Consider the following 144,179-nt stretch of genomic DNA (forward strand, 5'->3'; position numbering starts at 1 on the left):
TGAAACTGGAGATAAAGAAGAAATGAGTTGGGTGTAGAGAATGATGGTTATCAACTTGACATGCAGAACTTGAATTGCTCCTACAAGATTTAAGTTGAAATTTCTGTTAAATAACAGCTAGATGGATGTATGGTTCTATTGCTTAGAAAAGGAGTCTGAGATAATACATTTATAGCCCTCAGCTGGCTGATAGGCAATCACTGCTAAGGTATTAGCTGTTGAGTTTTCCAAACCATTAGTTATTTTTAAGGTAGAGCAGTGCCCATACAAAGAAATGAATAAAGGAAAACTTCAAGATCAAGGGTACTGATCTCCTTTAATTCATTCAACTATGACGGTTTTTCTAGGTTAATATATCTAGTCTCCTTTGAAATATATAAAATTTACATGTACAACACATCACTGCACTCCTCCCCAACTTGTTTATACTTTTTACTCCAACTTTTACTTTGAAATTTCTTAAACCTACAAAAAAAGTTGAAAGAATAGTACAGCGAATACCTGTGTAACCTCATCTGGATTCATCAGTTAAGTTTTTGCCACATTTATTTAGCGGTCTCTGTATACACATACATGCTTGCACGCGCTTTTTCATATGATCTATATGAAAAAGTAATTTGCAGACATCATGACATATCACTTCAGATACTTCATCCTGCATCTTAAGAATAAGGTTATTCTCCTACATACCTGTAATACAATTTACCATATCTAGGAAATATGAAATTCCATAGTATGAGTTAATACACAGTCCACATTTAGATTTCCCCAACTATCCAAAAATGTCTTTTTTTTTTTTAAGCGCTTGCCTCTCCATATTGAATTAAGGTTCACATTTAATTGAATATGTAGTCATTGTGTCTTCTTTAGTCTCCTAAACCTATGAAAGTCTTTTTTTAATGACATTTTCTTCTTGAAGACAGCAGACCTTTGTGTTGTGCAGAGTTCTACATTCTGGATTTGTTTTCTCATAATTGTATTTAGGGTAAATTTTTGACAAAAACTACTAATGATGTTTACTTTTGTCAAACTCCTGCCTCACTCCAGTATAAACTATGTCAGAGATATTTTCCTTAGTGGGTCCTGAGTAAGTTAAGTTTTACTTTAAAAAGGCAATTTTAAAACTTAAAATTAGGGGTGAGGAGATTATTGTTACTTTTTAGTCCATCTTTTTCATAGTATATGGTTTTTATCCTGTGGTTTTAATTTTACGACTGGTAGATTAAGATGTAAAAGAAACCCTTGCCGGGCACAGTGGCTCATGCCTATAATCCCAACACTTTGAGAGGCCAAGTCGGACAGATCACAAGGTCAGGAGATCAAGACCATCCTGGCTAACATGGTGAAACCCCCCTGTCTCTACTAAAACTACAAAAAATTAGCTTGGTGTGGTGGCACACGCCTGTAGTCCCAGCTACTTGGGAGGCTGAGGTAGGAGAATCACTTGAACTCGGGAAGTGGAGGTTGCAGTGAGCTGAGATTGCGCCACTGCACTCTAGTCTGGGTGACGGAGCAAGACTCTGTCTCGAAAAAAAAAAAAAAAAAAAAAAAAAAACTGCAAATTCATGATTCCCATTTTAAGATATTTGAGATACAGTACTTTGGCCTATATTTTATTTTTCTCTTTGTACAATACTAAGACGCTTTACGTCATTTTCATAAGACTCATAAATTCCTTGTTTTGCCTCCGAAGTATTTTTTTTAACAGGACATTTGAAAGGAATCAAGTGTTAGTGCAGGAGATGAGCTCTACAGACTGTTGGTACTGATGAGAGTTCCCTGTAGATAACAGGCTTTCAGAATAAATAGACTTATAGGTGCAGTTGATAAAGCCGACCCCCAACAAATATGCTATAAGTTGTTACAGTCACGTTGGACTGTTGTCAAGTTAGTGCAATGGTATTATGTTTTCAGTACATTGGAAACTTTGGTTTATTCACCAGCAACTTTGTGAGTTCACTTAAATCACCACGATAAGTAATTTAGTAAATTTTAAAATATGTCAAAAACAGAATGCCAAGGAGTGCATTTTCCTCTGAAAAGTTTAATGTTAGGAAGTCTTACATTTAATGGAGGAGCATATCAAATAGTATGCTGAGGAGTAGAAAGTTAATTTTGAGGATACACATTCATTTGTCTTACCCCCCTGTAATCTGCCAGACAATAACACATTCTAAAAATACTAATAACATATAAGCCAATGGTTGAAAATAAATTCTCTTAAATTTCAACAGTGCCAAGCTCATTGAAAACCACTCTCCACAAACTTAATTTCTTATCATATTGTCATTCTTTTGACCATCTTATAAAGCACTGTTCTATATTTTTTCTTTTTCTTTCTTTTTTTTTTTTTTTTTAATTAAAAAAATAAAGACAGGGTCTCCCTATGTTGCCCAGGCTGGTCTCCTGGGCTCAAGGGATCCTCCTGCCTCGGCCTCCCAAAGTGCTAGGATTAACAGTCATGAGCCACCAGGCCTGGCCAATATTTCAGTTTTTAAATGTGCTATCTTATATGCACAATGTTAATATTCTATGTGCTTTCTCTGTGCCTTTTGTGTATATGTGATCACTATGTGTTCAATATTTGCCCATCTGTATTTATTTTCCTAAGTCTTAGAGTCTACACTATTTAATATCCCAGTAAAATATTACAGGAAGGGCAGCATTATGTAGTTTCTGGAATCCAATCTGCCTTCATATCTTAGCTTCTTCATTTACTGGCTGGGGGACTGCGGACAAATTACTAAACCTATTAGTCTTTATTTCCTCTTCTGAAAAATGGGGATAATACTGTCTTTCTAAAATAACTTTTATGACTGTTATGTGAGTCTTAGCATAGGGTAAGCATTCAGTAAATTGTAGTTGTTGTAATTATTATTTTATAGAAACCTCAATTACCTTCTATGTTTTTAATTAATATTCTTGGACCTAGTGTAGTGCTTCTCAAATGTGGACAATCCCGCCCCCGCCCCCCCCCCCCCCCCCCCCCCGGGCTTTCCTTTCCCAGGGGATATATGCCAATATCATGACTTGAGTGGGAGAGATGCTACTAGCTTTTTTGAGTAGAGATTAGGAATGCTGCTATTAAATATCCTGCAGGGCACAGGACAGCTCCCCACAACAAAGAATTACCCAGCTATAAATACCAATAGTGCTGAGATTGAAAAACCCTTATCTAATGGAATCCAGACTAAACACCTTTTGAATAACCTTATTTCATTTTCTTTTTGGTGTGTTAACTATTATACTTTGAGTTGGCATTCATCATACAATTTTTTCAAATTAAATAACTTTAATTTAGTAATTATATGATTATTTTAATACAGTTTAGGAATTTGACATGTCAAGTTCAGATAATTAATATTTATTGAGCATGAACTGCCAGGCACAAGTCTAAGCATTTTATATAACATATGTAATCCTCACAGCAGCACTGTAAGTTAAATATCCCCTTTTTTCAGCTGAGGAAACTGAGGCACAGAAAGAGGTGTGCAGCTGGAATTTGAACCCAGACAGTCTAGGTATAGAATCTGCTCTTGCCCACTCTACAGCTCTTTCTATGGTCTCTTAAAGGCTCTAATCCTAAAAACGCAGTGATTTGTGAAGTTGATATTTTACCAGTCTATTGAAAAATATTACCTTCTATTTTTTTAATTAACTACAAATCTGAGACATTGGTTTTAATTTTGACACTTATGAAGTAAGAGGTTTGTGCTGGTTCTCTTACTTGCTGATCACAAGAATCACCTGGAACTCTTATTAAACTAGGTTTTCAGAGCTCTATGCAAAGAACTCTGGGAACCTTTTTCATGGTGGCCTAGTGAATCTTATCAGACAAATTAGGTCTTTTTTAGAACTAAGAATTTTTTTTGCTCCCTTTTCTTTCACATACATTATAGGTTATTACCTTACCTACCTACATAAAATATACTTTATCACAAACACAGAATTTCAAAATGTAAATTAAAGCAAAGTCATAAGTATTAAGTCCCTTTTCTCTTTGATTCCCTTATTTAAATGGATAAATACGGTGTTATACAACTCTTTAGTCCACACCCATTTGACCTAATAATGGACCAAGATTTTTCCAATACTACGTGTAGATAATGGTATAGCCATAAAGACCAGTCCATAGTTAGCATTGATCCTAGTGCTGTAGTCCTGGTGGTCTTCTAATACTCTGTTGGGTTTGATATATAATGCGTTTTGATAACACTGACCAAACAAAATCTAAACATTCTAAAACTGCATTCTCATGGTTAATATATATTTGCTTTCATGCTTTTTTTTTCCCCCCATCTAGGAGCTTAAAGTTCTTAAGATATGCATTTTTTCATTGACTGAGACCTTGATTTTCAGCCATGTGGTTGGTGTAAATAAAACTGTTAGATGCCTTATTGACATTCATATACCCACTGTTGTCCTAGGAGAACACAACCCTGGAGTGACAGGTGGCAAGAGAGTTTTCAGAGCTCATATGTTAGCTTACTTTTCCTGCATGGCTCTTTCAGTAGGGGAGACTAGGCAGAGCAAGGCACCTCTTGGTGTTCGTTAATTTGTTATCTACTTCTCAGTGGCTGAGACTGTTATCATAAAGAATTTAAAAGTGCAGTACCAAGTTAACCCATATTTCATCTATCTCCACATTGATATTTGGTAACTTACTTTGGAAACTGAGTCACATTGCCATTAGAATGTCAGAGTAACCCCCAGTGTTATCTTAACTTTGATGTAATATAATATTATTATGACTTCATTCTTGTTACTTCCTGCCCCAGAAACCTCATGCGAAGATTAAAACCTTGTAAGAACAGTTGTTTGTTCCCCAAAGAAGCCCCCATACTACCTTCTTGTGGCATTCTTTCTGTACAGAGTGTGCCTTCCCCCACCTCTTTTTCCTGTTCATAATCAATCAAGTAAATTGATTCAGAAATTTCAACTTCTGTTTGAAAACTTATGATTCTCTACCTCCCCTCACCTGAAGATGATCTCTCTCTCTCTCCTTTTAGTATCCATAGCATACTATGTTTATTTTTTGCCTAATGTCCTCATGTATTGATTTTTGAATATATTGTGCATTAATTGCCCATAAATAAGGCTTTTGATAATTTGTCTATTTTATTCAGTTCTCTTGTTCTAATATTGGAAGTGTATTTTCATTCTATTCCCTGTGTGAAGTTGTTCTCTAAAATTCTATCGCTCTTTAAGCTTCATCTTTGCAGATCACTTTTTGGTTGGATTAGATTCTAGTATATAACCTCAAATATGCCAAGTTCTCAATCAGCCTCTTCCTCATGGTTTTCTTCCATTCTGGAACTTCCTTTGCCTCCTGCCTTTTTGTGTAGTCTTTCATCCAAACAGCTAAAAACAGGGATTGGGTCCTGAAACCAATACTGATCCTTAAATGTCAAAGAATTTCCTGCTTTTCTGGCTACTGAAATCATTTTTGACCTTGTTTCTAAAGTACACATATGCAAAATAGAATTTTCCGTCTTCTATGTGTTTACACCTTTTGCAAATGATTTATTCTTTTTTTTTTTTTTTTTTTTTTTTTTGAGACGGAGTCTCGCTCTGTCGCCCAGGCTGGAGTGCAGTGGCGCGATCTCGGCTCACTGCAAGCTCTGCCTCCCGGGTTCACACCATTCTCCTGCCTCAGCCTCTCCGAGTAGCTGGGACTACAGGCGTCTGCCACCATGCCCGGCTAATTTTTTTGTATTTTTTAGTAGAGACAGGGTTTCACCGTGGTCTCGATCTCCTGACCTTGTGATCCGCCCGCCTCGGCCTCCCAAAGTGCTGGGATTACAAGCGTGAGCCACCGTGCCCGGCCATGATTTATTCTTTTGTTTTTAGCAAATCGAATTCTCTTTTTTTTGAGATGGAGTTTCGCTCTTGTTGCCCAGGCTGGAGTGCAATGGTGCGATCTCGTCTCACCACAACCTCCACCTCCCGGGTTCAAGCAATTCTCCTGCCTCAGCCTCCCCAGTAGCTGGGATTACAGGCATATGCCACCACACCCGGCTAATTTTGTATGTTTAGTAGAGACGGGGTTTCTCCATGTTGGTCAGGCTGGTCTCAAACTCCCAACCTCAGGTGATCCACCTGCCTCGGCCTGCCAAAGTGCTGGGATTACAGGCGGGAGCCACCGCGCCCAGCCTGCAAATTGAATTCTTAATTACCATAAGGTAAACTTACAGAAATTCAGCAAAACTAAAATTAAGAGGAAATGAGAATCCTGATTTTGTTTAGCTTTTATTTTTTAGCTCTTTAATGTACTTAAATGTTGTCTTTGTATAAAATCAGTCTGGGGCTAATCAAAGCAGAACAGGTTATCGTTTAGTCTTAAATATTATATCTGTTTCTTTACTACGACCCTTTCCCTAAATCACTTTACTTTCTATTTTTCCCTATCCTTCAATTGAATCACATTCTTTCTTTTTTAGGCCTTGCTCATTACTATGGACTCCATAAGAGCCTCTCTCTCTCTAAATTCTTCTGTTCCAAGTGCTGCCTTTTGAAAAGGGGAAGGAACAAAAATTTTCAATATTAAAAAAGTAAAGGCAAGGAGAAATCACAGTTTTGTTATTCATCATCAGATAAGATTAATAGAACTGTCAGTTTTCTAAGATTTTGGTATCACACAAAATATAAAATATAAATTCTGGAGCAGAATTTATTCCAGAAGCAGACTGACTACTTATGGCTTAGTATTTACTCTTAGCAACCTTATCTCAGACCCCTTGTTATTTGCAGAAAATCAGTATACTGCCTTTTTTAAGATGAAACTACCAAACTAACAATACATTGTAAATTTACAGTCTAAGTGCCAGTGTAGTCAGTGGCATTGAAGATGAAAATTTATCTGTGGAGTAACAAGTAGCCTGATACTCCATAGAACCAAGGCTCTGTGTTTGGAAAAACTGTGCTTCCTGAGCCCAAGAATCTCATCTTTGACGGGGAGTGGGTGATAATAAGATGTGAAAAGAGACCAAAAAGAAGGGTACAGTGTGAGATAGTAAGGGGGAAGCTTGAGATTTTCTTTTAAAAACTCGTAGCTCAACCACTTAAATAGCTTTATGACATTAGACAAACTTAACTTCTCTGCACTCCTTTTTCTCCATTTGCAAGATAGAGATAACCTTTCTCCCAGGGTTGTTAGGAGGCTTACTTGGCATAATGTATATGAAATAGCAAATACATGGCTCCTGTCTGGTTCTTATTTTTTATTTGCTTTTATTATATTATTTTTGTTTGGCCATGTGGAAGGACAGTTGAGTTTGAAGTCTTCCAATGGTATCTACAGAGTTTTAGGCATTATTTTCCTGTAAGAGACCTTATTTTGAAGCCCTACTTGGAAAACTTGTTCAGTAAGATCTGTACCTTTAGAAGTGAATTGTATGGGACATGGGGAGGGAAAAAGAGAGGAGCAGGTGCTGTTCAAGAGCTAGAGACAGAGTCTGAATTATATTCTCTCTTTGCTATGATCTAATTTTTTACTTGCTACCTTCCCTGGCGCCCTATACAGGCACGCATGCACACATCGATAGCTGTCCTAACCTTGACACACAACCACAGGCTAAAGCAGGGGTCCCCAACCCCTGGGCTGCAGACCAGTATCAGTCCTTTGCCTGTTAGGAACCGAGCTGCACAGCAGGAGGTGAGCAGCAGGCAAGCTGGCATTACTGCTTGAGCTCCACCTCCTTTCAGATCAGTAGTGTTATTAGATTCTCATAGGAGCAGGGACGCTATTGTGAACTGCACGTGCAAGGGATCTGGGTTCCTTGCTCCTTATGAGAAGCTAATGCTGATGATCTGAGGTGGAACAGTTTCATCCCAAAACCATTCCCCCTGCCCCTCCCCCTAGGTCTGTGGAAAAACCCGTCTTCCACGAAACTGATCTCTGGTGCCAAAAAGGTTGGGGACCGCTGGTCTAAAGCAATGTTTTTGTTTCTAAATAAGTTAAATATGCAAGAATTGTTGAAGCCAAGCTGAGAGTGCAATCTTTGAATATGATACTTAAGGAATTGGCCTACAACTATAAAATTGATATTGTTTTATATTTGTTAAATAAGCTAACAGGTTTTACAAATGTTTTTAGTCATTCCCCACCTCCCCACCCACCGCCAGGTTAATATACATGGGTTCTGATACATAACAATACTTTAACGTAGTAACGTATAAAATAGCAAAGAAATATAAGATAAATTAAATATTTTAGTACTTACAATTTGAATTTTAGTTGTCTATTGCTTAAGCTACTATATGCTAGGCAGTGCCCTAGGTGGTGAGCAGATAAATAGATAGCAGGAATAAAATAGATAAGACCTTTGCTTTCAAGACAACATGCAGTTGCTAAACCCATTTCCTTTTCTTTAGGATATTTTCATTGTCTCCGAATTTTAGAGCTGAAAAGTGCCTTAGAGATCATCTAGTTCAACCTCTCCGTTCAAATGGAGAACCTGAGCCACTAAGATTCACAGGAGAGTAAGATAATTGAGCAAACAACTCCAAGTAATGACAGAAAATTATAGGAGAATCAGTACAAATTGTGAGAATTTACTATGTTGTTAGCATCCTAAGTATGAGTTTAGAAAAGGTATAAGTTATAAGAAAAGTTAAGTTGTTTTAATTTGAATGGATTCCACTGTTACCTTCAAGATAAAATGAAGACATACTTTTTTCTTTAGTATTATAGTTAAACAAATATCCTGTAGTGACTAAATTCATAAATATTTTTTCTGCTTATAGACTTGAGTTTCTAAAGCAGCTGTACAGATGATGCTGTTAATGAGTGTTTAGGTAGTATTGATTAAAAAAAAAATATGCCTTCCTGCCTTATTAGAATCATAGAAGTTCATATCTGGAATTCATACCCCTTATTTCAAGGTTGAGGAAATTGACTCCCAGAGAGGTTAACTGACTTGCCCAAATAAGAGCCAAAATTAGCAACTCACATTTAAGCAGGGAGTCAGTTTTTATGTACTAAGACCATTATATTTTGATATCCAGATATTAATTTTCTCAACTTTAAATGTTTTAATATTTTCATCAGGCCTGCTGAGCATTGTCATTTTAAAATCAGAATATTTGATAAATTGATGAAAGAAAAATTATGAAGTCATAGACATTAGAATCAAGTCTCTTGGCATTATTTCTAGTTGGTATATCTTTTATGCTAAAAATATTCAATATTCAGTTGCTGGTCACAAATAATTTCTCCCCCACAATAGGTATTGTCTTCTAAGAACTCTGAAGCAATGTCAGACATTGAGGGAAGCTCTCATTGCTGCAGGAAAAGAGATTATATGGCATGGGCGGACAAAAGAAGAACCAGCTCATTACTGTAGCATTTGTGAAGTAAGTAATTGTTCTTATCCACAGTTGTTTTATAAAGCCTCTTCCCTCTCCATTTTTGGTTTCTCTTTATTTTTAAAAAACTTTTTTATACTTTTATGTAATCCAGTTTATAGTAATTAACATTGGATTCGATTTTGTTACTTAGCCATTATATTAAAATTCAGTGTGATAATAACGATATTTCACTGTGAATTAACCTTAAAAGTATCTACTGCAGAGTCATTTTTGTGATAGATCTTCAACAGATGATAATCAGCAAATTTAGTCTGAGATTTTAAACTGAGAACAATCTAGATGTACACAGATGCCAATAAACTGGATGTTTCGTATAACTCTAGGCAGATCGATTATCAGTCCTCTCTGGTGCAATTCACAATACATTTGTCAATCTTGTGTGGCCAAGGCTTGCAAGAGGTGCAGGAACAAAGATGTGGTGCCTCCTATGAAGGAGTTTAAGTTCTACTTGGAGCAGACAGATTATAAACAACTAATTGTAATGTGCATGAGACTATGATGAATGTGAAGTTGGACTTCCTGTTAATGATAACACTGAGGGGGAAAATGACCTAATTTTTTCTTCTAGTATTGGCATAAGAATTCACAAAGGTATTAGCATTTGAGTCCATCCTTGAAAAAAGAGTATGATATCAGTAGGCTTAAAAAAGTGATGAGAATCGGAGGTAGACTGTCATGGGCTATAGGCACAAGAAGAGAACAAGGAAATGAAATGGCTATAGAAAAGGTTGAATGTGTTCCATTTCGGCTGGAACACAGACTGCAAATTCCGCTCATAAGTATAGGTGGCATGTAATTTGTAGCACATCTTGAATGGTTTTAAGGAATTTGATATTCCAAGGTTATTGAAGCCATTAAAAGGTTTTGAGCAGGCAACTAAGGGTAAGATATGTGTTTCAGGGAGAAAAGTGGTTGGAAAGGACAGCAATATATAAGCTGTTGCAGTGGTCTTAAGAGTTGTTATTTTAAGGCCTAGACTAGAACCTGGCAATGGGAATATTAAAGAAGGGAAAGAATTCAAAAATATTTAGAGGGTAAAATCAGCGAGACACCTCATTAAATGGCAGAAGTAGAAGGACAAGTTGAAGAATGCTCACCAATTTTCTAGCTCAGGTCACTAGGTTTGTATTGCTGCCTATTGACAGTAATGGATAACATGTTGAACTCTAGGATTGTAGTTAACTGTTAAAAGAAGACATGGGATCATAAGAGTTTTCTGTCATTGAAGAAATTTAAGGATAAGCCAAAGACAGGATGTTGATGGTCCATTTCAAACCTTGAAATTCTGTAATTCTAACATCAACCTTTATTTGAAATGATTGAATCCATTGATTTTTTTTTTTTTTTTTTTTAAATGTTGTATGGCCTGACCAAAGTGAGTCATTAGGAGATCAGATAGATTCCAGTTAGGTGTGTTGTTCCTTATCCTACCTGAACCCTAGCAACTCATTAATCTTTCTGTATAAGATAGAGGTATTATTTCTAAAATAATGCTGTACTCATGAATACATAAAATGATCACTTATATCTGATTGTATACTAATGTTTTGGATTTAAAAATAGGTTGACCTTTATCAAACTTTTGAACTGGGCCTTGCCAGTGGTTGTCATGAGTATGTCATTCCCTTTGATTATTCCCCTAAATATGCATTACTACCCATGTCTTTGGATTTGGTGCAAAATAAACCTGGTCTATTAAAGATTCTCAAACACAGCCATGTTTTTCTTACCACCTACTCTTAACCAGAGATCACTGTCCACAATTTCATTCAAGTAGAATTCCATGATTATACTAAAGCAGTACAGTAAATACCACCATCTCTATTGAATACGTTTTTCTCTTGTATAAAACAGGTGGAGGTTTTTGATCTGCTTTTTGTCACTAATGAGAGTAATTCACGAAAGACCTACGTAGTACATTGCCAAGATTGTGCACGAAAAACAAGCGGAAACCTGGAAAACTTTGTGGTGCTAGAACAGTACAAAATGGAGGACCTGATGCAAGTCTATGACCAATTTACATTAGTAAGTCAAATCAACATGTGAGTACATAGTTAGCTGGGTTATGAAGCAGCAGTGTTTGCTCTCCCACCTGATAAGTAGGAGGTAATGAAATATTTTAAATTTTCCTTTGGCTCATTAGATATTGCATGAGGGTATATTCGTATCATTCCCCCCTCCATTTCCAGGTATTTATTCCTATAAAATTGGCATATATCATTTTCAGTTTTCTTCCTGGGTGAGACCAGCCTAAATAATTTTACAACAATTACATTTAAAAGTCTTTGCATGCTTTAGATAGAACACTATCATATCTTTTATGTCATTTTATCTCAGTTGATAAAATGTTTGTGTATGTAGGTTATTAGAGCCCACAAAATGAATCAGTAAGTGTGCTTTTAAATATACTTCTGCTTTTAGAGCTAATTGTATTTGTTTAAAATTTTGTCCTTGCCAGAAGTATTAACCTCATGGGAGTATTTAATGGAGCTTAACTTCCTGGTATGTTATGTAACCTTATGAAATTCAAGTATACTTATAAATTGCACACAGTTTTTAATTTCAGACAGCAGATGCTTGGGGGAAGCATTTTACTTTAGCAGATCAATAGCTTTATGAATAGAAACACAGAGATAATTTATGAATTGTTGATTTTCTCCAGTACTTGTCTCCCACACATATGTGATCAGAAACTAACTTTTTGAAATTTAGTTTCTGATATTTTCACTTGAATGGTCTTCAAGATTGCTTGAAGAAGAAAATTATCTGGAATAAGTTGAAGAAAATATGTTACCTAGCTGAGATAGATTCTGAAGGCAGTCACTAGTGAAATTATAATTTGTTAAATTATTTTTCAAGAAGCCCCCTTTTTTTAAGCAATCTTAAAAAATGGTAAACTTAATAACATTCCAAGAGTTTTTGACTAATTGGTGAAGAAGTATAGAAAATTGCAAGTACACTGAGTGGGATCATGGTCTTAGATTCTTAGGAAAATTGGCTGAATGGGAGATAGTAAGGTAGGTTGTACTTTTATGTTGCATAGCAGGCTGTTGAACTTTTTGAGTTATTTCCCCTAACTTCACAAGCAGACTATATGTTTGTAGCCATGAGCTATTAACAATTTGCATATCAGAATAACCTACCTTACTTTTATTTTCAGGCTCCTCCATTACCATCCGCCTCATCTTGATATTGTTCCATGGACATTAAATGAGACCTTTTCTGCTATTCAGGAAATAACCCAGTTCTGCACCACTGGTTTTTGTAGCTATCTCGTAAGGCTGCTGGCTGAAAACTGTGTCTATGCAACCTTCCAAGTGCGGAGTGTCAACCAACTGGACGGGAGAGAGTACTGCTCCTACTCCAGGACTCTAACAAAGCTGATCAGCTGTACTTCAAAAAAAAATAATAATTTCCATGTTTTGTATATATCTGACAAAACTGGCAACATCTTACAGACTACTGACTTGAAGACAACCTCTTTTATATTTCTCTATTTCTGGGCTGATGAATTTGTTTTCATCTGTCTTTTCCCCCTTCAGAATTTTCCTTGGAAAAAAAATACTAGCCTAGCTGGTCATTTCTTTGTAAGGTAGTTAGCAATTTTAAGTCTTTCTTTGGTCAACTTTTTTTTAATGTGAAAAGTTAGGTAAGACACTTTTTTACTGCTTTTATGTTTTTCTGTCTTGTTTTGAGACCATGATGGTTACACTTTTGGTTCCTAAATAAAATTAAAAAATTAACAGCCAAGTCACAAAGGTAATGGATTGCACATAGACTAAGGAATAAACTTCAGATTTGTGATTTTTGTTTCTAATCTTGATGTAAATTTACACTATTTATAAATACATATTTATTGCTTGAAAATATTTGTGAATGGAATGCTGTTATTTTTTCCAGATTTACCTGCCATTGAAATTTTAAGGAGTTCTGTAATTTCAAACACTACTCCTATTACATTTTCTATGTGTAAATAAAACTGCTTAGCATTGTACAGAAACTTTTATTAAAATTGTTTAATGTTTAAAGAGTTTTCTATTGTTTGAGTTTTAAAAAGACTTTATGTACAGTGCCCAGTTTTTGTTCATTTTTGAAATCTGATTATATATATTTTATATATACTTATGTATGTATATATAATATATATAGAAATCTGGATATATATGTATAAATATTTAGAACTTAAATTTTTCTCGTTTTAAGTTTCACATCTATGGTAGATTTTTGAGGTGTCTACTGTAAAGTATTGCTTACAAAAAGTATGATTATTTTTAAAGAAATATATATGGTATGTATCCTCAAGACCTAAAATGTCAGACTGGTTTATTGTTAAGTTGCAATTACTGCAATGACAGACCAATAAACAATTGCTGCCAAAATGTAGTATAATAGTAGAAAACAAATAGTGATTGAACTTAAGATTTTAAAGGGAATGTTATATGGGCTTGACAAATCCTGTACATGACTTAGTACCATTTTATATGGAAAGGGGGATTCAGGATGAAGGGCTCTATTTTAGAATGCAAATAAATTAAGAGACTTATTTTTTAATGTTAGGCAATTTTGAAATCTCATGCTTTTTTGCTTGCATGACATGATTTGGGGGAGGAGTGCTGCAAATTCCCTATCACTAGTAAAATATAGCAATCTATATTAGCATTCACAAGTCACTGCTAATTAATGATAGTATTTCATTTTGTAATAACAGCACCTTGCATTTATACCTCCATTTTCTGAAGCATTTGACACATACTCTCATTTAATCATATTGTTCTTTGTATGAATTTTCCAGGAAGCATTAGTGAAGAAGCATAGAGAATGCTGTAAATCAAGATTATAGATATATGGCTAAAGAGAGCTTATTCTATCTAGTGAAATGCCATGCTGATTGCATTAATCACATACTCTTTCAGATTTAGAGTATGTTATCCTCTTAGACAGTTTGAAGGTTGAAAGCATGGAGATACTTTTTTCGATTAGTTAATAATTTGGTAAATATTGGCTATCTACTAGAAGTAATCATCTCTTATTTAAAATTTCAGAAGGAAAAAATGCCAAATCTATTTTAATTATGGAGCAAGAATGCTTGTCTAAATGCTATTCAGGACATTTAATCACTAATATTTTTAAGTGGTTTTCTTATAAAATCTCCTATCCAAAGGTTATTGAGAATAACTCAAGACAAACATTTTTGCAAACAAAAATTGCAAGCCAACCATCAAGAAGCAAAGATTATAAGAATGCTGAAGCACTACCTAAATGTTTCTTAACCTGTTCTAGTTTATCTTACTGACACAATGTCTTATTTTCTATGATTTTAAGATAGTTTATTGCCAAGATTAATTTATCTGACATTTAAGAGAATAAGTTATCTGGCATTTAGATAAATTATCTGACATTTAAGAGAAATTTAGTATAATTCATATTTGGATTCTATGTCAAGAATAATCAAGAATCAGTCTTTGGGTAGAGGATAGGGAGTAAAAATCAAACACATCAACATTACTCTGAAATATAATTGGATAATTGAAATCTTATGTAAACTTTTTTTATCTTCAATTGAACATCCTTTATAATTGCATTTTTAAGGTTTTAGAAGACAGAATAATTTTTTTTCTTTTTACTATTTGTATAGGCAAGTCCCATTAAGGCACACTCTATCTAGGTGCCTTAATAATGAAACAAGTTTACATCCTAACACACATTTTTAGAGAAAAAAGCTAATCACACAGTGCATAGAAAAACTAGATGTGATCCAGAAAGTGGGAGCTAAATCATACTCTTTTCCCATTGCCCCCAGTTAAATAGGAACCCAAGAACTTACCATCAGTATAGCAATTGAACTTAATAATCAGTATAGCAATTGAACTTAATATGTTAAACCAGTTTAAAACATTTGGCTTTTGTATTTTGTCTTTTTTTGTGGGGAGAGGGGAGAGGGGGGAGGGTTGGGCAGGGTCTCCCCCAGGCTGGAGTGCACTGGCACAAACACAACTGTCTGCAGCCTCGACCTCCTTGGCCCAAGCCATTCTCCTACCTCAGCCTCCCGAGTAACTGGGACCACAGATACACGCCGCCACACCTGGCTAATTTTTGTGTTTTTTGTAGTGATGGGGTTTCGTTATGTTGCCCAATCTGGTCTTGAACTCCTGAGCTCAAGTGTTCCTCTTGGCCTCCCAAAATGCTGGGATTACAGAGGCTTTTGTATTTTGAAATAAGGTCTAAGTAACTTTCCCAAAGTAGTAAATTGACAGGTTCTTCAAAATACTAGTAATTGGTCAAGTGAAATTTAAGGTCACATAATATTACGAGTTTAGCTCAAATGAGGTGTCTGCTTCTCAAAGAGAACATGGTTATGAATTTTAAGTTGTATGGATTTATGTATAGAGAGAGTCTCACTCTGTCACCAGGCTGGAGTGCAGTGGCACAATCTCGGCTCACTGCAACCTCCGCCTCCTAGGTTTAAGTAATTATCCTGCCCCAGCCTCCTGAGTAGCTGGGGCTACAGGCACATGCCACCATGCCCAGCTAATTTTTGTATTTTTAGTAGAGATGGGGTTTCACCATGTTGTCCAGGATGGTCTCGATCTCTTGACCTCCTGATACGCCCGCCTCGGCCTCCCAAAGTTCTAAGATTACAGGCATGAACCACTGTGCCTGGCTGTATGGATTTTTATTTAGCCAATATTCATTTAGCATCCCCTGGAAACCAAATATGAATAAGATATTATCCCTGCCTTCTCTCCGCACACACGTCTTAAGATGGAAGATTTATGTAAGTATGTTATGCAGAACCTGGAAGAGGTAAAAGATGGGTATTATTGGGGTTTGCATTGCAGCAGGGGTTACATCATCACACCTTACAGAGCAAGGTCTGGGAACTTCTAGTAGTTTGGCCTAAAGGGTGGTGTGTTAAAAGACAACTGGAAAGGTAGGAAGGACCCAAAGTTGGAAAGTTTCCTTGGCTGAGAGATGTTTAGACTTTACCCTGTAGTTAATATGGAACCAGCCACTGGGTTTAAGCAAAAGAAGACCATTGAATTTGCAGTAGTCTTCCTATCTGTTTTAACAGATTCCATCTATCCTCTACATTGCTGCCAGGATAGTTCTAAAGCATAGAAATTCAAGGGAACAGATGATTTCGGCTTCAACTTCGGATATGGTGAAGATTAAGGGCACAAATTTGAAAGAAGTAAAGTCCACAAACTCATTAGATGTCTTCCACATGTGTGAGGGTGCTTCTAACTGGAATAGGAAATAGAGAAATGGAGTTCTGGAGGCAGAAGATAATGAACTGCCTGTAGGACATCTAATTTGCTTAGAGATTAGCAGTTGGATATGCTAGTCTGGAACTGGGATTGGCCTAGACCAGAAGTACGTATCTGGCTGTTCGTTGAGGTAGTGCTTAAAGCCAGTAAGATCATACAGGATCAAGTGAGGAGAAAAGTGAACCAAATACCTGCTAAGAAACAGCACATAGAGGGCAGACAGACTGCAAAGAAGGAAGCTTAAACGAGCCATGGTGGTGGTAGACAAGCTAGATCTTTTGCAAAATGACCACAGCATGCTGCAATGAGGATTAAAGGGATTCCATTGAGTTTCCAACAGTTGGTGATATTTGCCAGAGTTCCTTCAGTGGAGCGACAACCTGATTGTCATGGATGGGAAAAGGTATTGAATTTGAGAGTGATGGGTCAATTTGGTCTTCCCAGGAGCCCCAGATATGAAATTATGTTGGTCTTTGGTGATCTCACCCATTTTAAACATTGTGTAGCATTATCCTAAAATGCTTTACAGAGTAATAGCTTTGTAAATATACCTTGAAGCAACCCATGTGATGTTTTACTTACAGTTGAACAGGAAAATGAAAATGAGAATGGCATTTTTTAGTGTGGCCTAAAGATACCTACCATTTACTGAGAATTTGTGCAAAGCACAGTGCTAAGTATTTTATTACATTCTATTTAATCCTTACAATGTCTTAAGTACTGTTTTATTCCCATCATTACAGATTAAGTAAATTGAGGCAAAGAGAGGTTGTGTAAATTGCTCAAGGTTTCATGGTTATTAAGTGGTGAAGCCAGGATTCTAACTCCAGCAATCCAACTCCAGAGCAAGTACTATTCTACCTCTGTAGAGAAATAGGAATTTCTGAGTGCTTACTCCACAGTCATGTTTGGAAGAATCTTTTCATTTTGAGTCTTACTTTAGCAAAATTAAGATAATCTTTAAACTTGTATAATTAAGCTGACCATATCTTTTAGAGTCCAAACCAGGACCCCTTTGAGATTGAAAGGAGGCATTAATAATTGGCCTGGGTGACAGCTGTAAAATGGGGCTGTCCTGGGCACATCATATGTGTAGCATAGTGTTTAAGTTATCTTCAGAAGCAGTATTTTGGGAGTCACATTTACCTCCCGACATCATTATCCTAGACTTTTGCACTCTTTGAATGGAAAGGACACATGAGTTGACGTGCATTAGGACCCACAATAGTGGTTGAAACAGGTGGTGAATTATCAAGGTAAAGCTGTATACAATGAATTAGAAAATGGAAATGATAGAGAAGGGGAAATTTCTGTTTTTAAATCTTAGTGATGTTTGTTGAGTTTTTCTCATCCTAAAATAAGTAATGGCAGGTGAAAAAAAAGTAACAAAAAAGTGAGCAAGAATAGGATATTCTCAGTGTAAAGATTTTATTAATATGCATTTTTCTAAACTCTTGGTCCAAAGGCAATTTACCAATCTAAGATGGGAATCTGATTTAACATATGCAAAATAAGATTTTTAAATGTGTCAATTTGAAAAAAATGTAGTCACTGTTTTCTCAGGATTTTAAAAACTTTCAGTGCCATGTAGTTTACTTCCAAGTGATTAAACATGTTTTAATATGAACCAACAAAGATTTCTAATGAACATAAGGACTATGCTAATGGATTTAAGTTATAACTGTGTGTGAGAGAAAGATGACTTCAAATAGATTCAAGGTATGATTAACACAAAGCAATACTCTGAACCACACCCTCTTTCAAAAATGCACAGATACAACATCAAGAGAATGGAGAAAAAAGGAATAAGTGAGTACACTGATTTTTGGAGGCTTATATAGTTTATTGTAGTTAAGCATTAACTTCAGCTCACTACTTTGTGGTAGAATAATACATTTGGCAGAGTGAAACTAGATAAGAATGTTATCTTTAGAAAACGATACAAGTGATTTAAATGCCATTATCCTATGAAATGTGGTCGTTGGATGCAACTGTTGAGGTGACTGCACGTAGAGAGGAATCTGTTTAATAAATGGGAATCAGTACCCAGATCTATGATCAGCAAGATTTTCTAGGCTAAGGTACTTAAAACCTTTGGGTGGGGGAAGGCAAGTTCAAAACTACATGAGATACTGATGCATCAAATGTTTCAGGAAAAAGAAAAACTACCAAAGATTTGAAAATACAACTGCTGTGTACAAAACCTGTATAGTTTAAAAATATTGGTCAACCTGCAAGTTATATAGCATTCTAGATCAGATGGAGTTTGTAGTCCATGCATTAGAATTTCTCTAAAACTGTCTCCATCTCCTTCAGAAAAGATCAGTCTGCTGAAAGTCTCATGAATAAGAGTCCATCGAAGAGCTGTGTAATCTAGCTAACCTGGAAAGGCCACAAGATGCTAGCATTCTGAAACTTGCCTTTTAGGCTTGCTTCCACTTCTGTCTGGCTCCCTTCTTCTCACTACTTTCACCTTTTTATCCCCTCTTCCCTCCCAATTCAACTCTCCAGTTATTCCTATTAAATAATCATGACAATATTTAAATTATTTGAGCTTTTTATCTTGATTTTTATAAACTATTGAAATATGACATGCATAAAGTGCACAAATCATAAGAGTACAGTTTGAGTTATTGCAAAGCCAACACCCGTGTAACTAGCCATATAAAGAAATAGAACATTACCAGTGCCTCACGGGCCCCCTTATTCATCCTTCCTATTACTATGCCTTCTACAAAGGTAATGCCAGACTGGCTTCTAACACCATAAATTATTTTCACTGTTTTTGAACTTTACATATGATACATATTCATTTGTTCCTGGCTTCTTTTATATTTGCTTTCTCTTCACATTTTACAGATAAACACATTATTATTATTATTATTATTATTATTGCTTAACAATTTAAAAATTGGTTGCAGACTTCATGTTGCTTGCCCCTAAATATTCAACATGCATTTTGTAAAAACGCAGAAGCTAAAAATGTAATTACATATATAAGAGTAATTCCAATGTCAAATACTCAGTTCAAATGAAAAAAATCTCAATTGTCCCCAAAAATGTCTTTCTGTTTGGCTTTTTTTATTTAGAGCTAAGATCCAATCAAGTTAGATGCATTGTATTTTGTTTTTATTTCTGTTTAGTCTCTTTTAATCCACTGACCCTTTTTTTTTTTTTTTTAAGACATTGACTTTAAAGTCCAGGACGTTGTCTTTTAGAGACTGTCCTGCATTCTGTATTTGTCTTGTTGTTTCCTCATGGTATCATTTAACTTAGGTGAGGTTTCATATAGATGATGTTGTATACCTGATATTTGTGTCCCATCAGGAGGCACATTATGTCAGATTGTCTTACTCTTTGTGATGCTGTTTGATCATTTGGTTAAGGTACTGACTGCCAGATATTTCCACTATACAGGTACATTTTTCATCTTCTGAATAGGTAATTATGAGGGTGATACTTTGGCACCATGCAAATATCCTGTCCTCAACAAGATTTTACTTAGTGTTTTAACCCATTGATCATTTTTGGCTGAATTGGGGGTTGAAAATGCTTATTTTCTAATTACATTGTTCTAGCTATGTTAGCTAGTACTCTTCTCTAAAGAAGAGTATTATTTTTCTTCTCTGACTTATTCTCTATTACCATAAACTCATGGATTTTTCAAAGTTTTACCATCAATTACAGTCATTACACTTTTTTTGATGCTCAAATTTTCTCAAGCTGGTTTCTGTGTCAACAATTCTGACATACCCCTCATAAGTCTATCAGCTAGTTTTGCTGGAAAGCAAAACAAGGTGTCCCAGGCTTTCTCACCTTTTATTTTCCCTGCCTCAGCCCTGGGATCATTTTTCAAAGAATCTTGATTTGGTTTCTTTTTTCTTTCTTTTTTTTTTCTTTTTTTTCCAGTGTAAAAAGGTATTTAGAAACCAAGATCTGGGTGCATCATTGTTTCTAATCCCTTTTTTTTTTTTTTTTTCTAGACAGCTTTTATTTTTAAAAATTGAGGCTGGACACAGTGGCTCACGCCTGTAATCCCAGCACTTTGGGAAGCCTAGGCAGACGGATCGCTTGAGCCCAGGAGTTCAAGACCAGCCTGAGAAACATGGTGAAACCTCATCTTTACAAAAAATTTAAAAAATAGAAAATTAGCTGGGCGTGGTGGTATGTGCCTGTAGTCCCAGCTACTCAGGAGGCTGAGGCAGGGGGATTGCTTGAGCCCAGGAGGCAGAGGTTGCAGTGAGCCGAGATGGTGTCACTGCACTCCAGCCTGGGTGACAGAGTGAGACCCTATCTCAAAAAAATAAAAACTAAAATTAATCGAGTTTATATTGGTATTTTAAATTCACATTTAATATTACAGGATTTTTCTTTTGTATTTTTCCCTCTTATGTGCAAACTTATTCTATAATAAATATAAATTTTGAAATTACAATGCCTAATATTATTAGTAACCATAAACCTACTGATATTTGAGATTTCTCTGCAATTGTTTGGTTGTTATATATATACCACTAAGGATGAAACACTGTGTTCAAAAGTTACTTATAATTTTCTTTTGTCTATGTGGTTATGTTACCAATTTGATATACAATTAGGTTTTAAATTTTTTTCTACCTTATGTTTTGCTTTTTTCTTTTAACTTCATTTTCAGAATATATAACATTTGCATGGTTCAAAATGCAAAACTATATTTAAAAGTACTTTTAGAGAAGACTTGCCCTTTCACCTTCAAATTGCCTCCACCTCCCATCTATAGGTAACCATTTCCAACTCATTAGGAAAATTCCTTTCCATTTTATTTTCCAAAAGTGAATTTGTACATATAATCTTATTTCTCCTTTTCTTACATAAGACATAGCATGCTATATATGTTGACACCTTGATTTTTTTCATTGACTGTATCCTAAAAAGCCACATGATGATTCATTGGTGCTTCTTTGTTGTGTGCATGTACCATTTCCTAATGATGGACATTTGAGGTGTTTGCAATCTTTTGCTATTTCAAATAATGTTGCAGTGACTGTATACCTACATTGTTTTGTATTTGTGGAGCTATATCTTCCAGGTAGAGTCCTAGAAATTTGACTGGTAGGCCAAAAGGTAAGTGCAGATACAGTTTAGCTCAATATTGCCCTTCGTAGATGTATGATGTTGCACTCACTCCAGCAATGTGTGAACATGACTATTTTTCCCACAGCCTTGACAACAGACTGTATTATGAAACATTTGGATTTTTGCAAATGTGATAGGTGAAAATGGAATCTTAGGATAGTTTTAATTTGCATTTCTCTTATTACTAAGGTTGAACATCTTTCCATATATTTAAAGATCTGTTTTTTAAACTTCATCTTTTTTTAATGAGGTGTGGTTACATACAGTAAACTGAACAGATATTTTTTCTTTTTTTTTTTTTTTTGAGACGGAGTCTTGCTCTGTCGCCCTGGCTGGAGTGCAGTGGCACGATCTTGGCTCATTGCAAGCTCCGCCTCCTGGGTTCGTGCCATTCTCCTGCCTCAGCTTCCCGAGTAGCTGTGACTACAGGCGCCCGTCACCACGCCTGGCTAATTTTTGTGGTATTTTTTAGTAGAGACGGGGTTTCACCATGTTGGTCTGGCTGGTCTCAATCTCCTGACCTCGTGATCTGCCCACCTCGGCCTCCCAAAGTTCTGGGATTACAGGCGTGACCCACTGTGCCTGGCAACTGAACAGATCTTAAGTGTACAGTTTGATGAGTTTTGACAAATGAATACATTTGTGTAATCTATATCCCAATCAAAAACAATGCATTGCCATCCCCCTAGAAAGTTCCCTTGTGTCTTTTTTATTCCATCTCCTTCCTCCCCTGCTCATGGAGGAAATCGCTTTTTGATTTCTATACCTATGGATTAATTTTGCTATTCTTAAAGCATTAAAATGGCAGCATGGAAAATATACTTTTTTGTGTTTGACTTCTTTCACCAAGCATAACGTTTTTGAAATTCATCATCTATGATGATGTGTGCCTATTGAGTTAACCTTTTCTTGCACACGCCGCCTGCCACAAATTTGGATATGATATCTTTTCATCTTCATTTATTTCATAATACTTTGTAATTTCTTCTTTGATTTCTTTTTTTACACATAAATCATTTAAAAGTGTGTTTTTTAGCTTACAAATGTTTAAGGACTTTCAAGATATTTTTCTTACTGGTTTCTAATTTAATTCTATTGTAGTCAGAGAATATATTTTGTGTCTTGAATCCTGCCTTTGATTTCACTAAACTCTGCTTCTACAGTGTCTAATTTGCTCTTAATCCTATTTTTTATATCTCAAGTGCCATAATTTTTATCTCTGTATGTTTGATTTGAATCATTTTAATACCTTCCATGTCTCCTCCTTTCCTCTCCTTTCTTGAATATATACAATATAAGTTAATAACGCTTTCAAAGTCCTTGTATACTCATTCTATCATCAGAATCATTTCTAGGCTTTTTTGAATGATTTTTCGTCTCATTATAGGTTGGATTTTCCTGTTTCTTTACATGCCTGATAACTTAATGACAAACAGTGCAAATTTTATCTTGTTGGGTTCTGGAAATTGTTTTATTTCCATAAATATCCTTGGGCTTTTTTGTAGGATGCAGTTAAGTTTCTTGGAAACAGTTTGAACCTTTCAGGTCTTGCTTTCAAGCTTTGTGAGGTGAGACCAGAGCAGTATTTAATCAAGTTCTAATTTTGTCCCACTGCTGGAGTAGAATCATTCAGAGTACTCCACCAGATACCATGTGATTTATGAGGTTTTGCCAATTCAGTTGGGGGGAAGAGCAAATATTATTGGCTAAGTTAGCTCCAGGTATTCATCCTTCTAATTTTGTTGAGTGGCTCCCCTCTCCCTTACCCATCCTGGCCCCAAGTAGTTTCTTCAAACCCATACTAATCCTTTTAGTTGAAGACTTGAAAGGAATCCTAGGCAAATCTCAAGAGCTACTGTTCTGTGTACCTCTATTTAGTACCCTGCCCTGTGAATTTGTAGCTGTCTTGTCCCCCTTGAGTTCTCAGCTCTGTCTCTTAAACTCAAGGGAACCACAGGGCTCTATTTAGCTTCTCTCTCCCTGGCTGCAGCCTAGAAACTCTATACGAACAATAACCTGGGGCTTACTTCATTCTTTTCCCATTTCTCAGTGATCACGGTCTTGTGATACCTGATTTCCAATGTCTGAAAACCATTGCTTTATATATTTTGTCCAGTTTTTTACTTGTTTAAGGCAAGAAAGTAAGTCCTGCTACTCTATGTTTGCTGGAAGCAGAAGTCTGTTTTTAAATATAGAACTATCTGCCTCGATCTTTTTAAGTTTGTTGGATATTATTTTGTTTGTATTATTTAGTACCTCCATACAATGCTAAATATTCACACTCTTGTATTTCAAACATACTGTTAACAACTAACCTGAACTTGCATCAGCCAGGCTTATTTTTAAGACTTCAGACTGATGTTTCTTTAGAGGACAGTCATGGGGAGATGTTGCACAAAGGGTACAAAGTTTCAGTTAGGTAGGATGAATACGTTCTGCAGGTCTAGTGTACAGCATGGTAACTATATTGTATATTTGAAATTTGCTAATAGTAGATCTTAAATGTTCTCATCTCCCTTTCACTCACACACACACAATGTGAGGTTATAGATATGTTAATTAGCTTGATAGTGATAATCATTTCACGATGTACACATATATCAAAACATCTTCACAATAGCCAAGATTTGGAATCAGCCTTCTATTCTCTATCTCCAAGAGTTCAATTGTTTTGATTTTTAGATCCCACAAATGAGTGAGAACATGTAATGTTTGTCTTTCTGTGCCTGGCTTATTTCACTTAACATAATAACCTCCAGTTCCATCCATGTTGTTGCAAATGACAGGATCTGATTCTTTTTGTGGCCGAATAGTACTTCAGGGTGTATATGTTCCAAATTTTCTTTATCCATTCATCTGTTGACAGGTACTTAGGTTGCTTCCAAATCTTAGCTATTGTAAACAATGCTGCCATAAACATGGGAATGCAGATATCTCTTCGATATACTGATTTCCTTTCTTTTGAGTATATACCAAGCAGTGGAATTGCTGGATCGTGTGGTAGCTCTATTTTTAGCTTTTTGAGGAAACTCCAAACTGTTCTCCATAGTGGTTGTACAAGTTTACATTCCCACCTACAGTGTACAAGGGTTCATCTTTCTCCACATCCTCACCAGCATTTGTTATTGCTTGTCTTTTGGATATAAGCCATTTTAACTGAGGTGAGATGATACCTCCTTCTAGTTTTGATTTGCTTTTCTCTGATGATCAATGATGTTGAGCACCTTTTTACATACCTGTTTTCCATTCGTATGTCTTCTTTTGAGAAATGTCTGTTCAGATCTTTTGCCCGCTTTTTAATCTGATTATTATACTTTTTTGTATAGAGTTGTTTGAGCTCCTTATGTATTCTGGTTATTAATCCCTTGTCAGATGGATAGTTTGCAAGCATTTTCTCCCATTCTGTGGGTTGTCTCTTCACCTCGTTGATTATATCCTTTGCTATGCAGAAGCTTTTTTTATACAGATAGGGTCTTGCTATGTTGCCCAGGCTTGTCTTGAAATCCTGGCCTCGAGCAATCCTTCCATCTCAGCCTCCCAAAATGCTGGAATTACAGGCGTGAGCCACCACGCCTAGCCCCAGTATGCAGAAGCTTTTTAATTTCATGTGATCCCGTTTGTCCATTTTTGCTTTGATTGTCTGTGCTTGTGGGGTATTATGCAAGAAATCTTTGCTCAGTCTAATGTCCTGGAGAGTTTCTCCAATGTTTTCTTGTAATAGTTCCAGAGTTTGAGGTCTTAGATTTCAGACTTTAATCCATTTTGATTTGATTTTTGCATATAGCAAGAGGCAGGGGTCTAGTTTCATTCTTCTGTGTATAGATATCCTGTTTTCCCACCACCATTTATTAAATCCTTTTCCCAATATATGTTCTTGGAACCTTTGTCAAAAAATGAGTTCACTGTAGATGTATGATTGATTTCTGCGTTCTCTATTCTGTTTCATTAGTCTGTGTGACTGTTTTTATGCCAATATCATGCTCTTTTGGTTGCTATAGCTCTGTAGTATAATTTGAAGTCAGATAATGTGATTCCTTCAGTTTTGTTCTTTTTCCTTAGAATAGCTTTGGTTATTCTGGGTCTTTTGTGGTTCCATATAAATTTAAGGATTGTTTTTTTCTACTTCTGTGAAGAATATTACTGGTATTTTCAAAGGGATTACACTGAATCTGTAGATTGCTTTAGGTAGTATGAACATTTTAACGATATTGATTCTTCTAATCCATGAATATGGAATATCTTTTCATTTTTTGGTGTCCTCTTCAATTTCTTTCATCAGTGTTTTATAGTTTTCATTTTAGAGATCTTTTACTTCTTTGATTAATTTCTGGGTATTTTGTTTTATTTGTAGCTACTGTAAATCAGGTTACTTTTTCAGATTGTCCACTGTTAGCATATAAAAATGCTACAGATTTTTCATTCTACCATAAAGACACGTGCACATGTAGGTTTATTGCAGCACTGCTCACAATAGCGAAGTCTTGGAACCAACCCAAATGTCCATTAATGATAGACTGGATAAAGAAAATGTGGCACATATACACCATGGAATACTATGCAGCCATAAAACAGGATGAGTTCATGTCCTTTGCAGAGACATGGATGAAACTGGAAACCATCATTCTCAGCAAAGTAACACAAGAAGAGAAAACCAAACACCACATGTTCTCACTCAAAAGTGGGAGTTGAACAATGAGAACACATGGACACAAGGAGGGGAACATCACACACTGGGGCCTGTCAGGGGTGGGGGGCTGGGGGAGGGATAGCATTAGGAGAAATACCTAATGCAAATGATGAGTTGATGGATGCAGTAAACCAACATGGCACATGTATACCTATGTAACAAACCTGTATGTTGTGCACATGTACCCCAGAACTTAAAGTGTAATAAAAAAATGCTACTGATTTTTGTATGTTGATTTTTGTATTCTGCAACTTTACTGAATTTATCAGTTCTAATAGTGTTTTGGTGGAGTCTTTAGATTTTCATAAATATAATATCATATCATCTGTAAACAAGGATAATTCAACTGTTTCCTTTCCAATTTGGATGCCCTTTACTTCTTTTTCTTGTCTGATTGTTCTAGTCAGGACTTCCAGTAATGTGTTGAATTACAGTGGTGAAAGTGGGCAACCTTGTTGTGTTTCAGATCTTAGAGGAAAAGCTTTCAGTTTTTCTCCATTCAATATGATACTGGCTGTGGGTCTGTCATATGTGGCTTTTATTATGTTGAGGTATGTTCTTTCTATACCCAGTTTTTGAGAGGTTTTCTCATGAACAGATGTTGAATTTTATCAAATGCTTTTTCAGCCTCAATTGAAATGATCATGTGGTTTTTGACTTTCATTCTGTTGATATGATGTATCACATTGACGGATTTGCTTATCTTGAACCATCTTTGCATCACTGGGCTAAATCCCACTTGGCCATGATGAATGATCTTTCTAATGTGTTGTTGAATTTGGTTTGCTAGTATTTTCTTGAGGATTTTTGTATCAATATTCATCAGTGATATTGGCCTATAGTTTTCTTTTGTTTGATGTGTCTTTGTCTGGTTTTGGTATCAGGGTGACACTGGCCTTGTACAATGAATTTGGAAGTATTCCCTCCTCCTCTATTTGTCAGAACAGTTTGAGTAGGATTGGTATTAGTTCTTTTTTAGATACTTGGTAGAATTCAGCAGTTAGGCCATTGGGTCCGAGCTTTTCCTTGCTGGAAGGCTTTTTATTATGGCTTCAATCATATTACTTGCTATTGGTCTCTTCAAGTTTTGGATTTCTTCATGGTTCAATTTTGGTAGGTTGTATGGTCTATGAAATTTATCCAATTATTCTAGATTTTTCAATTTGTTGTCATATAGTTGCTCATAGTATCCACTAATGATCCTTTAAATCTCTATGGTATCAGTTGTAATGTCTCCTTTCCCATCTTTAATTTTATTTATTTGGGTCTTCTCTTTTTGTTGTCTTAGTTAGCCTGGCTAAATTTTGTCACTTTTATTTTTTCAAAAAAACAACTTTTTGTTTCATTGATCTTTTGTATTGTCTTCTTCATTTTAATTTATTTCTGCTCTGATCTTTATTATTTCTTACCTTCTACTCATTTTGGGTTTGCTTTGCTCTTGCCTTTCTAGTTTTTTAAGATTCATTATTACATTGCTTATTTGAAGTTTTTTTTCTTTTTGATGTAGGCACTTATAGCTCTACATAGTATTGCTTTTGCTGTATCTCTTAGGCTTTAGTATGTTGTGTTTGTATTATCATTTGTCTCAAAAAATTTTGCAATTTTCTTTTTAATTTCTTCATTGACTCACTGGTCATTCAGTAGCATATTGTTTAATTTCTATGTGTTTGTATAATTTCCAAATTTCTACTCATGATTGTTTTCTAGTTTTACTTCATTGTGATCAGAGAAGATGCTTGATATTACTTCAAGTTTTTTGAAAGAACACCTGGGAAATTCATCGCAAAAAGATCATCACCTAGGCACATTGTCATCAGGTTATCCAAAGTTAAGATGAAGGAAAGAATCTTCAGAGCTGTGTGACAGAAGCACCAGGTAACCGATAAAGGAAAACCTATCATATTAACAGCAGATTTCTCAGCAGAAACCCTACAAGCCAGAAGGGATTGGGATTGGAGCCCTATCTTCAGCCTCCATAAACAAAACAATTATCAGCCAAGAATTTTGTATCCAGCAAAACTAAACATCATATATGGTGCTTAGCTATTTATTTTGTTATCTATTGTTGTTGCTCAAACTGGTCAAGCTTTGGCCATTGGGAACTCTTTCACATTGGCTCTTGTGTACTTTTGGCATGCCCTCATCCACTATGTTTGGAGCACTTCCTCTTTCTGGCACCACAGGGTGCTCCAGGCTTATCTTGTGTTTTCTTCTCTGCATTGGCCCTAGACTTAGTTATTTCTCCTAGGAGCCCTGTTTCTTTTTTATTTTTATTTTATTTTGTTTTTTTTTGATGAATAGCCTTAGAAACCAAGATCTTGGTGATGGGTGTGCTCATTGCTACTGTGATGACACTGCTTCTACACATTCTAAATGAACAGAACTAGGAAATATATGTATGTGTACTATCACATGTATATACATAACCATAATTATGTTCCTAAATGCATATATATTAAACTACACATCAGTTCACTGACATTAAAAATGTATGAGGATATTGATGTAAAAAATTAAAATCATGCCTTATCTTCCCAATCTTCCATAATTGTTTTATTTATAACAAAAACAAATGTAATGTCATTATTAAAAAACGAATAAAATAAATATAAGTTCATACTAACATTTCTAACTTGAATCCAGAACTGTAGAATGTAGAATTTATTCTAGCCTTCTGCCTCACCACTTTGTTTATTTGTAACTACTTACTCTGGTACCATGACTCTTATTATCTACAATTTATTTACTTATTTGTTCAATCCTAGAATACATGTAAAATAATTTCAGAATTGCTATCCTGTAGCTCCATGAGAAAGAAAAACTTTACAAATTATAGTATTAATTCATTATTCTTTTTGTCTTTCATCTTGGAATAGCTAATTAAAGCACTGTTTTTCCAAATTACTTTGGTCAGCTCCTTTTCTCCTCACCCTCTTGAATGAAGTTATGTCATACATTTGTAATACAGTTAGATTCATTTGTCATAGTCTGCATTTCATTCTGGGATCTCCTGACACCTTTATTGATTTTTAAAAATGTACACAAAGTGTACTCTGTATGGGCAGAGTCATGTATCCACCATCTTAGTACCATATAGGACAGTTCAATCACCCTAAAAATTTCCCTTTGTCCCACCCCAAGGGCCATTTTTTTTTTTTCAAGATGGAGTTTCACTCTTGTCACCAGGCTGGAGTGCAGTGGTGCGACCTTGGCTCACTGCAACCTCTGCCTCCCGGGTTCAAGCGATTCTGCTGCCTCAGCCTCCTGAGTAGCTGGGATTACAAGCATGTGCCACAACGCCTGGCTGATTTTTTTTGTATTTTTAATTGAGATAGGGTTTCACCACATTGACCAGGCTGAACTTGAACTCCTGACTCAGCTGATCTGCCTGCCTTGGCCTCCCAAAGTACTGGGATTACAGGCATGAGCCACCATGCTTGGCCCCAAGGGCCATTTTGGAAGACTGGTTTACAAGTATGTAGAAACCATAACCCTGACCTACTGAAACTGCTGAGATCAGAGACAGCTGGGAAACAACACAATAGAAGAATGTAATTTATTTCTGGCTGCTTTCTAGAGGCTGAATGAGAAATGTGCAATGATTCCCTGAAGAAGCAGAAGAGACAGTGAATCTAGGAGACCTGGGTAGTCTCTCAAATCTTCAGCTGGACGCTTATCTTTGTCATATACTGTATTTCACTTGTTTAAGTGGCAAATGGTTGGGATTGTACGTCTTCCTTCTGGGAAACCATAAAGATGAAAAGGCTATTCATATAGTCTGGTGGGGAAGAAATCTCTCAATATTAAGAACATGACCTCATGACGTAATCTTGAAGCAGCCCTGCAGGAGACCAGTGAGGAGACCTATGCCTATGAATAGAGACCTTGCAATTGGCAATTAATGAAGTAGGTGAAGCATTTTTTCTTATATGACACTAAATTCAACTGAAAATATTTCATTTGGTATTTTTGCATCTCTAAGCTATCAGTGAGATTGGTTTATAGGTTTCTTTCTTTTTTTGCTATTATTGGCAGCCTTTGGTATAAGGATGTTGCTCCTTTTGAAAAATGCATTAACCAGGCATGGTGGCTCACATCTGAAATTTCAGCACTTTGGGAGGCCGAGGCTGGTGGATCACCCGAGGTCAGGAGTTTGAGACCTGCCTGGCCAACATGGCAAAGCCCCATCTCTACTAAAAATACAAAAATTAGCTGGGCGTGGTGGCATGTGCCTGAAATCCCAGCTATTCGGGAGGCTGAGGTAGGAGAATTGCTTGAACCTGGGAGGCAGAGGTTGCAGTGAGCCGAGATTGTGCCATTGCACTCCAGCCTGGGCAACAAGAATGAAACTCCATATCAGAAGAACAAGAAGAAAAAAAATGCATTAGTTAGAATTCTGTAAAGATGACAAACTGGATATGAGTAGCAATTAAAATCTGATCCACTTCTGGGACTGATAGTTGGGGGCAAATGAGGCTTTGACTTTCATGGGAATCCTAGCAGGGAGAACTTGGGTGGAGCTTTCTCATAGATAGACTGGACAAACCTTGGAAACCGGAGTTAGAGAACCCCAGGGAGAGAATTAGAATGAGATACATACTGAAAAAAGCTCAGGCTACCAAGACACGAATCTTAAGTGAGAGAGAAGTGAATGACATTAGATCCCTTCAGGTGGGTTTGATTGTCTGGGCTTCCAAGAGGCAAAAGGGAGCTGAAAGGGTGGACTGTGTCCTCTCTGTATATACCTTATACCTCTGGGTATAAGGAAGTGTGAGGAGAGCTGGTGGCAGGACATTTTCTCCTGAGGCCTTAGTGGGGTACTGGTATCCTGCCTGCTGCTATGGGGAGCTCATGATGAATGAGGCCACCATGTCTTCCACCACTTTGGGGCCCACTTCCCCCATTTTTAATAACTAGACCTCAGTAGTCCCAAGTAGAACTGACTTATCTAATGGGTCCCAGAAGCTACAGAAAGAAGGTCAATCAAAACAAGTATAACACATGTCCAATAAAGCTTGTTCAAGATAAGCACTTGAGTAAAAAGATATGAACACTTAGAAATATGTACTAGGGTACAAAATATTTTCTGAGTCAGCATAACCTTCCAACTATCCAATGCAGTAGCTGGTTAGAAGAAAAATGTGGTCATTACTAGGACACAACTTGGTGGCCTGCAAACTCATATGAAAGAAATACTTTAAAGCATAAGCTTTAAAGTATTTAAAAGAGCAAAAAGACAAAGATGAAAACCATGAGGAGCATGTACACAGTATTGGGGTAAATGTATGTATGAGTTTCTGTAGTGTATACCCAAGAGTAGAACTACTGGGTCTTAGGGTGTGTGTGTTTTCAACTTTGCCTAATATCCTAAACCATTCTCCAGAAAGATGGTGCCAGTTTGCACACCCATCAGCAGTGTGCAAGAGTCACCTTTGCTACACAACATCTCCAACATTGGGCATTATCAGTCTTTTAAGTATTTGCCAATATGATACGTGTCTAGTGGTATACCATGGTATTAATTTGTATTCCTTCTTTAACAATGAGGTTGAACAGTTTTTCATATGTTTATCATCTACTTAGATTTCCTTGTTTTTTGAAATGCATATTTTAGTGTTTTGCCTGTTTTTCTATTGAGTTATCTTTACCTACATATCAGTGTGAGGGTAATTCTTTATATATTCTGGATATGAGTACTTGGTCAATAAGTGTGTGGCAAATATATTCTCTCTGTGACATGTCTCTCTTTTTCTTAATTTTTATTTTATTTTTAAATTTTTAAATTAAAAAATTTTTTTGAGATGGGGTCTCACTCTGCTACTCAGGCTGGAGTGCAGTAGTGTGACCATGGCTCACTACAGTGTGGTGTGTCGCTTGATGAATGAGTCTTTTGATGAATAAAATTTCTTAATTTTAATGTAGTCAAATGTATCAATCTTTTGCTTTATAGTTACTCCTTTTTGTGTCATAAGAAAACTCTTCCTGGTCCCACATCATGAAGATACTTTTCTCTATTGTATTCTAAAAAGCTTTAAAGTGTTGCCCACATTTAATTTTATAACCCACCAGAGTGTTTATGTAAGTTGTGAGGTAGGGATCAGGTTGTTAGCCTCTTTCAAGCAGACAAATCTCACATAAGCAGTGATCTTTTATTATTCCCCTTACATCTAATCAAGGACCTCAACTGAGCACTCTCTTGCACTTCTCCCCACTTCTATATTCTCATTAAATCAACATAGTTCAGATCTTATCTTTTTCTCACTTGGGATGGAGATTTCTCTGCCTCATTCAAACACCCATCATACATAATACCTACACATAATATAATATTCATCACTTTCTAAAATTCAGAATTCATTGTATTATCCCTCTTGCCAACCTTACCTATGTTTCCCATGGCCTTAAGGATAGAATTTTAGGATACTAGTTTGTCATCAAGTTCTAGGAAGGCTGTGGTCTTTCCACATTTCTTGCCTTATATTCTCCTCTGTCCCTTTATAAACACAGTGCTCTGGCCTTTCTATTTTATCCAATGGCTTTGATCTTTCTTCTCTCATATTTATTTTTGAATTATTGGTGCTTAGCATTAAGTAGGCATTCAATATATTTCTGTTAAAATAACAATTGAGTCCAACCTACACAAAGCATATGTTCTGGTTAGTGGCACATCATAAATGCTTAATAAATGTTTGCTTCTTGAATGAATGAATGACCATCTCTGCACTTAGTATCTATATCAGTTATTTTGCTTACTAACATACCAAAATAAAGTGTCCTTTACTATAATTTACATATGTATTTGTGAGATCAAGTCCTTGGGGCAATGAAACAATAAGTTACCGACAGTCATAGATACCACAGCAAAATGTTTTGTAGAGACAGCAAGCAAGATAGCAAACATGGGGCTGATTGTATAATATGAATAGTAAATATAAGAAGTGCTTAAAAAGAGAGAGTGCTGCGAGGCAGTGTCTATTGAAAAGGCCTCCAAAAGGAGGTAGGTTTCAGCTGAATTTTGAAGGATGATGAAGCCTAAGGAATCCTGAACAGGGAAAAGAGCAAATGTAGGAGTGGGCTTTGGCATGGGATCTGGTGGGACATTCAGGTTAGTGGCCATGGCCCCTGCAATCTGATCTTGTGGCTTGGCACGTGAAGATTTTCTGGGCTGTTCTGGGATGGAGCCCATCCTGGGAGTTGATGGTGTGACATGAGCATGAACAAAGGTCCTGATATCATTAAAGCAGTATAGCATGGTGGTTAGGCACATGGACTCTAGAGTCAGACAGACCTAGGCTCAAATTCCAGGTCTACTGCTGCCTAGCTATGTGTCCACAGGCAAGTTACTGCTGTGGACTAAATTGTGTCACCCCAAAATTCATATGTTGAGGCCCTATCCCCTAATGTGATGATATTTGGAGATGGGGCCTTTGGGAGGCAATTAAGTTTGGATGAAGTCACAAGTGTGGGGCCCTCATAATTGAGATTAGTGCCCATATATGAAGAGACACGAGAGATCTTGCTTCCTTTCTCTCTGTCTTTTCCATGTAAGGACACAGTGAGAAGGCAGCCCTCTGCAACCTAGGGAGATGGCCCTCACCAGAACCCAACCATGTTGGTATCCTGATCTTGGACTTCCAGCCTCCAGGTCAATGAGAAAATAAATTTCTGTTGTGTAAGTCAGCCAGTCTATGATATTTGGTTATGGCAGCCTGAGCAGACTAAGATATATACCTTCTCTAAGCCTCAGTTTCCTCACCCATGAAAAGAATATAATATTTACCTTCAAGGGCTTATGTGAGGAGTAAATACAGGGAAAAAACAAACAAGCAAATAAACAGAAGTCAGAATGGTTCCTGGCACACAGTAAACACTCAACAAATCTGCTATGAGAGGTGAGGTGGAATTACTGTTAGGGACTAGAAATAGGGGGCAGGGTGAATATCCAGGAATTATAGTGAATGCAGGGTACCCTCTTTAGCATCATAAATTCTGCAAAGGAGACTAAATCAGTCTTCTTGGTATCCATGGCATGGGGAGTAATTGGTAGTTTTTATTCCATACTCATCATTAATGATCCCTTTTTGAGTGCCATAGGACAGCTAAGAGACAAATGGATAAGACAGGGTCATCCATGAAGACGTTCTGTCTTAGTCCCTTTGTGTTGTTATAAAGGAATGCCTGAGGCTGGGTAATTTATAAAGGAAAGGAAACTATTTGGCTCACAGTTCCGTAGGCTGTACAAGAAGCATGGCACCAGCATCTGTATCTGGTGAGGGCCTCAGGAAGCTTCCACTCATGGTGGAAGGTGAAAGGGAATGAGACTCACATGGCAAAAGAGAGGGAGGAAGAAGCGAGAGAAGAAGGGAGGAGGTGCCAGGCTCTTTTTAACAACCAGCTCTTGTGAGAACTAATAGAGCGAGAATTCATTCATTACCACAAAGATGGTACCAAGGCTTTCCTGAGGGATCCACCCCTGTGACCCAAACACCTCCCACCAGGCCCCACCCCTAACACTAGCCATCAAATTTTGAGATTTGGAGGGGACAAATATCCAAACTATATTAGGTTGTTTGAAACTCCACCCATGGTGTCCAAGTCATTGACGCTAGACTTGTCAGGCTACAGGCTGAAGAAACTCAGCCAAGCACAAAATTGTAATTAAAAATAAAAAATTTGAGCCCAATCACAGCTCCCATTGCCATCGCATTTTACTGCCACCAGACCCAGATGCCTTTCGACTGTTAGAAGAACTGGACAGCTTACTTGATTGGGACAAATCAGGACAGCTTCTTTGACACTCTAAATTTATCTATGAGCTGGACCTCTGGACATGAGGCCATGCCCCCAGTGTCCTGTTGCTCTTGATGTAGACCTTGGACTCAGACCTAACTGCCATGGTTTTTCCCCTGGAGAAATGGATTCTTCAGTAAAACAGCAGTGTGCATAAGTCACACAAAGACCTTTGCAAGAACATTTGTAACAGCTTATTTTTTAAATTCTTTAAACAATTTTTTATTTTTAGTTTTCGTGGGTAGATGTGTATATTTATGGAGTTCATGAGACATTTTGATACAGGCATACAATGCATAATAATCACATCAGGGTAAATGGGGTACCAATCACCTCAAGCATTTATCCTTTCTTTGTGTTACAAACAATCCAATTATACCCTTTTAGTTATTTTAAAATGTACAATAAATTATCGTAGACTATAGCTACCCTGTTGTGTTATCAAATAGTAGGTCTCAGTCATTCTAACCATATTTTGTACCCATTAAACATCCTCACTTCCCCTCCCCAAACCACTACCCTTCTCCACCTCTGGTAACCATCCTTCTACTCTCTGTCTCCACGAGTTCAATTGTTTTAATTTTTAGATCCCACAACTAAGTGAGAACATGCGATGTTTGTCTTTCTGTGCCTGGCTTATTTGACCTAGCATAATGACCTCCAGTTCCACCCATGTTGTTGCAGATGACAGGATCTCATTCTTTTTGATGGCTGAAGAGTACTCTGTTGTGTATATATGTACCACATTTTCTTTATCCATTTGTCTGTTGATTTATCAATAATAGGTCTAAACTGGGAACAACCCAAATGTTCTGGAATGGCTGAATAGATAAGCAATATCTGATATCTCTATACGACAGAATTCTACTCAGCAAGAAAAAGGAACAAAGTACAGATACTTTGTTTTGAGGATAAACCTCAAAAACATGCTAAGTGAAAGAAGCTAGATCCAAACGAGTACATACTGTATGATTCCATTTATGTGAAGTTCAAGAACAGGCAAAACTAATCTATAGCACGAGAATCCAGAATTACTGTTACCTTTGTTGGAGATGGGAGGGGACACAGTATTGATTGGGAAGTTGCATGGAAGACATTTCTTGAGGAATGGAAATGTTCTATATCTTAATTATGTGTGTGTGCATGTGTGTATATATATGTGTGTGTGTGTATATATATGTATATGTATGTGTGTGTGTATGAAAAATTCATCAGACTATATACTGAAGAAGTACACCTGTTATGGTGTCTAATTTATACCTCAATTAAAAGAAGGAGAAGAAAAGAAAGAACAGGAGTAGGAAGTGGGAAATTAAGCCATCAATAAACCCAACAAAGCACAAAACAAGGCTAGCAGGATCTGCCATGCAGGCTTATCCTCTGCAGTGGGGAGACACGCAGCTGTAGCGTGGCGCTCCTGTGAATGGAGCCAGTGTTCTGGGCTCAGAGGCCTTGCTTGGCCGCTTCCTGCTGGGGCCTGTTGCAGAGTTCGCCCAAGGTTGGTGGGAGGTCGGCTTGACTTGATCTTGTGGCAGGATTGGCTCTAACAGGCCACAGGCTCCTCAGCCACCAGAAACGGTTATCAGACAGTCTTTCTGGGAAGACAGATAATTTTGTAAAAATTACAGGAGCTTTTGCCAACCGCATTTCGGCCTCTTAACTTTCTGGCAGCTGCTTCAGGAGCATCACAGAGCTGGCTGAAACAGTTTCCAGAGCACAACAGAGTGGGCATTAATCCCACAGATTTGCTGCCAAACAGGGAGGAAAAATGGCAACTTAAAAAAAGACAAAGAAATAGTAGTTGGAGGCTGAGATTGCTTTAATGAAGGGCCAGAATATCTCCCAAAACCACAGCTGAGTTCTGTATTGGGTGCAGTGTCCTATTCTCAGAGGACTTGGTTCTTCTGATTTTCTAAACCATAGATGAGGAAGAAATTATTGTGAACACAGCTCTCGATTTTTCTCCCCTCCCCTTTCCTCTATCCTGCCACATTCCTAGCTCCCACTAACACTGTTGTGTTGCTTGGTTGCTCCGTCTACGGTGAGCTACATGTTCAATGAGCAGACATCATGTGTTCCCTTTCATTCAGCCTAGAGTTGTCCCTGCTTCTGTTTGATTCCTCCTGTTGGTCCTGATGGTGTGATGGCAAGTCGGATTTCTCTCTCCCTCTGTTTTTTCCTCCTTCTCTCCCATTTCATGCATTCAACATGTATTTTTCATGCATCTATCCATGAAAAGCTCTATTGTGGACATCTGTGTGGACAATTACTCTTAACAGAACAGTAAGCAAAAATTGTCCATATGCAACCTAAACAAAAATTACTTATATATATCAGTCTTGCCCCCTCCTCCTTTTCTATGAATATGCACAGGTGATATAAACTCTAGTTCCCCATACAAGTTGATATGGTTAGGCTGTGTCTCCACTCAAATTTCATCTTGAATTGTAGCTCCCATAATTCCCACATGTTGTGGGAGGGACCTGGTGGGAGATAACTGAATCATGGGGGCGGTTCCCCCATACTGTTCTCGTGGTAGTGAATAAATCTCATGAGATCTGATGATTTTATAAGGGGTTTCCCCTTTCATTTGGCTCTCATTCTCTTGTCTGCCACCATGTAAGACATGCCTTTTGCCTTCAGCCATGATTGTGAGGCCTCTCCAGCCACGTGGAACTGTGAGTCTATTAAACCTCTTTTTCTTTATAAATTACCCAGTCTCAGGTATGTCTTTATCAGCAGAGTGAAAATGGACTAATAATATGTAAGCCATGACTCTAAGAAGCAGCACACTGTCAAATGGAAATCCAGGAAAAGCAAGCTGCAGATTTAAGACTGAAGCAAGTAAAACAAAACGAATGAACAATGTGAAAATCATTTTTTCCAGCTTTCATTGTTAGTTACCCAGTTTCTGAAATTTTTCTGAAACTTTGTGTTGTTGGGTTTTTTTTTTTTAGTTCCTGGGACTTGAAAATGAATGTCAAAACTGGTTCAGATTTTTTTTTTCATATTTAGCCATTATGAAGGCATGCACAACAATTCTATCAGGTTTTATCTCAGTTTGACAAAATAGTAATATTGCTGCCTTAGATGAAGTCTGTCTCAACGTCAAGGCTAAGGCCTTGGTCAAGTCTTCATTGGCCAAACTGTCACGGGTATGGCTGCTTTTTTCTCACAATGGAGAAATTCCCACGCTTCAAAAACGTCTTTATTTTTTTTCATAATAAAAGCAATACACCTGGATGATTTTCATTGTTTTCTTAGACCATGTTGATATTTTTATATAATGAAAACATTAATATTATTAATATATAATAAACAAAAAATATTTTTTGGCTGGGTGCAGTGGCTCATGTCTGTAATCCCAGAACTTTGGGAGGTTGAGGCGGGAGGATCATGTGAGTCCAGAAGTACGAGACCAGCCCAGTCAACAAAGCAATACCTTGTCTCTTCTCTCTCTCTCTCTGTCTCTCTCTCTCTATATATATATATAAATATACTTATATATATATATATATACATGCACACACACACACACACACACACATATAATATGCTCCAAAAGAATACTTGTTAAAGACAGAAGAGTAAAAATAATTTTTAAAGAATCAAAAGCCACATGATCTAAATCCAACCACTGTTAATATTTTGGTGTCTTTACTTCCAGTCTTATTTCTGTGCAAAACTATTTATTGAAAAAAAAGAAGCCAAACACAAGAAACAAAAACAAAAAGAGCGTGACATCTGTAGAACATTTTGTGACCTGTTGGTTTCATTTAGCATTTGGTCATAAGCATTTTCTTATTGCATTATAACTTCTCTATAAGAAGTATTTTAATTTAGTTGTATATATAATTGTGAGGATACCACTATAATTAGTTAGCCATTTCTCCACTCTTGGGTATGTAAATTATATACAACTCTTTGTTATCTAAAATAATGATGTAATTATAATTTCAATGCATAAATCTCCTGTTTATTTTATTTGAAAAATTTTTAGTGTTGCATTTACAAATGTTTTTTAGCAAAGTTATAGATAATATATAGTCTGGAGAGACATACGGATCTGCAGTGTTTGTTACAAAACCCAGCAATCTCTCAACTCTCCTTCACCATTTGCCTTGCCACACTGCATCTTTTAGCTAATTACGTTGCATACTTACTGCCACTTTTCTAAATAACGGGTTTGAATGGAAACTTCTCAATTTTTTTCCATTGTAGGCATTGTCTATTGAATCTCCCCACGGAAGATGATTTGCTTTGCTTTATTTTTCTTCTTCCGGGCCCCCTCTTCCCATGCACATCCTTCCCATACTCCCAATATCAATATATCATTATTTGGTTAAATCAGTATTTTATGTTTAAATAACTATGGTTATGTCAACACCATTCAAAGCTGGGCCATGAGGTCTACAAGGCCCACTTTTTCTTTCCTGCATATATTTTTGTTTCTCAGAAGTTCTTTATTGGGTTGTTAGTGCCTTACTTGGTTTTCTATGTATTTATCATGAGTTCAAATCCAAATTCTTCACTAGTTGTCTAAATCTTCTCTCAAAAAAGTCAGACATAGGTCAGGCATAGTTCACGCCTATAATCACAGCACTTTGGAAGGCTGATGCGGGAGGATTGCTTGAGGCCAGCCTGGGCAACACAGCAAGACTGCGTCTCTACGAAAAATAAAAAAATTAGTTGGGCCTGATGGTGTGCGCCTGTGGTCCCAGCTACTCAGGAGGCTGAGGCGGGAGGATCCTTTGAGCCTAAGAGTTTGAGGTTATAGTGAGCTATGATCACACCACTGTACTCTAGCATGGGAGATAGAGCTAGACTAGACCCTGTCTCTATAACAAACAAACAAACAAATAAACAAACATTCAGATATATTGGGTTTTTAACGGTTTCATCTTTCTGAAGGAATGGCTCTTGAAGCCTTCTGACCTGCTCCCTTGTGGACGGGGTGGGCCCATGCCTGGTACACAGCTGTCTCCTAGGATCCCATTCCCCTCTCTCCCGTGTTGGAGCCCTTGTTTCCTACAACTCAGGTCTCCTTTATCTTGGTCTACTGCACACTTTTTTTTTAAATTTTTTTTCTTTTGAGACAGAGTTTCACTCTTGTTGCCTATGCTGGAGTGTAATGGTGTGATCTCGGCTCACTGCAACCTCCCCCTCCCGAGTTCAAGTGATTGCCTTGCCTCAGCCTCCTGAGTAGGTGGGATTATAGGCATGCACCACCACGCCCACCCAGCTAATTTTGTATTTTTCGTAGAGATGGGGTTTCTCCATGTTGGTCAGGTTGGTCTCGAACTCCCGACCTCAGGTGATCCGCCTGCCTTGGCCTCCCAAAGTGCTGGGATTACAGGCATGAGCCACCGCACCTGGCCTACTGCACTCTTTTGATAGAGCATATCTTCCCATATCCTTAGCAATCCTTAGCAATCCTTCCTAAGACAGGATGCTTGAAAACAAAAATATTTGAGAACTTAGATGCCTGAAATTGATAGTTAGCATAGATATAAAATTGATTGATAGTTTGCTTGGAAAAGTAAATTCAAGGTTGAAAATAATTTTCCTTCAGAATTTTGAAGTCATTGTCTTCTGGCTTCTAGTGTTTTTGACACCCCTTCAGTCCCTGCCATATCTATTGTGATGGGCATTCCAAAAGTCCTTCCAATGGAAACACTAATGGCCTTTAATTATGGGAAATCAGATTTTCTTGTTTATTTCCTTCTGTGTGTGTGTCTGTATGTTTGTATCTCTGTGTCTGTGTGTCTGTGTGTGTCTTTGATGTTTACGTGTCTTTGTGTGTGTGCCTCTGTCACTTTATGATGTCTGTGTTCATGTACACGTCTGTGTCTGTGTGTGTTTGTCACTGTGTGTGTGTGTTTGGAGCTCCTGTTATTTGGACTAATTCTGTAATTTTTTTTTTCCTCTTGCTTTTAGACTGACTTTTTGCTCTACTTTCTGGGAGTTTTCCCACCGGTCAAACATGGGAAAATTTGGAGCATCGAAATAAATGGTAAGAATATATTATAATCCATCAAGTAAAATAAGAATCCGCTACTCCATGCTTACATAAATGTATTAATAAATAACTAAGTAGGGGAAAGGAAAAGTTCCTTTTTTTAACCAAAGAATGTCGACTAATAAATGTAGAAGGAGTAATAGAATTAGAAAAGCAGCATTGTGCAACATCATAGTAATAATTGATTCAGGCAAGAATCATCAATGATGTTAAAATGAATGGGTGGAAGTTTGATGAATACAGGATATTTACAGAGTCTCAAAGTATTTTCTCTTCAGTTATGTAGTAACTTTAAGTGGAGAAACCTAGCAGACCTCAGCTTAACCGAGTGAACATCACCAAAAATGGGACAGACTGACCTCAAATATCTTCTGTTAGGACTGAGAAACTATTGCAGATTAAAGAGAGAGAGAGACTAGAGAGACACAAGAATTAAATGCAATATGTGATCCTGGATTGGATCCTGGGCCAGGAAAAAGGAATCTCTATGAAGGACATTATTTGTGAAATTGCCAAAATTTAAATAAGGGCTTGTTAAATTAAGTTTAGTCTAAAGCTGCCTCCTTACATAGTTTATGTTCGCTCTGTCGCCCAGGCTGGAGTGCAGTGGCGCAATCTCGGCTCACTGCAACTTCAACCTCCAGGGATGAAGCCACCCTCCTGCCTCAGCCCTCCAAGTAGCTGGGACTACAAGCATGTGCCACCACACCCGGCTAATTTTTGTATTTTTAGTAGAGATGGGGTTTTGCCCTGCTGGCCAAGCTGGTCTCGAACTCCTGGCCTCAAGTGATCTGCCTGCCTCAGCCTCCAAAACTACTGGGATTACAGGCATGAGCCACCACACCCAGCAATTTAGGTTTTGCTGTACACAGTGAACTGTAACCTAACTGGATGTGTAAACAGACTGTAAAGTACTCTTGTAACAAGTAGCCCGAGTCTCAACCAATCACAGGTGGCCAACTGTTTAAGCCTATGCAAATAAGGCAAACAGTGAGCTGTAACCAATCCAGTTGTTTCTGTATCTCGCTTCCGTTTTCTCTACCACACTTTCCTTTTTCTGTCCATAAATGTTATCCAACCATATGGCAACCTTGGAGTTGCTCTGAGAACCTATTCTGGTTCTGGTGCTGCCTGATTCTCAAATTGTTGTTTGCTCAGTTAACTCTATGAAATTTAATTTGTCTAAAATTTTTCTTTCAACAGGCTGTAGTTAGATAATAGCATTGTATCAATATTCATCTCCTGATTCTGATAATCATACTGGTTAGGTAAGACTATATTTGGTTTTTAGGATATATACTCTGAAGTATTTAGGCGCACGTCTGTCACTTCTCTAAAATGGCTCAGAAAAAAATGGGTGGGAGTTGGGCAGGGTGGTCGGGGGAGAGCATGAGGAGGAACATACACGGAGGGAGAGAGAGATGGAGGAGGGGAGGGAATGATAAAGCAAACACAAGAAAGAAGCAAACAATTGGGAATATGGATTTGTATTTTTCCTTCAACTTTTCTAAAGGCCTGAAATTATTTCGAAATAATGTTAGAGGTGGGAAAAAAACCCAGAAAATAAAAGGAGTGGGAAATTAAAAAGATGACTGGGTGCTCTGGACAGCCAGTGGGGTTTGCTAGCTGTGACCTTCCCCGTGAAGACCTGGCTGGGTAGGAGGGGTGGTTGAGGGGCTTCTGATGACAGGTCTTTTGCTCTTTACCCTGGGGGCTCTCTCTTCCATTCTCCTGCCTGGAGGTGAAGGCCCGACTGCCAGTGCAGGTGAAGATGGGGAGCCCACAGCCAATGTGCACACAAGTCCTTGATCCCCTAGTTTTCAGTGTGACTTGCTGCCCCGATATCTCCTTATTATACCTGAAGACCTTTGATTGACTCTGTCTAGGAAAGGAGCCTCCAATCTTTTGTTGGTCTTGGAGGACCATTACCTGGCTAGGAGGAGTAGGGAGATCGAACCGGATCCAACTGCTTAAAACAGCCTTTTAAACTTCATCCATATTTCAGCTACCTCTTCCCCCTCATTTCCTGAGGGATCTAGTGCCATTAATTCCTTAACCTTTTGAGGGATTCTGTGGTATAAATCAGGTTGGTTCTCAGCATCCTTTGCTGCCAGTTTAGGATTTAGTTTTTTTGGTCCTGCTAAGTTATTTGCTTTCCAGCTTTCAAAATTGTGTTTCTATTTTTCTCCTCTCTCATTTTCTCCTGTCTTGTAGTTTATGCCTATTAAAAATTCCACTTACTTTCATTTTAGTAGGGGTTACAAGTGTTCAATCCATGATTTTTAACAGCCAGTCTGTGCATAAATCTCTCTGCATTCTTGATGACTTCCTTTGGATGGCATCCCAGAAGTGGAATTACTGGGTAGAGTGTGCCATCCTTTTTGAGGCTCTTGATGAACTTTGCCAAATTGCTTTTCAATAGGATTATATTCTCACCAAGTTTCCATGCCTGCCTTGCATAGGATCCCTTACACAAACGAAATATTAAAATATTTGTTATTTTGACAAGAGGAATATGAACTCAGCTTGGCACAAGTCTCTTTAAAGGATGATTTTTTTAGAGAGAAGCTCCAGGTATGGGCAGGAGGCAGAAAGTCGGATTCAGCTAAATGGGCCGAGGTGGGGTGTGGGGTGAGTTTCAACTCATTTTTGGTGTCCTCTCTACAAGAGGCACTGTGGTCTGTGTGTAGAAGGGAAGGAACTGGAAGTGAGCGTGCGGAAGGCCCAGGTCTCTGTTGCTTTCCAGGGTGGTAGGGGCAGTCCTGGTTCTAGCATGGGCATATTCACTTGGGCAAATTAAATAAAAGAAAGGGAGAGAAAGAGCAATAACAGTGAAAACGAGGCAGTGATGAATCTACTCAAGGAATATTACCCTAGAATAAGACCTAAATGGGAGCCCGGAATCTTCCTTTTAATCCTACTCAATTTCTGTGTGTTGTCGGGACCATCTTGTCACACAGGTAATGCTTTAGTGTTTTGAGATATACGTATTTGGTTTTATACAGCATGGCCCGGATATGCAAGTCAACCCCTTCCACTTCATACACTGAGTTTTTTTTTTAATTTTTATTTTGGAATAATTTTAGACTTACAAAAAAGTTCCAGAATAGTATACAGAGTTCCTTCATACCCTTCACCCAACTTCTCCTCTTTTTTTTTTTTTTTTATACAAGTAGAGATGGGGTTTTGTTATGCTGTCCAGGCTGGTCTTGAATTTCTGGGCTCAAAGGATCCTCCTGCCTCGGCCTCTCAAAATGTTGGGATTACAGGCATGAGCCACTGCTCCCGGCCAACTTCCCTTCATCTTAACACCTTACATAATCATAGTGCAATGATTGAAACTAACAAATTAACACTGATAAAATGCTATTTACTAATCTATAGACTTTATTCAAATTTCACCGGTTGTCCCACTGAGAAAGAGAAAAGCAGCTCATGCCAGCTGGGAACTGGCTTGGCATTATCAGTTATGCCTTACCCTCGGTGTCACTCAGAGCTGGCTTGGCCCTTGTAGCTTGGCCTTTGTGGTCTCTTTGAACATAAACAGTTTCTCAGAACGCCATCAAACAAAGCTGCTCTGTGACCAAGATAGATCAAGACAGAACAAGGCCGCTCTGTACTCGTGCCTGAACACAAACAACAATGTGAACATTGTTCAGACAGAAATGACCGAAACATCCCCTTATCCTGGTTAGTATGAGAATAGGAGTGACTGCTGTGACTTTACTAATTAGAGCTTTAGCCATGCTTCATTTCTCCTCTCCTATAGATAAGATTTATTGATACATTCAAGCATAGAATTACCCCCACTCCCTGACAGCATCCAATCCAGAGCTTTACAAATGAGCAGATATATAAATGATTTATTTATTTATTTTTTTGAGACAGGGTCTCACTCTCACCCAGGCTGGAGTGCAGTGGCACGACCTTGGCCCACTGCAACCTCTGCCTCCCGGGTTCAAGCGATTCCCCCGCCTCAGCCTCCCGAGTAGCTGGGATTACAGGCTTGCACCACCATGCCCGGGTACTTTTTGTATTTTTAGTAGAGATGGGGTTTCATCTTATTGGGCAGCCTGGTCTCGAACTCCTGACCTCAAGTGATCCACCTGCCTCGGCCTCCCAAAGTGCTGGGATTACAGGTGTGAGACACTGTGCCTGGCCTAAATGATTTCTTATATCCCCTTCTTTTTTATATGAAAGGTAACATCCTGTAAATATGCTTTCGTGTTTTGCTTTTCTCCCCCTCACTTAGCACTGTATCCTGCAATTCATTCCCTATCAGGTCATAGAGCTTTTCCTCATTCATTTGTACAGCTGCACAGCCCTCCACTGTGTAGATGAACTGTAGTTTTTTCAACCACTCTCCTATGTACAGGCATATAGGTTGGTCCCAATATTTTGCAGTTACAATGAATAACTTTGCTTATTCATTGCAAATATTTGCTTATTCATTACTCAATTGCAATGAACACCATGGCAATAAACAACTTTGAAGCACTGACTTTTGAAGAGGGACTGGTGCAGGATCTGAAGGCACACGTGTCTGCTTCCAGAGCCAATGCTCCCCCTGCAATGGCACACTCCCTCTAGAGTCATTGTACAGGACTGACACTATTCCCTGATCACTTGACTGGGACAGGAGTGTTCCTGTCTCCTTATTTGATTCTAAAAGAGCTGTAATGGATGGGCCACTTGCACAGGCTGCCTAGCCTACCTTTGCTGGTCGATTACTTTGTTACCTTTTTTTCATTTGTTATTTTTAGAGACAAGGTCTTGTTCTGTCACCCAGGCTCCAGGCTGGAGTGCAGTGGTGCAATCACAGCTCATCACAGCGTCAACCTCCCAGGCTCAAGGGATCCTCCAGCTTCAGCCTCCCGAGGAGCTGGGATTTCAGGCACATGCACCACCGGGCCTTGCTAATTTTTTTTTTTTTTTTTGGTAGAGCTAGGGTCTCACTATAGTACCCAGGCTGGTCTCGAACTCTGGGCTCAAGTGATTCTCCCGCCGTGGCCTCCCAAAGTGCTAGGATTATGGGTGTGAGCCACCATGCCTGGCCTAAGTTGCCTTTTTTTTTTTTTTTTTTTTTCAAATTATACTTTAAGTTCTGGGATACATGTGCAGAATGTGCAGGTTTGTTACATAGGTATACATGTGCCATGGTGGTTTGCTGCACCTAAGTTGCCTTTTTGAAGGGTCATTATATCTGCAAATGCCATGGCCCCTTCCTGTGTGTTGACCCTCCCACACAGCCCACGACCATCTTTCAACAATGTCATAAAGAGAGGCAGACATGGCCGGGTGCTATGGCTCACGTCTGTAATTCCAATACTTAGGGAGGCCAAGGCAAGAAGATTGCTTCAGCCAAAGAATTTGAGACCAGCCTGGGCAATAGAGTGAGACCCTGTTGCCTCTACAAAAAAATTTTTTTTTTTTTTTTTTTTTTTGAGACGGAGTCTCGCTCTGTTGCCCAGGCTGGAGTGCAGTGGTGCAATCTCGGCTCACTGCAAGCTCCGCCTCCCGGGTTCTCGCCATTCTCCTGCCTCAGCCTCTCCAAGTAGCTGAGACTACAGGTGCCCGCCACCACGCCCGGCTAATTTTTTGTATTTTTAGTAGAGACGGGGTTTCACCGTGGTCTCGATCTCCTGACCTCGTGATCCGCCTGCCTCGGCCTCCCAAAGTGCTGGGATTACAAGCGTGAGCCACCGCACCCGGCCCAAAAAATTTTTTAAAAATTAGCCAGGCATGGTGTCACCACTGCACTCCAGCCTGGACAAAGCTCTGTCTCAAAAAAAAAAAAAAAAAAAAGGGAAAAAAAAAAAGAGTGTGGACAGAGCAGAGAGTATACTTGTGTGCATGTGAGCACGTGAGCTCATCTGTGCCAATATATGTGAGCAACAGGCCCCAAGGTGGGCAGAAAAGTCACATCATCATGAACTGGCAGTGAGGCTGTGGTTTTCAACGGGCCAAACTGCATTCCTCGTTTCTCTTCACGTACTGAGCATGGATGGACTTCTTCAGGCCCCCAACATTACCTGCTTCTCAGCCTGGCTGAGGGCTGGGCTGGGGAGCCAAGGTTAGTGGCTGCTCTGCTGCCGTTTATGATCCACCCAGAATTTGGCTGAGGGAGGGAAGAAAAATGGCCCCAGTCAGACTGTCTAGCAGCCTGAGGCTTCCTGGTGGCTCCTCTGAGCGGAAGTAGAGGCTTGGGGTGGGGACCAGAGTCCCTCCCAAGATGCTGCTGCGCTTGCCTTGGCTGTGCCAGGGACCGTTTCTGCCCGGGCAGACCCTCTGCTCTTTCCCTACATTTGCCTTCAAATATCGACCTCCCGTGTGTGCCGGGCTCTTGAGGGACGTTATGTTATTTACACAGGATAATGACTCAGAAAGGATAAATCTTTTTCTCCACGTTTTATGGATGGGTAAAGGGAGGCTCAGAAAGACTAAGTAACCTGCCCAAAATTACACAGTAACCAGCAAAGTCATGATTTGATACTAGGTCTGTCTGATTCCAGAGCTCTAGATCTTTCCAAAAAAGAACACACATCCAACAAAGTATTTATTTTAACTCCAGAAGAAATGTTCAGGCTCATGGAATCACTTATAGGCAGAAGTCAGATGCTACAGGGGAGGACTGGGAAAGCAGGAGACCTAAAAATTGTCATTTCGTGCAAATCACTGAAATCACTTTCCTTGTTTGAAAAGGAGATCTTGCCTGCAGGGCTGTGGTTTGGCTCTCCTGATGGCTGCAGCTGGTGGAGTCTGTTTTCATAGGTCATTTCCTTTGCCCCATGGTGGTTGTTATTTTTATTTTATTTTAATTTTTTTTTTTTTTTGAGATGAAGTCTCACTCTGTCGCCCAGGCTGGAGTGCAGTGGCGCGATCTCACTGTAGACTCTGCCTCCCGGGTTCAAGCAATTCTCATGTCTCAGCCTCCTGAGTAGCTGGGATTACAGGCAGGTGCCACCACGCCTGGCTAATTTTTATATTTTTAGTAGAGACAGGGCTTCACCATGTTGGCCAGGCTGGTCATGAGCTCCGGACCTCGGGTGATCCTCCTGCCTCAGCCTCCCAAAACGCTGGGATTACAGGCGTGAGCCACCGTGCCCTGCCTAAATATTTTATATATTGCTGCTAGTCCCACACCTATTCCCCTGGGATGTGGAGGTCAAATGAGACCCCAGCAAATGCTGAGAACACTCTATGTCAAGAGTAGGGAAAATTAGTATTTACAGGCACCCGGGGTCAGCTTTGTGGACCTGCAACCAATGCAATCACAGGCGGCTTGAGCTTGGTTTAATGTTCTGCTGTCTTGTCTTGCGATTCTTAATAATTGTTGGACAAGGGACCTCACGCTTTCATTTTGCACCAGGTGCCACAAATTACGTAGCCTGTCCTGCAGGCTTAAAGACAATGGCTGACATAATTCAGAAAAATACCCTAACGCCTCGAATCAAATTCCAGGGGACTGAGAATACACAACACATAATTTCTTTCTGCCTGAAGTCACTGGAGTGTTGATTCTCCTGTCTCCTGGCTATTGAGGGGAAGGCACAGTTCCTGAGGAAGTGGCTCTATCCCATGTAAGGCCAGTATGGTGTATGAAGTACTCCAAGTGAAAAGGGCTAAAGAACGCAGTCATTACCCTCAGCAAGAAATTTCCCAGCATCTGCTCTGGTTGCTATGGGGAACACTTGAGGCCAGGAGTTTGAGACCAGCCTGGCCAACATGTTGAAACCCCATCTCTACTTAAAAAAACACACACACACACACACACACACACACACACACAAAACTTAGCCGGGAGTGGTGGCACATACCTGTAACCCCAGCTACTCAGGAGGCTGAGGCATGAGAATCGCTTGAACCCAGGAGGCAGAGGCTACTGTGAGCCGAGATCGTGCCACTGCACTCCAGCCTTAGCAACAGAGTGAGACCCTGTCTCACAAAAAAAAAAAAAAAAGAAAAAAAGAAAAAGAAAAAAAGAAAGAAAGGAAAAAAGAATGCAGAGGAAGCAGGATGGGCAGAGGGATGTTAAACTTATGAGGCAGGCTCATGAGTCTTGATCAGCTTGGTGGGGAGTTCTGGAAGGAGAATTGCGTGTTAGAGTTGTCGCTCAATGGGCCAAAATTGCTGGGCCTTCACACCTCTCCATGCCTAGTCACTGGGTCTAGATATGCCCTAGGAAGGGTGTGACCTTGAGTGAAGCCACTCTGTGTGGCTGAGGCAGAGCCAGAAGGGCCTGATGGCTTAATGCTGCGTGCCAACCACGCTGCCACGCTGGGAAGAGCGTTGTTTCTTGAAGGGAGAGCTGGGTGGCTCAGCTCTGTGTCCACCACAGGGTGAGTGGGGGTTAGCAGGTGGCTGGGGGGAGGGGGGAAATGTTCCCTGAAGGCAGCTGAGTGGGGCCTGTGGTCTTCAGGCATGTTGACGAGAACATCTGCTCTGTGGTGAAGGTGTATGAGAAAAGGACTCTGTGATCTCCTGAACCTAGGAAAAGCCACTAGCTGGGGAACTATTTCTAGGCCACTCCTAAGCACACGCAGGGCCTGACTGACATCTGCCCTGCTCTCCTTAGCACTCAGCTTGTATTAGGCCATTTTGTATTATTATAAAGGAATACTTGAGGCTGGGTAATTGATAAAGAAAAGAGCTTTATTTTGGCTTATGATTCTGCAGGCGGTACAGGAAGTGTGGGGCTGGCATCTGCTCTGGTAAGGGCCTCAGGAAGCTTCCAATCACGGTGGAAGGTGAAGGGGGAGCAGGTGTGTCACAAGGTGAGAGCGGGAGTGAGAGGGAGAGTTGGGGGAGGGAGGTGCCACACTCTTTTAAACAACCAGATCTTGAGTGAGCTCAGCGAGAACTCATCACTTCTGGGAGGGCACCAAGTCATTCATGAGGCAACTTCCCCCATCACCCAATCACCGCCCACCAGGCCCCACCTCCAATGCTGGGGATCACATTTCAACATGAGATTTGGAGGGGACAAACATCCAAACCATATCACAGCTTACACTGTGGATGTGAACACAGCTGTACACATACACAAAATTTTATTGTAATTTATACTAAAAACCAATCTCCCTACAGCTCCTCGGGGGACAGCTCACCGGTTTTCTCATTGGCTCTGTCCTGGGACTCGGACAAATGGGGCACAAGGTCTCTTTCTGCTGATACAGGTGGGTCCCAAGTCTGCATTTCCTGTCTGGACTCAGCATCACCAAGGGTTACATGATGGTTTTGAAGGAATGTTGCTCAGAGCTTCAGGCGACTGGTCTGGAGGAGAGAAGGGGGCAAGTGCTCACTTTGAACCCGTGCAGGTGGACAGATGTGTGGTGGAGGGATTGGAGGGTTACCTCAGACCACATGCTGGCCCACGCAGGGCCAAAGTCACTCATTGTGTGGAGGCATTTTGCGGTGGAAACACACCTGGACGCAGGGAGAAGGGCTGGGGCCTGGCTCAAGCATCAGAGGGTCTCTCTGGTAAGCCTTCTTCCTCCGTGGGACTCTGGAGGGTCTGGAGGCTGTGGCCTCTCTCCTGGTCTCTGGTCAGGTGGCCAGCTGGGAGGACAGCTGCAGTCAGGCCAGCAGGAGAGGGACTGTGACTGTGCATGTGGGAAGGGTGGTCAGTCTTCACCCTCCAGACCAAGCCAGAAGGCAGCCATTTCGAAGTGTCTCAGGCAGCCCAAGCTTGCTGGCCAGTCCACAAGCTTGGCCAGTCATCTTCACTGTCATGGTTGCCCTGCGGCAGTGCCTGTAGCAGTCAAGAGACAAACCCAAAAGGGAACCAGGTACTCCACAAAATAGGGCTTTTCTGGGGTCCATTTTTGAATGGGACTGAAGGTACCAAAATTGGGTAGCACAGGTGAAAGTCAGAGGCTGAAGGGGAAGGCAATAGGAGCCTCCTATTAGCAACAGGCTCCTCTGATGGCTGCCTTTGCTTTGAGGACACCCTGACAGCCTTGCTGAACTTTTCTTCAATTTTGAGCTTAGCAAGCTCCTGCCGGACCTTCTCTCCTTCACTGGGGCTCAGCTTGCAGGGGTTCTGGAAATATCTCCGCAGATCACTCTTCCTCCCTGGACCTCAGTTTCCTCATCTGCACAGTGAAGCCTGTTAAGCCAGGTGTTCTGACTTTATTTTTATTTATTTATTTAGAGACGGAGTCTCGCTCTGTCATCCAGGCTGGGGTACAGTGGCATGATCTTGGCTGACTGCAACCTCTGCCTCCTGGGTTCAAGCAATTCTCCTGCCTCAGCCTCTCGAGTAGCTGGGACTACAGGCGCCCGCCACCACACCTGGCTAATTTTTGTATTTTTAGTAGAGATGCGTTTTCACCATGTTGGCCAGGCTGGTCTTGAACTATTGATGTCAAGTGATCCACCCACTTCAGCCTCCCAAAGTGCTGGGATTACAGGTGCGAGCCACTGTGCCTGGCCTGTTCTGACTTTAAAGGTGGGGATTCAGAGGTAGAAAAGAGGAGGTAGACTGAGAGGTTCCTGGGCTTACAGGCTGGCAGGCAAGCTGGGCAAATGAACAGAAGACCCCCTGCTTATGTTTCAGGCGCCAGGGCAAGAGTGTACATGGAAGCCTACATACCATGTGGCTAAATATTTAAAAAGCAAACTAACAAACTGTTGAATAAAGTATGTTCTATTGGTTGACCTTGAAAAAAATATTTTTCTGATGAGTGACCTGTAAGGCCAAGTTTGAATGAAAATTCCTAGACTCCTTAGAGTCCCAACTCGGAGCACGTGCTGTGGAGAGAGCTGGTCCAGGGCCTCAGCTGTGGCTACAACAAAATGTTCTCCCACTCAAGATCTCCTGCTCTGGGGAGCGGGGCTGACCGGGGACCCCTGCTGCTGTGCTCTGAAATCTATCTTTGCTGTTTCCGCCAACCACTGAGTGCAGCAGGGATGCTAACGGGGTCTATTTGTGGGAGACACGGGGCTCTTCTGATGGCTGCCTTTGCCTTGAGGACACCCTGACAGCCTTGCTGAACTTTTCTTTGATTTTGAGCTTAGCAAGCTCCCGCCGGACATTCTCTGCTTCACCGGGGCTCAGCTTGCAGCTCCACTTACTGGTCCTCCCAATCTTTTCCGGTCCCTCCTTCTTTCCTCACACACAAGCATTTCCCCTAACAAATCTTTGTTCCGTTCACTCTATCTTGACACATATTCTTGGAGGACTTGGGCTAACACATGGGTCCCCCGCTAGCCCCCCTTTTCTTCTTACCCCTGGCTTCTTCCCACACCACGAGAAGCCCCATGCGCAGGTGTATGGAGCCTCAGGTACCAGGCTCTAGGTGGTGGCAGGCATGTCCCCTTGGCCTGCAGTCTCCTCATCCCGCGATGGTGTGGGGAGTGACACAGGACCATAGGGAGCAGGAAGAGGGCCCCTCTTGTCCGAGTCTAAAGTGGTAGTGGCAGGGAGCCTGTCCTTCCCCTGCCTTCCCTCCACTCCAGCCTCCTGGTCTGAGCGGCTCTTTCTCATGCTGCCCGCCTCTGTGCTTTTCCAGAACACACTTTGTCACCACCTGGGATGGAGATGGTGAGCATGTGTCCCAAGACCCATGCTCGGGATATACGCTCAATGGTGGCTCCATCTCTGTCTTCTTTCACCCTCAGGAGAGTCTGGTGGAGAATAGAGGAATCTGAGGCTCACAGACATTGAGTGAGCGTCCATACCCAGGTCTTCTGATGCCCACCCCGGGCTTTGCCAGGACGTCCCAGCCAGCAGAGACAGCCACATGGTATCTCACAACTCCCCTCTCAGTCCCTAAGAAATGAATGTGCCTTTCTTCTCATCTTTAAAAAAGTGCTGCTTCTTTTAACCTTGCAGCAACCCGACTGGGAGAATGGAGAGCCAAGCACATTGTCCCCAAGGCCAGCTAGACACCAGCCCTTCAGAACTTATCGTTATATTTGCAATCTGGGTAACGATAGGCAAATCTGGAGTCACACGTTCTCAGGGGCCTCAAGATGTCTTTCAGCCGGCTGGCGGCCCCAAGGACTTCCGGGTCTGGGCGGGTGCTGTCCCCACACTGAGCAAGAACGGAGTCTATGTCGTCTTGCACCGGGGAGGGGAACCTCCCCTGGAGAAGTCGAGGCAGCAACTTCTGACACACCAGCACCAGGCTCTGCTTCTCAGAGATGCTTTCGCAGGAGGGCAGCTGGGCCTGGCAGCCGGAAACCAGGCAGCTAAAAATGTCTTTATTCTCTCCTGCCCTGGTGGCTTCTTGGCTGCCTAGAAAAGAAATGGGAAATATTACACACCCTGCCACCTGTGCTCCTTGAGGGAGGGCACCACTAATTAAAATTGCTGGGTGGGGCCGGGCGCGGTGGCTCACGCCTGTAATCCCAGCACTTTGGGAGGCTGAGGCGGGCAGAGCACTTGAGGTCAGGATTTCCAGACCAGGCTGGCCAATATGGTGAAACCTCGTCTCTACTAAAAATACAAAAATTAGCCGGGTGTGGTGGCCTGCATCTGTAATCCCAGCTACTCAGGAGGCTGAGGCTGGAGAATCGCTTGAACCTGGGAGGCAGAGGTTGCAGGGAGCCAAGATTGCACCACTGCACTCCAGCCTGGGCAACAGAGCGAAACGCCATCTAAAAAAAAAAAAAAAAAAAAAATTACTGGGTGAACTAGTATAGTCTCCTAGCATTTCCCTGTCACCAGGAGATTTAGGACTCAGGGACACAGTGGCTCCTTTCGAGAACCACGTGGAAAGAATCCACTCTGCTACAATAGAGTGAGGCCTGGGCATGGAAAACCCACTTACTCTACCAGAAGTTAGGCTGATAATTGCGGAGATCACATCTATATTGTTAGACTCTCGTTATTACTAAATTAGGGAACTCAGGAAATTATTGGGACTGGTTTCATTTGTGCCTTTAAAATGCAAAGTGAGGGCCGGACGTGGCGGCTCACACCTGTAATCCCAGCACTTTGGGAGGCTGAGATGGTCAGATCACCTGAGGTCAGGAGTTCGAGACCAGCCTGGCCAACATGGCGAAACCCCGTCTCTACTAAAAATACAAAAATTAGCCTGGTGTGGTGACAGGCGCCTGTAGTTCCAGCTACTCAGGGGGCTGAGGCAGCAGAATCGCTTGAACCCGGGAGGCGGAGGTTGCAGTGAGCCAAGATTGCGCCATTGCACTCCAGCCTGGGCGACAGAGTGAGACTGTGTCTCAAAAACAAAAACAAAAATGAAAAACAAAATAAAATGCAAAGTTAGGAGAAAAAACAAGTAATCCCAAATATGTATTAAATGAGTTGTAGTGTGACTGACGTTTCATGATTTATATATCCGGAATATTCTGGAATCAGCCTCATTTCTTCTAATTTGATTCTTCTTAATAAAGGCAAATCAGGAAATAAATAAGTGTGGTTTAATTTGTCTATTTTTGGAGGCTTTTGCATACAAATAAAATCAGAAATTAGAAAATAAAATCCTTTGTCCTCTTATTGGGCTCAGAAAATTTGGTCAGCATTAGAGATTAGGGTGTTCGAAGGGTTCTAGAACCCTGAATGAAACTTTACACATAGTGAGAAACACAATTCAGTCATCCACCTCATTTGGTTCCATGCTTTTTTACTTTGAAAACTTTATAAAGAGCAATTGTGCCAAAATGGATTGCAAAATATACCAGTGAATCAGCCTGATATTTACGTTTTAGATAAAGGGTAAAAGCATCTGATGAGAAAGACTCTTGAGTGGGAGATGGACCCAAAAGTTGTGTGTGTGTGTGTGTGTGTGTGTGTGTGTGTTTGTGTGTGTGTGAGAGAGAGAGAGGAGAAAGAGAGAAAGAGAGAGAGAGTGAGAAAGAGAGAGAGAGAGAAAGGAGGGGCAAGGCAGGTCCCTGGGCCACATAGACCCAATTGCACAACAGCACTGCCCTGGGAGGGTGCGGCTGGGGCTGTGCCACTATGCACAATGCTTCTCATGGACAAGGTCAAATCCACTTCCCCTTTGGAGATGGAGTTAGAGTAGAAATTCAAATAGGAGTGAGGGACATTTTACCTGAAATCTAACATTCTCCGAACTTGAGTGGCTCTCACTATGACATGCAGAGATGGGAAAGGCCCAATAGCGTGACCCCTGGCCACCCCTCCCTAGCTCCTGTCACCCTGACTTTCCCTCTGACAGCTGCTCAGCCAGGCCCATGCTGAGTACCTTCCTGCTTGTCGATGACGCCCACTGCACTGGCATCCCGGATGAACAGATGCCCGTTGTTAAAGACGCCGAACATGCCTGCATCAATATGGGTGAAGTAGAATAAATAGTTCAGATCGTTGCTCCTCAAAGACTCCAGGACACCCAGGAGCTGGTAGGCAAGGTCGGCTGCCTGATCTGGGGGTGCATCATAGAATTCCTGCAGCGGTCTGGTGCTGGTGCTGACGAGGAATCTGCCACAGGAGCCCAGGTACTTGGGCAGCGGCCATCCCTCAGCCCCAGGGAAGATCTGCCAAGCCAGAAGGAGGAGGATTAGGGAGAAAAATCTGGTGACAGCTCTCTATCTGTCTATTATATCTATCTATCTATCTATCTATCTATCTATCTATCATCTATCATCTATCTATCATCTATCTATCTATCATCTATCTATCATCTATCTATCTATCTATCTAATCTATCATCTATTTATCTCTATCTTTATCTCTATCTATCTATCATCTATCTATCTATCTATCATCTATCTATCTATCTGTATCTATCTATCATCTATCATCTGTCTATCTCTGTCCCTCACTGCAAGTACAGAAAGATCAGGATCTCAAAACATGTCAGCGAAGTGTCTCTCAACCTTTTTTATACCTCTTGGAACATGGCAATGCCCCATCCCTCCCCTTCCCCATTTTTTAATTATATTACTGATGGGAAGATTCAGAAAAGGAGGCTGCTTTCATTTCTTTGTAGTAGAGTGCATTTCAACAGAGTTCCTCCAAGCAGGGGATGAGAATGCTAATGGACTTGCCACAATTTTAGATAGTATCGAGGATTCAGGGAAATATGTTTAAGAGTTGTATAGTTGAAACAAATAGGATTATTTGAGATTTCACAGATATCACTGCTTAGGAAGAGGCTATGGGAAAAATAATAGAGGATCAACTTAAGTCTGATTTAAAGCAAAACTTTTTTTTTTTTAAGAGACAAGGTTTTGCTCTGCCACCCAAGCTAGAGTGCAGTGGCATGATCATAGTTCACTGCAGCCTCAAACTCCTAGGCCCAAGCAATTCTCTCACCTCAGTCTCCTGAGTAGCTAGGACTTCCGGCACATGCCACCACGCCTGGCTACTAAAGAAAAATATTTTAAAAAATAACAGCGGCTGGGTACAGTGGCTCACGCCTGTAATCCCAGCACTTTGGGAGGCCGACGCAGGTGGATCACTTGAGGACAGGAGTTTGAAACCAGCCTGGCCAACATGGCGTAACCTTGTCTCTACTAAAAGTACAAAAATCAGCCAGGAGTGATGGCACATGCCTGTAATCCCAGCTACTCTGGAGGCTGAGGCAGGAGAATCGCTTGAACCCAGGAGGCAGAGGCTGCAGTGAGCCGAGATCGTGCCACTGCATTCCAGCCTGGGCGACAGAGCGAGACTCTGTCTCAAAAAAAACATAAATACGTATATATATATTTATATAAAAATAAAACAGTACAGGTACCTTGTTGTGGGACGGGGCAAAAATCATAAGGGTGGTCTGTGGGTGACTGAAGTTTTGGGAACTACTGTACTGGCCTTAAGCCTCTCTCTTGCCAGCCGTGGGTGAATCTGTCTGGCTGGGGTAGCTACATACATCGTACAGATGTTCCCCAACTAACTGGAACCTTCCAGACAGCCTAAAACTGGCCTAGGGAAGCATGAAGCCCCAACCTGTCTCCTCTGCCTCCTTGTAAGAGGTCCAAACCTGTGGATTTGTGAGATGAAAAGTGGGGAGGAATCCTGGCTAACCTTTTCTTGACTATTTCTTAAAGCAGCTATATCTAGAATGGCTATATCAGCATTTTATTCCTTGTTTTCCTTCTTTAAAAAATAAAGTAATCCCCATCTCTGATGGTTTTCTGCAGTCCTCTGCCCATTTTAACCCACACACTGCATTGTGAAGAACCCATGCCCATTTGAGTTTCCGCTGCCTAGAGGGGACCTCTTTTTTTTTTTTTTTTAGACAGAGTCTTGCTGTCTTGCCCAGGCTGGAGTGCAGTGGTGTGATCTTGGCTCACTGCAACCTCCACCTCCCGGGTTCAAGCGATTCTCCTGCCTCAGCCTCCCGAGTAGCTGAGTTTACAGGCACGTCCCACCATGCCTGGCTAATTTTTTTTTGTATTTTTTAGTAGAGACTGCGCTTCATCATGTTGGCCGGGCTGGTCTCGAACTCCTGACCTCAAGTGACCCGCCCACCTCAGCCTCCCAAAGTGTTGGGATTACAGGTGTGAGCCACAGCACCCGGCCCAGAGGGGACCTTTCTTACTGTGTACCACGGAGGGAAGTCCTGGGCCTACTGTCGTTGTCTACAGGTGCGGCCACATGGCCACTCCCGGGTTCCATGCCTTGCCCTTCCTGGGCAGAGCCCAGGGCTGAGTCCCAGCCCCATGCTCTCATCCCACACCTCTCAGGAGCCAGGCCTAGAAGTAGCCAAGATGTTTTCTGGGAGAAAAGATCTGTGAGAGTGCAGGACAACTTGCAATTCCTTTTCCTCCTCTAGTATTTCAAAGGCCAATGTCGCCAGGCAGGTTTTAGTGGGAAGAGTGTGGCCTCTGAGGGCAGGCAGATGACTCTGCATTTGGGTTCTATTGCTGACATTGGCTAAAAGTGACTTGGGCCAAGTCACTTCACATCTCAGAACTCCACTGAATCTCATCTGGAAAAGGGGACAATAATAATATTCTCAGGGGGTGGCTGTGAGCATTAAATGAGATAATATCAAACCTTTGGTGAAATGCCTGGCACATAGCAGGTGCTCAGTGAAAGAGAGCTGTTATTATGTATTCAATCATCATGCCTTTGGCCAGTGTTCATTAACTGTCTTTGCTGTGGCTTCTTCCTCCTCTACCTGCACCTTTTCCCCCTCCTATTCCTTCTCTTCTCCTCCTTCCTTTCCCTCTTCTCCTCTCCTGCCTTCCTCTTTTTTCTTAGTCCTCTTCCTCCTTCTCCTCCTCGCCTTCCTCTTCTTCCCTCTTTCTCACTCTACTCCCCCTCCTTTTCCAGATCCTCTCTCCCACTTTCTAGTTTCCTTTGTGTCCTTTATGTGACCCCTGTGTCCTTACCCTTGAGGTCAGGGTCAGTGGGAGCGATTGGGCTCCACATATTTTATGGGTGTTCGTTCCCATATTAAGTGCCTGTCTCTACCACTGGACTGGAAGCTGCATGAAGGCAGGAGACACCATACTTGTCTTGTTGACCAGTATATCTCCAGGCCCTTAATGCATCTTCATTTATTTGACCATTCCCCTGTGTATGGACATTCAGGAGTTACTTCCTTTGTTTTCCCCTCCTTTCCAAGAATAGCTGCAAGGTACATCTCTGGGTGGGTCAATCTTTGGCTATTTCTCCACTTCCTGAGCTCCGTCCCATCTGACTAATCTTTGAGGCACAGGTCAAAGTTGGCCTCCTTCCCAAAGCCCTTCAGGGCTGCTCAGGCAGTGAAGGTGGCTACCGTTCCCTCCTATCCCCATCCCCCTCCCAGCTCTGGGCTCCCACACCTGTTTCCTCTACAGCAGCCACAGCACTTTCACACTGCAGAAGCCAACACATGCCAGAAAGGTCCTAACACGGGCTAGTGGCCCAAGACATGCAGTGAGAGGAGGGAGAGAGCTCAATCCAGGGCGGCTTCTGGGAGTCCAAGATTGACCCCCAACCTAGAGGGCTTGCCAGGTCGCTGCGTACCTGTAGGAGGATGGGGTGCGAGTTGACAGCCAGCGTGTAGAGCAGGCGCAGCTTGTCACGGTCGGTGAAGTGGTCCATGAAGATGCTGCCGGCGTCGGCCACCTCTGCATAGCGCCTGACCACGCGATCCAGGAGTCGCTGCGAAGGGCAGCGCAGGAGCGGGCTGGCCAGGCCCTACGCGCAGGTGGGAGAGAGGCGGGAGAAGACGGGGGCGGGGCGCTAAGCTCTTGTAGGGGGTTAGCAGGAGGGGGAATGGGCAGATCCTGCTATTGGGGGTGAGAGAGACCTTGAGGTTGGGGGGCCAGGTGGGGCGTGGGGGTTGGGGGGTGGGAGGTGTTGGGTAGCTCTGCCCAGGCGGAGGAGGGGGCAGACCCCTGTGGCTGGGGAGAGGGGCCAGAGCACTTTTGGGGGGCGGGGTGGGAGGCCCCCTTCCCCACCACAGGCTACACTGGGGGCGGGGCCACAGAGACCCAGGGAACAGAGAAGGGAATGAGCTCTCTTGGGCAGCACGGCAGGAGGGCACTGGGCAGGCTGAGGGCAGGGCAGGCGAGAGAAGGTGGACTCCACCTTTCCCCACCCTTCAGCTGGCCATCTGAGTTTTGAATTGTCTGTGTCTCTGCCCACCATTGCACCCCCACCCTGCCCTTGGAAAGAAGGCTGATCCCAGGCTGAATTCATTCCCTGCCATGGGCTTTTTCGATTCCTTCTGCCATCTGACTTCAATATCACAACTATGAGGCTACACTTGAGCGTCTTTGTATGCACCACTGTGTTCTTGGGATAAGACTTGGAGATACGAACCTAGGCTTTTTTTTTTTCTCACGACTTTCTAGCTAGCCCCTACACCTTTTTCCCCATGCTGAACAAAGAAGAGAATCAATCTCCTGATAAAAAGAAATAGAGTTAAGAACAAGGCCCTGGGGCCAGCCTGCCAGAATTTTATCTGCTTCCACAACTACCAACTGTGTGACCTTGGACAAGTTACTTAGTCTCTCTGTACCTCTGGTTCCAGCTTAAAGTGAGGAGGACACTAAGAGGTCATGAGGATCAAGTAAATTAATAGATGTTAATTCACATTTGGTACCTCACTGAATCCTCTCAGACCCTCCACGAAGTAGGTGCTATTATGAACCTCACTGTGCAGCTAAGGAATTGGAATGCAGAGTGTAGGTAATGGTTGGAAAAGTTGGATTCAGGATTTGAACCCAATGGGTTAGACTCTAATATCTGTGCCTTTTCCCCATAATAGGCCCTGCCCTGCCCCCTCTCCATAAACTACCCAGGTGGAGGCCATAGAAAATGATTTGAGGCTATGAGAAGGTCTCTTTGCTTCTGATCATCTTCTCCTACACAGCCTGAAATTCCACCATTAGAGGTGATCATTGGGGAGCAGGGGGCGGGGGTGGGGATAAGTAATTTTTTCTCTTCTCCAAGAGCGAGTTCTTAAATGAAGGTATCTCTGGGAGAGATAGGACACTAATTGACCAGAGCAACAACAACAATAATACGTAATAATTATTGAGTGCTTACTACACAACAGGAGCTGCACTAAGCCTTCCATAGGTGGTGTATTCTTTCATTTACTTCACAAGAACTTATTATTGCTCCACTTTTCAGATGATAATACTGAGATTTAGAGAGATTAAGTCAGTTGCTCCAAGTCACATATACCTAGCATTGGAACCAAGACAGTACACCGGGTGAGAGGTAGATAAGGATAGACAAAGGTAAATAAAGATAAGGGAGCCAGGCAGGACCTGCACCCTTATCTTTACTGGGAATGAGAGGATCACATCATATAACCCTGCAGTTAGCACCAGGCTGTATTCAGACTGTATTTGTGGACACAAAGGGAACAAACAGGCCCTGCCCTCCGGGGTGCCTCTCAGCTGGGAGAGACCATCAGGTGCCCAGCAGTTAAGATGTGGTGCAGGAAGGGCTATGACTGCAATGAGCTATTGGAGCCAACAGGAGGAGGGCCACATTACAACTTTCATGGGCCCTTAGTACATTTGCTTTCACAGGCCCCTTCCTCCATGAAAAATATTACAAATTATGTTTTACAACTGCATTGATATAAAGACAAATATATTAAAATTATACATTCAAACATTTTCTTGGAATTAAAAATTTGCTTTTTTTCTTCTGATTTTGAAAGAAATCAAAACATTTTTGTGGGACCCTGATATGGTTTGGATCTGTGTCCCTGCCCAAATCTCATGTGGAATTATAATCCCCAGTGTTGGAGGCGGGGCCTGGTGGGAGGTGATTGGATCATGGGAGCAGATTTCCCCCTTATTGTTCTTGTGATAAGGAGTGAGTTTTCATCCTTCCTCTTCGCCTTCTGCCATGATTGTAAGTTTCCTGAGGCCTCCTCAGCCAAGCTTCCTGTACAGCCTGAAGAACTGTGAGCCAAGTAAACCTCTTTTCTTTATAAATTACCCAGTCTCAGGTAGTACTTTTTTTTTTTTTTTGAGACGAAGTTTCACTCTTGTCCCCCAGGCTGGAATGTAATGGTGCAATCTCAGCTCACTGCAACCTCCGGCTCCCAGGTTCAAGCCATTCTCTTGCCTCAGCCTCCCAAGTAGCTGGGATTACATGCATGTGCCACCACACCCGGCTAATTTTTTTGTAGTTTTAGAAGAGACTGGATTTCACCATGTTGGCCAGACTGGTTTTGAACTCCTGACCTCAGGTGAACCACCCACCTCAGCCTCCCAAAGTGCTGGGATTACAGGCATGAGCCTCAGGTAGTTCGTTACAGCAGTGTGAGAATAGACTAATACAGACCCTAAAAGATTTCTTGAAAGATAGTGAGGTTTAAGCTGAAGCCTGAACCTGCAAAGAGGGTGGAAGAGTATTTTATGCAGAGGGAACAGTATATGCAGAAATTTTGAGAGGAGAGAGAATGTGCTAGAAACTACAGGGAGTTAGGGCTTTTTGAAGCTAGAAGTGAGAGTGAACAGAGAGGAATCCCAGAATGGAAGACAGATGATGTCATTTTAAGGAATTTTGATTTTATCTAGAAGGGATAGGGGACAACTGAAGGCTTTAAGCAGATACACATTTTATGCTCAGCTATACATTTTAGGAAAGTGATTCTGGGTTATTATGTGGACAATAGATTCAGAGGAGTGTGGCCAATACTGCTAGTTATCAGCCCCTGCATTTCAGGTAGGCATATGGCCACCCCAAATAAAGATTTCATTCCCAGCTTCCTTTGCAGCTAGGTGTGATAATGTGACTAGGTACCAGTCAATGAGATATAAGTAAAAATTTCTGGGAAGAGTCCTTAAAGGGAGAGGATGTAGCTTTCTTCACTCTTTTCTTCCTGGCTGGAAGATGGATGTGTTGGAGGGCTCTCAGGCAGCCATCTTGGACCAGGGCACACTAAGGGCTGCGAAGCAGCAGAAAAAAAGGAGCCTGGATCCCTGACAATCATGGAGCCACTATATTGGCCTTCGACAGCCATGTATCAGTTTCTTTTATGTTTTTTAAAAAGTGTATTTTGGCCAGGCACAGTTGCCCATGCCTGTTATCCCAGCACTTTAGAAGGTTGAGGTAGGCAGATCCCTTGAGTACAGGAGCTCGAGACCAGTCTGGGTGACATGGCAAAAGCCCGCCTCTACAGAAAATACAAAAGCTAGCCAGACGTGGTGGTGCATGCCTGTAGTCCCAGCTACTTAGGAGGCTGAGGTAGGAGGATCACTTGAGAAAAGAAGGTGGAGGTTGCAGTGAGCCATGATCGTGTCACTGTACTGCAGCCTGGGCAACAGAGTGAGACCGTGTTGCAAAGAATAAAAGTGTATTTTGATCTTGTTTAAGCCACTGTTACTTGGATTTGTTGTCACATGCAACTGAACTTAATCCTAAATATCACAGGAAGAAAGAGTGGAGGCAGGAAGGCCAGTTAGGAAGACGCAGTGATTGAGTGTGAGAGGAGAGAATGCAAAGATTTGAAGATATTTGTTGGTAGCAGAATATACAAGTCTTGGTGATAAGCTGAACGGTTGGGGGCTGTTGGTGAGAAGAAAGGAGGTGTCAGAGATAGCACTCAACGTGAGAGTGGACAACAGGAATATTGTTTGCTGAGGTGATTTTAAAACATGTTTGCAAACTCTATGTCACTTCTCCCATCAAGGGATAGAGTCTCATTTCCCTCCCCTGGAATATGGACTGGCTTTGGTGACTCACTTTTGGTGGATAGGATGGTGCAGGAGTGAAGATGCAAAAACATTAAGCTTAGGTCTTAAAAGGTGAAACAGCTTCTACTTAATTCTGTCTTTGGATGCTTGCTTTTGTACCTAGCCACCATGCTGTAAGGAAGCCCAGGCCACATGGAGAGCCATACGTGGAGAGAAAAACCAAGATCCCCCACTCACTGCAGCTGGGTTCCTGACAGCCAGCCCCAATTTGCCAGCCATGTGATTGAGCCATCTCGGAAGTGGAACCTCTATGCCCTATAGAACCACCCCAGCTGATGCCACGTGGAGCTTGGTGAGCCTTTCCCACCAAGCCCTGCTCAAGTTGCATATTCTTGAGCAAAATAAATGATTGTTGTTTTAAGCCACTATGTGTTGAAATGGTTTAATACACAACAATAGATAACTGCTATATTTGCTGAGAAGGTTCTGAGACACCTCTATAACTATAGCAGGAACAGGCTTAAGAGACCGTTTGTACTAACCCCTCCCTTTATGATGGAGGCAGCTCCTCCCCAAGGTCCCACTTACAGAGTGAGACCTTTGTCTACTTCTGTTTGGCATGTGCTGGCCATGTGCAAACCCACAATTATATTGGCCAATGGCAAACAGAATTGGGAAACCAACAATTTCCGATAAAATAAGGTCTCATTTCAAACCAGGTACACCCATTTTGGGGATTACTAATTGCTTTGGAGTTTCTAAATCACTTCTCCCATCTGCATACATGGGCAACAGGGCTAACTTACCACCTCCCAGTGAAAAATAAAAAGATAACCAAACCCTGGACCTCTGTTGCCCCTCTCCCTCCAGTGCCTGATTTCCTCATCCTTGCATTTCCTGTCTGGTGCTATCCCTCGGGAAGCCAGCCAACCAGTCAATGTCTCCATTGACTGGAATTTTGCTTGGCTATATTGTTACTTGATAGGGGCCTTTGGTTCAGGGTGATACTGAGAGTGGCTGTCACAGTTCTCTACCACAATCCTTAACAGTCTGAAGACGGTCGATAAAATTTAGCAGACATGTTACTGTGATGGTTAATTTTATGTGTCAACTTGGCTAGGCTGTATTCCCCAGTTATTCAATTGAATGCTAATCTAGGTGTTGCTGTGAAGGCATTTCATAGATGTGATTAGCACCTACAATCAGTTTACTTTAAGTAAAAGAGATTATCTAGGTAATCTGGGTGGGCATGATCCAATCATTCAAAGCCCTTAAGAACAAAACAGATTTTTTTAAGGAACAAGGAATTCTATATCTGCAAACTACAGCATCAGCTCCTGCCCAAAGGTTTACAGATTGCAGGCCTACCATATGGATTTTGGACTTGCCAATCCCTACAATCACGTAAATCAATTCTTTGAAATAAATCTGGACATGTATATGTATCTCCTACTGGTTCTGTTTCTCTGGTAGAACCCTGCCTGATACACTAGCTAAAGGAAAAACACTCGTTCATTACAAAAATGGACAGCAACGAAGACCGAAATCTAGGTTTGCTTTCATCTTGGAAGCTTTTAGTGAAATCTGAATAGAAGAGAAGTAACTTTCCCAAGGATTCATTTGACCTGCGATTGGCTTTCATCCATACCCCCAGGTGTTTGCTCAAAAAACATCACCAGCAATCAGCAGTGTCCTCATTTAAAGGGTTCTTACCAGAATGGAAACATAAGAGATAAATAGTCTTGACAGGTGATTTCATGACTCTGATGGAGGTACTTACAAAGTAAAAGAGGTATGCTTTTTTTTTTTTCCCCCTCTAGAAGCTAGAGATAAGAGAGTTCATCCATCGCTAGGGCAAGAACAGGTTTTCCTTCAGACCAGAGCAAAATTTAGAAGTTATGTGGACCTTTGGTAATGTTGTCAGAATTGCCCTAGCTCCTTATCAGGGTCTATCTCATGGGGAAGACCTGCTCAGACTGAGAATCTTGCCAGAAGTAGATCACAGGGGGATCACATCTGGATTGGGGTGGGCTCAGTGATGGCCCCATCTAGGGGACCACAGTGTGGTGGAAAGAGCCAGGGCTTTGGAGTTGTCATCAGAGCATATTGTGCAAAGGTAGCCTGTTGCCGGTGGGCCTGTGTGTTGGTGAATTCTGGAGGGTGGCATGGGAGCTGCGTGTGAAGGTTTGATGCAGAAGCCTCTTTAGTGATGACTATTTGAAAATGTGGTTGGTATAACACAGTTGGGAGAAGGCTAACACTTTCTGGAAGTTCTCAGTGCTGGGCCCTATGCCAGGCTTTTTCACTGGTGTTATCTCAGCATACACAGGAACTTTAGTTCTCTCTGGCCCTGGTGACAGTCCTGAAAATTTAAAATGATTGATTAAAAAAGGGCTTCAAAGATTTGTGGAAAATGTGACATTAATTTTCGCAGCTCTGGCTGGTAAATGCAAACGAAAGATAGCATTATCCAGTGATCTAGTAAAATACTCCCATGTTCCAGATGGGAATAAGGACCAGGAAGGAAGTGGCTTGTTAAAGATCATGCTCCTGGCCAGGTGTGCTGGCTCACATGGATGAAGCTGGAAACCATCATTCTCAGCAAACTAACACAAGAACAAAAAACCAAACACCGCATGTTCTCACTCATAAGTGGGAGTTGAACAACGAGAATACATGGACACAGGGAGGGGAACATCACGCACAGGGGCCAGGGGCCTGTCGGGGGTTGGGGGGCTAGGGGAGGGATAGCATTAGGAGAAATACCTAATGTAGGTGACGGGTTGATGGGTGCAGCAAACCAACATGGCACGCGTATACCTGTGTAACAAAACTGCACTTTCTGCACAGGTACCCCAGCACTTAAAGTATAATAATAACAGAAAAAAAAATTAAAATTTAGCTGGGTGTAGTGGCACATGCCTGTAGTCCCAGCTACTCGGGAGACTGGGGCAGAAGGGTCACTTGAGCCCAGGAGTTCAAGACTGCAGTGAGCCATGGTCATTCCAATGCTCCTTACTGGTGTCCAAGCTTGCTTTCATACCCAGATTCCAGTAGGGTATTACATTGATTTAATGGGGAGAAAGATGGGGGGAAAAGCCCGTGATTTCAGAATAGCACAGTGTGTCCCAAACTTGGCTGATAATCCTGGCCTTCAGAATGCTATAAACATACAGATTCCTAGGTCCCCACCTAGAAATTCTGGAAAGGTAGTTCTGACGGAGGCTTAGAACTCTGGATTTAGACAGATATCATGGGCTGTTCTTGTTATCAGCCAAGCCTAGGGAACAGAAGGGGAGCAAGGGACATAAGAAACTGAGATGCAATTCAGCATTTCCATCTCAGGAGCTTTGGAAGAAGTCCCTGGGCAGACTTCTTTCTTTAGTTTAGACACAAATAAAAATGACTGTGCATTATTGATGGTAAAGACAGTTGGTAATGGCTTCCCCATCACTCCTCAGATGGCTATCATCTTTCCCCAGAAGGGTTTGGCTGGTAAAAGCCCAAAGTTAACCTTTAAAAAGGGATGTGCACACTGTAATAGGGGTGCTCCAGAAAACCAGACAGTCTTCAAAACCACTCGAATGAATCTCTCAGGAGGAAACCATAGCTGCTTGAAGGAGAGGTGGGGTTGCTGACTCCTCACATCACATCACATCTCGGAGCCCACTCCAGGGAGGGACTGAGCAGAAAGAAGAATCAGGAGTGCCAGGTGGCAGTTGGAAAGTAATTGACTGTCTAAGGGCCATGTACTGACTCCAACTGGCCACTAGCCGCATGCTGCAACTTGGGGTGACAAGAACCAAAGGAGAGCTGGCATCCTAGACACCTCCATTTTTAGACATCCTATACTGGGTCAATGAAGATACTGTCAAGCTATCCATCGTGTGACAATACATAGCTATTTACCATGCTAAAATAGTCCGTTTTAGCATGGTAAAAAGAAGCAGAGACACTGTTGGAGTTCTCTACTGCTGCTTCTCCAGCTCTCTCTTTGGAATTTCGGCACAAACTCGGTTTACAAGCCTCACAGAACACGCATGCAAAAGCCTTGGCCTGGTGAGAGGCACATCCTCTGTATTCAGTACATTAGTAGGTATCGTTGTCACTGCCATGTGCTAGACGTGCCTTCCATAAAGAGCCACGGTACTCTCCACGCCCTACGTCCCCTTATAGCTGAAGCTTCCCCTTCCATGGCCACTTGCTTAGGGCAGCGGGGCAAGGCCATCTTTGATGGATAGGGGATACCTGGTGTGAAAGGCTCTACCTAATGAGCTGTTGGTAAAGAGTTAAGCCAATTATTCTGATTCCCTTTTGGGATTTTGATTTGGGACCTATCTGAGAAAGAGAGGATGGGGCAATGTTATGGAAAGAAGCAGAGATGCCATGAGTGAGGGTGATTGGGGGCCCATGAAACAGTGACCGAAGCACCAGATGCATGGTCGCTGGATGCCAGGACTGCTTCGGGTCTCAAGAGCTTCCGTGCCAAGTTCTGGGCCAGGGATGGCCTTACCGCACACACCTTTTCCAGAGGGTGGGCTCATGGAGTCTTTGCTTTTTGTCTCCAGGAGAGCCAGGCAGCCCACCAACCCGGAGAAATGGGGTTTTATTGAGGCATGAGGGAAGGGCGGCGGGTTAGGATTGGAAGTCCTGGGCCTACTGAGACTCAATTTCCGCCTCTGTAAGAGGGGGGATGACAGTGTCTTCAAACCTCATGGGAATGGCATGGAAGCTAATGTGCGTGAACCTTGTTATAGCATTCACCATCCTGTGCCCCTGTATAACCATATTATCCTCAAGCCCATCTTCCATCTTAGTTGTCCAACTTGCTTCTGCCTGACTTCTGGCAGTTTCCAAAAGCAAATGTTTCTCAAAAGACAAAGATTTGCCACTACTGAACATATTCGAATATTTGCTCAGATAGAAACAAGTGTGTGAAAAAAAAGAACATGAACTCCTCTTAGAAAGAAAATCTAAGACCAGAAGTGTGGCTTTTCCAAGATTAAAAGTCAGCCTGTCTCAGTAAGAAGGCTTTCCTTGCCAGCTACATTTGGAAGGCTGAGGAAAATCTTGAACAAATGAATTGTTACTTTGAGTGGACTTATTGTTCTCAAGCTCACCCAGGGAGAAGAAGAGAACGTGCTAATGCTAATAAACCTATGAGTTTCCTTTCTGGTTACACACCTGAACACCTTTCACATGATTTAGTTGTTAAATATGCATGTGAAATGGGACTTAGGTTAATCATGCATCCTAAGTTAATCAATGCTTTATAATTAAAACAATGTTGATTCAATAACTGTCTCAGCTGTGGATACTTAAACCAAAAGTTACTGAACATTTCTCCAAGCTGTATTGTATTCAAAATAATGAAAACTCTTTTTTGGTTTGTGTCGTTAAGAGAAACATCTTGGCTGGTTGCAGTGGCTCATGCCTATATTCCCAGCACTTTGGCAGGCCGAATTGGGAGGATTGCATGAGTCCAGGGGTTCCAGACCAGTCTGGGCAACATAGGGAGACCATGTCTCTACAAAGAAATGAAAATTAGCTGGGCATGGTGGTGCCACACCTGTAGTCCCAGCTACTTGGGAGGCTGAGGTGAGAGGATCGCTTGAGCCTGAGAGGTTGAGGCTGTGCTGAGCTGTGATTATGCCATGCATGGCATTCCATCCTGGGCAACAAAACAAGACTGTCTCAAAAAAAAAAAAAAAAGGGGGGAAACATCTCACAATTTTTCCTACTACAGTAGATGAATTTTTTTTCTTTTACTAAAGGTCTTTCTGATTATTTTTTCCACTGAAACCCAGACACAGCACAAAGCTTTTTGGTGTGTTAACTTTGGATTCTACAAGTGTCTGGCCACCAGAGTGATTCTTTTTTTTTTTCTTCTTTTTTTTTTCTTTTTTTTGAGATGGAGTCTCACTCAGTCACCCAGGCTGGAGTGCAGTGGTGTGATCTCGGTTCATTGCAATCTCCGCCTCCTGGGTTCAAGCGATTCTCCTGCCTCAGCTTCCCGAGTAGCTAGGATTACAGGCGTGTGCCACCACACCTGGCTAATTTTTGTATTTTTAGTAGAGTCAGGGTTTTGCCACTTTGGCCAAGCTGGTCTTGAACTCCTGACCTCAGGTGATCCGCCTGCCTTGGCCTCCCAAACTGCTGGGATTGCAGGTGTGAGCCACTGCGCCTGGCCCAGAGTGATTATTTTTGAGAAACCACTTGGATGATTTAAAAAGTTGACACCTCATAACTCTCAGTCATGTTTATAGGCAAAGCTTACCCTCTTATCTCACTGTCCCAGGTACTGAAGGAGGGAGGAAAATCTGTTAAGGAGATAGCTCCTAAATAGTTTCAATGTTGCTTTGAAATCCCTAAGGTATGGCAGGTTTATGATAGGTCGCTTCCTCCTTTTAGGAAGTTTCTCTCTGTTACCGTTGGCCTAGGCTGATCAGTTCAGGGTCCCTGAAACTCAGTCACTAAAGGAAGAAAGTCAGGTGCAAAGGGTAGAAGCAGAGACAGGAATGAGCCAAGAATGGGTATAGAATTTGGAGTTTTCCTTGGATCATCGAAGAGTGAATAACATATCCAGGAGGGTTGAATAGATGTTAAAACCACATAAAACAGAGTTGGTGGGGTGGGGTCAGGGATATGAAATGTTTCCCTTGCAGCAGAAAGCCTGTCTCATAGGCGTACAGTTTCTATGGAAGACAGGTCTCCTAACTCCAGGTGACATCCTTTCCTTGGGCGGAGCTTCTTTTTGCTTAGATTCTTGGTATTCTGCAGAGGTTCTGGGTTGAACCCTGATGGAATGTTCTCTCAGGAGCAGAAGGCTTGAGAGAAATTCTGCTTCATTCCCCGGGGAGGGTTTCCAAGAGAGGAGTCTCATGTGTGGCTTTACCCACTCTCCTGTCTCCCAGCACCTCCCGGCATGTCTTCTCTGTGTCTCCCCTCTTCAGGCCAACTGCCTGCATCCCTTCATTCTATCTTGTATTCCCATTGGCCTGAGGAGGGGTCTCTGCTGGATGGATGGACAGCCTTCACCCCAAACTTCAAACGTGAAAAATTAGATTCAACATCCCCTTTGGGAGGCAGTACGATCAAGTAGTTATGACCATATCACTGAAAGTCAAGCTGCCTGGGTTCAAATCCCAGTTCTGTCACTTAACAATTGCGTGACCTGAGGCAAGTTCTGTAATTTAGCTGTGCCTCAGTTTCCTCATCTATAACTGACAGATAGTAATTAAGGGGACCCACAGGACTCTTGTTCTGAGCCAGGATATTTTTGAGAGCGAATGGGGCTGGTTTTAAGAATTAAATCAGGACAGCAGGCATCCTGTGGGACGGTCTCAGGCAAACCTAAAAAGATGGTTATCCTCATAATTATGGTACCCACCTCATGAGGGCGTTGAGAGGGTCAAGATTGTGAGAACAGTGTCTGGTACATGGGAAGGGCTCTAGAAGCATTTTCTATTATCATTTGCCCCAAACGCAACACCCTTTTCTAATTTCTCCATTTCTGTAAGTGACCCCACCATTCTCCCAGTCTTCCGGGTTAGAATATCTGAAGCTGTTTTTGATTTCCTTATCTTATTGGCTGATCTCTTGGATCTTTGGCTCCCCATATCAGTTTGCAGTGTCATCACTGTGACCTGTAACGTATGCATTGTTTCATGTTCACTTGTGACCTTAGTCACCTCTCCTCCAGCTGGCCCAGCCTGGTTCCTTCCCTTCCTGAGCCCCTGTTCCCTCATCTCTCAGGTGGGGACGATGGTATTTGCCTCCAAGGGCACCTCCATTGCCAGGCTCTGGCATGGTCTCTGGACATCGTAGACACTGTTACTTCCTTCCTGAATGCATGATAAACATGTCACTGTGCTTTATAGACTGTGGAGTGCTTTGTAAACACAAAAGGTACTGTGGAGGGCCAAACAAACAACGTCCACACCATGACTATAACTGACACAGGACAGTCTTGAAATGTGGGAAAAATATCTGGGAAACCCTAGTCAGGAAATCATTTCAGGCGGAAGGGTTGGGGAGTGAGTGTTATCAACTTCTCAGCCATTTGAAGAGGCCAAATGGACACAAAGCGTTAATCAGACCGGACATTCAGACAGGAAAACCCAAGGGTCAGAAGTTGGCCTTGGGAGGCCAGGCACGGTGGCTCACGTCTGTAATCCCAGAACTGTGGGAGGCTGAGGCGGGTAGATCACTTGAGGTCAGGAGTTTGAAACCAGCCTCGTCAACATGGCGAAACCCTGTCTCTACTCAAAATACAAAAATCAGCTGGGCGTGATGGCAAGCGCCTGTAATCCTAGCTACTCGGGAGGCTGAGGTAGGAGTATCACTTGAACCTGGGAGGCAGAGGTCGCAGTGAGCCAAGATTGTGCCACTGCGCTCCAGCCTGGGCAACAGAGCAAGACTCTGTCTCAAAAAAAAAAAAAAAAAAAAAGAAGTTGGCCTTGGGATCCGGAAAGAGGATGCCCCAGCCCATGGCCTCCAGCACTGTGGCCCAGAGACTGGTGGCCAGGCCACTGGCACTCACCCACCGACTCCCGTCTTAGATCAGCACCCACCCACCAGCCTTCTGACTACTCAGAAGCTTGCCTTCGTGCAGAGAGAGGTGCATTCCACTCTATGGGAGGGTGATGCTTTGTAAATACCATTTCAATTGCTGGTTCTGTGACTCGGCCAGTGCAAATTGGCTTCTTTTAGGGTGTGCTGGTAAGACCACCAAATGTGAGCTCCAAGAGAGCGGGGACTTTGTCTGTCTTGCTCACCTCTGTGTCCCTAGCACCTTGTAGAAAATTCATACTCAATACAGTGTGGTTAAATCAGAGGAGGAATTATTGAAACCCCAACTCTGGACTGTGGTGAATTTACCAGGGTAAATGCCAGCCTGAGACACCCTTTGGGAGCCAACAGAAAGGGTGGCTTTTCTGGTGACACGCCCATGTGTTACTGCATAGTACAACCTTTGAAATGATGACAGTTGAAAACCAGTTGCTAACATTATTGCATGCTTGCCTGCTCTGTTTCAGGCCCAGTGCTCTGTGCTTTGCATGTGGTGTCTTGCTTAGTTCTCACACTTCCATGAGTGCAGGCGCTGTGCTCACCTGCAGTGAGAATTCTGTGTGCCTGGAAGTTGAGCAACACATCCAAGTCTTTGTTCATAGGGGTGAAGCCAGGATTTGAACGCAGGTCTGCCTGAGTCCCGGCCCAGGCCATACTGTCTTCTGGGGCGTTGAACCTGCAGCCTCCTTGTTGGGTCTTCTCTCTCTGGCACTGCCAGGTGGTCTGTGCCTCAAGCGCAGGAAGTGGATCTCATGTGCTCTCATCTTTCCAGGAACCCTGGACGTCATCTGGCTTATGGTGGGTGTCATGAGTCTTGGATGTGCCCTCCCTTTCCCTGTTTCTCCGGTAGCCTGTGTGAGCATGACCCTGCCCTACTTTTGCCGTGAAGATTCAACACCATTTCCCTGACCCCACTCTGAACCCTTGCCGGTCCCTGTATACCATGTTTAGACCCATTTCTGAAAAGATCCACCGTCTTCAAGTCATTTTTCTTTAGAAATGCAAATCCTCAGACCCTGCCCCAGACCTGCTGAATTAGAACCTCTAGGGCTAGTGTGCCAATAAGCCTTACTGGGGATTCTGGTGCCTGCTCAAGTTTGAGAACCACTGTCCTATAGAATGAAGTTTAGCTCCCCACCCCCAGCCCTCGCCCTACCCACTGCTCTCTGACACTCTAATGGAGGGCCATGACACTTGCTCTACTTCCCGCAGTCACGCCTTATTCTCACTTCCACGTCTTTGCCCTGCCTGTGGAAGATCCGTCACTGACATTTCCCTGTCCCATCCTTCCTCTCCCAGTTTAGGCCACACCCCCTCCAGGCAGCTTTCCTGGCCCTTCCAGCCCTCATTTTCTTCCTTCTTTTGCATTCTGTGCTACACAGGCCTTGTGCTATGCACATCGGGTCTCTCCTTAGCTGTTCAGTGCACAGGAACTTTGAATAATCACGCCTTGGTAATCATACCTCCGCCTCAGCAAATAGTGGTGGATAGGTACCTAAGAGATCCTTAGTAAGCAAATCTTGTCCATACACTGATTGGTGTGCTGCAGCGGACTTACTTGGGGTGTGTATGTACCCCAACCCACAATTCCTGAGAGGCCGACTTAGGCAGTTGGTGGTCAGTCCAGGAACAGTACATGAGGTAATGTTGGAGGAGCAGGGAGCATGATTAACAGAGAGATCCAGTCTGCTGAGAGATAATAGAGCAGACACCCAGAAGGGAGCAGAGATGAGAAGCAAGGCAGGACTGGAGCCAAATAGGAACTTACAATTTCTTTCTTACCAGGAGGGCTGGATGGACGTACTTCTGGCACAATAAATCCCTTTTTCACTTTAATTTCTGAGGAGGTTTCTGATCCTTGCAACTAGTGCCCCCTGATTAAGATACAAGCAAATGGTTGCTTTGGAGGACTTGTGTTGTCTTGGTTAAGTGAGTGACCATCTTAGCTGAATACTACACAGTGTCATGCATGTTATCTACGTAGCAGTAGCCCTGGTCAAGGCTGCTTCCCTTGCCTACCTGTGCCCCTTGCTGTCAAACCTTTGGCAGCCAGAGGCTCACTTAGTAGTAATTATGGCCTCCTCTTCCATTGGGTAGCCCACACCTTGGATGACCCCTCTGGTGGAGGTGGTAGCTAACTTTCCCTTCCTATTAAAGACTCTTTCTTTCCTCTCGCCTCCCACTTTGTCCACCATCTTCCTCCATTCCAGGGACCCTGGAACCTTGTCACTGAAGCATTTGTGGGTTGCTCAAAGATTTTCACTGTGGCAGATGAAATAATCATTCTGGCAGGCAATTCAGCTAATAGTTGGGGCAAGCAGGGCAGCTGACGCAGAGTAAAGCACATTATTTCATGGGCTGTCATTTCGATTCAGGTGTGCTAAAGCTCGTCATAATTCTCCACCGGGCCATTCCTTTTTATATGGGCTGTTGGTTTTCTTTTTTCTTCTTCTTTATTAAATCAAAAGACAGGAAACCAAGTGCTTTTGACAACTCATTCGTGCATCCAAGCTTGCAGAAATATCCGAAGGAGCTCAGTGGCTTCTGCTGTGCAAAGCTCCTGTTGGCCCAGGAGGCTCAGACAGAATTCTTATTGTCAGGAAAACCCTCACACTTGCCTGAGAGCAGACGCTGCCAGGCTTCTAGTTCCCCCTAGCCCTTCTGTTGAGATTGCATCACCTGTATGAGTCAGGGTTCAATCAGAGGCAGAAGCACCAGGATGATTGCTTCCGTTTTATAGGGTTTTGACTTTATACAGTCGTGGGAGCTGGCTAAGCAGTCTCTGTAGGGCTGCTGTCCTCCCACCTGATGTTGGGGCTTGAAGTCCACCGGGCAGACAGTTGGGAAGGGAAGATAGATGCAAAGTGGGGGAAGACCAAGGGCAAGATTGAACCCATAAGCGCAAGCTGGAGCCCACGAGGACTGACTGAAACCACGTCAGTTCTTGTTGCCTTGATCTTGGTGGTGTGGTGGCCTGCAGAGGCTGGAGTCCTGTAGTATGGAGCTAAACCTGGCTCAGGAGACGTTGAAACTAAAGAAGTGGATGGGAAAAGGTAGAGCAGCTGCAGGCCTGGCCATGCTTTACACCAGCAAGGTGAGCCAGCAGGCAAGGGACAATGTGTGTGAATTACCAAAGAACCGCCTTTTCACTTCCACCCTCCAAGACTCTCCACAGAATCTATCTGTGGCCCACCCTAATTCGAAGCATATAGGGAAGGGAATTCTGGGAAACGTAGTTCAACCTGGCCAAGTTGACACATTACAAAGCCGTCACATCACCTTTGGCTTTCTTTGCATATCCCATGGTGACTTTTTCTTCAACTAGACTAAGCTAGCTCACTGGAGCCTAAATGCTCTGAGTCTATATTTGGGGCATGGAGGTTTACTGTCCTGAGAAAAGGCTGGATAGAGGAGCAGGCTTGGGTAGGCAGCTTCTGGGCCAGGTTTTGGGTGAGGAGCTCTCCAGCAGATGGACACAGTGCAGACAGAGCTCATGGAGGAGCTGGTGATGCATTCTTTGGGTACCTGAGAGAAGCTCCTGGTACACTGAACATCCTCTTTCTTTTTCTTTCTTTCTTTCTTTCTTTCTTCTTTCTTTCTTTTTTTCTTTCTTTTTCCTTCCTTCCGTCTTCTTCTTCTTCTTCTTCTTCTTCTTCTTCTTTCTTTCTTTCTTTTTTTCTCTTTTTTTTTGCTGGAGGGGAGACAGGGTCTCATCATCTTGTCACATGGGCAGGAGTGTAGTGGTGTGGGCTCAAATAATCCTCTCCCTCAGCCTTCTCTAAGTAGCTGGGACTACAGGCACACACTACCACACCCAGCTAAATTTTTGAATTTTTGTGGAGACAGGGTCTTGCTATGTTGCCCAGGCTGGTCTCGAACTCCTGAGCTCAAGCGATCCTCCCGCCTTGGCCTCCCAAAGTGCTGGGATAACAGGTGTGAGCCACTGTGCCGGGTCCGAACCTCCTTTCTATCTCCCATCCCAACCCCTATTTCCCCCTCTTCACTGCCCTCATTCTTCTGCACCCTGGGTGCCTTCAGGAGGTTCTGTCTACCAGGTCCTTTCTGTGGTAGAAGGAAGAGTCTGGGGAGAAAGAAAAGCAGGCAACTTCCTAGAAGCTGGGTGTGAGAAAGTAGCCACAGAGGCCTTAGAGAGAGAGGCCGCAAAGCCCGAAAGGGCCTGAGCTGAGAAGGAGGTGCTGGCAGTTCCAACCCGTGTCTGTCACTAGGCTCAATGGTCCTTCGGGACTGCATTGCAGGGAGACACAAAAAGCATTTGGGGACTCTTCCCTCAAACCAAATATACTGCTGTAACCATGCATGTGTGTTAGGAAATTTGTAACAGCTCCTGTCTGAGGTTGTTGTAAGTGATTTATTCAACAAAAGTTTATCAGTGTTCTACTTTGTATAAGGTGTTGGGCCTTATATAAAGTAGGACCTACTGAGGTCACAAAGATAAATAAGAGAAGGCCCCTACACCAAAGAAACTGGTACCCTTGTGGGGCAGAGTGACATATATACCACAAAGTTCAATACGGGGCAGAATATGACAAATGCTATAAGAGATGTAAACAAGGTGCTATGGGAATACAGAAGAGAAAGCAGTAGGGAAATGCAGGTAGGCTTCACAGAAGAGGTGGTATGAGCATGGCCCTGAAGAATGAGTAGGATTTTGGCAGGTAGAGATCTAATATCAATGCACTTTAACCGAAGGATCAGAATTGAGCAAAGGCAAGGAGCAGAGTTAAAGGCCATGTCTGGTCTATGGGATACAGACATGGGTTCATCAGGGGAGAAGACTGGAAAAGTAGGTTGGGAGAAAACTGTGGGGCTCTTGAGCACCACATGTAGGAATTTAGATTTTATTCTATAGATAATGGGCATAATGTAGGCAAAGATGATTGTTCATGAAGATGCCATGGGTATCCCCCCAAAAAACTCTTTGGAGGAAGTTAAATTCAGTATGGCAATAAGTATTCAAAGGTGTAAAAACATTTATACCCCTTAACCCAGTGGTTCCACTACAGGGAAGTAGGGAAGCCACAAAGTATAGTATTTAAGGGTGTGACTTCTGCAGTCAGGAGATAGGCCTGTTGTTCAAATCTCAATTCCAAAATTTACTAGCTGGGTAACCTTGGGCAACGTATATAAATCTCTCTAAGCCTCAGATTCCCCATCTGTAAAATGGGAACAAGAATATCTTAGAGAGTTTGAAGATTAACTGTGACAAATGTATGTGAAGCATGCCTGGTCCATAGAAAGTAGCAGGTATGTGGTAGTTTTTAAAAGGAAATTTGTCTCAAAGACTTAACATGAAATTCAGACAAAGACTCTGCAAAAAGATGTTCATCAAAGCATTATTTATGATAATAAAAATAAAAAATGTAAACAGTCAACAATAGTGAATAAAACTATGGTCCATACACACGAGGAAATGATGTATGTGAAGAGTTTTAACGGTATGGAGGCTATTATGAGATATAATATTAAGCCATAGAAGAATATGCAATATTACATATACAATTTACTTGTAACCATGTTAAATATGACTAGAAAAAAGACTAGAAGAAAAAACACCAATGTGTTAACAGTGGTTGCCTCTGTGGCAACCCAGTGGTGAGTTATATGTGATTTTTCCCCCCTATTTTTTGTGTTTAAATATATATATGTATATATGTGTTTAAATATATACATATACATTTAAATATATATACACACACATATACGTGTATATATGCACATATATGTGTATATATATATACATATATACACACACTTATATGTATGTATACTTTATACATTTTTACAATGAGTCTATATCACTTTAATAATAACAAATAAAAGTAAAAAATTGAAGAAAAGAAAGTTTTTGAACTGGAAAGGGAAACGATCATTTTTTTGGGAAGGTAGCAGGTGGCCAGGTTAAGCATGCATTTGAGAAAGGAAAGGTGAGAAGCAAGGAGCTGGGTCACATTGCTCTTTGAAGCAGGCCTGACGTGGTGCTTTTCCACCTCACAATGAATGGGGTGATTCTGAGGGTGCTGTAGGGGAGGAGCACTTTGTTGGAAGAATTCTCTTTACATAGCCAGGAGGTCTATGCAGAAGGAAGGGGGTCTGTAATGGGGACCTCTTGCAGGAAAATATGCTTAGACAACCTGATGGCCCCCTGAGCTGTGAGAGATTGAAGTATTAAGGTAAAACAGACAACCAAAAGGTAGGGGCATAAATTTTTCACCACTGGGCTATGGACAGGACCTCAGGGAGGCCAGAGAGATCAGATGGATCCAAGAACGATGAACGTCAAGAATGAAGTGAGCCTCATGAGTTTCCACACATTACTGCAGCCCTCCTGGCCATATAGAGAATTCTTTAGATCCAGAACCCTGAGGAAAGGACTATAGTTTTAGGATGAAAAGAAAGCATCAATCTCAATATGCTATAAGGTAGTTATATTTGTTGGTTAATTAGAGAGTCATTTATATTCTAGAGTCCCTTCCCCAACCCTGGCATACATAGTGTCCACTGTCTTGTCCCTAGAATTGGCAAGTGTCACAGGTAAATGACTACCTGCTGAATCTAAAAACATGATGGTATGAAGAAAGTCTCCACCATAGTTAGCACATGTTGGGGCTCTAGATGCAAGGTAAGCCTTCCGAGAAGGTTATTGGTGGGGAGACAGTTTTGATCCTAGAGAAACAATGTTGGAAGGGAAATCGGTATTTGCCCCTTGCCTTTCCTTTTGGTGTCTTACCTCGCCTTTGAAGCACAATCCTCAGAAGCACTTGGGCCAGCTTACTAGACAACCCTCTGGAGAAATCACCCTTTGTCCTCCTGAGCAAGAGGCTCCCCATCAACTTCATCTCCTGCCCTTGGTCAAAATACCTCAGTTGTCTCTTCTCCAAGATAACTATGGAGAGATCAATCTCTGAAGAATGCTAATGGATCATTGTGCCACCATCCCTTCTTGCCCAAATTGGGTAGACATTTCTGGTATCAAGAGTCATATTCCACGGAGTATGAACTGTGGGACTGATATGGTTTGGATATCTGTCCCTCCAAATCTCATGTTGAAATGTGATCCCTGCCAGGTGCAGTAATCCCAGCATTTTGGGAGGCCAAGATGGGAGGATTGCTTGATCTCAGGAGTTCGAGATGAGCCTGGGCAACATGGCGAGACCTTGTCTCTACAAAAAAGTACAAAATTTAGCCAGGCACGGTGGTGCACACCTGTAGTCCCAGCTACTTGGGAGGCTGAGGCACTGAGATGGGAGTATCTCTTGAGTCTAGGAGGTCAAGGCTGCAGTGAGCTGTGATTGTGCCACTGCACTTCATCCTGGGCGACAGAGCAAGATTCTGTCTCAAAAAAAAAAAATAGAAAAAAAGAAAAGAAATGTGGTTTCCTCTGTTGGAGGTGGGGCCTCGTGGGAGGTGTTTGGGTCATGGAGGTGGATCCCTCATGAATAGATTAATGCTCTCCCTCAGCGGTGAGTGAATTCTCACTCTATTAGTTCCCACGAGAGCTGGTTATTAAAATGAGCCTGCTGCCTCCTCCCTCCCTCTCTCTTGCTCCCTCTCTCACCATGTGATCCCTGCTACTGCTTCCCCTTCCACCATGAGTGGAAGCTTCCTGAGGCCCTACCAGAAGCAGATGCTGGCACCAAGCTTCTTGTACAGCTTGCAGAGCTGTGAACCAAAATAAACCTCTTTTCTTTATAAAGTACCCAGCCTCAGGTATTCCTTTGTAGCAATGCAAGATGGACTAATACAGGGGTTTTCTGCTTGTTAATGCCTAAGATAAGCCAGTAAAAATTCTCACTTGGGGAAAGAACAAAAATTTCAGGGACTCTAAAATCAGAAGGTTTCCAGTGAAACTGTATAGAGTTGGCTCTATCAGGAGTTAGAACAGGTATGGATCAAGGGTCACCTTTAAGTTATGAATAGTGAATAGTGAATGATGTCATATCCATTCATTTATTCTTTTCTTTATTTCCCAAACATTTATGAAGTGTTTACTTTATGTCAGACATGTGTGAGAAAAGACACTGATAAAAGATCCAATCCCTGCCCTCAAGGAGCTGCCTATATGATTGGAGAGGAAAAACAGAAAGAAAGCCACCATGTACTCTATATAAAGTGCTTTTCTCATCTGCTGTGTGTGATTTAAGTCAGATTCTCCTCTGGATCCCATGCCCAGCTGGGTCCTGGCCAAAGCAAGGAAGGCCTCAGTTCCCTTGGTATATGCTGGGCTGAAAAACCACAGGAGTTCCTCACACTCTCTTCAGCCTTGAAATAGTATCCAAAATGCCAAAGTATTTTAGAATAAAGCCGGATTCTGAAAATTAAGAAAGATGGCTTTAATAGCTATATTTAGGGTTTTGATATATGCATGCAGTAGCATTTTTTTTTTCTTTCTTTCCTGGAGAGTAGATAATTCTGGGATTTTTGGTTCTGGCCATGACAGAATATACCTGGTATCAGACTTACCCTTCTGCTGTAAATAGCTCTAAAATCTGGGCAAAATATAAAACAACTCTTTGCAGGTATTGAACCATAACCAATATAGCACAATGATCCTTGTGAGAAAGGATACACACAAGGTAAGCCCCATATTCACACTATCTTTTTCCCTGAGAGCTTTTTCCAAGCTGCAGTGCAGGTTTGTGCTAGGTAAAGGAACAGAGATCAGCATTTGGGCCTGCCAAAATGGCTGGGATTTGAGAGACATAGTCCTGTAAAGGGGAAATTCACAGAGAAGGAGCCCCCATAACTTTGTAAAAATTTCCCTCAGGTCCTTGACCAGCTCCTAAGCAGCATGTGAGTAGGGTAGGCCTCTAGAGACCTAGCAGAGAACCACATTAAAAGAATGTATTGCTAAGCAGAGATTTCAGAGGCTGCGTGGTGCTGGAGAGATGAAGGTTGAAGTTTGGCTAGACATCTTAGTGAATATCCTGGGCTTTCAATTGGACCTCAGAAAGTCCACATTCTAGTAGTAAGGATCGTGCTTTATCAGCAGGGACCATGTCTTAAGAGTAAGGGCGAGACCAAGAAAACTACACAAACAAAGTCTAAAATCCATTCTCAACAGAATTAAGGCAGTGGCTCTCAACTGGAAGAAATTTTTCTCCTCAGGGGATATTTTTGACAACACCTGGAAACATTTTTGGTTGTCACAACTGGGGGGTTGTGGGTAGAGGCCAGGGATGCTGCTAAACATTCTACAAGGTATAAGCCAGCCTCCTTCCCCCAACAAAGAATGATCCAGCTCAAAATGTCAATAGTCTTGAGATTGCAAAATCCAGGCTTTAAGTGATTTGAGAGCAATTTAGTTGGCTACTAGAACAAAACTCAACAATTTTTACAGGAAGATGACATAATTCAGAAACTTTATAAGGCATTACAGTTAAAATTTGGCATACAATAAAAAATTACCCCATTAAAAATTACCCCCAGAGTGTGAAGAGGCAAAAAAAAGGAAAACTATCCACACAAACAGAAGCGGAACCAGAGATAATCCAGATATTATAGTAGAAACAAGGAACTAAAAGTAAGTCTCATTAAGATTTTAAGAAAATAGAGGAAAAGAGACAAAACGAATGAAAAAGGGAGAATTTCAAGAGAGTTGGAATCTGTAAAAAATTAAATAGACATTCTAGAAATGCAAAATGCAATATCTGAAATTAAGAACTTCTTTACTGGGTTTAACAGAAAACTGGGCACAGCAGAACATATTAGTGAGCTAAAACAAGGCAAAACAAAATAAATCCAACAGAGAATGTCCAAACTAAGAATATAGAGAAAAAATAATTGAAAAAATACTAGAATTCAAGGTTGGTTTAATATTTGGAAATAAATCAATGTAATTTACCACATTAATAGAATAAAGGAGAGAAAATACACGATCATCTTAATAGATGCAGAAAAAGCATTTTATAAAATTTATGAAAAAAAATCTCAATAAACTAGAGTAGAAGGAAACATCTTTAATCATACTGAGGGTATATTAAAAAACTTATAGCTAACATTCCTGTGATACCTGGGAATTTAATCACAGTGCTTGTTCATTGCCCAGAAAGAGTGTGTGAGCAAGTCCCCACACAGCTCATCTTTTTCCTTTAAATGATGGAATAACTCAGTGTTGGAACCACTGAAACATCACCTCATCAGCATTTGCGTTAAGGGGGTTGTTTTGAATGGGACAAAGAATAACCTATCGATTTCCAGGTCTTCATCATATTATAGGATTATTTAAAAAGGGGGGAACAATAAATCATTTGGTTTGTCTGCTAAAATAGATACCTAATTATAATTCATAGATCTCATTAATGAAAAGGATTCTGGAAAAGGCTCCCCCAGCCTTGAAGCACATAAGTTGAGAATAAAAGATGAAGGCAAAAGAGGACTAGGGGAATACTAGATATGAGATGGGTCACCAGTGGATTCTTTCTTGATGAGTCTCAAATACAGAATTCTTTTTCTCTAAAGTTTGGAACAAAATGATTACGCTACTATCACCACTGTTATTTATCAATGTATTGGAAGCCCTAGCCAGTACAATAAGGCAAGAAATAGAACATATCTTAACGTGAGAAAAAAAGAAAACTACAATTATTTGAAGATGGAATGATAGTGGTATACAAGGAAAAATCCAAAAAAATCTATAGCAAGCTATTAGAAATAATAGGTAAATTTAACAAGATTGTTGGACATAGGATAAATACACAAAAATCATTTGTACAGTAGTTCCCTCTTATCCATGGGGCATACGTTGCAAGACCTCCAGTGGATGCCTGAAGCCACAGATAAGTACCAGGCCCTATATATACTATTTTTTTTCCTATTCATACATACCTATGATAAAGTTTAATTTAAAAATTAAGTACAGTAGGAGATTAACAATAGTAACTAATAATAAAACAAAGCAATTATAACAATATACTGTAATAAAAGTTATGTGAATGTGGTCTCTTTCTCTCAAAATGTCTTGTTGTATTACACTCACCTATTTTCAGACTACAGTTGGCCATGGGTGACTGAAACTGTGTAAAGCAAAACCAGGGATAAAGGAGGGACTACTATATTTCTATATATTAGCAACAGAGACTAGGAGAATAAAATTTGAAGCCATGCAAATTATAGTAACAGCAAAAATATCAAATATCCAGTGTACCTAACAATATCATTTACAGGAACATTAAAAAACATCAAATGTCCAAGATAGCTAGCAAAACGTGTGCAAAATAGCTATGCTGAAAACCATGAAACAGTGAGATAAATTACAGAAGACCTAAGGAAATAAAGACCTAGTCCATGTTCATGGATGGGGAGTCTCAATAATGTTAAGGTGTCACTTTTCTTCAAATTGCTCTATATATTTAATGAATCAAAATTACAGCAGGTTTTGTGGAAACTGACAAAATGGTACTAAAATTTATTTGGAATGCTAGAATTCTAATGCAATATTGAAGAAGGATAAATCTGAGAGGCATACACTACAGGATGTCAAGGCTTACTATACATCTACAGTAATTAATACAGTTTCATACTGGCACAAAGCTAGATAATACACCAATGGAATACAACAGAGATTCCAGAAACAGATTCACTCATATACAGTCATCTGATTTCTCACAAACGCTCTACTGAAATTCATTGAGGAAAGAATGGTTTTTCTAAAATATGATGCTTGGTCAATTGGATATTCATATGGGGAAAATACCCTTAACCTCCACTGTACATCACTCATATAAAATAATTTGGGACGTATTATAGACCTCTATATGAGAGATAAAATATTAAAGCTTCTAGAAGTAAACGAGAGAATATCTTCATGACCATAGGGTAAACAGAACATTAAAAGCGCTAACCATAAAATAAAATATTTAAAAACTGGGCTTCATTAAAATTAAGAATTCCAATTCATCAAAAGAAACAATTATGGCAGCCTGGACAATATAGTGAGACCCTGTCTCTACAAAAAAATAAAAGTAGCTGAGCACGGTGTACACCTGTAGTCCCAGCTACTTGGGAGGCTGAAGGCAGGAGGAATGCTTGACCCCAGGAGTCTGAGGTTATAGTGAGCTATGATCATGCCACTGCACTCCAGCCTGGTGACAGAGACACCCTGTCTCAAAAAAAAAAAAAAAAAATACCATTAAGAGGGTGAAAAGGCAAGCCTTAGCCTGGATGAAGATATTTGTAATACACAGCTCACAAAGAGCTTGTATCCAGAATATAAATATAACTTGTATAACTTGTACTAATTAATAAGAAAGATAATCCAGTAAAAATGGACAAACTAAACCCAATACTTTACCAAAGATGAGATAAAAAAAGCCAGTAAATATATGAAAAAGGATTCTATATCATTAGTTATTAGAAAAATGCAAATTCAAACCATACAATGATATACTGCCAAACTCCCACCAAAATAATTAAAATTAAAAACTAACAATAGTAAGTGTTGATGAAGATATGAAATAATGGAACTCTTTCTCCCATTGCTAATAGGAGGAAATCAGCACAAATACTTTGGAAAACTACTTAGCAGAATCAACTAAATCTTTCCGTATGTACATGCTATGACTCAACAATTCCACTTTTGTGTGCTTATATTCACCAACAGATATGTAAAATAATGTCTGTAGCAACTTTAATTCACAATAGTGCAAACTAAATACAGCCCAAATGTTCATCAACAGCAGAATGCATACAGTGTGAAACCATCACAGAGTGGTGTTGTTTCACACATTGCAGTGAAAAAGAACACCAACCACGGATTCACGCAACAACATGGATAAATAGCATGATGTGTTGTGTACATATTGTACGATTCCATTTAAATGAAGTTCAAAAACAGGTAAAGCTAATCCATGGTGAGTTAGTTCAGAATAGCGGCTACCTTTGGGAAGGGGCAGGGTAACCAACTGTTCAGGTTGTCCTGCAACTGAGAGGTTTCAGTGTGAAAGCCGGGATAGTCCCAAGCAAATTGGGATGGTTGGTCACCCTAGAATGTGGTCTTTTTTGGGAAGGCACATGAAGGAGCCTTTTGAGGGGCCGGAAATATTCAGTATCTTGATATGGATGGTGGCCACGAGTAAACACGCGAGTGAAAATTTATCCAGCTATGCACTTAAGATATATGTGTTTATGTATGCAGTTTAATTGAAAATCTTTTAAAATAGCTATATGTTACAAAGCACAGAGTACGAAGAAAGCAAAGACAATAGGGTCATTAGGAGAATTTTGGTGGATAACAAAATGAAGGCCCGATTTTCATTTTTAATGTTTGCTTGTTTTCTCTTTCAGGTGTTGAGACTTTGATGGGAAAAAGGTGAAGCAAAATGTGGTAAACAGGAATGAAAAGCCAGAATGAATAAAGGAAGCCTTCATTGTTCTGAGTGAGTTTCCCAGCCTGAGAGATTCACAGAGACCTGGCAAATGATATTGCTGAACCATGGGCAGTGAATGCAGAGAACAGAAAAGGCATGAAAATCCATTTCTGATATTCAAAAGGAGCAAGATGGTAGATTTCACAAATTGGTGATTAGTGGGCCGATCCTGGATCACAGGAAATATTCTAAAACAGGTTATTCATAGGATAATTTGTGAGCCTCCAGATGGGGAAATGATGATCTTAAGGTGTCACTGAGGATTCTTTTAATCAAATCATTCCAGACTAACAACTTTTTTTTTCTTTGACCTGGTAATGTGATTTTTAATCAGAGAAATGCAATAGACAGAATATATGAACTTTAGTGAAGCATTCAACAGTGATTCTCATGAGACCCCTATAAAAGGGGAAACAAGATTTGGGCTGCATAGAAAAATTAAGATGATTAGTAATTGGTTAACTGAGTTTACCTAACAACTAACGGATTAACCCCTATAGGGAAAGAAAGCTTTTTATTTGGTCCTGTTCTGTTTAACATTTTTATAGAGGACTAAGACATAGATAAAAATTGTGTTCATCAAAACTGAGAATAATATGTACTTGGGGTGATACTGGGTATGATAAGTATCAGAATCAAGTTGACAGGCTAGAATAATGGATTTAATATAAGAAGATCATATATAACAGGATAAACAAAAGGTTCTGTCCTTGTAAACTAAAATCTAGCTACAGAAGGGGTTTCAGTTGACATAACATTTAAGAAGCTTCAATATGAGAGGAACGCCGAGATGAAAAAGAGAACTGGGGACGTTTACAATGGGGAAGCCAGGATTTAGGAGCTGCGTGTATGGGAGGGCCTATGTCATGTATAATCTGTATGACTCCAAGGCGTAGAAATAACTTACACAAGTGAGAGCTACAAGAAGACAGATTTGAGATCAACTTTCCAAGTATCTGTTCTGTCCAAAGAAGGCATAAGCTTAAGGTAGTGATTTTCCTGTCACTGTATGATACCATAGATGACCCTTTGCCTTACAGAAAGGATGCAGATATGTTAGAGTTCAAATTGCTGAGCTTTCAAATTTATTTCAACCCAAAGAATCTATGACATATGTGTAATTCAGTAAGTAGAAATAGACTTTGATCTTTAACAAATTGATATATTGCTCTGTGGTTTGCTCTCATATATAAACCAGGAATAAATATATTTATTCCCTGCTTAACCCACACAAAAGGTTTACAAATTGTGCCTTCCATAGGCCTCTTGATAATCCTAAGACAGAAGCGCTCACACAGTTGTAAAAATTATTACTGCCATAAGTGGCCTTGAGTTAGGAACAAATTAATACGCATTTTTAATATCTTTTTGTATTATTTCTCCACATTAATGACCGAACTTGTGTTGACAGCAGCCTAACAGAACCCTGGAATGATTTTCAATTTTCCTCTGAGCAGTGATTTGGCAAAGACTAAATCATAGATTGGGGAAATATAGAGTTTTCATCATTGTTATTACCCTGATATTATTACAATTTCAATTATTTGCTCTGTGGCTCAAAAGATAATGTTTTTACATTTCTGGTTTGGTAGGTTTTTTTTTCCTATTATAGTTAATGTCTGATGTGATTCCATTTTGATTAGATAAAGTGATCTTTAATATTTCTACTTTAAAAAATGTATTGAGGGGTTTTGTGGCTTAATAAACAGAACACAATCACGATATCACAATCAATAGATACAGTGATTATGTTCTGTTTATTAGGCCACAAATATTATGTTAGAACACAATCATTATATTAATTGATGTCTTCCAAGTGACTTTCTTTATAGATATATACTATATATTGTATAGTTTAACCTTTGCTTACTTTATAGCATGTGGACATGCATAGAGGGACAGCCAATCCAGAGGTCTCTGGGCCAAGTCACACTTAACGGTAAAAGCATTTTTTTCTGAGTACATCAGAATAGGGGTAATGAGATATCAAAGGAAGAATTGTATAGAACAAAGGATGCCTTGATTTTTTAAAAAAGGGGCTTGATTGGTAACATCTAAGTTTAGGGAAAGCTTAAAGCCCTGTAAAAGCAAAGCTTGCTTTGTATCGTCTGTTCTGATGATTATTCAGGCTTCGGCTACGTTTTGGCTGGGGGCTGCCTGTATTCTGTATTTGAGCATCATCTGGAAGGAGCCACTGCTGACTTGTCTCATGTCTATCTTTCCCCTAGTCTTCTCTTGACTCCTTTTTCTTTCTCAACTTGTCTGTGTCAGGACTGGGAAAGCCTTTCACTGTCTCATTTTCTTTCTTTTCTTTTCTTTTTTTTTTTTTTTTGAGATGGAGTCCCGCTCTGTTGCCCAGGCTGGAGTGCAGTGGTGCAGTCTCAGCTCACTGCAACCTCCGCCTCCTGGGTTCACGCCATTCTCCTGCCTCAGCCTCCCGAGTAGCTGAGACTACAGGTGCCTGCCGCCACGCCTGGCTAATTTTTTGTATTTTTAGTAGAGACGGGGTTTCACCATGTTAGCCAAGATGGTCTCGATCTCCTGACCTAGTGATCCGCCCGCCTTGGCCTCCCAAAGTGCTGGGATTACAAGCGTGAGCCACTGCGCCCGGCCGACTGTCTCATTTTCATTCGTGAGCTCCATCAAGAATAATTTAGGGGTAATTTGAGTGGGCACACTGGGTGCCCACACTATGAGACTGCGACACAGTGGAATTTGGAAATGAGCAGGTTAGTCTCTGACCCATTCCAAATAACCTCTTTGCCACAAATGTTGAGATAGCAAAGTCTTCATGTTTGTAATCTTAAATAAATTAGATGATTCAAAATCTTAGTTGTTTCAACTCTGAACATTTCCAATTCTATGACTGGAAGGAGAAAATGGGCTGAGAGGGGACTTATCTATTCCATAATATCTCTCCAATTGGTTCCCCAAACTCCCATGGGCAACAAACACAGCACTCTGAATACCTCCCAAGGGTCACAGGAACGGGGTCTCATGATTTCATAGTGTTGATGTACCTCTAAAGGGGCTCTGTTCCTCCAAGACAATTCAGCCAGAGGATGTGCGCTGATATCCAGGGAGTATTACCCTGTGTGATACTGCAGAGACATTCTTAGTTGCTTAAATTTCCTTTTCCACTAATAGTCATTTCATCTTTGACTCCAATTTTAGATGTGTGTGAAAATAATGCAGCCACCAGTCAGCCTATTTTTTCTTTTTCAGCACCAATATAGTCATGTTCTTTTTTAAAACAAACAAACAAACAAACAAACAAATGGAACTTTTTTGAAGCATCCTTGACCTAGTAGCCTGTGAGGCATTAAAATATTTACAGTCTGAAAACCAGCTGTGAATCCAATATAAAATTTTCATCTTCATTAAAACACCTTATCGCAGCGTGTCTTGTATCAGAACAAATCGAATATGGTCTGTCTCCCTCACTGGGGTGTCATGTCCCAGAGTGCAAGGACCTTGTCTTGATACCCTTATGCCCTCCTAGCGCCTAGCACAGGTCCTATAACCATCCCTTACATATTTTTGAGTTACATTTAAACAAAAGTGAATTTCACTTGTTTATTAGTTCATCGGAACCCACATTTAGATTATATAATGAACATGCATTTTGGTTAGTTTGCTGATTTCCCTTATTCTATGCATTTAAAAAAATAATGGAGACATAGGAAGTAAAATAGCCAACCATCCTCGTTCAAACAAAGCTGACTGAACACTCTGTACTGCCATCTAGTGGGGGAAAAGGCTCTGCGGCCATCTAGTGTATTCCCGTTTGGAGGAATACACTGTTTAGAACAATGTCAGATCGGATCGTAGTTGCGGGGATGGGAGCGGGACACAGTGGAGGATATGTGTTTTCCCCTGATTAGCCTTGAGCTGCCTAGGGTGGTTGCCTCTTTGCCCTTGGCATAAAAGCAGAGGAAGCCTTCTTTGTGGTTTTGTGAACAAGCACCCTATGATAAACTCTGAGCGGTGTTCTTGGCTCTGGTTCTGTTTGTGGGCTAGTAATTTAGGCTGTGGGATATTCCCATCAGAACAATGCAGCTTTTAGAGAAGAAAAGTCACGATGTTATTAGCATAAGTGCTACACATGCGCGATCGCGCGCGCGCGCGCGCACACACACACACACACACTGCATCGTTTCACTTTCTTCCTAATTCTTGGTCCTGTCGTCTTCCTTAGCAGCCCTGCCGTAGCTGTACTGCACTGTGGCTCAAGATGCAGTGTCCTTAAATACAAAGCTTCATTTGGCCCTGCAGGAGGGGAGCCCGGGACTCCCTGGCTCTGCCTCTGATGATGACTGCTGGGGCTTTTCATCCAACTTGACTTTATTTATTCATAAGCAGGGCTGACAGTCAAAGTTCTGAGGCCCCTGAACCGGCCAGATCCCTCCTCCCTTTCGTTTACTTTTATTTCTTTGATTTTTTTTTCTCCTCTCATCTCTGCCTTGTCAGTTCTCTGAGCAGAGCCTGTGAGCTCCTTGTGGCATCTTTTTCTTCGCCTAAACACACAGCAACACACACACAAGCAGATATGCACAATTGAAGGCTCTGGCTTAGATCCCAGTTGGAAAATGGCTCTTGAGGAAATCAGAGAAAAGCCACTTAAGTCACACACAGAGAGAATCCCAGGAGGCTGGCCTGACAGGTAGGCTGAGTCGACACTGGGCCATTTGGTGTGAGTTGAAGGATGAGGCAAATCTCCCAACTACGCATCCTATAATAGCTCCCCAGTTGGCTCTTGAAATTCCCATATAAATACAGAAAGATCATGATTTCCAAACAAGAAATTAGGACTCACGTCTGATGGGTTATCAGAAAAACAGGGTGGAGCTGTTTGGCCAAATCTGGGGTGAATGATCACTCAGAGGTTTCATCTCTTATTCCAGCTGAGATCAAAGACAGAGGCTGCTAACTTAGAACACTATTGAGAAGAATTCTGGGGCCACATCTGGGTTTAGTAAGAGAAGAATGCAAGAATATATTAGGAAGACCTGAGATAGTCATGCATGAACTAGTGAAAACATCGCAATACTGGCTTTACATGCAAATGGCTTCTTAGAGGGCTAACAGTGAAATGCCATTAGCTGTTAACTTCCCGGCACAAATTAAATTACGACATTAGCTGCCCATTAAAAGGTTCTAAGTGAATGGGTCACAGAATAGGGGAAGTTGTTTCTATGGCTTATTCTTCCTTTTTAAAATTGAAGTAAAATTCATATAACATAAAATTAACCATTTAAACCATTTTAAATTATACAATTCAGTGGCTTTTCATACATTCAGAAGACTGTGCAACCATCACCACTATCTAATTCCAGAATCATTTCATCACTCCAGAAAGAAATCCTATACCCATTAAACAGTCACTCCCAATTCTCCCCTCCCCTCAGCCCTTGGCAACCACTGATTTCCTCTCTGTCTCTGTGGATTTGCCTATTCTGGACATTGCCTATAAATTGAATCATATAATATGTGGCTTTTTGTGTTTGGCTTTTTTTTTCACTGAGCACCATGTTTTCAAGGTTTACCCATGTTGTAGCACGTATCAGCACTTAATTCCTTTTTATGGCTGAATAATATTCCACTGTATGGATAGAATATATTTTGTTTATCCATTCATTGGTTGATGACTAACATTTGGGTTGTTTCTACCTTTTGACTATTATGAACAGTACTGCTAGGAGCATTCGTATACAAGTTTTTTTTAAAAAATAGATTTTGTCTCACCATGGTCCCCAGGCTGGTCTTGAACCCCTGGCCTCAAGCAATCCTCCTGCCTCAGCCTCCCGAAGTGCTTGGATTATGGGCGTGAGCCACTATGTTCAGCCCACATAGAAGTTTTTGTTTGATGTAGAGTGGGCCCCATATCCAGTATGACTAGTGTCTTTATTAAAAAAAGAAAACTTGAAGGCAAACGGGCATACAGAGAAGACAGTGGGACAAGACACAGAGAGAAGACGGCTATCTGCAAGCCCAGGAAAAGGTCCCGGAGCAGACCCTTCCCTCACAGACCTTAGAAGAAACTAGCCCTGCTAACACCTTGATTTCGGATTTCTAACCTCCAGAATTGTGAGACAATAAATTTCTGGTTTTGTTTTGTTAATTTAGTAGTAGACAAAGTCTCCCTATGTTGCCCAGGCTGGTCTCGAACACCTGAGCTCACACAGTCCTCCTGCTTCAACCTCCCAAAGTGCTGGTATTACAGGCATGAGGCACAGTGTCTGGCCTAGATTTCTGTTTTTAAACCACCCAGTTTGTGGCACTTTGTCACTGCAACCCTGGAAAACTAGTACAACCCATATTACTTTATTAGAGTGGTACCTACATATAATTTATTCATACTTACATACACTTACAGGTGTTAAGGAACATTCCTTTTCCCTGTGAGTGAAGCAAGTCCCCTACAGTATGTGAGCCAGGGAAGGAGAACAGGTCTTGCTGACCAGCTGACCTAGACCTGGCTCCTCACTCGCTCTTTTTCTTTTTCTTTTTTTTTTTTAATTTTATTTTTTATTATTATACTTTAGGTTTTAGGGTACATGTGCACAATGTGCAGGTTTGTTACATATGTAAATCTCATCTTAACTAATTATATCTGCAATGACCCTATTTCTAAATAAGATCATATTCTGAGGTAGTGGGAGTAAGGACTTCAACATATAAATTTTGGGGAAGGCATAATTCAACCCATAACACAGATATTTTATATACAAAATTATATATATGTGTATATATATATAATTGTAAAATGATAAGATAGAAAGATTCTAGTATTTTTTTCCTGGTGAATTAAAAAGTTAGCTTTATTGAGACATCATTCCCATATTATACAATTCACCTATTTGAAGTGTACATTTCAATGATTTTTAGTATATTTACACAGTTGTGCTACCATTACAAGAATCAATTTTAGAACATTCTTATCACCCCATAAAGAAACCCCATGCTGTTAGCAGTCACTCCCCAACTTCCCTCATCCCCTGGCAACCACTAATCTACTGTCTCTATAGATTTGCCTGTTCTGAATATTTTGTATAAATGGGATCTTATAATGTGCAGTCTTTTGTCTGTTTTCTTTCACTCAGCGTAATATTTTCAAGGTTCATCCATGTTGTAGCATGTATCGGTTCTTCATTCCTTTTGATGGCTGAATAATATTCCATTGCATGGACATACCACATTTTATTTATCTGTTAATCAGTTAATAAGTATTTGGATTGTTCCCACTTTTTGATATTATGAATGGTGCTGTTATGATTATTTGTGCACAGGTTTTTATGTGGACATATGTTTTTATTTCACTTGGTAAAATAACTATAAGTGTAGTTGTTAAATGATACAGTCACTGTACATTTAACCTTTGGAAGCAAAGTACCTTCTGGACTAGCTGCCCCATTTTACATTTCTACCAACAATGTATAAGGGTTTTAATGTATCCATGTCCTCCCCAACACTTATTATTATCTGCCTTTTAAATTAAAGCCACTCTTGTGTGTGTAAAAAAAAAAAAAAAAAAGAAGTTTTTGTTTGAACACTTGTTTTCAATTCTCTTGGGTGAATAGGTGAGGGTATTTTTTGGCCACCCTTTGGTGAAGACAGATCCATTTGAAACTGATAGATGAGTTTTGCTACAAAGAAAAGAGCAGGTGTGGCTGGGTGCAGTGGCTCACGCATGTAATCCCAGCACTTTGGGAGGCTGAGGTGGGCGGATCACCTGAGGTCAGGAGTTTGAGACCAGCCTGGCCAACATGGTGAAACCCTGTCTCTACTAAAAATACAAAAATTACCCAGGCGTGGTGGTGGCACCTGTAATCCCAGCTACTCAGGAGGCTGAGACAGAAGAGTCACTTGAACCTGGGAGGCAGAGGTTGCACTGAGCCGAGATGGCACCACTGCACTCCAGCCTGGGTGACGAGAGTGAAACTCTATCTCAAAAAACAAACAAACAAACAAGCAAACAAAGCAGGTGTTTGGGTGCAGCCTGGATGAGGCATGAAAGTGGGAAACAGTGTGGCAGAACACCCTGGGCCCACTGTGGAATCCTAAGGGCAAAGGGCCTCTGGAAAGGAGGTGAGGAGAGATAGAGAAGATGGTGCCAAAATAAGATAGTAATGACCTTGAGCTTAATGGATAGGAGAAGAATGGGTTGGTGCAGAATTTATAAAATGGTTGCTAATATTTCCTTTTTTATAAGGAAGGGAAAAATCTACGGTGGAGATGAAAATGTGGGTTAGGGGAGGGCCAAAGTAAAGTAAAAATTTTTCTGGTTTTGGCTGTGTCTTACCAACATGTTGTTAATAGATGCTGTTTTGGCAGAAAGAAGAAAAGCTTGTTTAGCTGCATGTAATGCAAGATGACAAAATTGGTAGAGAAAATTTTAGCATAACAAATTGAAGAAAGGGATTCACTTATTACGAGAATACTGCTGTGCATTTCTATAGTGATGGACTTCTAAAGCATATTCTTGTCTATAAGCCCATTAGGATAAATGAATCAGACAGAGCAGGTACTATTTTCTGTCATTTGAGAAATAAGAAAATCAAGGCACCCAGCACAGCTCCTGACGAGTAGTAGGTATTCAGTCAGTATTTGCTAAATAAATGAAGCAGAGTCATATCAAGTTAAAGAATATCAAAGCTTGGAGGGTCTTTGAGATCATCCAGAAGCCCTCTTCCCATCTCAGTTTTGGAGAAGGAATGTCAGAGAAGATTGGGGAAATTTTGGGCTTAAATCCAAGGTCAGTTGGTCAGGGAGTGAAGGACCCAAGTCAGTAGTGTGTCCTTTGTCTCAGTACAGAGTGTCAACATAGCAACTATAATGCTGGGTGGTGATTTGTGCTCTTGCCTGTCTCTACCACTGAGCCATACGCTTCTGGGGGGTGGAGCTTGCGTCTGATTCATCTTTGAATACTCAGGATGTTGTAGCACAGTTGATGAAACTTGTTGGATGGATGAACAGGAATGGAAGCTCTGTGTTATTACTGTGTCTCTGCTCCTTCTTCTCACTTTGCCATAGCTTTTAGTGGCAGATACGAAACTCAACCATAATTTTCAGGCTCCAGGAATCTTTTCCCTATACCCTAGTGTCTACATTCACCAAGGTAGGTGACACAAGATGTACTCATAGAGTGCAGACTGCAAAAGATGTACCTGGCAGGTTGCTTTGGACTTGTTAGGCCCCCTGGGATAATCTCTACTGTACTGTTATTATGGAAATATCTAGAAGGTGAGAGAAAGAGGACATTTTCCTTAGTTCAAAGCCCAATGCCAGTCTAGCTACCTTAGGTAGAATCTCAAGTGTATCTTGCACACCAGAAAATTCCTTCCTGGCCGGGCACGGTGGCTCACACCTGTAATCCCAGCACTTTGGGAGGCCGAGGCTGGTGGATCACTTGAGGTCAGGAGTTCGAGACCAGCCTGGCCAACACGGTGAAACCCCACCTTTACAAAAAATACAAAAATTAGTCAGGTGTGTTGGCATGCACCTGTAATCCCAGCTTCTCGGGAGGCTGAGGCAGGAGAATCGCTTGAACCCAGGAGGCAGAGGTTGTAATGAGCAGAGATCACGCCACTGCACTCCAGCCTGGGTGATGGAGCAAGATTCTGTTTAAAAAAAAAAAAGGAAGAAAAGGAAAGTTCCTTCCTTTGGTATGTTGTCCAGGTCCCAGGTGGAGGAGGTAGACTTGCCTTGGAGAAACTATGCTTTTCAGAATGGGGCTTGACAATGATGGGGGCAGTTAAGAGGTGATAGGATCTTCAAGGGGTTCTGAAACAATTCTTTGTCTACCTTGTTTTGCTCTTCTTGGGGACTTCTGTTTGTTCCTGAGCACATATTTGAGGCAAAATGGAGGAGGTCTCATAGTGGTCTTTCCCATACCTCCATACTAGTTATGGCCAGCCTGTGAATGGCATATGGTGGGTACCAAAGCTAGTGCATGAAGGGTCAGTCTGCAGGGCAGAAAGAGAGGCACAGGGGGTTGCACGTTAACCACAGTGTGAGATTTGTTATCTGACCTCTGTTCTGCTTCTGCCCTGTGTTGAGCATCCACCATGGGGTTCTTCTACTTAAGCCTCCACTTCCTGTTTCCTGCACCAACTCCAAGACTCTCATATTAGATCTTGCCAATACCTCCCCAGCCTGGGGACAGTGTGACTTCTTCTGGTTTGTTCTCTTCTCACTCAGTGCCAATAAATTCATAGAGTGCAGACTGCAAATCACCACCTTGGAAAGCTCAGTTTTATTCAATGCTCGATTATGGCCATATTACCAGCAACCTGACTCCTCCTGATTTCAAAATAGTTTCCACATGTATTAGTCAGGGTTCTCCAGATAAACAGAACTAATAGGATGTATAGATAGATAGAAGGAGAGAGATTTATTATAAGAAATTGGCTCAAGTGACCATAGAGACTGACAGTTCCTAAGATCTGCAGTTGGCAAGCTGGAGACTCAGGAGGGCCAATGGTATAGTTCTACTCCAAGGGCTGGCAGGCTTGAGACCCAAGAAGAGCTGATGTTTCAATGTGAGTCTGAAGGCAGGAAAAAAGCCAATGTCCCAGCTCAAATGCAGCCAGTCAGGCAGGAGGAGTTCCCTCTTATTAGGAAGCGGGTCAGCTTTTATTATATTGAGGCTTTCGGCCGACTGGATGAGTCCCACACACAAAATCTGCTTGACTCAGTCTACTGATCTCAATGTTAATCTCATCCAAAGTCATTTTCACAGAAACACTCAGAATAATGTCTGACTAAATAGCTGGGCATCCCACGGCCCAATCAAGTTGACACATAAAATTAACCATCACACCACACAACCTAAGCACAAAACCAGATGGTCTTGTTACATGGATGAGATAGCCAGGAACCAGTGATTTTTCTTTGCTCTATGTCTCTTATCTTACAGAAGCCAACAGAGCGTTTGTTAGCACTTAGAATTCACCCAGGCAGCCTGAGGTACTCATGTAAAGGACCTAGTGGCCTAGGGAGCGTGAGAAGCAGCCTCAGCATCCCCATGAGAAGGTCGGTTCAAGTCCTCCCTCCTTGTCATAACAGGGAGGTTGGGTTAAGCCTCTCCTTTCTCATCTTTGCTGAAAGTGAGCCACTCAGTCCTCTGAGGTGGCATCTTCTGCACAAAGGGGCTCAGCTAGATGTGTGTGGAGGGCCATGGCTGTGCTGGTTCGAATGAAGAAGGGTTATACTTGAGATGATAGTACAGGAGGGAACCAATGCAGAATATGATGATGGCACCAGTAAGGTGCTGAAGTTCCCAGCACAGCATGCCCATGGGAGTGGGTGGGAGGCTCTCAGGTGGGAAGAGGTTGCAGTGTTATCAAAGTTGGCTTCTGTAATGGCTGAGGTTTGGTTATTCTTTACAGTGGGAGATAGAAGAGGAACTTGGCTTTCAAAGTTGTCTCTCTGTATTGTGAAACAGGATATATATGGGAGCTTCTAAGAGAGAATACTCAGCTAGCCTGGGGGCTGGCAAAGAGCTGTCAGAGAATGATGCAGGTGAGTTGAGCCCTGGCAGGGAGGTGGACTGGCAAGGGTCATCCTGTCAGATCTTCAGGCCAGAGGTCGCAGCCAAGAACTTTCTCGAATCGTCACTGAGGGTCACATCAGAGAGAATGGGAAATGACAATGGGATGAAACCTTATAAGTAAACCTTGTTTAGTTCCTGTCTTACCATAAGCCACTCTGTTTTATGACAGTGTTTTGTCACACTTCAGACAGACCACAGCTTCTCCTTTTTCTCAAACTGAGATGTGAGATGGGAATGAATCTCTCTCTTTCTCTCTCTCTCTTTTTCTCATCATCCCCTTCACACCCCCTTCCCATGGCCTTCACACTCACCTGCACCAGGTCTGGTGTGAGGCGCTTGGCCTGCAGCCATTTCTGGAACCTCTCTGTTTTCCGCAGGACACGCTCAATGCTGCAGGTCTTTGGGGCTGATGCAGAGGCACAGATTCTCCTGTCTGAGATCTCGTTTTGATATTTGCTGACCAGTCTAAAGATCTCCACAGGGCGCCAGATTTTGGAATCATCTGAGTAATTTGCAGGATAAGAAAGCAAGAAGTCGGGAGGCAGTCCAAGGTGGGAAGCCAGCCAGTTGTCAGACCTGTTGGAAGAATAGCCCTTTGAGGATTGGCCTGTGAGGTGGAGGCTCACAGAGCCCAGGGACAGGGAGACAGGGGACAATAGCCCAACTGACCCATTTCTCCTACTTAGACTGAGGTGTTCGAAATTCTTTTTGTGAGAGGACTATTTTTGCTTCTTCAAACTTTTACAGTAGTGTATATGTCATATCAGAAAACGTGAGGCACAAACATTATCCTCTTCATACAACTGGCACAGAAAGACTAGCCATAGCTCTCTGAACTTTTACTCCCTGTAAAGATAGCAGCTTTACATACACTGACATTTTTGATTCCCCTAATCCCCAATTTCCACTTTACAAGCGTGGAAACTGAGGCTATAGAGCTTAAGTACCTTGGCCAAGGTCAGACAATATGTTGCCAATCAGAGGTGCGGACCCCGGGGTTGTCAGTCAGCACACCCCAGTATCTCTCCCTTTCCCTACACTGATTCCCCAAACTGCTTACCCTCTGACCAATGGCTGGGTCTTGGAACCACAGAGGTTCTTGAAGAGGCTCTTGGGGCTGCACTAGGGAGACCACTCTACCTCCATACCCAACCCCAAGCAGCCCCATTAATCTACAAATTTAAGTCTTCAGCACCAACAAAGTCTCAAGCAAGAGTGACCACTAAATGGTCATCAACTTGGAAGCTACCTGGGCTCCAGGAGGTGTGTGATTCTACATGATGGCCTGGCCAGTCCTTAATCCTCCTGGAGGAGAGGCATTGGCTTATTTATTTATTTATTTTTGAAATGGAGACTCACTCTGTTGCCCAGGCTGGAGTGCTATGGCTCGATCTCAGCTCACTGCAACCTCTGTCTCCTGGATTCAAGCGATTCTCCTGCCTCAGCCCCCGCAGTAGCTGGGATTAGAGGAGTGCACCACCACGCCCAGCTAATTTTTGTATTTTTAGTAGAGACGTCATTTTACCATGTTGGCCAGGCTGGTCTTGAACTCCTGGCCTCAGGTGATCCGCCCGCCTCTGCCTCCCAAAGTGTTGGGATTACAGGCGTGAGCCACTGTGCCTGGCAGGCATTGGCCTATTATCACCTGCCAATTTCCTAGGCCCCACAGTTGTGTTTTCTCCAGCGTGCTGATATTTCCGTTAGGGAAGAATGTTAAATCTCTCTTTGATTTATGTATGAAAAATTACTCAGAAAAAGTTTACCTTCATTATTATTAACAATTGAAGGTCATACTGCAAATGAAAATCAGGCAGCATACGACATGTTATATATTTAATTTAAATAGGAATATTTCAATTCTTATTATTGGGCCACCCCATGATAATGAGTTTTGGATAATGCGTTTTGGAAGAATTAGCATTTTGATTAGACCCAAACCCTAGATTGTGTTGTTTTTTTCTCTTACCTGACACAACTTTACCCTAACAGACTGCAAGCTTTTCCTACTGTTTTGACGGCAAAGAAAGTCACACAAAAAAATCACAAGGGCAAAGAGGTCAAGGGACTTGTCCAGGAAGCTGGACAGCCCAGGCCTCTGAACCCCTGAGTTATGCACTAGAGCTCCAGCCTCTCACATCTGGGAAGGTGCTCCAGTGGAAACTGTCAGTGAGCAACTTCTGCAATGCAGGACAATGCAAATTGCAATGGAAGTAGGCACAAAGGATTCTGTACAAGAACACTGGCATCAATGTATTTAAAAAGATGAAACAGTGTAACCTTGTAATGAGTCCATTTTACTGGAAGTTTCAGGACAACTATGGGAAAAGATCCTCCCCTCTAGGTGGATAAGGAAGGGCCCAGGACCCAGAGACAGGCCTGTCTGCCTGTATCCTGCAGCTGCTCCTGCTCATGGAGTTTCAAACCCACCTCTACTCCCCTCCCCCACCCCCCCGCCATGAAAGGGACTGGAGCTGGAAAGTTATCACTAGGTGGCTCTTTTAGATAATGATAAGAGTAACACGCATTTGTGAAACACTTAAGTGTGCCAGTCACTTTACTAAACACTTTATATGTACAGATTCATTTAATCGTTTCAATAAACCTATGAGGCTGATACTATTGTTAACATACAGATGAGGAAACTGAGGCACAGAGTGATTATGTCATTTGCCCAATGTCACATGACCAAGAATTGGAGGAAGTGGCATTCAAGTCTCCCGGGCTTGCAGTGGGGACACCACTGGACCTCCATACCCAACCCCAAGGAACCTCATTAATTTTTTTTTTTTGAGACAGAGTCTTGCTCTGTCACCCAGACTAGAGTGCAGTAGTGCGATCTTGGCTCACTGCAACCTCCACCTCCTGGGTTTAAGCGATTCTTCTGCCTCAGCCTCCCAAGTAGCTGGGATTACAGGCACATGCCACTACGGATGGCTAATTTTTGTATTTTTAGTAGAGACAGGGTTTCACCATGTTGGCCAGGCTGGACTCAAACTCCTGTCTTCAAGTGATCCACGTGCCTGAGCCTCCCAAAATGCTGGGATTACAGGCGTGAGCCACCATGCTTGGCCCCATTAATTTTAATTTTGTTTCTTTCACCACTTTGTGGTTGCTTATTCCTTTATCACCCATTTTATGAATTAGCTCATAGAAACAGATTGATAACATTATTAGGGGTTATAGGTGGCAGGATCCTTGAAGATTATTTTGTCCCTTCCCCATCTTGTCCCTTCCCCATCTTGTTTTGAGGATGAGAAAATTGAAAAGAGAATTGAAAAGGATGAGAAAATTGAAAAGAGAAAATTAAAAACAAAATATATATGTGACTTTTCTGAAGACTCACAGACAATTAGTGGTAGAGGAGGGCAGGTCTCAGGGCTCCTGTTCTCCCAATTGGTGGGGATGGTGTGGGAAGAGATTTCTTGCCCTGTGAGACAAGTTCATTGTCCTTTTTTTCTGTCCCCACCTCCTAAGGAGGCTCCGCTGAGACGACAGCACTGCCTTGGCAGATGACTTGTAATGAGTGCCTGGGCAGGTTCAGTGATGGCTTGAGGCATTCCATAAGGACTAACTGAGACAAACAAGATTGCAGGCTGCACTTCTCCCCTTATTCAAAATGGTAATAAATTTATTGCATTGAATGGGAAAAATGTATATTCTTACAGCGTTGACTACCTACTTTATTGAATAGAAGAATGTCAGTGAGAAAATGTCAGTGCTTTTTATTCACTAAAATGTTACTATCCTGGAATTTGGACAACCACAAAGCAGAGACATCATTCTCATCTTCCTTCTAAATTGAGATCATGGGCCTGACTGAAGTGAGGCTGGCCAAGTTCCTGATTGTGTTGAAAGATGGACAAGCAGAATTACAGTTTCTCAGAGCTGGAAAAAACATCAAGGCCATGTGGTCCAATCCCCCCAAGTCCCTCAACATGGGGTGGGAGTGTAGGGGAGAGCGACAGCTTTGGAATTAGAATAAAATGCCCTCTTCCCATGCATTCTTCTCATGCTTGCATCTGGTCAAACATGAAGTCTGTAGATATGCCTTTCTAAATAGTTTTTCCTCCCTTCCCTCTTCTTCGTCCCATAGCTCTGCACTGAACCCTTAACCCATTTAGCACCTTTCCAAAGCTCTCAGGCTACAGTTCATGCTCCTTAGTGCTTAGAGCTTAGTTCACAATGCTCTGCCTGCTGCATTGCCTGCTGCTCTTCTTACAAGTTTGCTTTGGTCTCACCAAACCACTGACTATCCTTGGATAAGCCACATTCTTTCAGGCCTCTGAGGTTCCAATCACCTGTCATATGCTGACACGTTTGTCTGAGACAGTTTCTTCCTCTTTCTTGTCTGGAACATTCCAATGTAGCCCTTTAAAATCCAGATGGATATCACCTCTTTGGAACACACTCCGTCATCCCCCAGTTGGGACCTTCCCACACACTCCCATGATACCCTGTGTAAGACATTTAAAAATATTTCCTATACTCTGTTTTAACCACTGATTTACTTCTTTGTCTTCCTAATAGAAAGTAAACTCCTTCAGAGCAAATATTTGACCTCTTTTAACTTTGTAACTCAGTGTTCAGCAGAGTACCAAGTTAGTGCTCAATACTTTACAGGTGGATGGATGGATGGGTATGTAGATGTATAGATAGATAAGTGAGTAGAGAGATGCATGGAGGGCCGGATGGTGGGATGCACAGTGTGATGGTTGGGTGGAAGAATGCATGGAGGGCCACCTGGATGAATGGGTGGATGGATGGTGAATGAATGGGTGCATGGATTCACATAAGGCTGACTGAACATGTAGATGGATGCTTTTGCCGTCAGCTCTTGAGTCCTGTATTTCCCAAGGCCCCTGAGTTGATGTGAAGAAGTGAGTTAAGACAATAATTATTATCAACTTCTGAGGGCAAGGAGACAGACAAGAGACAAGGGAGAAGGGAAGGCAAAATCAGGCCTGATGATTTAGTTATTTTACTGTGAGCCCTCCACTGCTCAGTTGGAAGTGTTAAAACATTTTTTTTTAGACTTCGATAGTAGAGGTGGTACATAAGACCAAGTGTATATAGTAAGGAAGGTGAGAATAAAACATTAGCCCTGGTAAGAGCCTAGGAACTCCTAGGAATTATTGTGATTAGAGGTACTGCCACTATTTCCTCCCCACCCCCACACCCTGCACGCACAATACTGACCAACCAGATCATGGGAGAATCTTACCAATTGGTGTGACTTCTCAGGGCTTTGTATATAGGTATATTGTCAGTAGGAAGAGTATGGCAATCAGACTTACTCATTTTCCTAGCTTCCCTTAACTTTTTCATTCAGGATTTAAAAGTCAACATGGAATGCATGGGAAAATTAGTACTGAAAACATTCATAATTTTAAAGGTCAGTGGTTGAGTATGGGAAGTATGTGATTCATTCATCCTTAGCATTCTTGCCAAAGGAAAGATAAAGGAAAAGAGGAGAGGTGATGTCCATCTGCTAATCATGTGTGTTCAGCATATCCAGCCAGCCTGGGAAACCCATCTATGATTTGTTGCTGAACAGATGCAAGCATTGTCCAATCCTTAGTGAGGAATAGGACCTGGCTATAGCATTTCAACCAAACAGCTGAGAGTTTTGGATGGGCTTTCCCCTAAGATGTCATGGTAATCACTTCTTTTTTTTTTTTTTGAGACACAGTCTTTCTCCTAAGGTGTCATGGTAATCACTTTTTTTTTTTTTTGAGACAGAATCTTGCTCTTTCACCCAGGCTGGAGTACAGTGGCGTGATCTCGACTCACTGCAGCCTCCGCCTCCCGGGTTCAAGCAATTCTCCTGCCTCAGCTTCCCAAGTAGCTGGGACTATAGGCATGCGCCGCCACGCCCGGCTAATTTTTGTATTTTTAGTAGAGACGGGGTTTCACATTGTTGGCCAGGATGGTCTTGATCTCCTGACCTCGTGATTTGCCCGCCTTGGCCTCCCAAAGTGCTGGGATTACAGGTGTGAGCCACCTCGCCCGGCCGGTAATCACTTTTTTAAAGTGGGAAAATGTTTGGAGATCAAAAAGAAGAGAATGAACAAATACACCATTAGAAAGAGAGGCAAAGGATGTGAACCTGTAGACAATTTAGCGAAGAAATACAAATGGTCAATAAATCTGAAAAAGGGCTGAACTCAGAAGAAATTCAAACTAAAAAAAAAGTATTGAATATTTGTAAGTATGCAAGAAGTGAGCTTTATAAGTAGAAGCTTCCATTTAGATATATATATCTCCTTCAATTTTGTCTTTTTGACCCAGAAATTTCACTTTTAGGAGTTTGTCAGAAGGAATTCATCACTCATGTGCACAAAATATAGCTACAGGGATGTTTAACATAAAACTGTTTATCATACCAAAAAATGAAATAAAAACCTCTAGTTTCACAATGGTGGTTTTAGTAAATTATAGTTAAATAATTAAATAAGTTATGCTTAAATAGTTAAATAAATTATGGTTGATTGATGCAATTGAATACCATGAAGCTGTTAAAAATCAAAGTGTGTGGAAGATCATTTAATAATGTGGAAAGATGTTCCTGATATATTGTTAAATAATAGTTTCCAAAAAGTATACATAGCATGTTCACATTTTTGTCAAAAAGGTTTCTTAATTCACACTTAGAAAAAGGGTGGCAAGGAAATGCAACAAAATGTTGACTAAGGGGCGATCTCTTGGTGGAAGAATTATATGTGATTTTATTTTGTGCTTTCTTTAATCAACCTTTCCTGAAAATACTAAAATAAACAGGCACGACTTTGATAATAAGAAAAAAGGTATTTATATTGTAGAGAAAAGGACTCTAAACAGGACCACCTCCCCAGACCCACTGACTGCCTCTCTCTGCCTCTTTGTGCTGAGGATGACCATTCTCAATGTGCAGAGCTATAAACCCCAATCTGCCCTGCCTGGTGTTTTCCTGCTTGTATCTACACACTTCCCTTTCACGGGCACATGGAAAATGAATTCTAAGGGAGATGAAGTAATATCCTGGACTCTAATGGAATGCAAACCTATTTAGGGAAATGCTTTCTGATTTTGGCTAGCATCTGCCAAATGCTAGTAAGAAAAACTTCATTTATTGCCCTTTGGTGAATATGCAGTCTTCCTAGAGCTCTTCCTCAGTTGAATCCTTAAATTTCTCTCCCTCCTTTTAAAAAATATGTCTGCCTTCTTATTGCCTCTCTCCAAGGAATCAGCACCCCTTCGCCTGTGTTCTCGATCCTCTTTATCTCATTTCCTAGGCGGAAAACCTTGAGTTCACATCCAACATCTGCATATTTATTTACTCTCGCATGGTGTTGGTCGACTGAATGACTCTATAGCTGAACCGACCTGTATCCTTCCTGTTCTACTTTGTTCCCAGTGACTTGTGTCCTGGACTATGGGAACTGGTCTCACAGCCCCTGCCAACACCACCAGTCCGTCCTGTCCACTTTGCACGAGCTCTTCCCAAGTCACAGGTCTCACGTTGCTCCTCCCCAGCCTAACACTCTCACCATGGCCTGCAATAGAGATTCCTCAGTCGGTGGTCTTTCAAAAATGCCTTTAAAAATGCTTAATATGCCTTTAAAAAGGCTTAGTAGGAAAAGTCTACACCAACTCCATAAAATACCTCACAAAAGAAGTTTAACATTTTTGATTGGTATTTTCTATTTATTATTTCTATTTAGTAATTTGGTTGAGTAAGCAAAGATGTCTTTGATGAATACAGATTGCAAATAAAATCATTGTTAATTAATGCCTTTTGTTTGGTCACCAAATCGTAAAAGCATAAGTTAGGTCCTTTGAGGAAGATGGAGGAGAAAGGGCATATATATGACAAAGGGTCTTTGGCACTAAAAAGACCGGAAACCACTGGTCCACAGGATTAAGGCCCCAATTCCTTGGCATGGCAATTAAAGACCCCCTGCCCCATATATCCCTTCAACCTCCTCCTCTGTCATGCCTCCACATACACCCCATGCTCTAGCTAAGCACCTCTCACTTCTTCCCACACCTTTGCTTAAGATGTTACTTCCACCTTAAGCCCTTCACTTCCTGTTACTTTTCAGCTCATCCTTTAAAAGGCTTTGCTCAGTATACCTTCTCCTGGGGAAGCCCTTCACTTCCTGTTACTTTTCAGCTCATCCTTTAAAAGGCCTTGCTCAGTATACCTTCTCCTGGGGAAGCCCTTCCCCAGTTCCCATTTGGAATTAATGGAGCTCCTGGAGGTCCTTTACACTGCCTTGCATCAGACCAAGCTTTATTATTATTATTTATAACATGACTCCCTTGTCCTGAGCCCCAGGAAGGCAATGACCAGAGTTATAGTTGCTGTCACCCTAGTACCTGCTAGAGTTTGGCTGTGGTAAAGGCTCATGGACTGTGTGTTGATAGGCTTAAATTCCAAGTGTGACGCCATTCTTTGCTGAGAGCCATGTGCATTGCAATTTACTAAACTCCAGTTTTCCTCTGATCAAGGCCATTTCTCACAACAGAAAGCTGGCTCAGAAACTTTGGAGCAAACTGTCCTGGTTTGAATTCCACATCTGCCACTTCTTAGGTGGTGACCTTGTGCAAGTTACTTAATCCTTTTTAAAAAATAAATTTTATTGTGTATATTTAAAGTATACAACACGATGTTATAAGATGCATATATATAGTGAAATGGGTCCCATCATCTCACAGAGTTACCCATTTCCCCCTACTGAAGTCACTTTATCTGGCTATGTCTCAGCTTACCACCTCAATAATGGGGGAACACCATTAACTCTCACAATGGTTTAAAATAGATGTCACATTGTAAGCTTTCTATAAATTTTATTTCCCACCCACTTTGAGAAATGAACTTGATAAACTCAACAGTCCCAGGCTACTCCATTCATAGGAAAGAAAACTTCAAGCTTTCACTTCAAAAGGAAATGTTGGATTTAGCACTTAGGGCTGGAATTTGGCTTCACCTCTTGCCCTCCTACCCACCCCAACTTCAGACCATTACCACTCTGATTAAATGGATTTGTTTCAGCTCCCACCCATATTACATCCTGATTCCTTTTCAACAAATTCCTGGACATCTTCACAAGAAGGGAACAGAATTTTGTGATTCAGAGTTATTTGATTGATATTCTGACCTTATTTCTTCTTTAAAGAACTTCTTGCAGATAGATGTCCCGATGCAGGCATTGCATTTATCAAGACTGAGGAAAGTCCTTCCAAAATTGTAGCTGGTTCTGACTTGGGGCACCAGAGAAGAAAGGGAAGAAGCTGGCAAGGAGAAAGAACAGCTCAGGGCTGAGACCCACAGCAGCAGGGCCAGCCAGCCAGGGCGGAGGGCGGCAGCCTCAGGCCCCAGCTGGGGCTCCATCTTGGGCTCTGGGCTCCAGCTGCAGCCTCTGGCTGCCCACTCGAGGCTGTACAGAGGCAGGGCTTGGCCAAAGAGGAAGCTGTCAGAGGGGGCTGGCTTCTGGGTGCTGACCCCATCCCAGCCTCCCAGGTTTCTCTTTGAGGATGCTGAGGAGCTTGGGGCTAATGAGGCTGGGGAGGAGGTGAGGAAGTCAGTGGAGGATGCTGATAACGCTGTTTCCAGAGTTACTCTTCCTTTGCCGGGGGCGGCTGCTTCAGGCTGGGGAGGGGCTCAATGGCAGATTTCGGGAAGGACAATTGTCAGGGCTTCCCTGTGTGGTCCTTTTGACAAACACAGGATATCCCGGCAGGGCAGGAAAGGTCCATGCAGGATGTGTGTCCAACCTGCGTTTCACCTGGGAGTTTCAAAGGATCCTGAAAGCCTCCACCCTCCACTGTTTTAATTCCAGGTTTATCTGTCCCTATGGATTACATGTGCACCCCAATTTTTGACCCCTCTGTGCTAGGTCATTTGTCCTGCCCCTTAATCAGCCCTACTTCCCCCACTTTTACCGTATTTGCCTGTGAAATAACTAGAGGTTAGCTTGCTTGCCATTAACTGGCACATTTAGCACTGATTTGAAAGCTTTTTGCTGCTTTGGGAAGAGAAAACCTCAGGTTAGTCCATCTTCTCTTGCTGGTCTGAGAACAAGAGACCGGAAAGAACCTGGTGGCCTCTGTGGCATGATGAGGGGAGCACCAGAAAGAGCCCTCTGACTGCACACAGCTGTGTCTATCCCTCTCCCACAGATCTGAAAGCTTCTCTTCCTTTACCAACTTGCTTCACTTCTCGGGGGCTTGGCCGGATTTGGTAGGATTTAACTGCCCCAGGATTGCCTTCCTCTGGATACCAAGATAAGGTCCACAGCATGGAGTAGATGGGAGTGCTAATTTGGGAACAGAGAGAACCTCTGAGAACCAAATCAGGGAAGTCAGGTTGCCTCATATTCTGTGAGAGGATGGAGGTGGAGAGCGGGGCACAGTTTGAAAATATGAGAAAGTGCATAGGATGATGGGGCTGGGGGTGAGGAAAAGGGAGGTAAGAGGGAGTGGGGATTGCCTCTGGACAATTGACAAGTTTTGCTAAACATTGGTGGGAAGAGCAGGTAAAGGCAATTTTCTGATGATGAAGCACGTGCTTATCAGCATCTGTATAGCCTCCTCAGTAAAATGTCTGGTCATGTTTGCCTTTTATTGGTGAGTTTTGACACTTGTTTATATATTCTAGATCCGAGTCTTCTGTTGGATATGTGGCTTGCAAATATTTTCTCCCCGGGGCTAACTTGTCTTTTATTCTTTTAACAGAGTCTTTTGCAGAGTGAAAGCTTTGATTTTGAAGTCCAATTTGTTAATTTTTTCTTTTTGAATCATGCTTTTGGTGTCAGGTGTGATAAAAGAAAAACTTAAGCACATTTACATTTTAAAGAGTTTATTTGAATATTCAGCGATTCATGAATCAGGGCAGTATCAGACTGCAAACATTCTGCTGGGAGGGGCAAGAAAGGAAACTTTTATAGTGTTTGCAGAAGCACGACAAAGAAAACAATTTTTATTGGTTAGAGTGGAAAGTCCCTAGTTAGAGATTAATTGGTGATTTTTTTGATTGGTACATTTTCTAGTTTAAATTTACTATTTACATTGGGCTTTGGTTTGTTCACACAGGAATTTAAAGTGCCAAAGCCACCTCAGTCTAATGGCCTTCCAATTAGAATTTTAAAACATAATTCTTCCTTTTTGATCAGCCTCTCATTTAAGAGATATTGACTAAAACTTGGGCATAAGCTCCACTCTCTGTGACCATCATGGCTAAGTTGTCCTTGTCTCAGTGTGAAACTCATAAGTCACAACATCAAGCTCATTGAGGAAAGATTCCTTTTGTTGTTCATCTCATTTTTGTTGCTCTAATTACAGTGAGACCATCTGGCATACCGTTGATGACTGTGAACACACATTTAAGACCCTCAAGTGAATATAGTTCACCAGGGAGATTATGATGACTACCAGGAGGATAATACTGAAAGACTGCAGTATGTTCCTTAGCCAAGGTCCTCACAAACCAACCCAACTAACATTTCTAGAGAAGCAAAAGAAAACCAAAGGTCAATGACTAGAGCAAACTATAAATTCAGTCTGAGTCCAGAGGAAATTTAGTTAACAAGATTGCTAGATTTGAGCTTGAAACATATTTTTCTGGTTTGCAGTTTGAATGTCTCTGGTTATGGTACTGAGGGTTTCATTGATCTCCCTGAGTGGTCCACATATCAGGCATAAGGGTTGTCCTCAGAAGGCACATCAAGTTGTCTATAACTGTCTGGCAGGGTTTCGGGAACAGAGCATGTCTTGTTCTGAGTGATTTCAAGTCTGAAAAATGGGAAAAAATTGGATTGGAGGAATAAAGATGAATTCAAAATTCAGTCCAGTCTACAAATAGACAATAAAACTCAAAAACAACAAATATGGCTACAATCTACTATCAAAAATTATGCACAGATCTTTTGAGACATTACAGGGGTCCTCTGGGATGTCCCAAAGTTAGTTCTAGGCCAAAAAGACTTAATTTAGAAGCTTATTTTGGGAAGTTTGTAAAAAATATCAAAAGGTCTAAAACACTTGATTAAATAGGATCATTGGTCATTATGAAACAATGAGAGGCAAATACAGAAAGGTTATATAGCTGTAAAAAAAACTTAGCTCTTTTAATATTCAGAAGACTCATTTTATATATATATATATATATAAACAAAGACCTAGTAAAAGACAACACGAAGCACAAGAAATTATCCTGATAAAACACAAATCTTTGTAAGGTAGATCACTTAAAAGATAAGAAAAAGCTTTCACCAAGAAAACTTTGTTCTTTCAGCAGAAAAAAAGCCAGTGTCTAGCTTTGTATCAATGTACTTTTGATATTAAAGCTAATTTTTAAAAACACTTCTAATAAATTCATTCAATTTTAGTGAGCTTGACAACGCATGAAATTCCTTTTTCAAATTTTAAATTGTCTATACCTTTCTTATATCAATTTAGTTTGTCCTATACTCTTCCTCTCTCCCATTGTGGAACAATTAATCACTCTAGGACAAAAATTATTCTTTCTTTTCTCTTAACAAAAATACACCCTTATACTTAAACTTCCTTGATAAAACATGCCTTACTTCCTTCACATATACAGTTGTTGCCCTTATTATTTCTAGAAGTTTTAATTACATATATTAACTAGAATTTTAAATTCTTAGTAACCTTAATTTCTAGTGAAAACTAGTAAGCATTATAAACAGTTTCATATCAACATTTTGTAAATAAACATCACGTCGTATATAGTATTTCATGTTTATTAGTAGACCCAAATACATTTAGCTTCTCTATACTGTATAAAAACAAGACGCCAAAGTATATATACTTTAATCTTATGTTCAACAATTAATGTTTTAATGTTTTAACTTACTCAGAAATGGCGTCAGTATTTATTGAATATCTATTACTTAATTGAACATAACATAACTTTAAGATTTCAAGTTACCGGCCGGGCATGGTGGCTCATGCCTGTAATCTCAGCACTTTGGGAAGCCAAGGCAGGTGGATCACCTGAGGTCAGGAGCTTGAGACCAGCCCATTCTGGTGAAACCCCATCTCTACTAAAAATACAAAAATTAGCCAGGCATGGTGGCATACGCCTGCAGTCCCATCTACTTAGGAGGCTGAGACAGGAGAATTGCTTGAACCCCGGAGGCGGTGGAGGTTTCAGTGAGCTGAGGTCACGCCACTGCACTCCAGCCTGGGAGACAGAGCAAGACTCCATCTCAAAATAAAAAAACAAAATTAAAAAAAAAAGATTTCAAGTTACAAAAAAAGATTTTTGAAACAATATTTAGTAGACATATTTTATAAAACATAATTATTTTTGAAGTTTATAGACTTTTATTTCATTTACATTTACCCAATTCATTGTTCTTTTTTTAATTTTTAATTTTTGTGGGCACATAGTAGGTATATATATTTATGAGGTATATGGGATATTTTGATACAGGCATATAATGTGTAGTAATCACATAAGGGTAAATGGGGTATCCATCCCTTCAAGCATGTATTCTTTGTGTTACAATCTAATTATACTTTTTCAGTTATTTAAAAATGTGCAATTACATTATTATTGACTGTAGTCACCCTGTTGTGCTATCAAATACTAGATCTTATTCATTCTTTCTATTTTTTGTACCCATTAACCATCCCCACTTCCCCTCCCCCGACACCCTCACTACCCTTTCCATCCTCTGGTAACCATCCTTCTGCTCTCTATCTCCATGAATTCAACTGATTTTATTTTTAGATTCCCACAAATAAGTGAGAACAAGTGAATTTTGTCTTTCTATGCCTGGCTTATGTCACTTAACATAATGATCTCCAGTTCCATCTGTGCTGATGCAAATGACAGGATCTCATTATTTTTAATGGCTGAATAGTACTCCACTGTGTGCATGTACCACATTTTCTTTATCCATTTGTCTGTTGATGGACACTTAGGTTGCTTCCAAATCTTGGCTATTGTGAATAGTGCTACAGTAAACCTGAGAGTACATATACCTCTCTGATATACTGATTTCCTTTCTTTTGAGTATATACCCTGTTAGGGTATATAGTGCAATTGCTGAACTACATGGTAACTCAAGTTTTAGTTTTTTGAGGAACCTCCAAACTGTTCTCCATAGTGGTTGTACTAATTTACCTTCCCACCAACAGTGTATGTGGGCTCCCTTTTCTCCACCTTTTCTCTAGCATTTGTTATTGCCTGACTTTTGGATAAAAGCCATTTTAACTGGGGTGAGATAATATCTCACTGTAGTTGAGCACCTTTTCATAAACCTGTTTTCCATCTCTACATTTTTTTTTGAGAAATGTCTGCTCAAATCTTTTGCCCATTTAAACAATCAGATTATTAGAATTTTTTCCTATAGAGTTGTTTGAACTCCTTATATATTCTGATTATTAATTCTTTGTCAGATAGATAGTTTGCAAATATTTCCTCCCGTTCTGTGGGTTGTCTCTTCACTTTGTTAATAGTTTCCTTTGCTGTGCAAAAGCTTTTTAACTTGATGTGATCCCATTTGCCCATTTTTTGCTTTGGTTGCCTGTGCTTGTGGGGTATTATACAAGAAATCTTTGCCCAGTCCAATGTCCTGGAGATTTTCTCCAATGTTTTCTTGTAGTAGCTTCATGGTTTGAGGTCTTAGATTTAAGTCTTTAATCCATTTTGATTTGATTTTGACATACAGCGAGAGATAGGGGTCTAGTTTCATTCTTCTGCATATGGATATCCAATTTTCACAGCACCATTTATTGAAGAGACTGTCCTTTCTCCAATGTATGTTTTTGCACGTTTGTCTAAAGTGAGTTTACTGTAGATGTATGGATTTGTTTCTGCATTCTCTATTGTGTTCCATTGTTCTGTGTGTCTGTTTTTATGCCAGTACCATGCTGTTTCGGTTACTATAGCTCTGTAGTATAATTTGAAGTCAGGTAATATGATTCCTCCGGTTTTATCCTTTTTGCCCAGGACAGCTTTGGCTATTATTTGCTTTCTATATCTGGGTGCTCTAGTGTTGGGTGCACATATATTTAAAATTGCTAGTTTGACCCCTTTATCATTATATAATGAACTTCTTTGTCTTTTCTCATTGTTTTTGTCCTGAAATCTATTTTGTCTGATATAAGTATAGGTACTCTTGCTCTTGTTTGTTTTCCATTTGCATGGAATATCTGTTTCCATCCCTTTATTTTCAGTCTATATGTGTCTTTATAGGTGAAGTGTGTTTCTTGTGGGCAATAGATCATTGGGTCTTGTTTTTCTATTCATTCACCTGCTCTATAACTTTTGATTGGAGAGTTTACACTATTTACATTCAGTGTTATTATTGATAAGTAAGGACTTACTTCTGTCATTTTATTAATTTTTTTCTGATTGTTTTGTGGTCTTCTCTTCCTTCTTTCTTTCCTCCCTGTCTTCCTTTTAGTGAAGGTAGTTTTCTCTGGTGGTATGTTTTAATTTCTTGCTTTTTATTTTTTGTGTATTTGTTGTATGTTTTTTGGTTTGGGGTTACCATGAGAGTTGCAAAGAGTATCTCATAACCCATTATTTTAAACCAATGACAACTTAACACTGATAGCATAAACAAGCAAACAAACAAAAACAAAACTAATAAAAACTCTATATAACTCTGTCTCCCTGCTTTTTAACTTTTTGTTGTTTCAATTTATATCTTATTGTACTACATCTTGAAAAATTGTTGTAGTTATTATTTTTGATCAGTTTATGTTTTTGCCTTTCTACTTAAAATATGAGTAGTTTACACACCACAATTACAGTGTTATAATATTCTGTGTTTTTCTATGTACTTATTATTACCAGTGAGTTTCATACCTTCAGATGATTTCTTATTGCTCATTAATGTTCTTTTCTTTTGCTTGAAGAACTCCCTTTAGCATTTCTTGTAGGACAGGCTTGGTGTTGATGAAATCTTTTAGCTTTTGTTTGTCTGGGAAAATCTTTATTTCTCCTTTATGTTTGAAGGACATTTTCACTGGATATTACTATTCTAGGATAAAAGTTTTTTTCCTTCAGCACTTTAAATATGTCATGCCACTCCCTTCTGGCCTGCAAGGTTTCCATCGAAAAGTCTGCTTCCAGATGTATTGGAGTTCCATTGCATGTCATTTGTTGCTTTTCCCTTGCTGCTTTTAGGATCCTTTCTTTATCTTTGACCTTTGAGAGTTTAATTATTGAATGCCTTGAGGTAGTCTTCTTTGTATTAAAATTTCTTGGTGTTCTATAAGCTTCTTGTATTTGAATATTGATGCATTTCTCTAGGTTTGGGAAGTTCTCTGTTATTATCTGTTTGAATAAACTTTCTACTTCCCCTTTAAGGGCAATATCTCTTAGATGTGCTGTTTTGAGGCTAATTTCTATATTTGTAGTCATGCTTTTTTTAAATTCTTTTTTTCTGTTGTCTCCTCTAACTGTGTGTCTTCAAATAGCCTGACTTCAGGCTCACTAATTCTTTGTTCTGCTTGATCAAGTCTGTTGTTGAGAGACTCTGATGCATTCTTCAGCATGTCAATTTCACTTTTCAACTCTAGAATATCTGTGTGATTCTTTTTTAATTATTTCAGTTTGTTTGTTGAGTTTATCTGATAGGATTCTGATTTCCTTCCCTAAAAAGAAATGTTCCCTCCCCCAAGGACACAGATTCTCTCTCCACACGATGTGGCTGCTGCCACGGGGATAGGGGTGGTGGTGTAAGCAAATCAAGGCTGGTTTTCCTACCCCTTTCAGTGCCTCTTTCAGCAATATGAAGTTAAAACCAGGTACTTTGAAAAGAAATGTTCAAGAATGTTATCTTGAATTTCTTTGAGTTTCCTCAACACAGCTATTTTGAATTCTTTGTCTAAAAGGTCACATATCTCTGTCTCTCCCAAATTGGCCCCTGGCGCCTAATTTAGTTCACTTCATGAGGTAATGTTTTCCTGAATGGTACTGGTGCTTATAGATGTTCTTTGGTATCTGGGAATTGAAGAGTTAGGTATTTATTGTAGTCTTCACAGTCTGGGCTTATTTTTACCTGAAGTTCTTGGGAAGGTTTTCCAGGTTTTTGAAGGGACTTGGGTGTTGTGATCTAAGTTTTTGGTCACTGCAGCCATATCTGCATTAGGGGGCACCCCAAGCCCAGCAATGCTGTAGTTCTTGTGGACTCATAGAGTTACTGCCTTGGTGGTCTTGGATAAGATCTGGATGAATTCTTTAGATTACCAGAGACTCTTGTCCTTTTTCCTTGCTTTCTCCCAAACAGAGTTTCTCTCTCCATGCTGAGCTGCCTGGAGCTGAGGGATGTGTAACACAAGCACTCCTGTGACTATACAACTGGGACTGTGCCGGGTCAGACCTGAAGCCAGCTCAGCACTGGGTCTTGCCCAAGGCCTGCTATAACCACTACCTGGTTACCATCTATATTTGCTCAAGGTCCTAGGTCTCTACAATCAGCAGTTCGTGAAGCCATTCAGTCTTGTGTCCTTTCCTTCACGGTGGCAAGTTTCCCAGGGCCCTAGGAAGATCCAGAGATGCTGGAGTCAGAGTAAGAAACGTTAAAAATCTACCTGGTGCTCTACTACACTGCAGCTAAACTGGCACCAAAAACCACAAGATGAAGTCCTTCCCAGTCTTTCTTCCCCTTTCCTAAGGCAGAGGAGTCTATCCCTATGTCCACCACTATCACAGGCCCACAGAAAGTACTGCCAGGGTACCACTGATGTTCAGTTAAGGCCAAGGGCTCTTCAGTCAGCTTGTGCTGAATGCTGCCTGGCCTGGGACTCACCCTTCAGGGCAGTGGGCTTCTCTCTTGTCCAGGGTCAGTCCAGGCATACCATCTAAGAGCCAAGACCTGGATTAGGGACCCTAAGAAGCCTGCTTGGTGCTCTACTTCTCTGTGGCTGAGCTGGTTCCTAAGATGCAAGACAAAGTCTCCTTACTCTTCTCTCCACTTTTCTCAAACAGAAGGAGTTTTGCCCCTTAACCACTTCAGCTGGGAATGTGCTAAGTCTCGCCTGAAGCCAGCACGTCTCAGAGTCTCACCCAAGGGCCACGGTGTATACTACCTGGTTACCACTACTGATTATTCCGAGCCCAAGGGCTCTTTAGTCATATGGTGATGAATCTTGCCTGGACTGGGTTCTTCCTTTCAAGGCAGTGGGTTCCTTTCTGGCCCAAGGTGTGTACAGAAATACCTGCGAGCTAGGGTCTGGAATGAGTCTCACAACTCTGCTTGGTGCTCTATTCTACTGAGGTGGTATCCAAGTTGCAAAGCAAAGTCTCATTTACTCTTCCCTATCCTCTCCTCAAGTAGAAGGAAGGGGTCTCTTTTGGAACTACAAGCTGCACTGCCTTGAGGTGGAGGAGGGGTGATGAAAGCACTCCCTTAGCCACCTCAACCTGTGTCTGATCAGGTTGCATGCCCCCCACATTCACTGGCTTCGAGCCCAGCACAGCACTAGGATTTGCCTAGGAGTCGCAGTTCTTGTGGCCTAGATAGCATTTCAAGTTTGTTTAGGATCCCATAGCCTTTTAGCCCACGGTGGTGAGGCTTGCCAAAATTCATATTTTGAACACTAGGATGGGTGGTTCCCCTCTGCATACAGCTGATCTAAATGTTTCCTCTGTGGGCATTGGCTGAGTTCTGCCTGATGTTGGCAGGACTGAGTTCCAATGCAAAGTCCCACAGTCACTGATTTTCCCTCCCCCAAGCACACAGATTCTCTCTCCACACCATGTGGCTGCTGCCACGGGGATGGGGGTGGTGGTGCCAGCAATTCAAGACAGGTTTTCCTACCCTCTTCAGTGTCTCTTTCAGCAATATGAAGTTAAAACCAGGTACTTTGATCATACACCTGATTTTTTGCTCTTATGAAGGTACTTTTTTGTGTACATAGTTGTCAGGTTTGGTGTTACTGTGGGGAGGATGATTGATGGAGGCTTCTATTTGGCCACCTTGCTCTACCTCCTCCTTATCACTTGTTCTTAACAATTATGCTTGAATTGCTCATGAAAAATTTCATGAGACATTAAACAAAGCTAACCACTGAAGGACTTCAAGGAAGGCCACCGCGAAATATGCCACTGTGGTATATAATCACTTCAGGCTGAAGGTACTTAAAAAATAGCAAATGCAGGGAGAGCCTTTCTCTGGATTCCCCTTATCTGCCTAAATAGAGATCCACCAACCAGAGAAGACCAACTCCTATCAAAGGAGAGAAAACTAGAAGTTGACACTATATCCAGACAAACTATTGCAAACCATCATCTATTCCTCTGGGGGCATATTTATCTTTCCCAAATCATTTAATCTCCCCTAAGTTGTCTACATTCTCCCTCCTCTCCTCCCTATGAAGAGGACGTACAAGCTCCTAAATCTCAGTGCTTTTTGGTGCGGGGTGGGTGGATTTGTTTTCTTTCCTGTGATAACTGCCACCCCCATCCCAATAAATCTGTATACCTTTTCTTCTGTTAATTTGCCTGCTGTCAGTTATCAAAGCCTCAGAGGAAAAAGTCTTCTCTCCTCTACACTATCATCTTATTTATTATTTTTTTGTTGACAAATCAGGCAAGTATGAAAAATATCACAGAAGCGAAGAAACTTAAAAAGTTAAACATCACTGTTCCCTCTTTTTAAAACTTTTTATGTCTGTGATTGATGTGCATTCATTTTTACTGCATGTTTTGCTCTTAGTTTGGATTTATGGTTTTGTGGTCTTAAACATTTAGCAGACACAAACCTGTCTGACCAGCAACCCAGGAAAAACAAACAATTTTGAAAACATTCCTATTTTTATTTTATGAACAATTTTAAAACAAGCTTTATTTACCAATGATCTACCTAAATCATGTGAACTTAGAAAAAAATAGGTTTGGGTTAGTTTTATATTTCTGAGATTTTTGAAATAGTTAACTTACATGAGCCCTCATTTATGCCCCAGCCAATTTGAATGGAACTCCCTTAAAAGATTTTATAAAATGGTTTAGTAATACCATAAAATAGCACATATATGTAATGTTCAGACATACATACATTCATACAAAGACATATATAAACATATGAACAGAAGCAGATAAGCAGCCAATTTAAAAGTCGCTTATTAGGAGAAGTCCAAAGGTCATTCTAGGCTGCTGGTTGACCTGGAGTTGTTATTGTTATTGCAAGGCAATTAATTTGAAAGCCTTTTGTTTCATATCTTTTCCTTTGAAATGTTCAGCTAATTTAGCTAAACCTGTAGCTTCCTTCTCCATTATTTGTCATTGTTGTTTTTTTAGGCAAAGCATTTTCTATGTTGAACCGGGATATGTTTCATTATTGTTCTGAGCTTAAGATTCTGTCCAAGGCATAACAGTGGTTACAAAGCGTATCTGGTTGTTCTAACTTTTGTAAGTCCTTATCTAGGTTTTTTTTTTTTTTTTTTTTTTTGTGTGTGAAGGGTGTGTAGGTAACCAAGTAAAAAAGTCAGAGGATTCAGAGTACACAGAGGAGAATAGAGAGAAAGACACCTTAGAAGCCTCTATGTGCCAATTCAAAATACATCCAGTTGTTTCTGAGGTATTCAGGATCTCTCCCCCTTTTTTTGTGCCCAGTAGATAAGCAATTTTGTTTAAGTTAGAACTTCCACACTGCAGCCATCAAAATTCTAAATTATTTTTGATAATATTCACCCATTTCTCTAGAAAGGCACAGATTCTGAGATGAAGTCTCAGACTCTCTGTATTTAAATAAATTCATTATTTTCTGTCTTCTTGGAACCTTTCCTACCAAAGTCCTTTACTAAACCCAATTCAATTTCTGTTTGACCCAATCAGACACCTGAAGCCTCTCTATGGGACACAGTCTAGTTTCTATCATGACTTCTGAAACCAATCTGGATAAAAAAATGCTCAAATAAACTCTGTGAACTTGACACAAGTTGTAGAGTTAGTGCATCTGAGAGGTCTTACTGGTGATGACCTCCAACTACAAAACAAGAGGCAATGAGCACCAGGAGTTCACTGGGGTACCTATATCTGTTTGCTTGTTCCTCCTAGCGATCATCATCAGGCAGTCTCCCTGGGATACAACTTCTGACACCAGATCTAATAAAAGAAAAACTTTGGTACATTTCCATTTTAAAGAGTTTATTTGAGCATTCAGTGATTCATGAATTGGAGCAGCATCAGACTGCAAACAGCTAGCACTCTGCCAGGAGGGGCAAGAGGGGAAACTTCTATAAAGTTTGAGAATAGAGAGGAAGATAGATACCTTAGAAGCCTCTATTGGCACATAGGTTATACAGTTTGAGAACAGAAAGATAGATCTTTCTCTCTATTCCCCTCTGTATACTCTGAATCTCTGACTTTTTCACCTGCTTGTTTGCAGAAGCAAGACAAATAAACAATTTTGATTGGTTAGAGTGAAAATCCCTAGTTAGAGGTTAGTTGGTGATTTCTGATTGGTACCATTTCTAGTTTTAATTTACTGTGTACTTTGGGCCTTGGTTTGTTCATGTAAAAATTTAAAGTGCCAAAGTTGTAGTCTAATGGTCTCCTAATTAGACCCAGTCTAATGGTCTCCCAATTAGAAATATTTAACAAGTGTAAGAACTCTTCACCTAACCCTAGGTCCCAAAGATTTTCTCCTATGATTTCTTATGAAATTTTTATAGTTTAAAGTTTTACATTTAAATCTATGATCCATTTTGAGTCAATTTTTATATCACATATAAGGTTAAGTCAAGGTTTATATATTTGCTGATAGATGTCTAATTGTTCCAGCACCATTTTTTGAAAAGGGTATTCATCCATTGAAATGCTTTTGCATCTTTGTCAAAAATTACTTAACTGTACTTGCATGTTGCTGTGTCTGGGTTCTCTAGGTTCTCTACTTTATTCCATTGATCTATATGTCTACTCCTCTGTCAATATCACACAATCTTGATTACAGTAGCTATATGAAATCTTAAAATTGGGTAGAGTGATTTCTTTCACTTTATTCTTCTTTTTCAAGATTATATTAGCTCTTCTAGTTTATTTGACTTTCCATATATACATTTTAGAATAATCTTGTATATATCTGTAGAAAATCTTCTGGAATTTTTACAGGAATTTAGATAAATCTGTGTATCAGTTTGGGAAGAATTGACATCTTTATTATGTTGAGTCTTCAAATCCATGAACACCTTTTGTCTCTCATCTTATATCTTCTTTTATTTTTTTCCATCAGTATTTGTAGCTTTCAGCATCCAAATCCTATAAATAATTGTACTGAAAAAAATTATTTCGTGGGAATGGCCAAGATGGCTGACTAGAAATAGCTAGGGTGCCTGGCTGTCATGGAGAGGAGTGAAAGGGATGAGTAAATACAACACCTTTGACTGAAACATCCAGGTACTCACACTGGGACTAATAAAGGAAAAGCTTGACCCATGGAGAATGGAGAAAAGTATGGCAACACAACAACCACTCAGGAGCAACATGGAGCCAAGGGAACCTCTCCCACCCAGGGAAGCAGTGAGTGAATGTGCAACCTTGGGAAACCACACTTTTCCCATAGATCTTTGTAATCCTTAGGTCAAGAGATCCCCTTGCAAACCCACTCCACCAGGGCCATCAGTCTAATACACAGAGCTACATAGAGTCTTGGCAGAGCAGCCACTCAGGCACACACAGAGACCCAGGAGCTTTTCATATTCCAGCTCTGGGCGTCCCAGCAAAAGCTCCATGGAGCAGAAGGTTAGACCTCCACACATACCCCTAGGAAATAAGGTGAATCCAAAGGGCTGAGAAGCGATGGTCTATGGGCCTCACTTCCATGGCACCTCACGGGATAAGACCCACTGGCTTGCAATTCCAGCCAGCCACCAGCAACAGTGTTGTGCCTACCTGGGATGGAGTTTCCAGAGGGGAGGGGCAGGCCACCATCTTTGCTGCTTGGATGACTCAGCCATTCCAGCCTGTGGGCTTTAGAGAGTCAAAACAGACTGAAGGCAGAAGGGGTCTCCCAGCATAGCACAGTTGCTCTGCCAAAATATGGCCAGACTGCTTTGGTAAGTGGGTGCCCAATCTGTTCCTCCCATCTGGGCCAGTCACCCCCACTGGTGTTTTTTGACTGACAGAGATTTGAAAACTTCCTAGGACAGAGCTACCAGAGGGAGGGGCAGCCCACCATCTTTGCTATTTGAGTGACTTAGCTGTTTCAACCTCCAGGCTTTGGAAAGCCCAAGACAACTTGGAGTGGAAGTGGTGCCCCAGCACAGCACAGCTGCTCAACAAAAGTGTGGCCAGATTACTTATTTATTTATTTATTTATTTTGGAGGCAGAGTTTCACTCTTGTCACCCAGGCTGGAGGGCAATGGTGTGATCTTGGCTTACTGCAAACTCCACCTCCCGGATTCAAGTGATTCTCCTGCCTCAGCCTCCCGAGTAGCTGGGATTAGAGGCATGTCCCACCATGCCTGGCTAATTTTTGTGTTAGTAGAGATGAGGTTTCACCATGTTGGCCAGGCTGGTCTTGAACTCCTGACCTCAGGTGATCCACCCACCTTGGCTTCCCAAAATGTGGGCATAAGCCACCGCACCCAGCCCAGATTGATTCTTTAAGCAGATGCCTGATCCTGTTCCTCCTGTTGGGTGAGAACTCTCAATTGGGGTCTCCAGCCACCTCCTACAGGTGCATTCAGGCCAGCAACAGGTCCTTACCTTCCTGGGACAGAGCTCCCAGAGGAAGGGGCAGGCTACCATCTTTGCTGTTTTGAAGTCTTTACTGGTGGTGCCTCCAGGTACTGGAAAATCTGAGGTGACTAGGGACTGGAGTGGACCCCCAACAAACTACAGCAGCCCTGTGGAAAAGTGATGAGACTTAAAAAAAAAAAACACCATCCAAAGCAACCTCAAAGATTGAAGGTAGATAAGCCCACAAAGATGAGAAAGAATCAGCATAAGAACACTGAAAACTCAAAAAGCTAGAGTGCACTCTTTCCTCCAAATGACCACATCACCTCTCCAGCAAGGATTTGGAACTGGGCTGAAGCTGAGATGGCTGAAATGACAGAAGTAGAATTTAGCATATAGGTAAAAACAAACTTCACTGAGCTAAAGGAGTACATTATAACCCAATGCAAGGAAGCTAAAAATCTTGATAAAACATTGCAAGAGCTGACAGACAAAATAGCCAGTATAGAGAATAATGTAACCAACCTGATAGAGCTGAAAAACACACTACAAGTATTGCATAATGCAATCACAAGTATTAATAGCAGAATAGAACAAGTGGAGGAAAGAATCTGAGATCTTGAAGACAAGCAGACAAGAATAGAGAAGAAATATTGAAAAGGCATGGACAAAACCTCTGAGAAATGTAGAATTATGTAAAGAGACTGTCTATGACTGATTGGTGTACCTGAAAGAGATGGGGAGAATGGAACCAATTTTAAAAACATATTTCAGGATATCATCCATGAGAACTTCCCCAACATAGCTAGACAGGCCAACATTCAAATTCAGGAAATGCAGAGAACCCCAGTAAGATACTCCATGAGAATATCATTCCCAAGACACATAATCATCAGTTTCACCAAGGTTGAAATGAAAGAAAAAATTTTAAGGGTAGCTAGAGAGAAAGGCCAGGTCACCTACAAAGGCAAACCCATCAAACTAACAGTAGACCTCTCAGTGGAAACCCTAAAAGCCAGAAGAGATTGAGGGCCAATATTCAACATTCTTAAAGAGAAGAAATTCCAACCCAGAATTTCATGTCTGGCCAAACTAAGCTTCATAAGTGAAGAAGAAATAAGATCCTTTTTAGACAAGCAAATGCTGAGGGAATTCATTACCATCAGACCTGCCTTGCAAGAGACCTGAAAAAAGCACTAAATATGGAAAGGAAAGACTGTTACCAGCCACTACAAAAACACACTGAAGTACACAGATAAGTGACACTATAAAGCAATCACATATAGAAGTCTGCAAAATAGCCAGCTAACATCATGATGACAGGATCAAATCCACACATATCAATACTAACCTTAAATGTAAATGGGCTAAACGTCCCAATTAAAAGACACAGAGTGGAAAGCTGGATAAAGAACCAAGACCTATTGGTATGCTGTCTCAAGAGACCCATCTCACACGCAATGACACATATAAGCTAAAAATAAAGGGGTGGAGGAAAATCTACCAAGCACTAGCAAACAGAAAAAAAAAAAAACAGGGGTTGCAATTATAGACTCTGAAAAAATAGACTTTAAACCAACAAAGGTCAAAAAAGACAAGGACATTTTTACATAATGGTAAAGGGGTTCAATTCAACAAGAAGATCTAACTATCCTAAATATATATGCACCCAACACAGGAGCACCCAGATTCATAAAGCAAGTTCTTAGAGACCTTCAAAAAGACTTAGACCCCACACAATAGTAGCTGGAGACTTTAAAACCCCACTGACAATATTAGATCATCGAGACAGAAAATTAAAGATATTCAGGATCTGAACTCAGCACTGTATCAAATGGATCTGATTGATAGCTACAAAACTCTCCACTCCCAAACAACAGAATATACATTCTTCTCATCACCACATGGCACTTATTCTAAAATTGATCACATAATTGGAAGTAAAACACTCCTCAGAAAATGCAAAAGAACTGAAATCATAACAAACAGAGTCTTGGACCACAGCATGATCAAATTAGAAATCAAGACTAAGAAATTCACTCAAAACCGTACAATTAAATGAAAATTGAATAACCTGCTCCTGAATGACTTTTGGGTAAATAATGAAATTAAGGCAGAAATCAAGAAGTTCTTTGAAACTAATGAGAACAAACATACAATATACCAGAATCTCTGGAACACAGCTAAGGTATTGTTAAGAGGGAAATTTATAGCACTAAATGCCCACAACAAAAAGTTAGAAAGACCTCAAGTTAACAACTTAACATCACAACTAAAAGAACTAGAGAACCAAGAACAAACAAATCCCAAAGCTAGTAGAAGACAAAAAATAACCAAAATCAGAGCTGAAATGAAGGAGATAGAGACACAAAAAAACATTCAAAAGATCAACAAATCCAGAAGCAGTTTTTTTTTTGAAAAATAAAACCAATAAAATAGACCACGAGCTAGACTAATAAGGAAGAAAAAAGAGAAGATTCAAGTAAACACAATCAGAAACAATATGGGACAGTTTACCACTGACCCCACAGAAATACAAACAACCATCAGAGAATACTATAAACATCTCTATGCGCATAAACTAGAAAATCTAGAAGAAATGGAAAGATTCCTGGACACATACACCCTTCCAAGACTGAACCAGGAGGAAATTAAATCCCTGAACAGACCAATAATGAGTCCTGAAATTGAGGCAGTAACAAATAGCCTACACAGCAAAAAAAGCTCAGGATCAGACAGATTCACAGCTGAATTCTACCAGATGGACAAAGAAGAGCTGGTACCATTCCTACCAAAACTACTACAAAAAATTGAAAAGGAGAGACCCCTCCCTAACTCATTCTGTGAGGCCAGCATCATCCTGATACCAAAACCTGGCAGAGATACAACAAATAAAGAAAACTTCAAACCAATATCATTGATGAACATCGATACAAAAATCCTCAAGGAAATACTGGCAAACTGAATCCAGTAGCACATCCAAAAGCTTATCCACTACAGTCAAGTAGGCTTCATCCTCAGGATGCAAGTTTGGTTCAACATATGCAAATCAATAAATGTGATTCATCACATAAACAGAACTAAAGACAAAAACCACATGATTATCTCAATAGATGCAGAAAAGGCTTTCAATAAAATTCAACACCCTTTTACGTCAAAAACTTTCAATAAACGAGGTATTAAAGGAACATACCCCAAAATAATAGAAGCCATATATGACAAACCCACAGCCAACATCATACTGAATGGGCAAAAGCTGGAAGCATTTTCCTTGAAATACTGGCACAAGAGAAGTGTGTTCTGTCTCACCACTGCTATTCAACATAGTATTGGAAGTTCCGGCCAGGACAATCAGGCAAGAGAAAGAAGCAAAGTGCATTCAGATAGGAAGAGAGGAAGTCAAACTACACACATGACATAATCCTGTATCTAGGAAAACCCATAGTCTCAGCCCAAAAAGTTTTCAAGCTGATAAGCAATTTCAGCAAAGTCTCAGGATACAAAATCAATGTGCAAAAATCACTAGCATTCCTATACATCAACAACAGTCAAGCCAAGGGCCAAATCGTGAAAGAACTCCCATTCACAATTGTCACAAAAAGAATAAAATACCTAGAAATACAACTAACTAGGGAGGTGAAAGATCTCTATAAGGAGAACTGCAAAACACTGCCTAAAGAAATCAGAGAGGACACAAGTAAATGGAAAAACATTCCATGCTCATGGACACGAAGAATCAACATCATTAAAATGGCCATACTGCCCAAAGCAATTTTTGATTCAATGCTATTCTCACTAAACTACCATTGACATTCTTCACAGAATTAGAAAAAATTATTTAAAAATTCATATGGAAGCAAAAAGAGCCTGAATAGCCAAGGCAATCCTAAGCAAAAAGAACAAAGCTGGAGGCATCACCCTATTCGACTTCAAGCTGTACTACAAGGCTGCAGTAACCAAAGCATGGTACTGGTACAAGAACAGACATATAGACTAATGGAATAGAATAGAGAACCCAGAAATAAGACTGCACACCTACAACAATCTGATCTTCAACGAACCCGATAAAAACAAATAATGGGGGAAGGATCCCCTATTCAATAAATGGTGCTGGGATAACTGGCTAGCCATATGATTGAAACTGGACTCCTTCCTTATACGATATACAAAAATTAACTTAAGATGGATTAAAGACTTAAATGTGAAACCCAAAAGTATAAAAACCCTGGAAGACAACCTAGGCAATACCATTCAGGATTCTGGCACAGGCAAAGGTTTCACGATGAAGATGCTGAAAGCAATTGCAACAAAAGCAAAAATTGACAAATGGGATTTAATTAAACTTAAGAGCTTCTACACAGCAAAAGAAACTATCAACAGAATAAACAGACAACCTATAGAATGTGAGAACATTTTTACAAACTATGCATCCAACAAAAGTCTAATATTCAGTATCTATAAGGAACTTAAACAAATTTACAAGAAAAAACATCCCCACTAAAAAGTGGGCAAAAGACATGAACACTTTTCAAAAGCAGACACATGTGGCCAACAAGCATTTGAAAAAAAAGCTTAACATCATTATTAGAGAAATGCAAGTCAAAACCACAATGAGATACCATCTAACACCAGTCAGGAATGGCTACTATTAAGAAGTAAGAAAAAACCTGATGCTGGCAAGATTGTGGAAAAAAAGAAATGTTTATACACTGTTGGTGGGAGTGTAAATTAGTTCAGCCATTGTGGGAGGACAGTGTGGTGATTCCTCAAAGACCTGAAGACAGAAATATGATTTGACCCAGCAATTCCATTACTGGGAGGAATAGAAGTCATTCTGTTAAAAAGACACATGCATGTGTATGTTCATTGCAGCACTATCCACAATAGCAAAGACATAGAATTAACCTAAATGTCCATCAATGATAGATCAGATAAAGAAAATGTGATATATATGTACACCACAGAATACTATGCAGCCGTAAGAAAGAATGAGATCATGTCCTTTGCAGGAACATGGATAGAGCTAGAGGCCATTTTCCTTAGCAAACTAACAGAAGAACAGAAAACCAAATATCACATGTTCTCACTTATAAGTGGGAGCTAAATGATGAGAACACATGGGCGCAAAGAGGGGAACAAGACACACTGGTGACTTTTAGAGGGTGGAGTGTGGGAGGAGGGAGAGGATCAGGAAAAACATCTAATGGGTACTAGGCTTAATACCTGAGTGATGAAATGATCTGTACAACAAAGCTCCATGACACAAGCTTACCTGTGTAACAAACCTGCACTTATACCCCTAAACTTAAAATAAAAGTTAAAAAAATTATTTACCTATTTAAATTGACAAATAATATTATACATATTTATCACATAAAACATGATGTTTTGAAATATGTATACATTGTGAAATGGCTAAATAAAGCTAATTGTTATATGCATTATCTCATATACTTATCATTTTTGTGGTGAGAACACTTAAAATCTCTCTTAGCAATTTTCAAGAATATGTTTTTATTAACAATAGTTACTGTGTTGTGCAATAGATTCCTTGAACTTATTCCTTTTATTCAACTGAAATTTTTTATTCTTTATCTCTCCAATACCCTCACCACCACCCACAACCCCTGGTAACTACCATTTTACTCTGCTTTTATGAGTTCAACTTTTTTAGATTCCACATATAAGTGAAATAATGTAGTATTTGTCTTTCTGTGCCTGGTTTATTTAAGTTAGCAGTGACATCAAGGTTCATCCATGTTGATGCAAATGACAGAATTTCCTTCTTTTTAAAGGCTATATAGTATTTCCTTGTGTATATATACTAACTTTTCTTTATCCATTCATCCATTGATGGACAATTAGATTGCCACATGGGAAGGCAGATATCTTTTTGACATATTGATTTCATTTCCTTTGCACATATACCCAGAAGTGGGATTACTGCCTCAAACAGTAATTCTCCTTTTAGATTTTTGAAGAACGACCGTATGGCTTTTGAAATGGCCATTCCAATCTACAGTCCCACCAGCAGTGTACCAGGGTTCCATTTTCTCCACATTCTCACCAATACTTGTTATCTTTAGTTTTTTTGATAATAGCCATTCTAACAGGTGTAAGCTATTATCTCATCATAGGTTTTTTAATTTTAATTTTTACTTTTTCTGGGTACATAGTAGGTGTATATATTTATGGTTTGCATAAGATGTATTGGAGTTGCACTAAATGTTATTTTTTTTTTTTTCTTACTGCTTTTAGGATCCTTTCTTTATCCATGACTTTTGGGAGATTGATTATTGAATGCATTTACTTTTTAGTGCTAAATCTGCTTGGTATTCTGTAATTTTTTTTGGTATTTTAATATTGATATATTTCTCTAGGCTTGGGAAGTTCTCTGTTATTATCTCTTTGAGTAATTTTTCTATCCCCATCTCTCTCTGTACTTTCTCTTTAAGGACAATATCTCTTAGATTTGCCCTTTGGAGGCTATTTTCTGGATTTGTAGGCTTAAAAAATTTTTTTTCTGTTGTCTCCTCTGACTGTGTATTTTCTTTTTTTTTTTTTTGCTTTTTTTATCAATTTTTTTTTGCACACAAAACAATAAACATTTTCTAAAAGTACATACAAACAAAAAGATACATATCAAACGTATTAGAAAGGTTGCACATGGGAAGATGGGGAATAGAAATGGGGGGTGGGAATTAAAGAAAATAAATGAGAGAGGGACTTTGTATGGATCAATGATAATAACTCAATCCTCTATTTGACAAAGAAGAAGGAGAAGGAAGAGGAATAAAAAGCAAGTGAGATAAAAGATCAGAAAGGGAAGAAAATAGAAAATATTAGAGTATGATTCCAGGGTACACCTGTTTTGTTGTCTCTGGGTTGGTTGGTTGGTTTGTCTGTTGTATTTTTCATATGTTTTGCCATGTTGGCCAGGCTGGTCTCGAACTCCTAGCCTCAAGTGATCAACCCGCCTCGGCCTCCCAGAGTGCTGGGACTACAGGTGTGAGCCACCACGTCCAGCCCCCACATTGCATCTGGCCTCCGTGGTAGACCTCCCAGACGGGGCGGCTGGGCAGAGGCGCTCCCCACATCCCAGACGGGGCGGCTGGGCAGAGACACTCCTCGCTTCCTAGATGGGGTGGCGGCTGGGCAGAGGCGCTCCACACTTGCCAGACGGGGCAGCCGGGCAGAGGCGCTCCTCACTTCCTAGATGGGGTGGCGGTGGGGCAGAGGCACTCCTCACTTCCCAGATGGGGCGGCCGGGCAGAGGCGCTCCTCAGTTCCCAGACGGGGCGGCTGAGCAGAGACGCTCTTCACTTCTTCCTAGATGGGGTGGCCGGGCAGAGGCGCTCCTCACATCCCAGACGGGGCAGCAGGGCAGAGGCTATCCTCACATCCCAGAAAATGGGCGGCCGGGCAGAGGCGCTCCTCACTTCTTCCCAGACGGGGTGGCCGGGCAGAGGCGCTCCTCATGTCCCAGATGATGGGCGGCCAGGCAGAGACGCTCCTCACTTCCTAGACGGGGTGGCGGCTGGGCAGAGGTGCTCCTCACACCCCAGACGATGGGCGGCCAGGCAGAGATGCTCCCCACCTCCCAGACGGGGCAGCGGCCAGGCAGAGGCTGCAATCCCAGCACCCTGGGAGGTCAAGTCAGGCGGCTGGGAGGCGGAGGCTGCAGCCAGCCAAGACCACGCCACCACACTCCAGCCCGGGCAACACTGAGCACCAAGTGAGCGAGACTCCGTCTGCAGTCCCAGCACCTCGGGAGGCCGAGGCGGGCAGACCACTCGAGGTCAGGAGCTGGAGAGCAGCCTGGCCAACATGGTGAAACCATGCCTCCAGCCAAAGGACAAAAAGGAGGCAGGGGTGGTGGCACGCGCCCGCAATCCCAGGCAGCCCGCAGGCCGAGGCAGGAGAATCACGGGAGCCGGAGGCAGGGAGTCTGCAGTGCGCCGACTATACTCCAGCCCGGGCAACAGAGGGAAGAAGGGAAGGGAAAGAAAGGAAAGGACAGGAAAGGACAGGGAAGGGAAGGGGAAGGGAAGGGGAAGGGAAGGGGAAGGGAAGGGGAAGGGCTGACTGTGTGTTTTCAAATAGCCTGTCTTCAAAATCACTAGTTCTTCGTTCTGCTAGATCACTTATGCTGTTGAGAGACTCTGATGCATTCTTCAATATGCCAATGGCATTCTTCAGCTCCAGAATTTCTGCTTGATTTTAAAAAAGTATTTCAATCTTGTCGTTGAATTTATCTGATAGAACTCTGACTTCCTTTTCTGTGTTCTCTTGAACTTCTTTGAGTTTCCTCAACACAGCTATTTTGAAATCTCTGTCTGAAAGGTCACATATCTCTCTTTCTCCAGGATGGGTCTCTGGTGCTTTATTTATTTAGTTTGTTGAAGTCATGTTTTCCTGGATGGCATTGGTGCTTGTAGATGTTCTTCAGTGTCTGGGCAGTGAAAATTTAAGTATTTATTGTAGTCTTCCCAGTTTGAGCTTGTCTGTACCTGTTCTTCTTGTGAAGGCTTTCCAGATATCCAAAAGGACTTGGATGCTGTGATCTAAGGTGTGTTTGCTTGAAGTTACTACCATGTACTGTGAGTGTTCATCTGATTTCTGGTTCTTATAAAGGTGCTTTTTTGTGTAGATAGTTGTTAAATTGGACTCCTTTTGAGGGGGATGATCAGAGGAGTCTTCTATTGCTCCATCTTGCTCTGCCCCAAATCTTCACCATAGTTTTAATTTACATTTCCCCCAATGATTAGAGATGTTGAACATTTTAACATATACCTGTTGGCTACTCATATGCCTTCTTTTAAGAAATGTTTTTTCAGGTCCTTTGCCCATTTGTTAATTGAGTTATTTGATTTCTTGCTCTTGTTGTTTGAGTTCCTTATATATTTTGGATATTACCCCTTATCAGATGTATAGTTGCAAATATGTTCTCCCGTACCACAGATTGTCTCTTTATTTTGCTGTGCAGAAGATTTTTAGTTTTATGCAATCCCATTTGTCTATTTTTGCGCTTGTTGCCTGTGCTTTTGGGGTCATATTAAAAAAATATTGACCAAACCAATGTCATAGAGTTTTTCCCCATGTTTTCCTCTAGTAGTTTTATAGTTTCAGGTCTTACATTTAAGTCTCATTCTTCTGCATGTGGATATCAACACCATTGTTGCCTCAACACCATTTACTGAAGACACTGTCCTTTCTTAATTGTGTGCTCTTAGCACCTTTGTCAAAAATCAATTGACCATAGATGTGTTAATTTATTTCAGGACTCTCTATTGAGTTCCACTGATCCATGTATCTGTTTTCATGCCAGGAGGGCTGAAGCCTGTATAACAAGGGCCAGTTTGGAGGCTGAGTCCATGAGTGGTGGCCTAATGACTAGAGCTGTGGGGACCAGCTTAGTTCTGGGTTTGGCCTGAAGCGTCAGGGCCATTGGTGTTAGCTTGGTGGTGGGATGAGCTGGTGGTTCATTCTGTGGGTACTGGCATAGAGTGTGGGACTATTGGGGCCTGCCGAGCACTGGGCTTTATTGAGGCAGACCCAGTGTTGGGGTCCAAGGCAAAGTCCAGTGCTCACTTCCCTCTCCTTTTTTCCAAGTGAAGGGTATCCTTTTCCACCATTCCTCTGCAGTATCAGTGGAGGTCACCGACACTGCAGGGGGATGGTGATCTTGTTACTACTGGGCAGTAATGAAAGTTCTGACTCTTCACTAAGCCTACTGTGATACAACCCTAGCAGGGAGACAAAGTGAGCACTCCTTCACCACTGAGTGGAGGCTGAAGTCCAGGCTCCCTACATGGACTCCACTAATGATGCGGGAAGAATGGTATTCCTTGCTACTGCCTTCGGGGCAAAGAAGATCTTAGCTCCCCGGTAACCTTCTCTCACACCACCCCAGTGGGCGGGGGGTTGCTGGGAGGTTGGGGTGCCTCATTATGGCCTGGCAAAAATGGAAATCTGGGCCCTCCTCTTGGCCTTGCTGGTGTGAGTAAGGCCACAGTTTTTTCTGTCCTTCTAGGCTATCCCCTTTCCTAGTCCTTTGGCAAGAGTGATATGGCCTTTGTTGTGGTTTAAAAAAAATCTCCATCCATTGGCATTTCCAAGTTGCCAGCTTCTCCAGAACTTATTCAAGACTCTCCAAGTCTTGGATATATGAGACAAAAAGAAAACAAGGAACTCACAATCATGTCATTCCTTGGATCCCAAGGTCCCTAGCCCATCTGTCCTATTTTCACTTTTCAGTGTCTTCCTTTTTTTAAAAAAAAAATTATTGATACATAATATTTGTACATATTTATGGGGAACATGTGATATTTTATTACAATGATCAAATCAGGGTATTCGGGGTGTCCATTGCCTTGAGTATTTATCATTTTTATGTGTCGGGACCACTTTAAGCCCCCCCTTTTTAAAATTCGAGACAGAGTGTCACTCTATTGCCCAGGCTAAAGTGCAATGGCGTGATTATAGCTCACTGCAGCCTCAAATTCCTGGGCTCATGTGATCCTCTCACCTCAGCCTCCTGAGTAACTAGGACTATAGGCATGCTTCACCACTTCTGGCTAATATTTTAATTTTTGTAGAGATGGGGTCTCACCATGTTGCCCAGGCTGGTCTTGAACTCCTGGACTCAGGCAATCTGCCTGCCTCAGCCTCCTAAAGGGATGGGATTATAGGCATGAGCCACCATGCCTAGCCTTCAAGTCCTTTCTTCTAACTATTTTGACATGTGCAATATATTGTTAACTGTAGTCACCCCACTCTACTATTGAACATCAGAACTCATTCTTTCTATTTAACTGTATATTTGTACCCACTAATCAACCTCCAGTATCTTCTTATGTTTGGTTTACATATACAGTCATCCCTCCATACCCATGAGTTCTGTATCCTTGGATTCAACCAACCTCAGATAAAAAATATTTGGAAAAAAAATTAGGAATGAGTAAGAGGAATAAAAAAATTAAAAAGTTAAACAAAGGAAAAAAACTAAAAACAATACAAAATAAAAAATAATACAAATAAAAAATATAGTATAATAACCATTTACATAGCGTTTACATTATATTAGGTATTATAAATAATCTAGAGATAATTTAAGACATACTGCAGGATGTCTGTAGGTTTCATGCAAATACTATGACATTTTATATAGGGAACTTTAGCATCTGCGTATTTTGGTACCTGCAGGGGTCCTAGAACCACCCTCCTGTAGATACTGAGGGTTGACAGTAATGTCCAGGATTTTTAGTTGTACTTAGCAGAAAGAATAGGAAAAAGTACTGCTACTTCATCTTTAAAGTATTTCTACTTCGTCTTTCTGCAAGCAGAAGTCCCTCACAGTTTTTTACAGCCCAATCTTAGTAGCAACATTCCATCACTTTTGTTGCATTTTGTTTGCTAGAAGCAAGTCAATAGGTCCAACTCACACACAAGAGAACAGGGTTATATAAAGGCATGAATACCAGGAGGTGAGAATCACTGGGAGCCATTTTAGAAATATGCCTACCACACCGGAGCTACTCAAATTGTGACCCCTGGTTCAGCAGCATCAGCATCACTTGAAACTTGTTAGAAATGCAAATCCTTGGGTCTCGCTTCAGACCCACTGAATCAGAAACTCTGGGGCTAGGACCAGCACTATGTATTTTTAACAAGCCCTCCAGGGAATTCAAATGCACACTAAAGTTTGAGAATCACATCTCTAAGCAATTTACTAAGCCTTTGTTTCTAGCTTGTGTTTGATTGCTTCAGGTGACAGGCAAAACCCACCTATCTTACAAGGCAGCCCGTTTCATTTTTTTGCTCTCAGTATTTTATTGTATAAATAATCTATATTTATTTTAGTAAAATCAGATAGTACAGAAAAAATCTGCCTTACCGTTACCACCAAAAGATAACCTCCACTGAACTTATGGTATATATTATGATTCTAGATTTTTAAAAAGTTGAGTCTCTCTCTGTCACTCAGGCTGGAGTGTAGTGGTGTGATCATGGCTCACTGCAGCCTCAAACTCCCAGGCTCAAGTGATCCTTCTGCTTCAACCTCCTGAGTATCTAGGACTACAGGCACACACCATCACACCCGGTTAATTAAAATAATTTTTTTTGTAGGGATGGGATCTCATTATGTTGCTCAGGCTGGTTTCAGACTCTTGGCTTCAAGCAATCCTCCTGCCTCAGCCTCCCGAAGTGCTGAGATTACAGGCGTGAACCACCATACCCGGCTAATATATCCTTTTTAAAAAGGGATTACACCATAAATACAAGTTTATAATTGATTTTTTTACATAACCTATTCTGTTTTTGAGTGGTTTTAACAGAAAGTGTGTCCTAATGCTGAGTTCAATTTTGCCTCTTTGTAATTTCCAATCATTGGCTTTAATTTTGCCTCTAGCACTACAAAACCCATTTGTTTTGCCACAAACATCTTCAAATATGAGCGTGAAGTTGCCATGTAACTCTTATTCAAGATAAATATATACAGATCTTTTAAAATTTCCTCCTGTCACGGCTTCTAGAACATTCACCATTGTATGGTGTTTTTTCTGACAACATTCTTAGTGGTTCTCAAAGTGTGGTCCCCGGGCCATTTTCATCTGAGAACTTGTTAGAAATACACACTCCTGGGCCTCACCCCGATCTACTGAATCAGAAATTGGTGGGACCCATTAATCTGTGATTTAACAAGTCTTCTGGATGATTATGATGCATAATGAGAACCAAAGACATAACTCATTGATTCCTATCTTAGGCAGTAAATGTGGTCTGGATTTTACTCCTAATTCAGGCATTATATTTCTATTGATATATTGAAAGATTGTATTTCCTTTTCTTGGCAGCTGCATATCATCTTGTTTCATATGAGCTTTCAGCAATTAAAATCCCAGGTTATTTTCCATATGAACGGCTTCCTCAGGTGTCCTTAGCCTATACATGTATTATTGATTTTTTTAAGAAAGCCTTAACTTGTGATCTTGATATTTTCCCCTGTTTAATTATATCTTGTGTTTGGCTTTAGTTTCAACTGTTGGAGATATTTTGGACTTTTGAGTCTGTTAACTCTAATTTCTGTCATCTGTGACTCTCACAGGCATGTCTTTTTTTTGAGGCATTGATAAAAAGTACAAAAGTACTGAAAAGGTACAGGGCCAAGTTCAGAGCCCCAGGCAAAGTGCTGGAAATGGTGCCCCAGGTTCAATGTGGTGTAATAAAATATGTACTGGTACTTACTATCACTTTAAGGCTTTGTTTTAGGCCCTGACGGTCGACTCTGCAGCAGAGGAGCCAAGGAATCAGGGAAAGCAGCAAGGACTGACTCAGCATCTGAGACATTGGACAGGGCACCGGCTAGGATGAATAACTGTCCCAGTTTGCCCAGGACTATTCATGTATAGCCTTGAAGATCTTGCATGCCAGGAAAACCTGAATGGTTGATCACTCTAGCATTGGTGGACCTTCTGTATGAAGTGTATGAGATGGGACCTAAGGTGTGCCATTTGGCGATTAGATGAAAGAACAATCTTTGAGGTTAGAAGGCTTGGGAGACACATTGGAGGCAGATCTGTAGATTACACACATGCACGTTTACACATACACACACACGCACACAACACACACACATTTTCTTTTAAATTTAACTTTAGCATTTTCTTATGTCATTAAACATTCTTCTATAGGACCATTTATAAGTACTGTACTCCATTATATAGATGTAGCATAATTTATTTAATAAATCCCTTAGTGTTGAACATTTTGGTTGCTGACGGGTAAGATTTTGACAGCTGAAAATCCTGAAAATGATGAAAACCGGCATTTTTACTCAGTTCTAAAATGCTACCAATTGTAAGATGCACCATTAATTTAAATAAAAGCTTTTAAGGAGAAAGTACAAGAAACTCTGTATCAAATATACATTTAAAAGTGACAGCATAAATTTATTCATATGGTTTTAAATAGACTGCTTTCCCTTTTCGAATCATGACCAAATTTTGAATTTTTTTCGTAGACTCTTAATATTTTCCTGAATTGCTTTTCTCTTCAAACTTTCCAAGTGACTTGCTGCTTTCCATAATGTTCTCATTGTTACAGGATCTTTGGGGTGTCACTTTTCCGGCTGGAAACCTGTGGCAGTGGCACTTTTGCCCAAGTTTTGCTTGGGCCTGGCAGCTTGCACTCAGCTTATGCTACTGGCATAGATCCCATGTCTCCACAAGAGACTGTGATTCCGGTGTGGAGTGGCAAGGGGTGTGTGAGTGAGCATGGGGTCTGGCCACTGTGCAGTCAGACACACCAGCTGTTGCAGTAGGGTGGGCAGCTCCACATACCAGCATGGGTGCCAGCTCTCTGCAAGGCTGTGGGTGGACCAGGCACAATGCAAGCAGCTTCCCTGGCTGGCACCAGGGAATGCAGTGGTGCCTGGAAGCTTGGAGACACCGGAAACTGCCGGACCCCAAAGAGGAAGTCACAGCCCTGGCTCAGGGAGCTCCCAGGTCCGGGCTCCCCGAAGGGCCCCAGCTCTTCTCTCTTTCTCTTCACCTGCAACATGTCAGGCAAGTGGCATGTTTCAGCCCTGTTTGTGTTACAGCTCTTTTAGCCTCATCATTTGGCAGGCCCTGAGTTCTTGTCCTGTGACCATGAAGAATGAGGTATGCAGACAAGTGAAGGGTGAGCAAGATGAAGTGGAGCTTTATTGAGTGGTAGAACAGCTCAGTCTCCCACAGGGAGCAGCTCATTTCTGCAGCCAGTGTGTCCCATCAAGTGTTCAGCTCCTAGCAAAGAGGGTAGCTCCTCTCTGCAGCTTGTCATCCCATTATCTGTTCCAGCTCTCAGCCAGAGGGTAGCTCCTCTCTGCAGCTTGTCATCCCATTATCTGTTCCAGCTCTCAGCCAGAGGGTAGCTCCTTTCTGCAGCTGGTTGCCCCATCATCTGTTCAGCTCCGGCTGAGCTCCGGGCTTTTATGGGGCCTTAGAGGAGAGGAAGCGTGTGTGCCAATTGGCTCATGGGCAGCCACTGGGGGGCCTGAAAAAGGCTCCACAATTTCCCACTTTGTCCATGGGACTAGCAGCTCCAGCTCCCAGCCTTCAGGCCCTCTCTGGCTTGAGGGTGGGGCCTCACTGGGGACCCACCCACTTCCACCCAGAAGCCTGTCTGCCTTCCACTGCTGTTCATGGCACCCAGGATGTTTGTGCCAAGGGGTGCCTTCAGGTCAGCACCAAGCTGCCCTCAACACGCTCTTGGCTTCCCTCCCATGGTCATCAGTGCCCAAAGTCCAGAAGGGGCCAAGGTGGCAGGGACCTGGCATGTCAGCACTGCCTTGAGCCTGCACACACCTGGCCAGGCTGTGGCAGCACCTGGGATCACTCCAACCAAGATTAGAGTGGGTGCCAGGAGCGGGAAGGGGCCAGGCAGTGGGAGTGGACACGTCTGAGCTTGTGGGGTCAGAGAGAGCCCTCCCGGGTCCCCGAGAGAGCAGAGATGCCTGGCTCTGCAGCTGTGGCTTGGATGGCTGTAGCTACACCCAGGAGGGCTAGGCTCCTGCCTGCTCCCAGTACCCCAAAAGCACAGGGAGGCCTGGGTCCCAGCCATGACTTTGGGCAGCTGTAACTGCACCTGGCAGGGCTCTGTGGAGTGGGAGGCACGGATCTGCAACCACTACTTGGGTGGCTGCAACTCTGTGCAGGAGGGCAAGGCTCCTTAGTGGAGCAGGGGCCCAGGTTTTCAGCTGGGACTTGGGTGCCTGCAGCTGTGCCTGGGAGGGCCAGGCTCCCACCCACTCCAGATGGCCTGCTGCTGCCATAACCTTGATTCTTGACCTCTTTGATGCCTTTAATTTCATGACATGGCAAATATAGCAGATTTTCAGTGTACAAGTCAGATGTGTAAGCCATATAACTTTCAGTGTACAAGTCAGATGTGTAAGCCATATAACTTTACAGTTTATAACTTAATTTCCATTTTAAGCCTTCTATTTTGGATTGGTCTGCAATACTAGCATCGCTTTTTCTTGAGTTCCTTCTCTGAAGGAATTTTATTGAGGTTCTGGGGGATTTACTCAACGTGCAGCCACTGGATAAGGCTGTTTGATATCTGAGTCCTTGCTGCATAAAGGTGCTCAGGGAGGAAACCCTACTGTGCCCCTTCCACGTGCCCTGTCATGTCCAGTTTCAAGTTACTCCTAAATCCCTTTGAGCTCCACGTGGGACACGGGCTTTGCCTTTCCATGTCTTTAGATGTACCTAAGTACCTTTTCCTTTCTGGGGGGTCCTGCCACTTCCTTTCCCCTGTGTTCCTCTTATGGCCAAGACACAGGGCCTAGATCCCCTCTCTCTAAAGTTATAGCTATTTTCTGACCTCCCACATTCTTCCCTGGAGCAAGTGAGAAAGGGAACAACTCTTTGCTTGAATTGGTGTTGGGGTATGGGGTGGCAGAAAGAAGAAATACAGAAGTAACTAATGCACAGGTTATTGTCTCCAAATGTTTTTCTGCCACACAAAGTATAACAGGTTTTATCTGCATGTCTATATGGTTGGAACCACAGTTTCATTTTTTTTCCCCTTATTGAATTACTTGTCACTAGAAGTTAAAGAGTTTCTCTTAACAGTCAACCAGATCCTGTGACAGATAGATTTTTGAGAACCTGGCAACAGTTCTTCATGATATATACTCCACCAGGGCAGGGATTTATGTCTGCGTTGCTTCAAGCATCCAGAGCAGTTTCTAGCATATGCTGCCTCATTTTAAGTAAAAATTAAGTTAATATACAGCTTTAACAACAATTAGATGAACTGATTCCTTCCAAACATTACAAAATTTTTATAGTCACAGATAGCAAGGACCCTTTTATAACTTCTTCTTCAGTCCTGAGACTAACAGTTTTCTTCTGACCTTGATTATAAAGTACTTCCTAATTTCAGAAACATTGGAAGATTCTAAAAATATGTGTCTCAGCATGGAGGAAATCTGCAGTGCAGCCAACAGCCAGGAAGAGGCACAGTGAGAGCAGCATTTTGATTTGTCTGATCCCAGGGGTGAAGCATCTGGGCAAGTGGTGGTCGGGGTGCATAAATGGAGGGCTCCATTGTGGGGCCCTTGGCTAGCATGCTGATTATTTGGAGAGGCAGAGAAGACCAATGTGAATAGAGTGTGGGATAGACTAATGTATTAAGAGCATTTGACAGACCATGGCATGGGGTCAGTTTGGAAGAATGGTGCCTAGGCCCAGAGACATGGCAGTGGGAATAAAAGTGAAGGAATGAATATGAGAGGTTAATAAGAAGCCTACTATTCCTGACTCGAGTCAACAAAGGAAATATAGGAGAAACAAGAATCCATGAACCTCAGAGCTTTCAAATCTAGATGTCTAGGAAAATATAGTGCCATTGCCTGAAGCTAAGAATGAGGAAGAGGAGCTTGTAGTGGGAGAAGACTTTAGCTACTAATATAGATGTTATTAATTAGTCTTCATAAACATGATTGCCCAAGAATATAAAAATTTTCCCAATTAACTGTTACCCGGCTCCAATGTTTTCATCTTGATGATAACGATTTTGATAAATATCTTACTGAAATCCACTTATACTGTATCATCTGCCTTTTCTTGGTGTGCCAATTGGTAATGCTAAAAACAGGAAGTGAGATGAGCCATCATGGCATTTTCTTGGTGAACCCTTCCTGGTCCCTGGTGATCTTCAGTGCCTGTTGTAAGAGCTCACAAGCAGTCCATTCAATAATCCAGTCTAGACTTTCTAGAGGCCACTTGAAAAAATCCACAGTATGTCTGAACATCTTCAGACTCCTGGCACCTCCCTTATTCCACATTGTGGCGGTCATGGAGGTGCACTCTATGCAGGTCAAGAAAGAACCGCAGGTCAACCATGAGAAGTACAGTTAGCTGTTGGTCTCCAACTGTTAGCACTTCAGAATCCATCTCAGCTTTTGAGCTAAGAACACACTCTTCCTGGGCATTCCCCAGCCAATGACTGAGCATGATGGAGGTGTTAAGGTTCGGCCATCTCTCCCCAACATGGGATTCCTTTAATGGGTAATCTTTGCTTCAGGGCTGCCTGAGTTGGCTGAGGCTTTGTCAGATCTGCATGTGGTTTGACGCTGTCCCTGCCCCAGACTGCTTCCTTCCCCTTTATCTTTCACAAGCATCGCCTACCAATAAACCTCTTGCACTTTTAACTGCATCACAGTGTCTGCTTCCTGGAAGACCCAACAAACACAAGCATTATTCTTTTATGCTCTCCTGACATTGGTCTCGGGATCAAATATCTAAGTTTTTTCAGGGACTCAAAAATAATTTGTTAAGCATGGAATCCCAAGGCAGAGGTCTCATATACCTCTCTCAGATTGCTTGGGCTTTAATTCTTTCCCAACAATATTGGTCCTACTCTTTAATATTTGAAAATTATTCTCCTTGAAGTAAAAGGTGGCAATCCAATAGGATTCAACTTTCTCCCTGCCAGCACCATCTACTCCAAGGGGTTCTGGTGGAATTTGAATTCCCAGATGTGCAGAAGTGACATTGGGCTCTCAGAAGGCTTTCCACATATTCTGGCAACACATCCAAGAAGACGGCATACTTCTGAATTGGCCACATAAGGCTGACCTGTGCCCTCTCTACTCTACCTAGCAGAGATCACTGTATGAGCTACTGGTGCCTACAAAGACTTTTATATTGCCGTGTGTCAGAAACTTCAAATGTCCAGTCTCACCCTTCAGAGGCAGCCAGAGATCTGGCTTCTTGGTACTATTTCTCCTCCTTCTTTTTAACTATGGATTATTTTTTTCCATTCAACCCTCACCACCTTGGTTTTAATTGCTCTCTACTCCCTGATTCTGGCTTTACTTTTGGATATTTTTCATCCATCCTGCAAAAAAATCTCTACTTTCTTTCCAGTAAGTTAGCTCACGTAAGATTCCTCAACCCCTGCCACCTCTCCTGATGCCAGGAGACCAGCTTGTGTCTACAGCATTCCCAATGCTGAGTGTCTTGGGCAGGAAGACAAATATAGATATGTACGTTAGGTTGTTGGAAGCCTTCTCACATTGTCCATAACTCTTGAGTAGCAAGATAAATGGTTATCTTAACAATTTTGCCCTGAATATTTGTCCCACTCAAATCTCATGTTGAATTGTAATCCCCAGCGTTAGAGGTGGGACCTGCTAGGAGGTGATTGGATCGTGGGAGTGGATCCATCATCACTTGGTGCTGTCCTCCTGATAGTGAGTGAGTTCTCACGAGATCTGGTCATTTAAAAGTAGTGTGATACCCCTACCCGCTGACCACCTCTTGTTCCTGCTTCTACCATGTGGGACACTTGCTCCTCCTTTGCCTTCCACCATGATTGTAAGCTTCCTGAGTCCTCCCCAGAAGCAGATGCAGGTGTTGTGCTTCCTGTACAGCCTGCAGAACCAATAGCCATTTAAACCACCTTTCTTATAAACTACCCACTCTCAGTTATTTCTTTATGGCAACGCAAGAATGGCCTAACACAATGAGTCACTTTTTCTTCTAAGACGGCTTCCCTAGGCACAAGTTAGTAGCTGCAGTTCTGGGCATTATATTGAGACATGTCAACTTCCAGTGGAAGAATACGGGGTGTCTCTGTCTCTGTCTTTGTGTTTCTTATTTTGGAGCAAGGAACTATTTCCCAGAATTCTCCCTTCAGGTTTCATTGGCTAGAATTGGATCAAATCCTACCCCATCACTGGGAAGAGGACTAAGATTACTGTGGTTGGCTTGGCTCTGTCCTTAGAGTTAGGGATATAATTATATTTTTTTTGCATGGTGGGTAGCTAAACCAGAACAAGGTGTGGATGCAGCAGAAGAAAGTGAGGAGGGTCAGATGGAGGAATGAATACTGGCTAGTGTGTTGGTTTGAGTTCCCTAGAAACAAAATCTGAAACAAGAATTTGAGTGTAAGTAGATTATTTGGGCGATGATCCCAGAAATACTGGTAGGGAAGAGGACAGCTGAGATAGGGTAGTAAAAGAAATCAATATAGATGCATTATCAAGCCAACTACCACTGCAGACAACTAGGGTTCTATCCTTCTGGGGAATTTTTGGAGACAGTGTGGAGCACACACCTCAGAGTTATCCTGACTGAGGGGTAGAGACCTGGGGTATTTAAAGACCAACTCTCACCAGTCATTGGTTGAGGGCAGTACTAAAGAATATGAACTCTGGGGCAGTTCCAGGCTGCTCCACCTAGGCTGAGTGAGCTCTGACGGTCAGAAGAAGACTTCAGACAAAGTGTTGCAGTGTCTGAAGTTGGAAGCCATCAGTTAGGTGGAAAGTATGGGAATGAAGGAAGTGCCAAGGGTATGTAGGTGGGCATCCACAGTGCCTACTTAGGTGAGAAGCCGACAGTGTGTACTACAGTCGGCACCTGGGAAGTCCTCCAATGTCATGTTGAATACCAAGGACTAGTTAATGCAACAGGAGGAATCACAGAACTTTAGAGCTGGAAATCATATCAATAATTATCTAGCCTAATCTATGCCATTTTAACTGAGGCCAAAAAAAGTGAATTGATAAGCTTGGGGTCAATGAATAGCAGATGCTGGGATAGAAATAATGGCAATATTAGTAACCTAACACAGACTAAACATGTGCTTAGGGCACCAGCAAAGCAGGTGTATTAATTTTTTGGAAATGATTTGATATTTAAATGTTGAAGCTGTCATTATGGAACCATTCAGAATTCTGTTAAGCTCGCTTATATTTATTTTACAAATTAGAGTTGAATTTATTTGGAGTTATTTTATATATATGTATATGTATATATATGTATATGTGTATATGTGTATATGTATATATGTGTGTGTGTGTGTGTATATATATATATGTATATATATATATATGTATATGTGTATAATGTTTTTAGGGCTTTGGGCTTCTTGTGAAATTCCTGATCTGGACCTAGTGAGCACTGCATGACATCAGGCTGACTCCTCCCGGGGAAGAACTTTCATTACTCTCCTCAGGGCTGGTGTCAACACTAGGCTTATATGAGTGGGCCTGGAGCCACCTTGCTCTTTTGGGAGTATTGCCTTCCAGATTGACTCAGCATCTAGATCTACGCTATTTAGTGGGAAGATACACGTAGAGGAGTTGCAGTATTTCTTAAAGTGTGTTCTATGGAAAAACAAATCTGCAAGAATGTGCATAGGTCTTACACTAAAGCCTTTCATGGTTGCATAAGTATGGTTTTTGTTATTGTGTGTAACTGATGAGCTTTTTAGAATCCTTGGAATGTCAAAATGCTCTACAAAATTCCAAGAAGGGGAATAGTATGCAGTGTTTTCCACAATTTTTTGAACAAGGAACACTTTCTAGCAGAAACTCCCACTGGCTAGTATTCCTCATACCACCTCACCCCTTACAAATGTTAATGTGGTCTTTACTTGACCAGTTCTCATGGTCTGAATATGTCCTCCAAAATTCATATGCCAAAACTTAATGCCCAGTATGACAGTATTAAGAGGCAGGGACTTTAGGAGGTGATTATGTTATCAGGAGGGCTTTGCCCTCATGGATGGGATTAGGACCCTTATAAAAGGGCTCAAGGGATTGGATTTTCTCTCTTCTGTACTTCGGTCATGTGAAGACACAACATTCATCCCCTCCATAGGATGCGGCAATAGGGTACCATCTTGAAGCAGAGAGCAGCCGTCACCAGACACTGTACCTGCCAGCCCCTTCATAGTGGACTTCTCAGCCTCAAGAACGATAAGAAATACATTCCTGTTGTTTATAAATTACCCAGTCTTGAGTATTTTGTTATAGCAGCACAACGAACTAAGACAACAGTCTTCCTGTGAACATTTTAGGTTGCCTGATTTCATCTTGTAATAGAAAAAGCCCTGAATAAGGAATTGAGGCTTGGATTATGTCATCTTTCCCATAGGGGCATAATATTATTGATGCTATCATAGAGAATGCTTTTGCTTAATTTTCCAGGAATGGTTGAGGGTATGTGTTAATCAAGTTATAGTCACTTATTTTTCTTACCTTGTGATCAAAACCAGTTGACTTGAACCAGGCAAAATGTGCAATCAGATGAGCTACAGAGGTTGTGCTTGAACCAGTAAAATAAATGTCAATAGCTCCTGAGATCTGAATACTGAGGATGACTCTTCTGGCTTCTTTTTAGTTATGTTTCCTAAGTGTCTTCCCTTAGAAAAGGCTTCTGTGGTCTATGTGAGATCAATCAATTAATCCCTTCTATTTGCAAGGCTCTTTGCTGGCCATAGATGAGAGCCAACAGGCACACTCCCTGCAGAGTTGCCAAGGATGGTTGAAATGTGGTCCTTAGTGGCATGTTGTCAGACTCAGATGAACACCTTCAGTGCTTTCTTTAGAAGTCTTCTCATTCCCAAAGCACTTTTTAAACTTCAGTTTCCTTTCCTTGCTTGTGAAGTAGTCAAGGGAGGCACCTTTTTGTTGTGGAGGAGCAAAGCTGGCTTCTGTGCCTTGACCCTTTGTTGGAAGAGAAAGAGTTGAGTGAATTAGGCCATCTCAGCCAGCTCCTCATAGGCCCAAACTATGAGATACACGAACAACGTGAGGGTCTCCTGGCAAATGGTCACAAGTACACATTCCCAACATGGCCTATTATCACCTGTAAATTTGACCAATATTGTAATTGGAAAAACTTTTACACCTTATGGCATTTCCATTAGTCATGGTCCATGAACTTGGCAAAGATTCTACTATGTGAGAGAAGGAAATGCAGCATTTCACAAGGCAGCCATTAGTTCTTGATGTAAAACATCAGATCCCATTGGTAACAAGCCCAAGTTCAGACATCCTTGTCTCACATTAAATCAATGTAGGATGAAGAAGGAGAACCAAATGGTTTTTTGAAAAGGAAGTACTTTGGGGGCCAGGAATGAACAGGCTCTTAAAGTTTTCCCCAAAGCAACTGCCGTCAATGAGAGGGGAATATGTGTCTTTAGGAAGAAATAAGATACACTTCACACACCTGCAGGATTAAATGCAGGTAGGTTTCATCAAGGAGTAGTAATTCTTCAGATTTAGAATTGTCTAGAGACTCACCGACTTGACCAATGAGGCTTTGGAGGATAAACAGCAGTGATTTCAATGGCACCTGGAGATGGTCTGTGTTTTTTGTCTCTTTGACTCTTCTACCTACCTTTTAAAGGTGTTTATAAAACAGGATGAGTCCCAGACAACCTCCAATAGTCCTTTGAAAGTGTGTTTTTTTCTAATGGATTAAGTGCAAATGTTTTATGCTGGTGAGAACCTAATGAAAAGCATACCAACTAAAGCAGAGTGTTGGATTGGCAGCAAATGAGAAAAGCAAGTAAAAATCCCTTCTGTCTGGTCCCTCTAGAAATTACTGGAACTTTTAACCAAAATTCTCAAACTCAGCTGGTGAGTTTTAAGCAGACTCCTTCTGGGTGCAGTGGGGTGGGGGAATAGGGGTCTTCAGAGGCCTTATGAGGACATTTAATAAGCGGGCAATACATTTTCCTAAGTTCCTATATTCTCCTCCACTCCCAATCCAGTCAGCTCAGATTCTCCCTGAGGAGGTTTTATTCCCTCTCTTGGGGATCCTCTTGGGCAGGATTTAAATGATTCCAGGTCAGTTGTATCTCCAACACCATCCTCTGTTCCCACAAACTCTGGGAGTGTGGACTACCTCAACACTGCAAGCTCTTCCAGCTAGCAAATTTCTCTCCTTTGAAAATTCTTTGGA

At 41.4% G+C, this 144,179-nt stretch overlaps 2 protein-coding genes across 21 annotated transcripts in view; one reads left to right on the forward strand and one right to left on the reverse strand.

The window, feature by feature from the left end:
- The window catches only part of KDM6A (lysine demethylase 6A), a 239,873-nt gene extending 226,476 nt beyond the window's left edge, over window positions 1-13,397 (forward strand). For 9 of the 18 annotated variants that reach the window (XM_055269068.2, XM_055269070.2, XM_055269073.2 and 6 more), the window contains 4 exons: window positions 8,374-8,481; window positions 9,228-9,354; window positions 11,224-11,394; window positions 12,530-13,397. In XM_055269068.2, coding sequence (XP_055125043.1) covers window positions 8,374-8,481; window positions 9,228-9,354; window positions 11,224-11,394; window positions 12,530-12,559 — 436 coding nt within the window. In that variant the 3' untranslated portion in view covers window positions 12,560-13,397. Of the gene's footprint in view, window positions 1-8,373; window positions 8,546-9,227; window positions 9,355-11,223; window positions 11,395-12,529 lie in introns of those variants that run through there. The other 9 variants (XM_055269081.2, XM_055269071.2, XM_055269074.2 and 6 more) reach the window with 2 other exon arrangements.
- A 36,485-nt stretch (window positions 13,398-49,882) lies between these two features.
- DIPK2B (divergent protein kinase domain 2B) lies at window positions 49,883-106,207 on the reverse strand. 3 transcript variants are annotated; one of them, XM_055268644.2, is made up of 5 exons: window positions 105,925-106,207; window positions 97,096-97,360; window positions 59,130-59,303; window positions 55,420-55,708; window positions 49,883-53,489 (listed from the first exon to the last, which is right to left on the reverse strand). In XM_055268644.2, exons 1-5 carry the CDS (start codon window positions 106,155-106,157, stop codon window positions 53,149-53,151), a joined length of 1,302 nt encoding a protein of 433 aa, XP_055124619.1. In that variant the 5' UTR covers window positions 106,158-106,207; the 3' UTR covers window positions 49,883-53,148. The 3 variants fall into 3 exon arrangements, with proteins under 3 accessions (XP_055124619.1, XP_063491327.1, XP_055124620.1); XM_063635257.1 differs by having other exon boundaries at window positions 59,130-59,267; window positions 105,925-106,157; XM_055268645.1 differs by lacking the exons at window positions 49,883-53,489; window positions 55,420-55,708; window positions 59,130-59,303 and adding an exon at window positions 63,703-65,636.
- Window positions 106,208-144,179: the final 37,972 nt, after the last annotated feature.

The sequence above is a fragment of the Symphalangus syndactylus genome, chromosome X (genome assembly GCF_028878055.3).
Source record: "Symphalangus syndactylus isolate Jambi chromosome X, NHGRI_mSymSyn1-v2.1_pri, whole genome shotgun sequence".
In the NCBI taxonomy this organism is placed as follows: Eukaryota; Metazoa; Chordata; class Mammalia; order Primates; family Hylobatidae; genus Symphalangus; species Symphalangus syndactylus.

Coding starts and splice junctions, on each gene's coding strand:
- DIPK2B (XM_055268644.2), bottom strand. CDS start 106,157: ATGGAGCCCCAGCTGGGGCCTGAGGCTGCCGCCCTCCGCCCTGGCTGG. Junction 97,361..105,924: donor TTCTTTAAAGAAGAAATAAG/GTCAGAATATCA, acceptor TTCTTCCAACAG/GTCTGACAACTGGCTGGCTT. Junction 59,304..97,095: donor TCACACCAGACCTGGTGCAG/GTGAGTGTGAAG, acceptor ACCTGCGCGTAG/GGCCTGGCCAGCCCGCTCCT.